Here is a 136008-nt window from a genome sequence, read left to right on the forward strand (position 1 = left end):
GGAAAATTTTCAGACTGGAGACCAGTTACCAGCGGTGTACCACAGGGATCAGTGCTGGGTCCTCTGCTATTTGTGATTTTTATCAATGACTTGGAGGAGGGGGCTGAAAGGTGGGTCAGTAAATTTGCTGATAACACCAATATTGCTGGAGTAGTGGATGAGGTGGAGGGCTGTTGTAGGCTGCAAAGAGACATTGATAGGATGCAGAGCTGGGCTGAAAAATGGCAGATGGAGGTTAACCCTGATAAGTGCGAGGTGATTCATTTTGGTAGAAAAAATTTGAATGCGGATTACAGGGTCAACGGCAGGGTTCTGAGGAATGTGGAGGAACAGAGAAATCTTGGGGTTCATAGAACATAGAACATAGAACAGTACAGCACAGAACAGGCCCTTCGGCCCTCAATGTTGTGCCGAGCCATGATCACCCTACTCAAACCCACGTATCCACCCTATAACCGTAACCCAACAACCCCCCCCTTAACCTTACTTTTATTAGGACACTACGGGCAATTTAGCATGGCCAATCCACCTAACCCGCACATCTTTGGACTGTGGGAGGAAACCGGAGCACCCGGAGGAAACCCACGCACACAGGGGGAGGACGTGCAGACTCCACACAGACAGTGACCCAGCCGGGAATCGAACCTGGGACCCTGGAGCTGTGAAGCATTTATGCTAACCACCATGCTACCCTGCTGCCCCAAATCATGTCCACAGATCTCTAAAGGTTGCCACTAAAGTGGATAGAGCCGTGAAGAAGGCCTATAGTTATGCGAACCACCATGCTACCGTGCTGCCCTAGATAGAGGAGACAGTCAGAGACTTTTTCCCCGGGTGGAACAAAACATTACAAAGGGACATAAATTTAAGGTGAATGGTGGAAGATATAGGGGGGATGTCAGAGGTCGGTTCTTTACCCAGAGAGTAGTGGGGGCATGGAATGCACTGCCTGTGGAAGTAGTTGAGTCGGAAACATTAGGGACCTTCAAGCGGCTATTGGATAGGTACATGGATTACGGTAGAATTATGGGGTGTAGATTAATTTTTTTTAAATCTAGGACAAAAGTTATGGCACAACATTGTGGGCCGAAGGGCCTGTTCTGTGCTGTATTTTCTATGTTCTATGTTCTATGAATGGTGGAGCAGGCTTGAACGGCCAAAAGGCCTCCTCCTGCTCCTATCTTCTATGTATCAATGTATCGACGTGAGGCTCACTGGCCTATAGTTTCCTGGATTATCCCATTATTACCTAGATGGGCTAGATTTCTACTGTAAAATTAAATGCTAAATACTAATCTCCACCTTCAGGTTTAGTTACTCCTCTATCTAGTTAACTAATTAGTTTTAATTAGCTTTTTCAATTATTTTTTTCAAATTTAACACATTCACTACCAGCCAAACAGGTAACAGCTTTACAGTGACATCACTTCTCAGTATCCCCCCCACACAATTTGAAAACACAGAGAGAGACACAGACAATCACTTGACAAAAGCATTTCCAACTTTTTCTGTTTCTAATTTCTCTGCCAATCTTTGGTTCATTCCATCTATTTAGTGGCACTAATAATGGAAGTGTTTTGCATTTTTACATTAAATGAAGATTCAAATCTCCCACCATCATGTCAACTTTGTTTAATTGCTATGATTTTTATGAATAACGTGTTCCACTCTTTCTACAGTGAATTTGATGACGATTGCAATTCTGTACCGGGGAAAGTGTGGTCTCTCCCGGTGCATCACTTGGTACCTGGTGGCCATGGCGCTCAGTGCTCTAACGCTTATCACCGTTGATCCCATATTCAAGTTGATTCGCCTGAGTCATTCCTATTACTCTATGCTCAACATCACTCCTGTGTGTTCCTTCATTGAGATGCTGATTTTTGCAACTACAGAAAGCTCCGTCTGGTTCACTGTTGCATTAACCTTTGACCGATTTGTAGCCATTTGTTGTCATAAGCTGAAAACAAGATACTGCACTGAGAAAACAGCGGCTGTGGTTATAACAGTGGTGACAGTGCTGAGCTGTCTCGAATGTATTCCCTGGTACTTTGTGTATGAACCGCAGCATATAATTAACAATGTACAATGGTACTGCCAAGAAAGAGCCAGCTTCTTTACATCACCTGCGTGGGCATCTTTTGAGTTATTTCACCTCATTCTAACCCCATGTGCTCCCTTTGTTCTGATCCTATTCCTCAACGTTCTGACTGTCAGATACATATTAATGATCAGCCGAGTCCGGAAGGCACTCCGTACCAGCAGTAATCAGGAAGATGCCAAGGACCCAGAGTTGGAAAAACGAAGACTGTCCATCATTTTGATCTTCACTATTTCAGGCAACTTTGTGTTGCTGTGGATGACAAAGGTCATATTTCATATCTATCATCGTGCTGTCCCCCATTCATACACTGACAATTTGCCAGGATATATTGCAGAAACTGCTGGTGATATGTTTCAGCTTCTGAATTCCTGCACAAACACGTGTATTTATGCAGTGACCCAGAAGAAATTCAGAGAGGAACTGAAGGATGGCTTCAGATACCCACTCAATCGATTTCTTCAATTTGTCAGACAACTATAGGTGAATGGAATCTTACAGCATAGAGAGGTGCCACTTGATCCATTCTGCCCATGCAGGCTCCTGGAAAAAAGTTATCCAACATTTTCATATGCCCATCAGTCACACGTGGGGCAGCACAAGTGGCTAGCACTGTGGCTTCACAGCGCCAGGGTCCCAGGTTCGATTCCCCGCTGGGTCACTGTCTGTGTGGAGTCTGCACGTTCTCCCCGTGTCTGCGTGGGTTTCCTCCGGGTGCTCCGGTTTCCTCCCACAGTCCAAAGACGTGCAGGTTAGGTGGATTGGCCATGCTAAATTGCCCTTAGTGACCATAAATAAAAAGGTTGGGAGGGGTGTTTTGGGCCAGAGTTTAGAGAACCCCAAAGTGTATCATGGAGTTCACCTGACCCACAACTAGTAATAGATTATGGTATGGGGAGCACACGGCCCACTCTACAAGTGTGGTACTTCAGACAGGGAAAAGTTCTTTTTTAAAGCAAAACAATGTTTATTCTATGAACTCAAGTTACCCTTTCTAAACAAACAGTGACCATTGTAGCAACCAGTAAATCAAATACACCCCCCAAAGAATACAACACTAAGTAACGCTGTAAGCTGTCCCTTTAACCTCCAAAAGAGTGAACAAACCTTCAAACATAAGCACATCAGAGTTTACAGTCACTACTGAAAACATTTATAATTCTTCTGAATTCACCAAATGATCCATAGTCTTTGGATGGCAGAGAACAGCAGTACAACTGCTTTGCCTCTTCAGATGCAGCTCACTAAAAAACAGACACACCCAAGCTTTTTCCCAAACTGAAACTAAAAAGCAGAAGTAGAGCTCAGCTCCACCCACACTCTGACATCACTCCAGTAACATGAGCAGCTCTATTTCCTAAAGGTACATTTCTTAAATACCCATTTCTTAAAGGCACTCTCACATGACACCTCCCCCCAAGATACAAAATGAACCATCAACTTCGAGATGGTTTCATTTTTCACCATTGCACTATCCTTTAAGAAATGCACAGTAAATATACTTGCTAGTTTCAAAAACAACACACGCAAACAGGTACAATAATATAGTCCATTTTTTCCGTTCTACTTCCTCCAACTAAAATCCTTCTCGATTGACAGTCTCTTTCAACAAGAAGGTCTCTGCACGATCCATCCATTTCTCTATGCCTCAGCATTTCTCTTTAAAGTCAGATACTTTAGTTCAATCTGAACACAGAGTCCCTTGTAATTCTCCAATACAGGAGCATTAGTTATCACAGCTTTCAGGCAGTCAAATGCCTGTCGAAAGTCTGCTGCCACTGAAATTTTCAACATTTCTTCACTATGTCCATCAGTGGAGCAATCACGCGACAAAACCTTTGCACAAATGTTCGATCAAATCCACTCATGCCAAGGAATCGCAGTATATCCCTCCGTCTTGAGGGTATCGAAAACACCTCAAGGAAAGTGATTCGGGCTTTTCCAAATTCACTTTTGGCTAGGTTTATCACCAAATGCGCCTCCTGAAGTCGATCGAATAACTCCATCAGATGTTTCAAATGTTCTGTCCATGTCTGGCTGAAAATTACCAGATCGTAAATGTATATCGCACAATTGGGTAATACTGAAATGACTTTGTTAGTTAACCATTGAAATGTGGCTGGGGCGTTTTTCATGCCAAATGGCATAACTTTGAATGGGTATATACCATCTGGATTCACACAAACTGAAATCTCCTTCGCCCTGTCGGATAAAGGTACCTGCCAGTAACCTTTAAGTAAATCCAATTTGGAAATAAAAGCTGATTAGGGCCTCACGGTAGCATGGTGGTTAGCTTCAATGCTTCACAGCTCCAGGGTCCCAGGTTCGATTCCCGGCTGGGTCACTGTCTGTGCGGAGTCTGCACGTCCTCCCCGTGTGTGCGTGGGTTTCCTCCGGGTGCTCCGGTTTCCTCCCACAGTCCAAAGATGTGCGGGTTAGGTGGATTGGCCATGCTAAATTGCCGTAGTGTAAGGTTAATGGGGGGATTGTTGGGTTACAGGTAACGTGGGGTGATCATTGCTCGGCACAACATCGAGGGCCGAAGGGCCTGTTCTGTGCTGTACTGTTCTATGTTCTATGTTCTATGTCGCACTTTCTCAATGCAATCCTCCAAACATGGGGTAGGATAAGAGTCCGTTCTTGTAACTGCATTAACCTTTCTATAGTCCACACACAACCGTTAGGTACTATCTGGTTTAGGTACCATCACTATGGGCTACTATCCATTGGCTGCAGCCCACTTCAACTATGCCATTTTTAAGCATACTCTCAATCTCTTTGTTAATCTGTGCCAATTTCAAAGGGTTAAGTCTGTATGGATGTTGTTTGATTGGAACAGCATTTCCCACATCTACATCATGTATAGCCATTTTAGTACTTCCCAATTTATCTCCACAAACTTGCCAATGATCAATAACTCTTTCAGGTCAGTCCGTTTTCCTCTGGAAGGTAACTCAACAATTTATCCCAATTTTTAAGAACATCCTCATTATCCAATTTAATTTGAGGTATATCAAATTCACAAGTCATCTGGATTTGGTTCGTCACTTTGAGTTAGAATCATTAAAATGTCCTCCTTTTTCTCTCCTTCCCTTTCAAAGTACCTTTTAAGCATATTCACAAGACACACTCGATGAGTCTTCCTTCTATCTGGTGACTTTACCACATAATTCACCTCACTTAATTTCCTTTCAATTTGATAAGGTCCACAAAACCTAGCTTTTAAAGGCTGACTTACCACTGGCAATAACACTAAAACTTTATCTCCACTGGCAAAACTACGAACTTTGGATTTCTTGTCCGCTACCCGTTTCATCACATTTTTTTTAAAAATAATTTTTATTCAAATTTTCACAAAATATCTATAACAAATAATATCAATAAAAGAACAACCACCCCCCACCCCCCACCCCACCCTCATGTATACAAAAAATAAAAATAAATTAACACCCATCATTAGCAATGAACAAATATACACATCCCTTCAGACCAAAACAAAGAAAACGTCCCTCCCCCTCCCCCCAGGTTGCTGCTGCTGCTGGCCTTTTTCTACCATTCTGCCAGGAAATCTAGGAATGGTTGCCACCTCTTGAAGAACCCCTGCACTGACCCCCTTAGGGCAAATTTCACCCTCTCCAATTTAATAAACCCCGCCATGTCATTGATCCAGGCCTCCACGCTTGGGGGTCTCACATCCTTCCACTGAAGAAGAATCCTCCGCCGGGCTACTAGGGACGCAAAGGCCAGAATGCCGGCCTCTTTCGCCTCCTGCACTCCCGGCTCCTCTGCAACTCCAAATATTGCGAGCCCCCAGCCCAGTTTGACCCTGGATTCTACCACCCTCGACACCGTCCTTGCTACGCCCTTCCAAAATTCCCCCAGCGCTGGGCATGCCCAGAACATATGGGCATGGTTTGCTGGGCTCCCTGAGCACCTAATACACCTGTCCTGGTTCCCAAAAAACCGGCTCATCCTTGTCCCAGTCATGAGAGTGAGAGCCCTATGCAGCACCTTAAACTGTATGAGGCTAAGCCTCGCACAAGAAGAGGAGGAGTTCACCCTTCCTAGGGCGTCCGCCCACGTCCCCTCCTCAATCTCCTCACCCAGCTCCTCCTCCCATTTACCCTTCAGCTCCTCCAACAAGGCCTCGTCTACCTCCTGCATCACTTGGTACGTTGCCGAGATCCTCCCCTCTCCAACCAACACCCCCGAGAGCACCCTGTCCTGGACCCCACGCGGCGGCAACAGAGGGAACTCCGCCACCTGCCGCCTGACAAACGCCCTTACCTGCATGTACCTAAAGGTGTTCCCCGGGGGGAGCCCGAACTTCCCTTCCAGCTCACCCAGGCTCGCAAACATCCCGTCTACGAACAGGTCCCTCAACCTCCTAACACCTGCCCTGTGCCAACTCAGGAACCCGCCATCAATTCTGCCCAGGACAAACCGGTGGTTCCCCCATATCGGGGACCCCATCGAGGCCCCCACCTCCCCCCTGTGCCGTCTCCATTGCCCCCAAATTTTGAGGGTAGCCGCCACCACCGGGCTCGTGGTATACCTCGTTGGAGGGAGCAGCAGCAGCGCCGTTACCAGCGCCTCCAGGCTCGTGCCCACACAGGATGCCATCTCCATCCTCTTCCATGCTGCCCCTTCCCCGTCCATAACCCACTTACGCACCATCGCTGCGTTGGCAGCCCAATAATACCCACAGAGGTTGGGCAACGCCACCCACCCCCTCTATCCCTGCCCGGCTCCAGGAACACCCTTCTCACCCTCGGGGTCCCGTGCGCCCACACAAACCCCATAATGCTCCTGTTAACCTGCCTGAAAAAGGCCTTCGGGATAAGGATGGGGAGGCACTGGAACAGGAACAGAAATCTCGGGAGCACCGTCATCTTGACTGATTGCACTGACAGCACGGTAGCATGGTGGCTAGCATAAATGCTTCACAGCTCCAGGGTCCCAGGTTCGATTCCCGGCTGGGTCACTGTCTGTGTGGAGTCTGCACGTCCTCCCCGTGTGTGCGTGGGTTTCCTCCGGGTGCTCAGGTTTCCTCCCAGTCCAAAAGATGTGCGGGTTAGGTGGATTGGCCATGCTAAATTGCCCGTAAAAAATAAGGTTAAGGGGGTGCGGGGGGGGTTGTTGGGTTACGGGTATAGGGTGGATACGTGGGTTTGAGTAGGGTGATCATTGCTCGGCACAACATCGAGGGCCGAAGGGCCTGTTCTGTGCTGTACTGTTCTATGTTCTATGTACCTGCCAGAGACAGCGGCATCATTCCCACCTCTTAAACTCCTTCTCCATTTGCTCCACCAGCCTCGTGAGGTTATGCTTATGCAAGGCCCCCCAGCTCCTGGCCACCTGGACCCCCAAGTACCTGAAGCTCCTCTCCGCCCTTTTTAGTGGGAGCCTACCAATCCCCCCCTCCTGGTCCCCCGGGTGTACAACGAACAGCTTGCTCTTCCCCAAGTTGAGCTTGTACCCTGAGAAATCCCCAAATACCCTGAGATTCCTCGTCACCTCCGGCATTCCCCCCACCGGGTCCGCCACATACAACAATAGGTCATCCGCATAGAGCGACACTCGGTGCTCCTCCCCACCCCGCACCAGCCCCCTCCAGTTCCTCGACTCCCTCAGCGCCATGGCCAGGGGTTCAATTGCCAGCGCAAACAGCAGGAGGGACAAGGGACACCCCTGCCTCGTCCCTCGGTATAACCGGAAATACTCCGACCTCCTCCTATTCATGGCCACGCTCGCCATCGGGGCCTCATATAACAGCCTCACCCACCTGACAAACCCCTCCCCAAACCCGAACCTCTCTAAAACCTCCCACAAGTACCCCCACTCAACCCTATCAAAGGCCTTCTCCACGTCCAACGCCACCACTATCTCCGCCTCCCCTTCTACAGCCGGCATCATTATAACATTCAAGAGCCTCCGTATGTTAGTGTTCAGCTGCCTCCCATTCACGAACCCTGTTTGATCCTCGTGGATAACCTGCGGCACACAGTCCTCTATCCTCGTGGCTAAGATCTTCGCCAACAGCTTGGCGTCTACATTTAAGAGTGAGATCGGCCTGTATGACCCACACTGCAGGGGATCCTTTTCCCGCTTAATGATCAAGGAAATCAGCGCTCGAGACATCGTCGGAGGCAGAGCCCCCCCTTCCCTTGCCTCGTTGAAGGTCCTAACCAACAGGGGGCCCAACAGGTCTGCATACATCTTATAGAATTTGACCGGGAACCCATCCGGCCCCGACGCCTTCCCCGACTGCATGCTCCCTATCCCTTTGACCAGCTCCTCCAGCTCAATCGGCGCCCCCAGCCCCTCCACCTGTCCCTCCTCCACCCTCGGGAATCTCAACCGGTCCAAGAAGCGCCCCATCCCCCCCTCCTCCGCTGGGGGTTCGGACCGATACAGTTCCTCATAAAAGTCCCTGAAGACCCCATTAATGTCTACCCCCCTTCACACCACATTCCCTCCCCTATCCTTAACTCCACCAATCTCCCTGGCCGCATCCCGCTTACGGAGCTGGTGCGCCAGCATCCTGCTCGCCTTCTCCCCATATTCATACACCGCTCCCTGTGCCTTCCTCCACTGAGCTTCCGCCTGTCTGGTGGTAAACAAGTCGAACTCAGCCTGGAGACGACGTCGCTCCCTCAGCAATCCCTCCGCCGGAGCCTCCTGTCCACCCTCACCATCTCCCCCACCAGTCTCTCCCTCTCTCTCTGCTCTCTCCTCTCCCTGTGGGCTCGAATGGAGATCAACTCCCCCCTAACCACCGCCTTCAGCGCCTCACAGACCATCCCCACCTGGACGTCCCCATTGTCATTGGCCTCCAGGTACCTCTCGATACATCCTCGAACCCGCACGCCCACCTCCTCGTCCGCCAGCAGCCCCACCTCCAAGCGCCAAAGCGGGCGCTGGTCCCTCTCATAACATAGACATAGAACAGTACAGCACAGAACAGGCCCTTCGGCCCTCGATGTTGTGCCGAGCAATGATCACCCTACTTAAACCCACGTAACCCAACAATCCCCCCATTAACCTTACACTACGGGCAATTTAGCATGGCCAATCCACCTAACCCGCACATCTTTGGACTGTGGGAGGAAACCGGAGCACCCAGAGGAAACCCACGCACACACGGGTTTCCTCCGGGCTCCCCTAGTGCAGAGCATGGTCAGAAATGGCGATCGGCAAATACTCAGCATCCTCCACCCTCGCAATCAGCGCCCTACTGATAACGAAAAAATCAATCCGGGAATAGGCCTTATGCACATGGGAGAAGTATGAAAATTCCCTGGCCCTCGGCCTCGCAAACCTCCATGGATCCACCCCTCCCATCTGGTCCATAAACCCCCTCAACACCTTAGCCGCCGCTGGCCTCCTCCCCGTCCTGGATCTGGATCGATCCAGTGCCGGATCCAGCACCCTGTTAAAATCCCCCCCCCCATTATCAGGCCCCCCGCCTCCAAATCTGGAATCCGGCCCAACATGCGCCGCATGAAACCCGCATCGTCCCAATTCGGGGCATATACATTGACCAGCACCACCCGCTCCCCCTGCAGTTTACCGTTAACCATCACATACCTCCCGCCGCTGTCTGCCACAACATTCGACGCCTCAAACGACACCCTCTTCCCCACCAGGATCGCCACCCCCCGATTGTTTGCAACCAGCCCCAAATGGAACACCTGGCCTACCCATCCCTTCCTCAATCTAACCAGACCCGCCACCTTCAGGTGCGTCTCCTGAAGCATGGCCACATCCGCCTTCAGCCCATTCAGGTGCGCAAACACACGGGCCCGTTTGACCGGCCCATTCAGTCCCCTCACATTCCAGGTTATTAGCCGGATCAGGGGGCTACCTGCCCCCCTCCCCCGCCGACTAGCCTTCCTCAGCCTGCCACATACGTTCCCCACGGTGGCAGACCCCCATCCCGACCCCCTCCATATTGTCCAGCTCCTTCTTGGCCATTCCAGCAGCAACCCGGTACCCCCCCCCCCCCCCCCCCCCCCCCCCCCAGCTAGGACCCCCCTAGCTGCATTGCTTCCTCCATTCCAAGTCTGCTGACTCCTGCTGACCCCGGCCACTCCCGCCACTCCTCCGACCCCTCCCAGCGTGGGGCTTCCCCTCCTCCCGTGTCCACAAGCAGGCTTTCCTCCTCCCCCTCCCGCCCTCTAGCGGGAAAAATCCTGCGCTTCCCAGCTCTGGTCCCGCCCCCTTCAACCCTTAGCGTGGGAAAAAGCCCGCGCTTTCCACCTGCCCGACCCCACCTCCTCTACAGCGGCTCCCTTTACCGGCCCGGTCCCCTCGCGGGGCCCCAACCCCCCTCCACACCATCAGCCCCCCACACTGCAGGTCCTCCCCCCTCCTCGAGCCCATCCAATAAACCCAAGCAGAAAACAGTGCACCACCCGCCCTGAAAACAACAAAGAACCAACATTAAACAGAGAACCCCCCCTCAAAATATAACAGTTACATGCAGACCCCTGTACCCAGCCCTCAGTTTGAGTCCAACTTCTCGGCCTGCACAAAGCCCCACGCCTCCTCTGGGGATTCAAAGTAAAAGTGCCGGTCCTTGTAGGTGACCCACAAACGCGCCGGCTGTAGCAAGCCGAACTTCACTCCCTTCCTGTGCAGCACCGCCTTCGTCCGATTGTACCCGGCCCTCCGCTTAGCCACCTCCGCACTCCAGTCCTGTTAGATCCGTACCACCGCGTTCTCCCACCTGCTGCTCCGCTCCTTCTTGGCCCACCTGAGCACACACTCCCGGTCAGCAAACCGCTGAGGCGGCTCATTCGGCTTGGGTCTCCTCCAGCTCCAGGGGCCCCTGAAAGGACCCAGCTCCCATCAGCGAATGTAGCATGATGACCACATAGGCCCCCATGTCTGACCCCTCCAGCCCTTCCGGCAGGCCCAGGATCCGCAGATGTTTCCGCCTCGACCGGTTCTCCATCTCCTGGAACCTCTCCTGCCATTTTTTATGGAGCGCCTCGTGCATCTCCACCTTCACCGCGAGGCTCAAGATCTCGTCCTCTCTTTCGGAGGCCTTTTGCCGGATCTCTCGGATCACCACCCCCTGGGCCGTCTGGGTCTCCAGCAGCTTGTCAATTGAAGACTTCAATGGCTCCAGCAGCTCTGCTTTAAGCTCCCTGAAGCAGCGCTGGAGAGTCTCCTGCTGCTCCTGCACCCACTGCCTCCATGCCTCCTGGTCTCCGCTCGCCGCCATCTTGTGCTTCTTCCCTCGCTTCTGCTTTGGCGCTGCAACCACTTTCTTACTCGCCCCACTCCTGGTCCAGGCCATATACTGCCGCGGAAATGTTCCTGGCTCCTTCCCAAGCCGGGAACCGTCGAAAAAGTACCGCTAGGGGCCCTAATAAGAGCCCAAAAGTCCGTTCCTGGCGGGAGCTGCCGAACATGCGACTTAGTTCCGCATAGCCACAACCGGAAGTCCCGTTTCATCACATTTTGACCAAACTTTCAAATGTTGTCTAGCCAATTCACCTGCTCTATTTAATCGTTCCCTAAAATTTCACACGTAATCCAATAATGTAGTTTCCGATTTCTCACTCACCAATTTTTCCTCAATTAATTTATGTGGTCCTCTTACCTCATGACCAAAAATTAGTTCAAAAGGACTGAATTTGGTTGACCCATTAGGTGCATCCCTAATTGCAAACAGTACAAATGGAATTCCTTTATCCCAATCCTCTGGATAATCATGACAATAACCCTCAACATTGTCTTTAATGTCTGATGCCACCTTTCTAACGTACCCTGCAATTTTGGATGGTACGCAGTTGATTTAAATTGTTTTATTCCTAAACTATCCATAACTTCTTTGAATAACTTTGAGGTAAAATTTGATCCTTGATCTGATTGTATTTCTGTGGGTAATCCATATCTAGTAAAGAATTGAAGTAACTCTTCCACAATCATTTTAGCTGTAATATTATGTACTGGAATGGCTTCTGGAAACCTAGTAGACACATCCATTATAGTCAAAAGATATTGATTCCCACTTTTTGTTTTTGGAAGCGGTCCTACGCAATCAATTAGGACCCTTGTACAAGGTTCCTCAAATGCTGGAATGGGGATTAAGGCACTGGTTTTATCATTGCTTCAAGTTTCCCTCTCACTTGACATGTGTGACATGCTTGACAAAATTTAACAACACCTTTATGTAGTCCAGACCAAGAATTGGTATATACCATCTAGAGTCACATCCGGGCAATAGTAAGGGATGACATTGGTGCTATAGAGGATAAGGTTGAATCAATTTGGGTGGAAATCAGGAATAGTAAGGCGAAAAAGTCACTGATAGGAGTAGTCTATCGGCCACCAAATAGTAACGTTATGGTGGGGCAGGCAATAAACAAAGAAATAACTGATGCACGTAGAAATGGTACAGCAGTTATCATATTAATCTACATGTCGATTGGTTTAACCAGGTCCGTCAAGGCAACCTTGAGGAGGGAAACCCGCGATAGTTTCCTAGAACAGTATGTAATGGAACCTACGAGGGAACAAGCGGTCCTAGATCTGGTCCTGTGTAATGAGACAGGATTGATTCATGATTTCATAGTTAGGGATCCTCTCGAAAGGAGCGATCACAATATGGTGGAATTTAAAATACAGATGGAGGGTGAGAAAGTAAAATCAAATACTAGTGTTTTGTGTTTAAACAAAGGAGATTACAATGGGATGAGAGAAGAACAAGCTAAGGTAGACTGGGAGCTAAGACTTTATGGTGGAACAGTTGAGGAACAGTGGAGAACATTCCAAGCGATTTTTCACAGTGCTCAGCAAAGGTTTATACCAACAAAAAGGAAGGACGGAAGAAAGAGGGAAAATCGACCGTGGATATCTAAGGAAATAAGGGAGAGTATCAAATTGAAGGAAATATCATACAAGGTGGCAAAGATTGGTGGGAGACTAGAGGACTGGGAAATCTTTAGGGGGCAATAGAAAGCTACTAAAAAATCTACAAAGAGTAAGATAGAGTATGAGAGTAAACTTGCTCAGAATATAAAAACAGACAGTAAAAGTTTTTACAAATATATGAAACAAAAAAGAGTGGCTAAGGTAAATATTGGTCCTTTAGAGGATGAGAAGGGAGTTTTAATAATGGGAGATGAGGAAATGGCTGAGGAACTGAACAGGTTTTTTTGGGTCGGTCTTCACAATGGAAGACACAAATAACATGCCAGCGACTGATAGAAATGAGGCTATGACAGGTGAGGACCTTGAGAGGATTGTTATCACTAAGGAGGTAGTGATGGGCAAGCTAATGAGGCTAAAGGTAGACAAGTCTCCTGGCCCTGATGGAATGCATCCCAGAGTGCTAAAAGAGATGGCTAGGGAAATTGCAGATGCACCAGTGATGATTTACCAAAATTCACTAGACTCTGGGGTGGTCCCGGTGGATTGGAAATTAGCAAACGTGACACCACTGTTTAAAAAAGGAGGTAGGCAGAAAGCAGGAAATTATAGGCCAGTGAGCTTAACTTCGGTAGTAGGGAAGATGCTGGAATCTATCATCAAGGAAGAAATAGCGAGGCATCTGGATAGAAATTGTCCCATTGGGCAGACGCAGCATGGGTTCGTAAAAGGCAGGTCATGCCTAAATAATTTAGTGGAATTTTTTGAGGACATTACCAGTGCAATAGACAACGGGGAGCTAATGGATGTGGTATATCTGGATTTCCAGAAAGCCTTTGACAAGGTGCCACACAAAAGGTTGCTGCAAAAGATAAAGATGCATGGCATTAAGGGTGAAGTAGTAGCATGGATAGAAGATTGGTTAATTAATAGAAAGCAAAGAGTGGGGATTAATGGGTGTTTCTCTGGTTGGCAATCAGTAGCTAGTGGTGTCCCTCAGGGATCCGTGTTGGGCCCACAATTGTTCACAATTTACATAGATGATTTGGAGTTGGGGACCAAGGGCAATGTGTCCAAGTTTGCAGATGACACTAAGATGAGTGGTAAAGCAAAATGTGCAGAGGATACTGGAAGTCTGCAGAGGGATTTGGATAGGTTAAGTGAATGGGCTAGGGTCTGGCAGATGGAATACAATGTTGACAAATGTGAGGTTATCCATTTTGGTAGGAATAACAGCAAACGGGATTATTTTTAAACGATAAAATATTAAAGCATGCCGCTGTGCAGAGAGACCTGGGTGTGCTAGTGCATGAGTCACAGAAAGTTGGTTTACAGGGTCAACAGGTGATTAAGAAGGCAAATGGAATTTTGTCCTTCATTGCTAGAGGGAGGGAGTTTAAGACTAGGGAGGTTATGTTGCAATTGTAGAAGGTGTTAGTGAGGCCACACCTGGAGACCAGTTTTGGTCTCCCTACTTGAGAAAGAACGTACTGGCACTGGAGGGTGTGCAGACAAGATTCACTTGGAGCTGAAGGGGGTGGATTATGAGGAGAGGTTGAGTAGACTGGGACTGTACTCATTGGAATTTAGAAGGATGAGGGGGGATCTTATAGAAACATTTAAAATTATGAATGGAATAGATAGGATAGATGCGGGCAGGTTGTTTCCACTGGCAGGTGAAAGCAGAACTAGGGGACAAAGCCTCAAAATAAGGGGAAGTAGATTTAGGACTGAGTTTAGGAGGGACTTCTTCACCCAAAGGGTTGTGAATCTATGGAATTCCTTGCCCAGTGAAGCAGTTGAGGCTCCTTCATTCAATGTTTTTAAGGTAAAGATAGATAGTTTTTTGAAGAATAAAGGGATTAAGGATTATGGTGTTTGGGCCGGAAAGTGGAGCCAAGTCCAAAAAGATGAGCCATGATCTCATTGAATGGCAGAGCAGGCTCGAGGGGCAGATGGCCTACTCCTCCTCCTAGTTCTTATGTTCTTGAGCTGAAATCTCCTTTGCCCTTTCGGATAAAGGTAACTGCCAGAAACCTTTAAGTAAATCCAGTTTGGAGATAAAAGCTGATTTTCCCACCTTCTCAATGCAGTCCTCCAAGTGTGAGTTCGGATAAGAGTCCGTTCTTGCAACTGCATTAACCTTTCTATAGTCCACACACAATCATGGGGTACCATCTGGTTTTGGTACCATCACGATGGGTGAGCTCCATTGGCTTCAGCCCACTTCAATTATGCCATTTTAAAGCATACTTTCAATTTAATTTTGAACCTGTGCCAATTTTGAAGGGTTAAGTCTATATGGATGTTGTTTCATTGAAACAGCATTTCCTACATCAACATCATGGATGGCCATTTTAGCATTTTCCAAATTATATCCACAAACTTGCTCATGTGATATTAGTAACTCTTTCAGGTCAGTTTGTTTTTCCTCTGGAAGGTAACTCAACAATTTATCCCAATTTTTAAGAACATCCTCATTATCCAATTTAATTTGAGGAATGTCAAATTCATAGTCATCTGGATTTGGTTCTTCACTTTGAATTAGAATCACTGAAACCTCCTCCTTTCAAAGTACCTTTTAAGCATATTCACAAGACACACTCGGTGAGTTGTCCTTCTATCTGGTTTTCTTACCACATAATTCACCTCACTTAATTTCTTTTCAATCTGATAAGGTCCACAAAACCTTGCTTTTAAAGGTTCACCTACCACTGGGAACAATACTAAAACTTTGTTCCCACTGGCAAAACTGCAAACTTTTCCTTTCTTGTCCTTTACCCGTTTCATCACATGATGTGCAACTTTTAATGCAGAATTGGCTGTTGTCTAGCCAATTCACTTGCTCTATTTAAAATCATTCCCTAAAATTTGACACGTAATCCAATAATCTAAGTTACAACTGCTCATTCACCAATTTCTCCTGAATCAATTTAAGTGGTCGTCTTATCTCATGACCGAAAATTAGTTCAACAGGACTGAATTTGATTGACTCATTAGGTGTATCCCTAATTGCAAACAGTACGAATGGAATTCCTTTATTCCAATTCTCTGGATAATCGTGACACTCCTATGATATGGTGTAGTGAGAGCTTTTCTTGTCGAACTGGTGTAGGAAAGAGGGTGCAGCTGTACTGGTGTAGGAAGGAAGTGCACAGTTGTACTGGTGTAGGAAGGTGTCCCAGCTGTGAGAAGGCACTGTGCCGGTAGTATTGGTGTAGGAGGATGTTCCAGATGTACGGGTGGAGGAAGGCAGTGTTCCAGTTGTACTGGTGGAGAAGGAAGTGTTCCAGTTGTACTAGTGTAGTAAGGGTGTCTTCTAGTCGAACTGGTGTTGGAAGGTGTTCCAGTTGTACTGGGGCAGGAAGGAGGTGTTCCAGTTTTGCTTGTGTAGGAAGGAACTGTTCCAATTTTGCTTGTGTCGGAAGGAAGTGTTCCACTTGTACTAAAGGAAGGAGGTGTTCCAGTTGTATTGGTGTAGGAAGGACATGTTCCATTTGTATTGGTGTAGGAAGGACATGTTCCAGTTGTATTGGTGTAGGAAGGACATGTTCCATTTGTATTGGTGTAGGAAGGACATGTTCCAGTTGTATTTGCGTAGAAAGGACATGTTCCATTTGTATTGGTGTAGGAAGGACATGTTCCAGTTGTATTGGTGTAGGAAGGACATGTTCCATTTGTATTGGTGTAGGAAGGACATGTTCCAGTTGTATTTGTGTAGAAAGGACATGTTCCATTTGTATTGGTGTAGGAAGGACATGTTCCAGTTGTATTGGTGTAGGAAGGACATGTTCCATTTGTATTGGCGTAGGAAGGACATGTTCCAGTTGTATTGGTGTAGGAAGGACATGTTCCATTTGTATTGGCGTAGGAAGGACATGTTCCAGTTGTATTGGTGTAGGAAGGACATGTTCCATTTGTATTGGCGTAGGAAGGACATGTTCCATTTGTATTGGTGTAGGAAGGACATGTTCCAGTTGTATTGGTATAGGAAGGACATGTTCCATTTGTATTGGTGTAGGAAGGACATGTTCCAGTTGTATTGGTGTAGGAAGGACATGTTCCAGTTGTATTGGTGTAGGAAGGACATGTTCCAGTTGTATTGGTGTAGGAAGGACATGTTCCATTTGTACAGTATTGGTGTAGGAAGCTGTTCCAGTTGGGGTTGTGCAGGAAGGTGTTCCAGATGTACTGGTTTGGGAAGGAAGCATACCAGCTGTACTGTTGTAGTAGACTTAGAGCATACAGTGCAGAAGGACGCCATTCGGCCCGAGTCTGTACCAACCCATTTAAGCCCTCACTTCCACCCTATCCCCATAACCCAATAACCCCTACTAACCATTTTGGTCACCAAGGGCAATTTATCTGGCCAATCCACCTAGTAAGAGCATATTCTTGCCGAACTGGTGTAGGAAGGTGTTCTATTTTATCATGCACTTCCAAGTACACTGCAATCTCATCTATAGTAAAATCTTACAAATGACCGAAGTCAGGCTAACTGGCCTATAATTTCCCGTCTTCTGCCTCCATCCATTCTTAAACAGTGGTGTTACATTAGCCACTTTCCAGTCCTCTGGGACCCTTCCTGCCTCCAGTGATTCCTGAAAGATCACCACCAATGCCTCCACAGTCTCCTCAGCTATTTATTTTTGAACCCTGGGGTGCAGTCCATCTGGTCCAGGTGATTTATCACCTTCAGACCTTTCAGTTTCCCCAGAACCTTCTCCTTAGTAATGGTTACTGCATTCACTTCTGCCCCCTGGTTCTCCTGGAGCTCTAGCATCCCACTGGTGTCTTCCACTGTGAAGACTGATGCAAAGTAACTATTCAGCTCATCTGCCATTTCTTTGTTTCCTATTATTACTTCACCAGCCACATTTTCCAGTGGTCCAATGTCTATTTTTGTCTCTCTTTACCTTTTATATGTTGAAAAAAACTCTTTGTATCTTCTTTTATATTACTAGCTGGCTTGCACTCGTACTTCATCTTCTCCCCCCTTATAGCTTTTTAGTTGTCCTCTGCTCGCTTTTAAAGGCTTCCCAATCCTCTGGCTTCCCACTAATCCTCGCCACTTTGTGTGCTTTTTCTTTTGCTTTTATGCGGTCCTTGACTTCCCGCGTCAGCCATGGATGTCTTGCCCTCCCCTTAGCATGTTTCCTCCTCCTTGGGATGAATTTCTGTTGTGCCTCCTGAATAATCCCCCAAAACTGCTGCCATTGCTGTTCCACTGTCTTCCCTGCTGGGCTCCTTTTCCAATCAACCCTGGCCAGCTCCTCCCTCATATCTTTGTTGTTACCCTTATTTAATTGTAATATCATTAGCTTCTCCTTCTCAAACTGCAGGGCAGCACATGTAGCTAGCACTGTGGCTTCACTGCGCCAGGATCCCAGGTTCGATTCCCAGCTTGGGTCACCGTCTCTGCGGAGTCTGCACGTTCTGCTCGTGTCTGCATGGGTTTCCTCCGGGTGCTCTGGTTTCCTCCCACAGTCCAAAGACGTGCAGGTTAGGTGGATTAGCCATGATAAATTGCCCTTCGTGTCCAAAATAGTTAGGAGGGGTTATTGGGATAGGGTGGAAGTGAGGGCTTCACATGGGTCGGAGCAGACTTGATGGGCCAAATGGCCTCCTTCTGCACTGTGTTCTATGCTCGATGTATGTTCTAAGTGTGTCCACTTGATGGCTCTGGATCTGCGGATTGACTCACTTTGGAGCATCCGTGATGCTGAGGATGTCGTGGATAGCACGTTTAGCGAGTTGGTCACACCGCAGGTGAAAATTACTGAGGGAGATAAAAAATGGGTGACCAAAAGACAGAGCAAGAGTAGGAAGGCAGTGTAGGTGTCCCCTGTGGTCATCTCCCTGCAAAACAGATATACCGCTTTGGATACTGTTGAGGGAGGTGGCTCACCAGGGGAAGGCAGCAGCAGCAAGGTTCATGGCACCGTGGCTGGCTCTGCTGTGCAGCAGGGCAGGAAGAAGAATGGCAGGGCTATAGTGATAGGGGACTTAATCGTAAGGGGAATAGACAGGCAGTTCTGCGGACGCAATCAAGACTCCAGGATGGTATGTTGCCTCCCTGGTGCAAGGGTCAAGGATGTCTCAGAGCGGCTGCAGGACATTCGGCGGTGGCGGCGGCGGGGGGGTTGGAGAACAGCCAGCTGTCGTGGTGCACAGAGGCACCAATGATATAGGTAAAAAAACAGGATGAGGTCCGACAAGCTGAATTCAGGGGGTTAGGAGTTAAACTAAAAGTAGGACCTCAAAGGTAGCAATCTCAGAATTGCTATCAGTGCCACGAGCTAGTCAGAGTAGGAATGTCAGGATAGATAGGATGAATGTGTGGCTCGAGAGATGGTGCAAGAGGGAGGGATTCAAATTCCTGGGGCATTGGAACCGGTTCTTGGGGAGGTGGGACCAGTGCAAACCGGACGGTCTGCACCTGGGCAAGACTGGAAACAATGTCCTAGGTGAGGTGTTTGCTAGTGCTGTTGGGGGAGGGTTTAGACTAATGTGGCATGGGGATGGGAACCGATGCAGGAAGTCGGAGGAAAGTAAAACGGGGACAGAAACAAAAAGCAGTAAGAGGGAAAGTGTAAGGCAGAGAAGCCATAGTCAAAAATCAAAAAGGGAAACAGTACAAGGTACAGTAACTGAGGGAAGCTCAGTGAATAGGCCCAGTAATACTAAAAAGAATAAAATGGGAAGTAAAAACATAAAGGAGGGCAGCACGGTAGCATGGTGGTTAGCATAAATGCTTCACAGCTCCAGGGTCCCAGGTTCGATTCCCGGCTGGGTCACTGTCTGTGCGGAGTCTGCACGTCCTCCCCGTGTGTGCGTGGGTTTCCTCCGGGTGCTCCGGTTTCCTCCCACAGTCCAAAGATGTGCGGGTTAGGTGGATTGGCCATGCTAAATTGCCCGTAGTGTCCTAAAAAGTAATGTTGGGGGGGGGGGGGGGGATTGTTGGGTTACGGGTATAGGGTGGATACGTGGGTTTGAGTAGGGTGATAATTGCTCGGCACAACATCGAGGGCCGAAGGGCCTGTTCTGTGCTGTACTGTTCTATCATAAATGGAAAGCAAAGCAACAGGTTATTACATGAAGATATGCGTTCTACGATAACAAAAATTAGGAGAAAAGTTCAAAGGAAAAATAGCTTAGCTAACTGATAGAGGTGTTAAGATTCAAAACGAACGTATAAAAGCCAACATAAGTGTACTTTACTTGAAAGCTCATAGTATTCGGAATAAGGGAAATGAGTTGATGCTGCAAATCATCGTGAATGACTATGATTTAGTGGCCATTACTGAAACATGGTTAAAGGATGGTCAAGACAGGGAGTTGAATATCCAAGGGTATCAAACTATTCCGAAGGACAGAGTGGATGGTAAGGGAGGTGGTGCTTTTAAGGATGACATGGAGGATAAGGTTGAATCCATTTGGGTGGAAATCAGGAACAGTAAGGCGAAAAAGTCACTGATAGGAGTAGTCTATAGGCCACCAAATAGTAACATTATGGTGGGGCGGGTAATAAACAAAGAAATAATTGATCCATGCAGAAAGAACAAAGAAAATTACTGCACAGGAACAGGCCCTTCGGCCCTCCCAGCCTGTGCCGATCCAGATCCTTTATCTAAACCTGTCGCCTATTTTCCAAGGATCTACTTCCCTCTGTTCCCCGCCCGTTCATATATCTGTCCAGATGCATCTTAAATGATGCTATCATGCCCGCCTCTACCACCTCCACTGGCAAAGCGTTCCAGTCACCCACCACCCTCTGTGTAAAAAACTTTCCACGCACATCTCCCTTACACTGTCCCCCTCTCAGCTTGAAATCGTGACCCCTTGTAATTGACATCCCCACTCTTGGAAAAAGCTTGTTGCTATCCACCCTGTCCATACCTCTCATAATCAGGTCCGCCCTCAACCTCCGTCTTTCCAACGAAAACAATCCTAATCTACTCAACCTTTCTTCATAGCTAGCACCCTCCATACCAGGCAACATCCTGGTGAACCTCCTCTGCATCCTCTCGAAAGCATCCACATCCTTCTGGTAATTTGGCGACCAGAACTGCACGCAGTATTCCAAATGTGGCCTAACCAAAGTCCTATACAACTATAACATGACCTGCCGACTCTTGTATTCAATACCCCGTCCGATGAAGGCAAGCATGCTGTGTGCCTTCTTGACCACTCTATCGACCTGCGTTGCCACCTTCAGGGTACAATGGACCTGAACTCCCAGATCTCTCTGTACATCAATTTTCCCCAGGAATCTTCAATTGACCGTATAGTCCGTTCTTGAATTGGATCTTCCAAAATGCATCACCTCGCATTTGCCTGGATTGAACTCCATCTGCCGTTGTATTCTCTGACAGTCCTCCTCGCTATCTGCAACTCCACCAATATAAGTATCATCTGCAAACTTGCTCATCAGACCACCTATACCTTTGTCCAGATCATTTATGTATATCACAAACAACAGTGGTCCGAGCACGGATCCCTGTGGAACACCACTAGTCACCCTTCTCCATTTTGAGACACTCCCTTCCACCACTACTCTCTGTCTCCTGTTGTCCAGCCAATTCTTTATCCATCTAGCTAGTGCACCCTGAACCCCATGCGACCTCAGTTTTCCCATCCATCTGCCATGGGAAACTTTATACAGCACAGCAGTTATCATGGGGGATTTTAATCTACATGTCGATTGGTTTAACCAGGTCAGTCAAGGCAGCTTTGAGGAGAAGCTTATAGAATGAATCCGCGATAATTTCCTAGAACAGTATGCAATGGAACCTACGAGGGAACAAGCTGTCCTAGATCTGGTCCTGTGTAATGAGACAGGGTTAATTAATGATCTCATAGTTAGGGATCCTCTCGGAAGGAGCGATCACAATATGGTGGAATTTAAAATACAGATGGAGGGTGAGAAGGTAAGGTTTGGAGAAGAGCTGGCTAAGGTAGACTGGGGGCAAAGGCTTTACGGTGAAACAGTTTTGGAACAGTGGAGAACATACCAAGCGATTTTTCACAGTGCTCAGCAAAAGTTTATACCAACAAAAAGGAAGGACGGTAGAAAGAGGGAAAATCGACTGTGGATATCTAAAGAAATCAGGGAGAGTATCAAATTGAAGGAAAAAGCATACAAAATGGCAAAGATTAGTGGGAGACAAGAGGATTGGGAAATCTTTAGGGGGCAACAAAAAGCTACTAAAAAAGCTATAAAGAAGAGTAAGATAGAGTATGAGAGTAAACTTGCTCAGAATATAAAAACAGATAGTAAAAGGTTCTACAAACATATGAAACAAAAAAGAGTGGCTAAGGTAAATATTGATCCTTTAGAGGACGAGAACAGAGATTTAATAATGGGTGAGGAAATGGCTGAGGAACTGAACAGGTTTTTTGGGTCGGTCTTCACAGTGGAAGACACAAATAACATGCCAGTGACTGATAGAAATGAGGCTATGACAAGTGAGGACCTTGAGATGATTGTTATCACTAAGGAGGTAGTGATGGGCAAGCTAATGGGGCTAAAGGTAGACAAGTCTCCTGGCCCTGATGGAATGCATCCCAGGGTGCTAAAAGAGATGGCTAGGGATATTGCAAATGCATTCGTGATAATTTACCAAAATTCACCAGACTCTGGGGTGGTCCTGGCGGATTGGAAATTAGCAAACGTGACACCACTGTTTAAAAAAGGAGGTAGGCAGAAAGCGGATAATTATAGGCCAGTTAGCCTAACTTTGGTGTGAGAAAGATGCTGGAATCTTTCATCAAAGAAGAAATAGCGAGGCGTCTGGATGGAAATTGTCCCATTGGGCAGACGCAGCATGGGTTCATAAACGGCAGGTTGTGCTTAACTAATTTAGTGGAATTTTTTGAGGACATTACCAGTGCAATAGACAACGGGGAGCCAATGGATGTGGTATATCTGGATTTCCAGAAAGCTTTTGACAAGGTGCCACACAAAAGGTTGTTGCATAAGATAATAATGCATGACATTAAGGGTAAAGTAGTAGCATGGATAGAGGATTGGTTAATTAATAGAAAGCAAAGAGTGGGGATTAATGGGTGTTTCTCTGGTTGGCAATCAGTAGCTAGTGGTATCCCTCAGGGATCAGTGTTGGGCCCACAATTGTTCACAATTTACATAGATGATTTGGAGTTGGGGACCAAGGGCAATGTGTCCAAGTTTGCAGACGACACTAAGATGAGTGGTAAAGCAAAAAGTGCAGAGGAGACCGGAAGTCTGCAAGGAATTTGGAGAGGTTAAGGGGCTAGGGTCTGGCAGATGGAATACAATATTGACAAATGTGAGGTTATCCATTTTGGTAGGAATAACAGCAAAAGAGATTATGATTTAAATTATAAAATATTGAAAGATGCTGCTATGCAGAGAGACCTGGGTGTCCCAGTGCATGAGTCGCAAAAAGTTGGTTTACAGGTGCAACAGGTGATTAAAAAGGCAAATGGAATTGTGCCCTTCATTGCTAGAGGGATGGAGTTTAAGATTAGGGAGGTTATGCTGCAACTGTATAAGGTGTTAGTGAGGCCACACCTGGAGTATTGTGTTCAGTTTTGGTCTCCTTACCTGAGAAAGGACGTACTGGCGCTGGAGGGTGTGCAGAAGAGATTCACTCGGTTAATCCCAGATTTGAGGGGGTTGGATTACGAGGAGAGGTTGAGTAGACTGGGACTGTACTCGTTGGAATTTAGAAGGATGCGGGGGGGATCTTATAGAAACATATAAAATTATGAAGGGAATTGATAGGATAGATGCAGGCAGGTTGTTTCCACTGGCGGGTGAAAGCAGAACTAGGGGGCATAGGTGGATTGGCCATGCTAAATTGCCCGCGGTGTCCAAAACATGTTACGTGGGAGCTACTGGGTTACGGGGATAGGGTAGATTCGTGGGCTTCAGTAGGGTGCTCTTTGTAAGAGCTGGTGCAGACTTAATGGATCGAATAGCCTTTTTCTGCAGAGTAAATTCTATGATTCTATGATTCTATAGCCTCAAAATAAGGGGAAGTAGGTTTAGGACTGAGCTTAGGAGGAACTTCTTCGCCTCCTCCTACTCCCGACTCTTTGATCATTTTAATACAACATCAGAGAGATAAATGACAATCTTCAGGATTTAATCTGTGGATTTATTCTGTTTATCCAAAGCAGTTTGGCGATCAGATTTTCATATGAAAGGAAAGTACCCAGCTCCTCAAGCAAACACAAAAGTGACAAAGTGTGCAAAGTCCATTCCATATTTTACTGCTGACAATCTTCAATCAAATCAGAATCACAGCTTGCGCAGATTAAAATAGTAAAACTTTAGATATGGAAGTCTGGAGTACAGGCCGCAGGTATCGAGGCCTGGAGTTCAGGCCGCAGATATCGAGGCCTGGAGTTCAGGCCGCAGGTATAGAGGCCTGGAGTACAGGCCGCAGATATCGAGGCCTGGAGTACAGGCCGCAGATATCGAGGCCTGGAGTTCAGGCCGCAGGTATCGAGGCCTGGAGTACAGGCCGCAGATATCGAGGCCTGGAGTACAGGCCGCAGATATCGAGGCCTGGAGTACAGGCCGCAGATATCGAGGCCTGGAGTACAGGCCGCAGATATCGAGGCCTGGAGTACAGGCCGCAGATATCGAGGCCTGGAGTACAGGCCGCAGATATCGAGGCCTGGAGTACAGGCCGCAGATATCGAGGCCTGGAGTACAGGCCGCAGATATTGAGGTCTGAAGTACAGGCTGCAGATATTGATGCCTGGAGTACAGACTGCAGATATTGAGGCCTGGAGCACAGGCCGCAGATATTGATGCCTGGAGTACAGGCTGCAGATATTGAGGCCTGGAGTACAGACTAGGTATTGAGGCCTGGAGTACAGGCTGCAGATATTGATGTCTGGAGTATAGGCTGCAGATATTGAGGCCTGGAGTACAGACTAGGTATTGAGGCCTGGAGTACAGGCTGCAGATATTGATGTCTGGAGTATAGGCTGCAGATATTGAGGCCTGGAGTTCAGGCTGCAGATATTGATGCCTGGAGTACAGATTGTAGGTATTGATGCCTGGAGTATAGGCTGCAGATATTGAGGCCTGGAGTACAGACTGTAGGTATCGAGGCCTGGAGTTCAGGCTGCAGATATCGAGGCCTGGAGTTCAGGCTGCAGATATCGAGGCCTGGAGTTCAGGCTGCAGATATCGAGGCCTGGAGTTCAGGCTGCAGATATCGAGGCCTGGAGTTCAGGCTGCAGATATCGAGGCCTGGAGTATAGGCTGCAGATATTGATGCCTGGAGTGCAGGCTGCAGGTATTGATGCCTGGAGTACAGGCCACAGCAACAGAGAAATAACAAACTGCTCAAAGGCACAAATAGAAAATTCACTTCAGGTGTGACGGGGACAACGGCCCAAAGCAGCTGGGAAGTTGACAAAGAGATTGGGATTCTGACGGTCATTACAGTCTGAAGGAGGCATGTCATCTCTTGATGGATCCAGACTGCGCCCATTCTGTAGATGGCAATAGTAAAAAAAGATTTAAATTAATAATTGGATCTGAAAGTCACGTCTCTATTAAGTTAGCAGTAGGAAAGACATGAGAGCTGATGACCAGGACCCAAAACTATTAACGTCATACAGCACAGAACAGACCCTTCGGCCCACCATGTCTATGCCGACCTTCAAATCTATACTAACATAATCTTTATTAGTCTCATCAATAGGCTTACATTAACACTACAATGAAATTACTGTGAAACTAGTAGCCACATTCCGGCACCTGTTCGGGTACACTGTGTTGTGATATGCATCACTGTAGATATACAAGGGGTTAATGTAAGTACACGTAGACTAGCTAGACACTAGAGGGAGCACCAGAGACATGACACAGACACTCAACCAATAGGTCAGTAAGATAGGACACGACCAATGGGCATTCACGATACACACAGAGGTGACACTACCACAGGGGGGCATTACACCAACCCATATATAAAGGACACAGCAAACATGATCTTCCTCTTTCCAGTGGAGACACAGGGTTGATTCAACATCACACCCACCACGAGGATTGTAGCAGGCTGGTTCGTCAGTTTGAGTAGCTATAGATAGAGAAATACAGTACAGAACAGGCCCTTCGGCCCACGATGTTGTGCTGAACTTTTGTCCTAGGTTAATCATAGAATTTTGGACACTAAGGGCAATTTCTCATGACCAATCCACCCAACATGCACATCTTTGGACTGTGGGAGGAAACCGGAGTACCTGGAGGAAACCCACGCACACACGGGGAGGATGTGCAGACTCCACACAGACAGTGACCCAAGTCGAAATCGAACTTGGGACCCTGGAGCTGTGAAGCAATTGTGCTATCCACAATGCTACCATGCTGCCCTTAAGAAGAAATTAATCTACACTCCATTATTCTACCCTAATCCATGTACCTATCCAATAGCCGCTTGAAGGTCCCTAACGTTTCCGACTCAACTACTTCCACAGGCAGTGCATTCCATGCCCCCACTACTCTCTGGGTAAAGAACCTACCTCTGACATTGCCCCTATATCGTCCACCATTTACCTTAAATTTATGTCCCCTTGTAATGGTTTGTTCCACCCGGGGAAAAAGTCTCTGTCTACTCTATCTATTCCCCTGATCATCTTATAAACCTCTATCAAGTCACCCCTCATCCTTCTCCTTGTAAGGACTTAAGACTTGTAAGGCAAGACCTACCCCTCACAAATCCATGCTGACTATCCCTAATCAAGCAGTGTCTTTCCAGATGCTCAGAAATCCTATCCCTCAGTACCCTTTCCATTACTTTGTCTACCACCGAAGTAAGACTAACTGGCCTGTAATTCCCAGAGTTATCCCTATTTCCTTTTTTGAACAGGGGCACGACATTCGCCACTCTCCAATCCTCTGGTACCACTCCTGTTGACAGCGAGGACAAAACGATCATTGCCAACGACTCTGCAATTTTATTTCTTGCTTCCCATAGAATCCTTGGATATATCCCGTCAGGCCCAGGGCACTTGTCTATCCTCAAGTTTTTCAAAACGCCCAACACATCTTCCTTCCTAACAAGTATCTCCTCGAGCTTAACAGTCTGTTTCACACTGTCCTCTCCAACAATATGAAAAAAGATATGAAAGATATGAAAATTGCTTATTGTCACGAGTAGGCTTCAAATGAAGTTACTGTGAAAAGCCCCTAGTCGCCACATTCCGGCGCCTGTTCAGGGAGGCTGTTACGGGAATCGAACCGTGCTGCTGGCCTGCTTTCAAAGCCAGCGAATTAGCCCTGTGCTAAACAGCCCTCTCGTTTGTAAATACTGAAGAAAAATACTTGTTCAAGACCTCTCCTATCTCTTCAGACTCAATACACAATCTCCCGCTACTGTCCTTGATCGGACCTACCCTCGCTCTAGTCATTCTCATGTTTCTCACATATGTGTAAAAGGCCTTGGGGTTTTTCTTGATCCTACCCGCCAAAGATTTTTCATGCCCTCTCTTAGCTCTCCTAATCCCTTTCTTCAGTTCCCTCCTGACTATCTTGAATCCCTCCAGCGCCCTGTCTGAACCTTGTTTCCTCAGCCTTATAGAAGTCTCCTTCTTCCTCTTAACAAGACATTCAACCTCTCTTGTCAACCATGGTTCCCTCACTCGACCATCTCTTCCCTGCCTGACAGGGACATACATATCAAAAACACGCAGTACCTGTTTCTTGAACAAGTTCCACATTTCACTTGTGTCCTTCCCTGACAGCCTATGTTCCCAACTTATGCACTTCAATTCTTGTCTGACAGTATTACCATAAGACATAGGACATAGGAGTGGAAGTAAGGCCATTCGGCCCATCGAGTCCACTCCACCATTCAATCATGGTTGATTTCAACTCCATTTACCCGCTCTCTCCCCATAGCCCTTAATTCCTCGAGAAATCAAGAATTTATCAATTTCTGTCTTAAAGACACTCAATGTCCCGGCCTCCACCGCCCTCTGTGGCAATGAATTCCACAGACCTACCACTCTCTGGCTGAAGAAATTTCTCCTCATCTCTGTTCTAAAGTGACTCCCTTTTATTCTAAGGCTGTGCCCCCGCGTCCTAGTCTCCCCTGCTAATGGAAACAACTTCCCTACGTCCATCCTATCCAAGCCATTCATTATCTTGTACGTTTCTATTAGATCTCCCCTCAACCTCCTAAACTCCAATGAATATAATCCCACGATCCTCAGACGTTCATCGTATGTTAGGCCTACCATTCCTGGGATCATCCGTGTGAATCTCCGCTGGACCCGCTCCAGTGCCAGTATGTCCTTCCTGAGGTATGGGGCCCAAAATTGCTCACAGTATTCTAAATGGGGCCTAACTAGTGCTTTATAAAGCCTCAGAAGTACATCCCTGCTTTTATATTCCAAGCCTCTTGAGATAAATGACAACATTACATTTGCTTTCTTAATTACGGACTCAACCTGCAAGTTTACCTTTAGAGAATCCTGGACTAGGACTCCCAAGTCCCTTTGCACTTTAGCATTATGAATTTTGTCACCGTTTAGAAAATAGTCCATGCCTCTATTCTTTTTTCCAAAGTGCAAGACCTCGCACTTGCCCACGTTGAATTTCATCAGCCACTTCTTGGACCATTCTCCTAAACTGTCTAAATCTTTCTGCAGCCTCCCCACCTCCTCAATACTACCTGCCCCTCCACCTATCTTTGTATCATCGGCAAACTTGGCCAGAATGCCCCCAGTCCCGTCATCTAGATCGTTAATATATAAAGAGAACAGCTGTGGCCCCAACACTGAACCCTGCGGGACACCACTTGTCACCGGTTGCCATTCCGAAAAAGAACCTTTTATCCCAACTCTCTGCCTTCTGTCTGACAGCCAATCGTCAATCCATGTTAGTACCTTGCCTCGAATACCATGGGCCCTTATTTTACTCAGCAGTCTCCCGTGAGGCACCTTGTCAAAGGCCTTTTGGAAGTCAAGATAGATAACATCCATTGGCTCTCCTTGGTCTAACCTATTTGTTATCTCTTCAAAGAACTCTAACAGGTTTGTCAGGCACGACCTCCCCTTACTAAATCCATGCTGACTTGTCCTAATCCGACCCTGCACTTCCAAGAATTTAGAAATCTCATCCTTAACGATGGATTCTAGAATTTTGCCAACAACCGAGGTTAGGCTAATTGGCCTATAATTTTCCATCTTTTTTCTTGTTCCCTTCTTGAACAGGGGGGTTACAACAGCGATTTTCCAATCCTCTGGGACTTTCCCTGATTCCAGTGACTTTTGAAAGATCATAACTAACGCCTCCACTATTTCTTCAGCTATCTCCTTTAGAACTCTAGGATGTAGCCCATCTGGGCCCGGAGATTTATCAATTTTCAGACCTTTTAGTTTCTCTAGCACCTTCTCCTTTGTGATGGCAACCATATTCAACTCTGCCCCGACTTTCCTGAATTGTTGGGATATTACTCATGTCTTCTACTGTGAAGACTGACGCAAAGTACTTATTAAGTTCCTCAGCTATTTCCTTGTCTCCCATCACTAGATTACCAGCGTCATTTTGGAGCGGCCCAATGTCTACTTTTGCCTCCCGTTTGTTTTTAATGTATTTAAAGAAACTTTTACTATCATTCCTAATGTTACTGGCTAGCCTACCTTCATATTTGATCCTCTCCTTCCTTATTTCTCTCTTTGTTATCCTCTGTTTGTTTTTGTAGCCTTCCCAATCTTCTGACTTCCCACTACTCTTTGCCACATTATAGGCTCTCTCTTTTGCCTTGATGCATTCCCTGACTTCCTTTGTCAGCCATGGCTGCCTAATCCTCCCTCTGATAACCTTTCTTTTCTTTGGGATGAACCTCTGCACTGTGTCCTCAATTACTCCCAGAAACTCCTGCCATTGCTGTTCTACTGTCTTTCCCACTAGGCTCTGCTTCCAGTCGATTTTCGTCAGTTCCTCCCTCATGCGCCTGTAATTACCTTTATTTAACTGTAAAACCTTTACATCTGATTCTACCTTCTTTCTTTCAAATTGCAGACTGAATTCTACCATATTATGATCACTGCTTCCTAAGTGTTCCCTTACTTTAAGATCTTTTATCAATTCTGGCTCATTACATAACACTAAGTCCAGAATAGCCTGTTCCCTCGTGGGCTCCATCACAAGCTGTTCCAAAAAGCCATCCTGTAAACATTCAATGAATTCCCTTTCTTTGGGTCCACTGGCAACATTATTTACCCAGTCCACCTGCATATTGAAGTCCCCCATGATCACTGTGACCTTGCCTTTCTGACATGCCCTTTCTATTTCGTGGTGCATTTTGTGCCCCTGGTCCTGACCACTGTCAGGAGGCCTGTACATAACTCCCATTATGGTTTTTTTGCCTTTGTGGTTCCTCAACTCTACCCACACAGACTCCACATCGTCTGACCCTATGTCGTTTAGTGCTATTGATTTAATTTCATTTCTAATTAACAAGGCAACCCCGCCCCCTCTACCCACCTCTCTGTCTTTTCGATAGGTTGTAAATCCCTGGATGTTTAACTGCCAGTCCTGAACCCCCTGCAACCACGTCTCTGTGATGCCTACCACATCATACCTGCCAGTCACAATCTGGGCCACAAGCTCATCTACCTTGTTCCGTACACTGCGGGCATTTAAATATAGCACCTTTAATTCCCTATTGACTGTCCCTTTTTGTTTTCTTAGCGTGGTGATTGTATTTACCCTTCCCCCAATTGTAAACCTTGCCCTGTTGCACGCACCTATCCCTCTCCATTACTAAAGTGAAAGTCACAGAATTGTGGTCACTACCTCCAAAATGCTCCCCCACTAACAAATCTATCACCTGGCCTGGTTCATTACCAAGTACCAAATCCAATGTAACCTCCCCTCTGGTCGGACAGTCTACATACTGTGTTAGAAAAGCGTCCTGGACACACTGCACAAACACTACCCCATCCAAACTATTTGATCAAAAGAGTTTCCACTCAATGTTTGGGAAGTTGAAGTCACCCATGACTACTACCCTGTGACTTCTGCACCTTTCCAAAATCTGTTTCCCAATCTATTCCTCCACATCTCTGCTGCTATTGGGGGGCCTATAGAAAACTTCCAACAAGGTGACTGCTCCTTTCCTATTTCTGACTTCAACCCATACTACCTCAGTAGGCAGATCCTCCTCGAACTGCCTTTCTGCAGCTGTTATACTATCTCTAATTAACAATGCCACACCCCCCCCCCCCACCTCTTTTACCATCCTCCCTAATCTTGTTGAAACATCTATAACCAGGGACCTCCAACAACCATTTCTGCCCCTCTTTTATCCAAGTTTCCGTGATGGCCACCACATCGTAGTCCCAAGTACCGATCCATGCCTTAAGTTCACCCACCTTATTCCTGATGCTTCTTGCATTGAAGTATACACACTTCAACCCATCTCCGTGCATGCAAGTACTCTCCTTAGTCAGTGTTACCTTCCCCACTGCATCACTACTTGCTTTGGCGCCCTGAATATCGGCTTCCTTAGTTGCTGGACTACAAATCCGGTTCCCATTCCCCAGCCAAATTAGTTTAAACCCTCCCGAAGAGTACTATAGAAGGATTAACAGTAGTGGCAATCCGAGTCGGAGAATTGTAAATAGTTTAATAAACGTGTTGAAGTTATCTCCACGTCTGAACCTTCCTTTGTCAGAGTGAACATCAAGGAAGCAGCTTATGCTACACCAAGAGCATAACAAGACACACTGAATAAGAATTCAGATGTCCAAATTACCTAACAGCACGTCTTTCGGGACTTGTGGGTGGAAACCGGAGCACCCGGAGGAAACTCACGCAGACTCGGGGAGATCGTGCAGACTCCGCACAGACAGTGAGCCAAGCAGGGAATCAAACCTGCGTCCCTGGCTCTGTGAAGTAACAGTGATAACCATTGTGCTATCATGCTGCTCATAATCCCATTTACCAGCACTTGGTCCTTAGCGTACTCTGCCTTGGCAATTTGAAGTGCTCATCCAGATGCATCTTTAATGTTGTGAGAGTTCCTGCCTCCACCACCCTCTCAGGCAGAGTGTTCCATATTCCCACCACCCTCTGGGTGAAAAATTTTTTCCTCAGGGCCCCTCTAAACCACTTACTTCTCACCGTAAACCCATGCCCTCTGGCCTTAGACACCTCTGCCAATGGGGAAAAGATTCTTACAATCTACCTTATTGATTCCTCTCATAATTTGTATGCCTCTATCAGATCACCAGCCTCCTCTGCTCCAGAGAAAGCAAACCCAGCCTCTCCAGTCTCTACCCATAGCTGAAACTTTCCATCCCATGCAACATCCTGGTGAATCTCCTCTGCACCCCCTCCAGTGCAATCACATCCTTCTGATGGTGTGATGACCAGAACTGCACACAATATTCTATCTGTGGCACAACCAACCATGCTTCAAATTCTATGCCCTGGCCAATGAAGCATTCAATATGTCTTCTTCACCACTTTATCTACCTGTGCTGACACCTTCAGTGATCCATGGACTTGTACACCAAGGTTATTACTCCCCAAGGACCTACCGTTCATGCTGTATATTCTATCCTTATTAGACTGCGCAAAATACATCACTTCACACGGATCAGGATTAAATTCCATCTGCCATTGCTCTGGCCAACTTACCAGCTGATCAATATCAGTTTGTAGCCTCAGACTATCCTCCTCACTATCAACAACAGCACCAATTTTTGTGTAATTTGCAAACTTAATAATTCTTCATTCTACATTTACATCCAAGTAGTTAATGTATATAACAAACAGAAAGGGTCCAAGCACCAATCCCTGTGGTACACCCCTGGTTACAGGCTTCCAATCACAAAGCAGCCGACCATCCTTTGCTGTTAACAAACCAATTTTGGATCCAATGTGACAACTTGCCTTGGATCGCAATGGGCTCTAACCCTGCACCCACCTCCCTCCTAAACCAGTGGTGTCAGGGGGGGGGGGGGGGGGGGGGGGGGGGGGGCAATGGGAGATGAAACAGATGGCATGGGGGGGTGACACAGAAGTGGGGAATGGGGGGGTGCTAGAGGGGAAATGGGGGTAACACTGAGGGGGAATGGGGGGGTGACACAGAGGGGAAATAGGGGGGGTGACACAGAGGGGAAATGGGGGGGTGACACAGAGGGGGAATGGGGGGGTGACACACAGGGGGATTGGGGGGTGACACTGAGGGGGGAATGGGGAGTGACACTGAGGGGGGAATGGGGAGTGACACTGAGGGGGGAATGGGGAGTGACACTGAGGGGGAATGGGGAGTGACACTGAGGGGGAAATGGGGAGTGACACTGAGGGGGGAATGGGGAGTGACACTGAGGGGGGAATGGGGAGTGACACTGAGGGGGGAATGGGGAGTGACACTGAGGGGGGAATGGGGAGTGACACTGAGGGGGGAATGGGGAGTGACACTGAGGGGGGGAATGGGGTGTGACACTGAGGTTGGGAATGGGGCGTGACACTGAGGGCGGAATGGGGAGTGACACTGAGGTTGGGAATGGGGAGTGACACACAGGCGTGGGAATGGGGAGTGACACAGAGCGGTGGAATGGAGAGTGACACAGAGGTGGGAATGGGGAGTGACACAGAGGCGGGAATGGGGAGTGACATTCAGGGGGGGAATGGGTGTGATGCTGAGGCAGGAAAGGGGAAGGACACTGAGGGGGGAATGAGGAGTGACACAGAGGCGTGAATGGGGAGTGACTTCGAGGGGGGAATGGGGAGTGACACTGAGGCGGGAATGGGGAGTGACACTGAGGCGGGAATGGGGAGTGACACAGAGGCCGGGAATGGGGAATGACACAGAGGGAGGGAATGGGGAATGACACAGAGGCGGGGGAATGGGAAGTGACACAGAGCGGGAATGGGGAGTGACATTGAGGGGGGGAATGGGGTGTGACACTGAAGGGAGGAATGCGGTGTGACACTGAGGCGGGAATGGGGCTTAACACTGAGCGGGGGAATGGGGAGTGACAAAGAGGGGGGGAATGAAGAGTGACACTGAGTGGGGGAATGGGGAGTGACACTGAGGAGGGAATGGGGAGTGACACTGAGGGGGGGAATGGGGTGTGACAATGAGGTTGGGAATGGGGAGTGACACTGAGGGGGGAATGGGGAGTGACACTGAGGTTGGGAATGGGGAGTGACACACAGGCGTGGGAATGGGGAGTGACACTGAGGGGGGGAATGGGGAGTGACACAGGCGGGGGAATGGGGAGTGACACAGAGCGGTGGAATGGGGAGTGACACAGAGGCGGGAATGGGGAGTGACACTCGCGGGGAATGGGTGTGACGCTGAAGTGGGAAAGGGGAAGGACACTGAGGGGGGAATGGGGAGTGACACAGAGGCGGGAATGGGGAGTGACTTCGAGGGGGGAATGGGGAGTGACACTGAGGGGACGAATGGGGAGTGACACTGAGGGGGGGACTGGGGAGTGACACAGGCGGTGGAATGGGGAGTGACACAGAGGCAGGAATGGGGAGTGACACTCGGGGGGAATGGGTGTGACGCTGAGGTGGGAAAGGGGAAGGACACTGAGGGGGGAATGGGGAGTGACAGAGGCGGGAATGGGGAGTGACTTCGAGGGGGGAATGGGGAGTGACACTGAGGGGTGGAATGGGGAGTGACACTGAGGGGGGGAATGGGGAGTGACACTGAGGGGTGGAATGGGGAGTGACACTGAGGGGGGAATGGGGAGTGACACTGAGGGGGGAATGGGGAGTGACACTGAGGGGGGAATGGGGAGTGACACTGAGGGGGGAATGGGGAGTGACACTGAGGGGGAATGGGGAGTGACACTGAGGGGGGAATGGGGAGTGACACAGAGGCCGGGAATGGGGAATGACACAGAGGGAGGGAATGGAGAATGACACAGAGGCGGGGGAATGGGAAGTGACACAGAGCGGGAATGGGGAGTGACATTGAGGGGGGGAATGGGGTGTGACACTGAAGGAAGGAATGGGGTGTGACATTGAGGCGGGAATGGGGCGTAGCACTGAACGGGGGAATGGGGAGTGACAAAGAGGGGGGGAATGGGGAGTGACACAGTGAGGCGGAATGGGGAGTGACACAGAGAGGCGGAATGGGGAGTGACACAGAGGCGGAATGGGGAGTGGCACAGAGAGGCGGAATGGGGAGTGACACTGAGCGGGGAATGGGGAGTGACACTGAGCGGGGAATGGGGAGTGACATTGAGGGGGGGAATGGGGTGTGACACTGAGGTGGGAATGGGGAGTAACACTGAGCGGGGGAATGGGGAGTGACAAAGTGGGGGGAAATGGGGAGTGACACAGAGCGACAGAATGGGGAGTGACACAGAGGCGGGAATGGGGAGTGACAAAGAGGCGGGAATGGGGAGTGACACTGAGCGGGGGAATGGGTCGTGACACAGAGGCAGGAATTGGGAGTGACATGGCGGCAGGGTGGTTACCACTGCTGTCTCACAGCTCCAGGGACCCTGGTTCAATTCCAGCCTCGGTTAACTGACTGTGCGGAGTCTGCACGTTCTTCCTGTGTCTCTGGGGTTTCCTCGTGTGCTCCGCTTTCCCCCTACAGTCCAAAGATGTGCAGGTTAGGTGGACCGTCCATGCTAAATTGACCTTAGTGTCCAAAAAGTTTAGGTGGGGTTATGGGTTAGGGTGGAGGCGTGGGCTTAAGTAGGGTGCTCTTTCCAAGGGCTGGTGCAGACTCGATTGGCCAAATGGCCTCCTTCTGCACTGTAGGGATTCTGTGATACTGAGGGAGAGGTTCATGTCGCTCTCAGCTGGACGGTTACTCCAGTTGCACTCTGCTCTTTGATCTAGTAAATAAATCTCCTCCTGATGTTTAGGGCATGAGCATTTTGTTGTATTTGATTTATTGCCATGTGTACCGAGGTGCAGTGAAAAGTATGGTTCTGCATTCAATCCAGACAGATCGTTCCATACATACAAAATATAGGGCATCCTTAAATACACAATATAAAAAAAAGACAGACATCGTGATTTATAAAGGAATGTAGTATTACTCAGTAGAGAAGATGCATGGAGAGATCAGTTCAGTGCATAGGAGGACTTTTGTATCTCCTGTCCGATGGAAGAAGTTGAATTAGAGAATAACCCGGGTGGGAGGAGTGTTTGATTATGCTGCCTGCTTTCCCCCAGGCAGTGGGAAGTGCAGACAGAACCAATGGATGGGAGACAGGTTCATGTGATGGACTGAGTGGTGTTCACGATCCTGTAGTTTCTTACGGTCTTGGGCCGAGCAGTTGCTATACCAGGCTGTGATTCAGCCAGTATGACTCCAGCCCCTGCAGCCTCGATGCCAAAACGCACCCGCCAGGCCCTCCCCACCCGGGCCCTCCCTGCCAATTGATTTGCTCTCATGTATTTCCCTTCAATCTCACCTGGATATCGTTCACTCCTTTTGTACCCACCTGGTGCGCAGTCGATGCTCTCGATGGCAGACACTCCATGTAGAATCTTGGAATGGCAACGTTAAAGGTAGTCCTTTTCCTGGAAAGGTGGTGGAAGGTATAGTAACCTTCCATATAACCCAAAGGGGTGGTAAAGGTGGTGCAGCTGGTGTACTCATGCACAGTACCAGGGTGTAGCACTGGGAACTCACCTACAGTAAAGAGAGAGAGTGTCATTGTCCTTCCTGTTGGTTCTTGTTTCTTCCCTTATTTTCCCTTTCTTTTATTTTTGCCCTTACATTTTTGATCCATGGATGTTTAATGGACCTGTGACTATCAAGCAAAGCAGACTGCAAGCAGCTTATTTTAATTCAAACAGAAGGATCCAGAAGGCTGTAACTTCAGTGATGACTTGGCTTGATTGATTTTGCTGAGGCCAAATGTTGTCCCAAAATTATGCTTGCCCAGTAACAGGTGGTGATTGGATCAGATCCCACTGGAATGTTTCTAGAGGCATGAGGTTCTAGTTTGGACTCTGTTGATTCTGCAGCTTGGATGGAGGGATCTAACCAGTCCTCTCCATAATCCTGAGAGCGTTGACTCTCTCTCCAGCAAGACTCGGTGTCATTCTCTTGAGACTACAAAGGCTTGAAGTCAAACGATGAGCTGAAAGCCACGTTTGATGTCAAATAAATTGTCTGTACAGAAAGATATAGGCCTGGATGTGAACCTCGAGCTGAAGGCACATTTTGATAAGAAATAAAGTGTTTCTCCAGAAAGCCTACTGCCTGTAAGTGCACTCATTGAATGACTCAGCAAGGAAGACCATTCCTAGCTGTAAACCAGAGACTTTTATCAACCAGCGGGCTGTGAGGAAAGTGTGCTAAAGAACCACCATTTGAAGCAAAGTTTTGACTTTCTTCCTTATTATCTTTAGAGATTTGGAGGTAGGTGAGCATTTTGGTGATAGTGACCACAATTCGATTACGTTTACTTTAGTGATGGAAAGGGATAGGTATAAACCGCAGGGCAAGAGTTATTGCTGGGGGAAAGGCAATTATGATGCGATGAGGCAAGACTTAGGATGCATCGCCTGGAGAGGAAAACTGCAGGGGATGGACACAATGGAAATGTGGAGCACGTTCAAGGAACAGCTACTGCATGTCCTTGATAAGTATGTACCTGTTAGGCAGGGAGGAAGTGGTCGAGTGAGGGAACCATGGGTAACTAAAGCAGTTGAAACACTTGTCAAGAGGAAGAAGGAGGCTTATGTGAAGATGAGACGTGATGGTTCAGTTGGGTCGCTTGAGAGTTACAAGTTAGCTAGGAAGGCTCGAAAGAGAGAGCTAAGAAGAGCCAAGCTAGGACATAAGAAGTCTTTGGCAGGTAGGATCAAGGATAACCCTAAAACTTTCTATAGGTATGTCAGGAATAAAAGAATGACTAAGGTAAGAGTAGGGCCAGTCAAGGACAGTAATGGGAAGTTGTGCGTAGAGTCCGAGGAGATAGGAGAGGTGCTAAATGAGTATTTTTCGTCAGTATTCACACAGGAAAAAGACAAAGTTGTCGAGGAGAATACTGAGAAACAGGCTACTGGACTAGAAGGGCTTGAGGTTCATAAGGAGGAGGTGTTAGCGATTCTGGAAAGTGTGAAAATAGATAAGTCCCCTGGGCCGGATGGGATTTATCCTAGGATTCTCTGGGAAGCTAGGGAGGAGATTGCTGAGCCTTTGGCTTTGATCTTTAAGTCATCTTTGTCTACAGGAATAGTGCCAGAGGACTGGAGGATAGCAAATGTTGTCCCCTTGTTCAAGAAGGGGAGTAGAGATAACCCCGGTAACTATAGACCAGTGAGCCTTACTTCTGTTGTGGGAAAAGTCTTGGAAAGGTTTAAAAGAGATAGGATGTATAATCATCTGGAATGGAATAATTTGATTAGAGATAGTCAACATGGTTTTGTGAAGAGTAGGTCGTGCCTCACAAACCTCATTGAGTTCTTCGAGAAGGTTACCAAACAGGTGGAGGAGGGTAAAGCAGTTGATGTGGTGTGTATGGATTTCAGTAAAGCGTTTGATAAGGTTCCCCACGGTAGGCTATTGCAGAAAATACAGAGGCATGGGATTCAGGGTGATTTAGCAGTTTGGATCAGAAATTGGCTAGCTGATAGAAGACAAAGAGTTGTGGTTGATGGGAAATGCTCTGACTGGTGTCCAGTTACTAGTGGTGTGCCACAAGGATCTGTTTTGGGGCCGTTGCTGTTTGTCATTTTTATAAATGACCTGGAGGAGGGCGTAGAAGGATGGGTGAGTAAATTTGCAGATGACACTAAAGTCGGTGGAGTTGTGGACAGTGCAGAAGGATGTTACAAGTTACAGAGGGACATAGATAAGCTGCAGAGCTGGGCTGACAGGTGGCAAATGGAGTTTAATGTAGAAAAGTGTGAGGTGATTCATTTTGGAAGGAATAACAGGAAGGCAGAGTACTGGGCTAATGGTAAGATTCTTGGTAGTGTGGACGAGCAGAGAGATCTCGGTGTCCATGTCCATAGATCCCTGAAAGTTGCTACCCAGGTTGAGAGGGTTGTTAAGAAGGCGTACGGTGTGTTAGCTTTTATTGGTAGAGGAATTGAGTTTCGGAGCCATGAGGTCATGTTGCAGTTGTACAAAACTCTGGTACGGCCGCATTTGGAGTATTGTGTGCAGTTCTGGTCGCCACATTATAGGAAGGATGTGGAAGCATTGGAAAGGGTACAGAGGAGATTTACAAGAATGTTGCCTGGTATGGAGGGAAGATCATATGAGGAAAGGCTGAAGGACTTGAGGCTGTTTTCGTTAGAGAGAAGAAGGTTAAGAGGTGACTTAATTGAGGCATACATGATGATCAGAGGATTAGATAGGATGGACATCGAGAGCCTTTTCCCTCGGATGGTGATGTCCAGCACGAGGGGACATAGCTTTAAATTGAGGGGAGATAGATATAGGACAGATGTCAGAGGTAGGTTCTTTACTCAGAGAGTAGTAAGGGCGTGGAATGCCCTGCCTGCAACAGTAGTGGACTCGCCAACACTATACGCATTCAAATGGTCATTGGATAGGCATATGGACGATAAGGGAATAGTGTAGAGGGACTTTAGAAGGGTTTCACAGGACAGAGCAACATCGTGGGCCGAAGGGCCTGTACTGCGCTGTAATGTTCTATGTTCTATCTTTACCACCCCACCCCCCCCCCCCCCCGTGTATTCCTGTCTCGTGTGTGGGTAGAGGGTGGGGCACACAAAGGGGGCAATAGGTTAGCTTGTTATCCAGTTGTATTTACTGCATATTTCATGATGGTTCTAGCTATAAATAAACATATTGTTGGTAATTGGTAACACGGGAAAGCATGGCGAGAGTAAGGGCTGCGGGGAGACGGCACAGTGGTTGATGGAGCAGCTGGTGCCATTTTTCGAGGTTTGCTACGCCAAGCTGAAGAAGGACACGCTGGACTCGATCAAGGCTTCAATTGATCAAGTGGTGCAGAATCAAGAGACCCACGGAAGAGCGATCCAGGAGATGGAGAAAAAGGTGTCCGAGCACAAGGAATACATAACCGTGCTGGAGACCAAGGTGGAGATGATGAATGACTGCCAGAAAAGAATGCAGGAGAAGCTGGCGGACCTGAAGAACAAGTCCAGGAGGCAGAATCTTACAATTGTCAGCCTCCCTGAAGGCAGTGAGGGATCGGATGCGAGGGCTTATGTGACGGACATGTTGGAGACGTTGATGAGGGCTGAGGCGTTCCCTCGGCCCCTGGAAGTCGATAGAGCGCACAGAGCCCTCGCAAGGAAGCCCCGAGCAAACGAGCTGCCGAGGGCGATGGTGGTACGCTTACACCAATTCCTGGACAACGGACACGTTCTGCGATGGGCCAAGAAAGAACAGAGCAGCAAGTGGGAGAATTGTGAGTTGTGCATTTATCAGGACCTGGGTGTGGATTTGGCCAAGAGGCGGGCTGGGTTTATTCAGGCAAAAGCTGAAGAAGGGGGTGAAATTCGGGATGTTGTACCCAGCCGATCTGTGGGTCACATATGAGGAACGGGACTTCTACTTTGAAACACCAGACGATGTATGGACTTTTATTAAAGAAAAAAGACTGGAGACGAACTAAAAGACACTGAAGCCTTGGAGAGTGCTGTGGTGGTGATTTGTTGTGCTGGGCTGTATAAGTAGTGTTATGTGTAATAGGGATTGTTTTGAAGGCTAAAGTTAACTTTGTCTTGCAGGGAGCTGGTTAGAGGGGGGTGGTTTCTAGGGCTGTTTTTTTTGCTTTTTTCTAAAGTGGTTATTTTTTCACTGTTTTTTCTGATGTTTGTTTACTGGGGACTGTGATGCTTGGAATATGTTTGTCCAAGTGGGGGGAGAGAGCGGAGAGAACAATGGTGAGACAGACTGCTTGGTGCCATGGGCGGGCGCTATCAAGTCAGCATGGGTCAGCTGACTTACGGAAGCACAGTGTTAAGCTGGAGCTTGACTTGGCGGGTTGGGCTTCCAGTGCTGTTGCTAGGGGGCATAGGGAGGGGGGGAGCTGCTTTGTTGACAGGGGAGGAACTGTTGCTAGGGGACAAATGGGAGGACGGGAACGGCGAATGCCCAAGGGGGAGTTCGAGGAGGCCGAGGGACGTGAGCTGGAGGCTGGCCTAAAAAAGGTGATGGCTAGTCAGCAGGCGGGAGGGGGGCGGTGGATTTTAACACCATCATTGATCTGGAATTGGACCGGTCAAAATCCAAGATAGGCAGGAGGCCTGCGGCAAAGGAATCGAAGGGTTTTATGGAACAGATGGGGGGAGTAGACCCATGGAGGTTTGCATGGCCAAGGCCGAAGGAGTTTTCTTTTTTCCCCCATGTCCACAAAGTATACCCTCGCATCGACTTTTTTGTTCTGAGCAGGGTACTAATACAGGGGGTGGTGGATACTGAGCATTCGGCAATCGAAGTGTCGGATCATGCCCCGCATTGGGTGGATCTACGGGTTAGTATGGAGAGAGGGCAATGTCCACTGTGGAGACTGGATGTGGGTTGCTAGCGGACAAAGCAATCTGTGGGCGGGTGAACAAGTCCATCCAGAACTACCTGGAAACAAATGATATGGGGGAGGTCTCTCTGCAGCGACGGTTTGGGAAGCTTTGAAGGCAGTGGTCAAAGAGAATTAATCTTAGTACAGGCCCACAGAGAAAAGACGGAACGGGCTGAGAGGGATAAGTTAGTGGAGGAGATACTCCAGGTGGACAGGAGATACTCGGAGGCCCCGGACGTGGGGTTACTGAGGGAGCAGCGGAGGTTACAGGTGGGTGTTTGGGCTGTTGACTACAAGGAAAGCGGTGGAACAGTTGAGGAAGGCAAGGGGGGCGGTTTATGAGTACGAGGAAAAGGCAAGCAGAATGCAGGAGCACCAGCTCAGAAAAAGGGAGGCGGCCAGGGAAATGGAGAGAGTAAAGAGTAGAGGTGGGAATACTGTCCTGGACCCAGAAGGGGTGAATGAGGTGTTTAAGGACTTTTATAGTAAATTATATGAGTCGGAACCCCCGGTTCGGGTGGAGGGGATAAGGCAGTTTTTGGATCAGTTGAGGTTTCCGAGGGCAGATGAGGATCTGGTGGAGGGGCTGGGAGCCCCAATTGAGATTGAGGAAATAATCAAGGTGCTGGAGGACATGCAGTCGGGCAAGGCCCCGGGGCCTGACAGCTACCCGGTGGAATTCTATGAGAGGTTTTCAGAGATATTGAGCCCATTGCTGGTGAGGACATTTAATGAAGCAAGAGAGAAGGGAGTTCTCCCCCCAACAATGTCGCAGGCCTCGATTTCATTGATCCTGAAACGGGAGAAGGATCCATGGCAATGCGGGTAATACAGGCTAATTTCTCTACTGAATGTGGATGCCAAACTGCTGGCCAAGATACTGGCCACAAGGATAGAGGACTGTAACCCGGGGGAAGACCAGACAGGATTTGTAAAGGGCAGGCACCTCAAGGCCAATGTTATTATGATGCCTTCAGAAGGAGAGGAGGTGGAGGTGGTGGTAGCGTTGGATGCGGAGAAGGCCGTTGATTGGGTGGAGTGGGATTACCTGGGGGGGGGGGGGGGGGGGGGGGGGGGGGGGGGGGGGGAGAGCACCGGGTCTTGCTCTACGCAGATGACCTGTTCTTGTATATTTCAAACCCGTTGGAGGGGATGAGGGAAGTAATGCGAATCCTGGGGGAATTTGGCAATTTTTCAGAGTATCAATTGAACATGGGGAAAAGGGAGATGCTCGTGATCCAGGCAAGAGGACAGGAGAAGAGATTGAGAGAGCTGCCGCTTAGAATGGTAGGAAAGAGCTTTTGGTCTCTGGGAATCCAGGTGGCCCGGAATGGGGGGCACTGCACAAGGTAAACCTATCCCGGCTGGTAGAAGAAATGAAAGGGGACTTTAAGGGATGGGGCATGCTCCCGCTATCACTGGTACAGACCGTGCAAATGACGGTCCTCCCCAGATTTCTGTTTGTCTTTCAATGCCGCCCCATCTTCATCCCGAGGGCCTTTTTCAAGCAGGTAAATAAGGTTATTTCGAGCTTTGTGTGGGCGGGTAAAACCCCGCGAGTGAAGAAAGTGTTGGTGGAGCGCAGTCGGGGGGAGGGTGGGTTGGCGCTGCAGAACTTCTCCAATTACTACTGGGCAGCTAATATAGCCATGATTAGAAAGTGGGTAGTGGGGGAGGGGCTTGATATGGGAGCGGACAGAGGCGGTGTCATACAAAGTCAGTCAGGGGCTGGTTTAGCACAGGCCTAAATCACTGACTTAGAAAGCAGACCAAGGCAAGCCAGCAGCACGGTTCAATTCCCGTACCAGCCTCCCCGAACAGGCGCCGGAATGGGGCGACTTGGGGCTTTTCACAGTAACTTCATTTGAAGCCTACTTGTGACAATAAGCGATTTTCATTTCATTTTTTCATTTCAAAGACACACGTTTGGGAGCACTGATAACGGCACCTCTTCCGTTCTCGCCGGCCACACACTCCACAAGTCTGGGGGTGGTGGCGGCTCTGAGAATCTGGGGGCAGTGGAGGAGATATAAGAGAGAGGAGGGAGCATCGGTTTGTACCGGGTGGGCTGGATGGTGAGTTTCGGAGATGGCAATGGGCAGGAATTAGAAGGATGGGGGATCTATTTATAGATGGGCGCTTCCCCAGCTTGAAAGCCTTGGAGGATAAATTTGAATTGACAGCAGGGAATGGGTTTAGGTATTTGCAGGTGCGAGACTTCTTGAGAAGGCCTTCCTGATGCTGCCGCCACGGGAGAGACAGGATAGAGTGGTCTCCAGTACATGGGTGGAAGAGTGGAAGGTATTAGATATTTACCAGGAGCTTTGGGATGCAGAGGAAACCCCGGTGGAGGAGCTTCAGGGCAAGTTTGAGGACGAGCTAGGAGGAGAGATAGAGGCGGGTCTGTGGGCGGATACCCTAAGCAGGGTTAATACATCCTCATCATGTGCCAGGCTTAGCCTGATACAATTCAAGGTAGTCCACCGGGCACACGTGATTGTGGCCCGGATGAGCAAGTTCTTCGGGATAGAGGACAGGTGTGCGAGGTGCACGGGAAGCCCAGCAAACCATGTCCACATGTTCTGGCCTTGCCCGAAGCTTAAGAGGGTTCTGGCAGGGTTTCGCTAAGGTAATGTCCATGGTACTCAAAACACGGTGGTGACGAATGCGGAGGTGCCGATCTTTGGAGTGTCTGAAGAGCCGGGAGTTTGGGGGGACGAAAGAGGCCGACGTCTTGGCCTTTACTTCCCTGGTTGCCCGGAGACAGATATTAATAATGTGGAGGGACTCAAAGCCCCCCGAGTGTAGAGACCTGGGTTAGTGACATGACATGGGGGGGGGGGGGGGGGGGAAGGAAAGAGGCCCAAAACCTGGTCACTAAGGGCAATTTATCATGGCCAATCCACCTAACCTGCACATCTTTGGAGTGTGGGAGGAAACTGAAGCACCCGGAGGAAACCCATGCAGACACGGGAAGAACGTGTAGACTCCGCACAGACAGTGACCCAGCGGGGAATCTGGGACCCTGGTGCTGTGTGACTGGGAGTAAGGGAGACGCAGGGCGGGAGAGAGGGGGGTGCAGGATGGGAGAGAGAGGAGGTGCAGGGTGGGAGGGGGGTGGGCGCAGGGCGGGAGAGAGAGGAGGTGCAGGGTGGGAGGGGGGGTGGGCGCAGGGCGGGAGAGAGAGGAGGTGCAGGGTGGGAGGGGGTGGGCGCAGGGCGGGAGAGAGAGGAGGTGCAGGGTGGGAGGGGAGTGGGCGCAGGGCGGGAGAGAGAGGAGGTGCAGGGTGGGAGGGGGGTGGGTGCAGGACGGGAGAGAGGGGGACGCACGGCGGGAGATGACCATACCAACAACTCCAGAACCCTGGACTTCCTCGACATCTCCATTCTCATTGGTTATCTTCCAGTAACGACTGTCTAGCTGACAGACATTGTCGGGTGAGGCATCCTTCACCATCTCTATTCTGTACACAGAGAGAGAGAGAGAAAAACAGTACCTCTGTCACTGCAATTAAACTGTAATGGGGTTCATAAAGGCTCAGATTATCATCAACATTTCTGCAATATCTGAACAATTATTAAAAGAATAGGCAGCACGTTTGTCTTCCTAATGACTTGTTGTATCTGCATAACAACTTTTTCTGAATTATTTACCAGGACACCCAAAGTTTTGTCACCTCTTTCAGTTTAAGTACATATACTGCTTTTCTATTATTCCTGCCAAAGTGGACAAGTAAGGGCAGCACGGTGGCCTAGTGGTTAGCACAACCGCCTCACGGCGCTGAGGTCCCAGGTTTAATCCTGGCTCTGGGTCACTGTCTGTGTGGAGCTTGCACATTCTCCCCGTGTTTGAGTGGGTTGCACCCCCACAACCCAAAGATGTGCAAGGTAGGTGGATTAACACGCTAAATTGCCCCTGAATTGGAAAAAACTTCATTGGGTACACTAAATTTATTTTTTTAAATTATCAAAAGAATGGTCCCTGGTTCAGTCAAAAACCATTAATATTTCAATTCTGAAGGAAAGGCTCACCACCGTCGTGCAGCACAGGCGTTCGGCTGGCTAAGGGCGGTCGCTGGTGGGGTCCACGATCGGGCAGCCGTCTGCGGAGTTCACGATGCACAGGAGGGGTGGGCCGCGCGGTCAGGGGCATAGGCCTGAATGTTGCGTGATGCAACTGTAAGTGAGTGCGCTAGCTTATCGGTCGCCGCGAGGTCAAGCGTGGCCCCTTTTAAGAGGCGCTGGCGGATGTAGTCAGACCCTATGCCCGTAACAAATGCGTCTCTCATTAGCAAATTCGAGTGTTCCATGGCCAAAGCGGCCTCACAGTCAGTCTCTAACTAGGGCGAGAAGGGCGTGCCAGAAATCTTCCACTGACTCACCGGGAAGCTGGCGCCGCGTGGAGAGGAAGTGTCTGGCGTAGATTTTGTTAGTCCGCTGAGCGTAGTTCTCCTTCAGTAGCGCCATGGCCTCTGCGTAGGTCGGCGCGTCCTGGACGAGTGGAAAGACATTGGAGCTCAGCCGCGTGTAAAGGATCTGGAGCTTCTGTGCTTCTGGAATTGTGTCTGCCGCAGACCCGATGTACGCTTCGAAACAGGCTAACCAATGTTCAAAGTCCTTTTTGACGTTGTCTGCTTGAGGATACAGCTGTAGGCGATCCGGCTTGATGCGGAGGTCCATCTCTGACATCTCAGTGTAATAAATTGGCGCAAAGACTAGAGTAGGATGTAATCGAGGCTTTATTACCCTGAGATGTGTGGCCTCCTACAGCAGATGACAAAATGGCTGCTGTACGGGGAGCACACATATTTATACTCCACCTACTGGGCGGAGCCCGCAGGCAGGGATCTGCCCCTGTACCTGTAGTACAGGGGCCTTACCGTAAAGCAACTATAACAACATCCTCTATATACAATATATACATCAGTGGTGACTACCACAAGAAGTTTGCCCACACATGCAACTTTTGCCAATAAGGATGGCCACAGAAAGCAAGCATGGTACCATTACAGTAAAAGCACTTTAATATCAGTGATTATCTCGCAGCTTCACTTTGATTGAGATCCTTCAAAAAATACACCAGGGCTAGCTGGGCATCACCAAGTGCAGAACAGGGGCCCAATTTGTTGTCTTGTGGCCAGGAATCGCCAGTATGATTGAGGACAACAGGGCAAACTGTCAGGCATGCAGCGCGCATAAGCAGGACCCTCATCCCCACATGGACCCCCAGCATATCATGGGAGAGGCTGGGCATCAGCCTATGTCTTCAACAGAATAACCTTCCTTATCATGCGGACTACTTTTCCGGGTGCGGAGTGAAGCTATCTCGTACGGCGAGCACAAGAGTTGTTGTCAACTAAAGCAATTAACTAAAACGCTCAGGTGTTTGCGAGGCATGTCAAACCAGACAAGATCATATATTTTAACGGGCCACCATTTTCAAATGTGCACTCTGCCACCACATCCAGCTTCTACCACCAGCTCAGTATCCAACACCTTACAACATATATCACAGAAAGTATAATAGCAAAGCAGTTCCTGTAACTAAAATCTATTGATAGGTGCCTGCCCTAATGAGAATTTTACTGGATATCTATGCTAAACATTTGGAATGAGGTGTCAAAATGTCAAATCTGGAGTTTGACCTTATCTCACAGAAAGAGACGAAAGCAGGAAGGCTTGCCTGCGCTGCCAGGGCCACTAGGACCCTGAAAGAGAAGAGACTGCAAACTAGCTGGGAGCAGAGAGCACAGCAGCCATGGAGTGAGAGGGAGGAACACGTGTTACCTTAAACCTGAGGCTGGCTCAGATTGATCAAAGCACTTTGAGCCAGTGAAGTCACTGCCTGAGCACACCCCACACCGAGATAGATGGCGAAAGCCTCAAAACAGCAAATGAATAGAGTGGGTGCAGACTGAGCAGGAACACGGGAGATCATCATACCTGATTCTGTAGGAGAAGAAGTAATGGGGTGGGTGAACCGAGCTCAACTCCGGCAGGAAAGAGGTGGACACAGAAATGATAATGTCGCCTGTTTGGGCCACACATCTCTCATCATGGATGTACCTGGGAAAGAGAGAATCACGTTAACAAGTCAAACCGAGAAATTCCAACACAATCCCAGCATAGGCCTGGCTGTAACATTTATACACTGCGGGACTGCAGGAACAGGATGGGCAATTACACACACACACAAATCAGCACATATGCACAAACACTCACACCCGCTGGCAGGTTCAGGCACACACACGTGGGCAGATTCAGACACACACGGAGATTCAGACACTCTCACAGGCAGATTCAGACACATACACAAGGCCAGATTCAGACACACGCACACACGGCCAGATTCAGACACACGCACAGGCAGATTCAGACACACGCACACATGGGCAGATTCAGCCACACACACAAGGCCAGATTCAGACACACACACACACACGGGCAGTTTCAGATTCAGACACACACACGGGCAGATTCAGCCACACGCACAGGCAGATTCAGCCACACACACGGGCAGATTCAGCCACACACACGGGCAGATTCAGCCACACACACGGGCAGATTCAGCCACACACACGGGCAGATTCAGCCACACGTACAGGCAGATTCAGCCACACGTACAGGCAGATTCAACCACACGCACAGGCAGATTCAGCCACACGCACAGGCAGATTCAGCCACACGCACAGGCAGATTCAGCCACACGCACAGGCAGATTCAGCCACACGCACAGGCAGATTCAGCCACACGCACAGGCAGATTCAGCCACACGCACAGGCAGATTCAGCCACACGCACAGGCAGATTCAGCCACACGCACAGGCAGATTCAGCCACACGCACAGGCAGATTCAGCCACACGCACAGGCAGATTCAGCCACACACACAAGGCCAGATTCAGACACACACGGGCAGTTTCAGATTCAGACACACACACGGGAAGATTCAGCCACACGCACAGGCAGATTCAGCCACACACACAGGCAGATTCAGACACACACACACGGCAGATTCAGCCACACGTACAGGCAGATTCAGCCACACGCACAGGCAGATTCAACCACACGCACAGGCAGATTCAGCCACACGCACAGGCAGATTCAGCCACACGCACAGGCAGATTCAGCCACACGCACAGGCAGATTCAGCCACACGCACAGGCAGATTCAGCCACACGCACAGGCAGATTCAGCCACACGCACAAGGCCAGATTCAGCCACACGCACAAGGCCAGATTCAGCCACACACACACGGGCAGATTCAGATTCAGACACACACACGGGCAGATTCAGATTCAGACACACACACGGGCAGATTCAGATTCAGACACACACACGGGCAGATTCAGCCACACGCACAGGCAGATTCAGCCACACGCACAGGCAGATTCAGCCACACGCACAGGCAGATTCAGCCACACACACGGGCAGATTCAGCCACACACACGGGCAGATTCAGCCACACACGGGCAGATTCAGCCACACACAGGGCAGATTCAGCCACACACACGGGCAGATTCAGCCACACGTACGGGCAGATTCAGCCACACGTACGGGCAGTTCAGATTCAGACACACACCACGGGAAGTTAGATTCAGACACACACGGGAAGATCAGCCACGACAGGCAGATTCAGCCACACACACAGGCAGATTCAGACACACACACACGGGCAGATTCAGCCACATGTACAGGCAGATTCAGCCACACGCACAGGCAGATTCAACCACACGCACAGGCAGATTCAGCCACACGCACAGGCAGATTCAGCCACACGCACAGGCAGATTCAGCCACACGCACAGGCAGATTCAGCCACACGCACAGGCAGATTCAGCCACACACACAGGCAGATTCAGCCACACACACAAGGGCAGATTCAGCCACACACACACACGGACAGATTCAGATTCAGACACACACACGGGCAGATTCAGCCACACACATAGGCAGATTCAGCCACACACCCAGGCAGATTCAGCCACACGCACAGGCAGATTCAGACACACACACACAGGCAGATTCAGATTCAGACACACACACGGGCAGATTCAGATTCAGACACACACACGGGCAGTTTCAACCACACACACAGGCAGATTCAGACACACACACACAGGCAGATTCAGACACACACACGGGCAGATTCAGATTCAGACACACACACGGGCAGATTCAGATTCAGACACACACACGGGCAGATTCAGATTCAGACACACACACGGGCAGATTCAGATTCAGACACACACACGGGCAGTTTCAACCACACACACAGGCAGATTCAGACACACACACACGGGCAGATTCAGATACACACACGGGCAGGTTCAGATTCAGCCACACACACAGGCAGATTCAGCCACACACACAGGCAGATTCAGACACACACACACGGGCAGATTCAGATTCAGACACACACACGGGCAGGTTCAGATTCAGCCACACACACACAGGCAGATTCAGCCACACACACAGGCAGATTCAGACACACACACAGGCAGATTCAGACACACACACAGGCAGATTCAGACACACACACAGGCAGATTCAGACACACACACAGGCAGATTCAGACACACACACAGGCAGATTCAGACACACACACTCCCACGGGCAGATTCAGACACCGACACTCCTACGCAGATTTAGACACAGACACCCCCACAGAGGCAGATTCAGATACAAACACATAGACACAGGGGCACGCATGCACAGACGCACGAGTCAATGTATACCTATGTATATGCTGTGTATTTCACTATTAATCTTTCTGGAAATAAACAATAATTGTGTTTCAACTTACAAACCTGGTGACTGCAATTATTGGGCAGCCAAGGGCCAAAGACTTTGAATGTTTTTATAATAATTATTGGTTAATTCGCTTGTATTGTCACTCCAGGACACCCGGGGTTGGAATTGACCACGTACTTCCCAGGGTGTCATAACAGCGTAGACATATGCACGCAGACTCGAGCATGCAGTCAGGCATACACGTACGCACAGACATGCACACGCACAGGCATGCGGACGCGCAAACACATAATACAATGTATTGGACAGACTGACCGGAAGATCTGGTCCCGGATAATGGGATACCGTCCTGATGTTACATTGTTGACAAACGTGGTGAACCAGTCTGTGAATGAGGAGCCTACACACAGGAAAAAATCACATTAACGCTTCACTCTCTGACCACCTATTGTACCCACCACCATTAACCCTTTGCTTCCTCACCGTAAACTGCAGTGAGCACTAACCTAACATCAGTGAGAAACATTCACACTTCACTGCCCAATCTCATTGTTAGAAAAACCAAGCTGACAAGTGGCCTTGTCAAAAGGAGTTTAAAACACTGGGAGCTCAACGGTCAGTCAGGAAACAGGAAGCCCCAAGTGATTATTAGATTATGGTGGCATTAAGCTGCTGGACTGTGTTATACCAGGTTGGGTGTTGATGCTGCTGCCTAATGCATTCGGCAAAGACTGGCTACAGCGAGAACACAGCTCAGGGTTAATCCACAAGACAAGAAGATGATGTGCATAACAAAGACACCACAAAATTGCAAAAAATACTGGAACTCAAATTTTAACAACAAAACAGTAAGTGCCGAGAAATCTCAATGGCTGTGGCAGCATCTGTGGAGAAAGAAACAAAGTTAACCTTTCAAGTCAAATATGACTTTTCTGGATACGGGTAACATGAACACTTTTTTTCTCCACACATGCTGACAGACACTTGAGTTTTTTGAGCATTTTATTTTTCTGTTAGATCTCCAGCAACCGCAGTATTTTGCACAACACCCAGGGTAAAGAGCTTGATCAGACTCAGAGGGAGATATGAAGCAACATGAAACGAGCCCGCCAACCAATCACCAGCTCCCATTTCCACAACCTAGGAGAAGGGGGCTAATAAGCAGTTTGATACCTGTGAGAAACATGTCGACCACTGAGGGATCTGACGCCAGCTGATCCTGTGGGAAAGAGCAGACATACGTCACTCTGAGCTCACACAGCAGTTACACAGCAGATACACACCACTCTGGATTCTGAGCACACACGGAAGATACACATCACTCTGGATAGTGAATTCACACAGCAGATACACACCACTCTGGATAGTGAACTCACACAGCAGATACACATCACTCTGGATAGTGAACTCACACAGCAGATACACATCACTCTGGATAGTGAATTCACACAGCAGATACACATCACTCTGGATTCTGAGCACACACGGAAGATACACATCACTCTGGATACTGAGTTCACACAGCAGATACACATCACTCTGGATACTGTGCTCACACAGCAGATACACATCACTCTGGATAGTGAATTCACACAGCAGATACACATCACTCTGGATAGTGAACTCACACAGCAGATACACGTCACTCTCCATACTGAGCTCACACAGCAGTTACACAGCAGATACACACCACTCGGATTCTGAGCACACACGGAAGATACACATCACTCTGGATAGTGAATTCACACAGCAGATACACATCACTCTGGATACTGTGCTCACACAGCAGATACACATCACTCTGGATACTGTGCTCACACAGCAGATACACGTCACTCTGGATAGTGAATTCACACAGCAGATACACATCACTCTGGATAGTGAATTCACACAGCAGATACACGTCACTCTGTATACTGTGCTCACACAGCAGATGCACATCACTCTGGATAGTGAACTCACACAGCAGATACACGTCACTCTGAATACTGAGCTCACACAGCAGATACACATCACTCTGGATACTGTGCTCACACAGCAGATACACATCACTCTGGATAGTGAATTCACACAGCAGATACACATCACTCTGGATAGTGAATTCACACAGCAGATACACATCACTCTGGATAGTGAATTCACACAGCAGATACACATCACTCTGGATACTGTGCTCACACAGCAGATACACATCACTCTGGATACTGTGCTCACACAGCAGATACACATCACTCTGGATAGTGAATTCACACAGCAGATACACATCACTCGGGATACTGTGCTCACACAGCAGATACACGTCACTCTGGATACTGAGCTCACACAGCAGATACACATCACTCTGGATAGTGAACTCACACAGCAGATACACATCACTCTGGATAGTGAATTCACACAGCAGATACACATCACTCTGGATAGTGAACTCACACAGCAGATACACATCACTCTGGATAGTGAACTCACACAGCAGATACACATCACTCTGGATAGTGAACTCACACAGCAGATACACGTCACTCTGGATACTGAGTTCACACAGCAGATACACGTCACTCTCCATACTGAGTTCACACAGCAGATACACGTCACTCTCCATACTGAGTTCACACAGCAGATACACGTCACTCTCCATACGGAGTTCACACCGCAGACATATGTCATTCTGGGTACTGAGCTTACACAGAAGCTTAGTGGTGTGTTAGAGTACATGAGGAATATTTTGCCGCTACTGTCTAGATTTGGAGTTTAACTAAAGAATCGTTATTGCAGAAGACACCAAGTTGTGTGGGAGGGTGAGCTGTGAGGAGGATGCAGAGATAAGGATTACAGTGTAATTTGGACAAGTTGAGTGAGTGGGCAAATGAATGGCAGATGCAGTATAGTTTGGAGAAATATGAGGATATCCACTTTGGCAGCAAAAGCAAGCAGACTATTATCTGAACGGCCATAAATTAGGAGAGAGGGATATGCAATGAGACCTGGGTGTCCTATTAAACCAGTCACTGAAGGTAAGCATGCAGGTGCAGCAGGCGGTATAGGCGGCAAATGGTATGCTGGCCTTCATAGCAAGAGGATTCGAGTGCAGGAGCAGGGATGTCTTGCTGCAATTATACAGGATTTTGGTGAGGCTAGGCCACACCTGGAATATTGATTGTAATGCTGGTCTCCTTATCCGAGGAAGCATGTTCTTGCTCGAGAGGGAACGCAGTGAAGGTTTACCAGACTGATTCCTGGGATGGCGGGTCAGACGTACAAGGACAGATTGAATTGTTTAGGATTGTATAATAAAAACAATAATCTTTAGTGTTACAAGTAGGGTTACATTAGCACTGCAATGAAGTTACTGTGAAAATCCCCTAGTCGCCACATTCCAGCGCCTGTTCGGGTACACAGAGGGAGAAATTCAGAATGTCCAATTCACCTAACTGCACGTCTTTCGGGACTTGTGGGAGGAAACCAGAGCACCCAGAGGAAACCCTCGCAGACACGGGGAGAATGTGCAGACTCTGCACAGACATTGGCCCAAGGTGGGAATCAAACCTGGGACCTTGGTGCTGTGAAGTGCTAACCACTGTGCCGCTCCTAGGAGTTCAGAAGAATGGGGGGGGGGGGGGGGGGGGGGGGGGGGTCTCTCACAAAACATACACAATTCTAACAGAACTAAGATAGGGTAGATGCAGGAAGCGTGTTCCCGATGGTGGGTGTGTCCGGAACCAGTGGTCACAGTCTGAGTGTCCGGGGTAGACCATTTAGGACAGAGATGAGGAGAAATGTCTTCACCCATAGTGGTGGACCTGTGGAATTCGTTACCACAGGAAGTAGCCGAGGTCAAAACATTGCATGTTTTCAAGAAGCAGTTAGGTGCACTTCGGGCAAAGAGGATAAAAGGATATTGGGTGAAAGCGGAATTAGGTTATTGAGTTGGATGATCAGCCGTGATCATAATGAATGGCCCGATAGGCCACATGGCCTCCTCTTGGTCCTATTCGCCATGTTTCAATATTTTTATTTTTGTTGACTGATTGGCAGTGGGTTTTGGGCTCCAGACAACAGTTTAGAGGGGCAAACCCTGATTGCCAGGAAAGGAGGAAGGAGATTAGTGGCAGAATATTGGAGACAGCAGATTAGTCCAGGTATCAGCTCTTCCAATGAATAGGAGCTGGCAACAGTAACTCTTTTCAGTTTCAACATGGCTCAGCAGCAGTCCTGTCCTCCCTTCATGAGAAATTTCCGCTCTGGAGAATTGCGCACAAAATTCCAATACACAGTGAGGCAGTGCCGCACTGTCAGAGGGTCAGTACTGAGGGAGCGCCGAACTGTCAGAGGGTCAGTACTGAGGGAGTGCCAAACTGTCAGAGGGTCAGTACTGAGGGAGCGCCGAACTGTCAGCGGGTCAGTACTCGGGGAGCGCCGCACTGTCAGAGGGTCAGTACTGAGGGAGTACTGTACTGTCAGAGGGGCAGTACTGAGGAAGTGCTGCACTGTCAGAGGGTCAGTACTGAGCGAGTGCTGCACTGTCAGAGGATCAGTACTGAGGGAGTACTGTACTGTCAGAGGGGCAGTACTGAGGGAGTACTGTACTGTCAGAGGGGCAGTACTGAGTGAGTGCTGCACTGTCAGGATCAGTACTGAGGGAGTGCTTCACTGTCAGAGGGTCAGCATTGAGGGTGTGCATTCCTTCTTTCTTTCATGGGTTTTTGAGCAAAAGCCATCCTCATTTTTAATCTCAAATTTCCTAACCCGTCCAATGTCGTACTCTGGTGTGACTCTGGGATGTCACTTTCAAACCAGAGTTGGGAGCAGAATGTTACTCTATATGCTCCATGGTGTTATGAAAGTAGGAAATTGTTATATATATTGTATTTTATATGTGTTGCAGTCATGGTTTTAAGGTCTACATTTGTTGGGTTAAAGTATATATTTGTTGCAGTCATATTATTTTAAAAATGGGAAGAAATGGGGAGAGTTCCAAAAAAACCACGACAGAAAACATTTCTCCACATCCCTATTTTAAATGGGAGAACACTTATTTTTAAACAGTGACTCCCGAGTACTAAATTCTTCCACAATAGGGAACAAACTCTCAACATTCATCCTGTCAACACCCCTCAGAATATCTTTCAATCAAGTTGCCTCGTCCTGTTTTAAATCCAGCGGATACAAGCCTAGCGTGTCCAACCTTTCCTTCTAAGACAACCTGCCCATTACTGGTTTTAGTCCATTAAATCTTCTGGAAACTTCTTCCAACACATTTCCATCCTTCCTTAAATAAGGAGATCAATACTGTCCACAATGCTCCATGTGGTCTCTAATAGTGTCCTAACAACTGAAGCAGAACCTCCCTACTCTTGTATTCAATTCCCCTCACAATAAACAATAACATTCTATTAACTTTCCCAATTACTTGCTGTACCTGTATAATCCTTCAGTGATTCATGCATTCAAACACCCAGGTCCCTCAGCACATTAGAGCTCTGCAATCCCTTATTTAGATAATAAAATTATTTTCAATTCTTCCTGTCAAAATGCACTATTTCACATTTGCCCACGTTCTACTCCATTTGCCAGATCTTTGCACACTCACAAACCTATCTACGTCCCGTTTAAAGCCTCCTTCTGTCCTCTCCACAATGTATTTTCTTTTGCATAGGTTGTGGCAGGCTTATAACCATAAATCTTGTAACGAACTGTTAGCTTATCATTCATGATATGCATTTCCTGTATTGTGAGGACATCAATGTTATTTCTTCTCAGCATCTTTTACAGGTGGTCACATTCGGCTCGCAACAGACCTTCATCATTCAGATGATAGATCCCTGCTCCAGTACCCACTCTTCAGAGGGCCATCGCTTCGATCTTTAGCTTTGCTCCGTTGACCAGAAGCTCCAATAAAGACGCTCAGTCGCCATTTCAATAACATTAGTAACAAATGAGAGTGTTGAAGAATCCACTTGACAAGGTAGACAACATCATAATCTACCCCAGGTGACTGAGCAACTGAGTAAATGAGGGAGTGCTGCACTGTCAGAGGGTCAGTACTGAGGGAGTGCTGCACTGTCAGAGGGTCAGGACTGAGGGAATGCTGCACTGTCAGAGGGTCAGTACTGAGGGAGTGCTGCACTGTCAGAGGGTCATACTGAGGGAATGCTGCACTGTCAGAGGGTCAGTACTGAGGGAGTGCTGCACTGTCAGAGGGTCAGTACTGAGGGAGTGCTGCACTGTCAGAGGGTCAGTACTGAGGGAGTGCTGCACTGTCAGAGGGTCAGTACTGAGGGAGTGCTGCACTGTCAGAGGGTCATACTGAGGGAGTGCTGCACTGTCAGAGGGTCAGTACTGAGGGAGTGCTGCACTGTCAGAGGTTCAGTACTGAGGGAGTGCTGCACTGTCAGAGGATCAGTATTAGGTGCCCCGAGTAAGACAGGGAGTTAAATATAAATACATATGTATGTCAATGGGGTGGGCAGCACGGTGGTGCAGTGGTTAGCACTGGTGCCTCACTGCGGCAAGGACCTGGGTTCGATCCAGGCCCCGGGTCCCTGTCCGTGTGGAGTTTGCACATTCTCCCCGTATCTGCGTGGGTCTCACCCCCACAACCCAAAAGATATGCAGGGTAGGTGGATTGGCCATGCTGAATTGGAACAAAGAATTGGGTATTCCAAATTTATAATTTTGAAAAACTATGTCAACACGGTAACTCCAAAAAGAAACATTTTTATCTTCAAATTGGAAAAGACCTAACCCTCACTAACCATGACTCATAACAGAGGAATTATAATAGAGTTGCTGATGCCCTCTGTGATTACAGACAATGAATCAAATTCCAGAAAAAACACCAATCATTTTTCACTTCCTAACAGTGCTCTAGCCAGCTATGGAAAAAGGCAGCTGTATGTGACTCCTAATCTCCAATGTAGTGTTAACGGCCCAACCGTTAACTGCTCCAAAACACAATGGGTCAACCAGGGGCTTCATTGGTCAATCCAAAATCACTCTGTCACATGACCGAGACTTGAGCTGTCTGAAACCCTTTAATTACAAAAAACAGTACAGCTTAGGAACAGATTTGATTTGATTTGATTTATTATTGTCACATGTATCAGTATAAAGTGAAAAGTATTGTTTCTTGCATGCTATACAGACAATGCACACCGTACAGAGGGAAGGAACGAGAGACTACAGAATGTAATGTTACAGTCATCGCCAGGGTGTAGAGAAAAGAGCAACTTAATACGAGGTAGGTCCATTCAAAGGTCTCATGGCAGTAGGGAAGAAGCTGTTCTTGAGTCTGTCTCATTCTACCATCTTACCATTGAGCAGGTGGTAGTAGAAAGACATCTGTCCCTCAACTACACTGTGAATTACTGGAACGTTGGAACTTGTGCCTTCAAGACTAATTCAGCTCCATGTGCCTTCTCCCAATGTGTCTGTCCGCACTTCTGGAAAGACAGACCACCACTGAGGGAGTGCAGCACTGTTGAAGGACAACACTAAACAACATCCATGGGAAAGTAATATGGTCACTGCAGTTTATGGTATCTTGCTGTGGACAAATTAGTCACATATTAGAACAGAGGCTGGTTCGAAAGCCCTTTTCAACATCCTGAGGTGGAGAATGTTCATATAGAAATGCCCCTCTATGTTAACGTTAGCTCCTTACCACACAATGGTAGAAGATCTCACAAGGTTTTCGGCCCTCCACCTCATCCAGTGCCATGTACTGGCTGAGTCCTGTGTGAATACAGAACGTCAGTGGGAGGCAGTGCATCAGGCCCTTGCGCTGTTGGAAGCCTCCTGCAGCCGTGTCAATGTCTAAGAGATCCTCAGAACGGTAGTGACTGGACAGAGCCATACTGCCCATTAGGCTGTGGAGTGAATGGGGAAGAAACTGTTAGCTGACATCAGTTCCTTAATACAAAAGCAAGAAACCACAGAAACTGGAAATGTGAAGTTACACTGGAAACAGGGTGCAAATGTTCAGGTCAGTCTGCATCTGTAAAGGGAGACAGTTAACATTTCAGAACAATGACCTTTCATCGATACTGGTAAAATAAATTTAAGTACAGAGGCAGGGAAATGCAGAAGACGATAAAGTAAAGTTGGTGGCAAGTTGCCGCATGGGCAGTATGATGGTACAGTGGTTAGCACTGCTGCCTCACAGCGCCAGGTTCAATTCCAGCCTTGAGTGACTGCCTGTGTGGAATTTGTATGTTCTCCCCATGTGTACGATGTAAGTTTTTTACCCAGAGGGTAGTGGGTGCCTGGAACCCGCTGCCAGAGGAGGTGGTGGAAGCAGGGACGATAGTGACATTTAAGGGGCATCTTGGCAAATACATGAATAGGATGGGAATAGAGAGATACGGACCCCGGAAGTGCAGAAGTGGCAGCATGGTCGGCGCAGGCTTGGAGGGCCGAAGGGCCTGTTCCTGTGCTGTACTTTTCTTTGTTCTTTGTTTGTCTGCATGGGTTTCCTCCGGGTGTTCCGGTTTCCTCCCACAGTCCAAAGATATGCAAGCTAAGTGGATTGACCGTGCTAACTTGCCCCTTATTATCCAAAGGTTAGGTGGGGTTACTAGGTTACGGGGATAGGGTACGGGCATGGGCCTAGGTAGGATGCTCTTTCAGTGGGTAGCTGCAGGCTCGATGGGCCGAATGGCCTCCTTCTGCACTGTATGACAGGCTGGAAGGCAGGAAAAGTAAAAATGAAAGCAATACAAGCACAAACACATAGAAGTAGGCCATTCTGCCCCTCGAGCCTGTGCCACCATTCAATAAGACTGATCAGATTGTGACGTCAACGCCCCTTTCCTTCCTACCCCAAAATCCTTCAACTCCCTTGTCAAAAAAGAATCTACCCAGTTCAGCTTTAAAATTATTCAATGAGCCTGCCAGCACCGCTCTCTCAGGAAGAAAGTTCCACAGACTCATGACTGGGAGAAATAAATTCTCCATCTCCAGCCTAAATGGGAGACCCCTTATTTTTAAACTGTGTCCCCTAGTTCACGTCTCTCTCACAAGGGGAAATATCCTCTCAACATCCATCCTGTCTAGTCTCATCAGGATCTCAAATGTTTCAGTAAGGTCACCTCTCAATCTTCCAAGCTCCAATGGGCCCAACCTGCCCAACCTTTCCTCCTGCCATCTCACCAATCAGATGAGTGAACCTTCTCTGAGCTGCTTCAATGCAATTATATCATTCTTTGAATAAGGAGACCAAAACTGTACAAAGTACTCCAGATAAATGCAAATGACTGTGGCAGGAGTCATCCAGACTTGAAAAGTTAGCTCCCTTCTTTCTTCACAGATGCTGTTGGGCCTGCAAAGTACTCCAGATGAGGGATGTGGGCTCACCAACTGTGCAATGACAGCAAAAACATCCCTACTTTCAGATTCCACCCCCTTGCAATAAACACCAACATTGCATTTGTCTTCCTAATGACTTGTTGTATCTGCATAACAACTTTTTCTGAATTATTTACCAGGACACCCAAAGTTTTGTCACCTCTTTCAGTTTAAGTACATATACTGCTTTTCTATTATTCCTGCCAAAGTGGACAAGTATATTCCACCAGTCACGTGGTGGCCATGACTAAAGTGGCCGCACACAGGGCGGCTCCAGCTCAGAGACAACGGTTTTGACTTTAAACCCCGTTAACGGGATAACTCAAGACGGAAAAAGGGTGCAGAAGTCGAAGAGGGCGGGTACTCCCCAGGATTGTTGTGCCAGTAAGCTACTGGGCCGAAATTAGTAAAAACCCAAACCAAAAAACTGGAGTGAACTCGCAGTGCGGCAACTATCGAGAATCCAGCGGCAGAAGGGGAAGAGTAAGGCTGCAGGAAAGGCTCAAATGGAGCCACTAATGGCCTTTATCAGGGATGAACTCTGGCAGCAGAGAAGAGAAATACAAGGAGACTGGTCGAGGGCCAGTAACAGTAGCACCTCTGCGACTGAGAAAGGACCGTGTGGAAAAGCACCTCAAGGCACAAGGAGCAAAGCTGCGAGAATGTGGGAGGAAAGGGTCACCTCGAGTGACCCTGCTGACTACATCTGCAGGAACTGCACCCAACTCCAGCTCCTCGAGAACCGCGTTAGGGAGCTGGAGCTGGATGAACTTCAGATCATTTGGGAGGCGGAGGGGGTTATTGAGAGGAGTTATAGGGAGGTAGTCACACCTCAGGTAAAAGAAGAAGGTAGATGGGTTACCGTCAGGGGAACGAGAGGGAACCAGCAGGCAGTGCAGGGATCCCCTGTGGTCGTTCCCCTCAATAACAAGTAAACCGTTTTGGATACTGTTGGGGGGAAGACTTACCAGGGGTAAGCAATGGGGCACAGGTCTCTAGCACAGAGTCTGTCCCTGTTGCTCAGAAGGGAACGGAGAAGAGGAACAGAGCACTTGTCATTGGGGACTCCATAGTTAGAGGAACAGACAGGAGGTTCTGTGGGAACGAAAGAGACTCACGGTTGGTGTGTTGCCTCCCAGATGCCAGGGTGCGGGATGTCTCTAATCGTGTTTTTGGGATTCTTAAGGGGGAGGGGGAGCAGCCCCAAGTCGTGGTCCACATAGGTACCAACGACATAGGTAGGAAGAGAGATGGGGATTTGAGACAGAAATTCAGGGAGCTAGGGTGGAAGCTGAGAGCTAGAACAAACAGAGTCGTTATCTCTGGGTTGTTACCCGTGCCACGTGCTAGCGAAGTGAGAAATAAGGAGAGGAGTTGAACACGTGGCTACAGGGATGGTGCAGGAGGGAGGGTCTTGGTTTCCTGGATAATTGGGGCTCATTCTGGGGTAGGTGGGACCTCTACAAACAGGATGGTCTTCACCTGAACCAGAGAGGTACCAATATCCGGGGGGGGGGGGAGATTTGCTAGTGCTCTTCGGAGAGGTTTAAACTAATTCAGCAGGCGGATGGGAACCTAAATTGTAGTCCCAGTGTACAGGATGTTGAGAGTAGTGAGGTCAGGGATAGGGTTAAAAGTTCGAAAGAGAGCACCGGCAAGCAAGATGCTGGTTTGAAGTGTGTCTACTTCAACGCCAGGAGCATCCGGAATAAGGTGGGTGAGCTTGCAGCATGGGTTGATACCTGGGATCTCGATGTTGTGGCGATTTTGGAGACATGGGTAGAGCAGGGACAGGAATGGTTGTTGCAGGTTCCAGGATTTAGATGTTTCTGTAAGAACAGAGAAGATAGTAAAAGAGGGGGGGTGTGGCATTGTTAATCAAGGAAAGTATTACGGCGGCAGAAAGGACGTTTGAGGACTCGTCTACTGAGGTAGTATGGGCCGAGGTTAGGAACAGGAGAGGAGAGGTCACCCTGTTGGGAGTTGTCTATAGACCTCCAAATAGTTCCAGAGATGTAGAGGAAAGGATAGCGAAGATGATTCTCGACAGGAGCGAGAGTAACAGGGTAGTTGTTATGGGGGACTTTAACTTTCCAAATATTGACTGGAAATACTATAGTTCGAGTACTATAGATGGGTCAGTTTTTGTGCAGTGTGTGCAGGAGGGTTTTCTGACACAGTATGTAGACAGGCCAACAAGGGGCGATGCCACATTGGATTTGGTACTGGGTAATGAACCCGGCCAGGTGTTAGATTTAGATGTAGGTGAGCACTTTGGTGATAGTGATCACAATTCGGTTATGTTTACTTTAGCAATGGGCAGGGATAGGTATATACCGCAAGGCAAGAATTATAGCTGGGGGAAAGGCAATTATGATGCTATTCGGCAAGATTTAGGATGTATAGGATGGGGAAGGAAACTGCAGGGGATGGGTACAATCGAAATGTGGAACTTTTTCAAGGAACAGCTACTGCGTGTCCTTGATAAGTATGTACCTGTCAGGCAGGGAGGAAGTTGTCGAGCAAGGGAACCGTGGTTTACTAAGGAAGTTGAAGCACTTGTCAAGAGGAAGAAGAAGGCTTATGTTAGAATGAGATATGAAAGTGTTTGGGCAGCAGGGTAGCATGGTGGTTAGCATAAATGCTTCACAGCTCCAGGGTCCCAGGTTCGATTCCCGGCTGGGTCACTGTCTGTGTGGAGTCTGCACGTCCTCCCCCTGTGTGCGTGGGTTTCCTCCGGGTGCTCCGGTTTCCTCCCACAGTCCAAAGATGTGCGGGTTAGGTGGATTGGCCATGCTAAATTGCCCGTAGTGTCCTAATAAAAGTAAGGTTAAGGGGAGGGTTGTTGGGTTACGGGTATAGGGTGGATACGTGGGCTTGAGTAGGGTGATCATGGCTCGGCACAACATTGAGGGCCGAAGGGCCTGTTCTGTGCTGTACTGTTCTATGTTCTATGAAGGCTCAGTTAAGGCACTTGAGAGTTACAAGTTAGCCAGGAAGGACCTAAAGGGAGAGTTAAGAAGAGCAAGGAGAGGACACGAAAAGTCGTTGGCGGATAGAATTAAGGAAAACCCTAAGGCTTTCTATAGGTATATCAGGAACAAAAGAATGACTAGAGTAAGATTAGGGCCAATCAAGGACAGTAGTGGAAAGTTGTGTGTGGAATCAGAGGAGATAGGGGAAGCATTAAATAGATATTTTCCGTCAGTGTTTACACTGGAGAAAGACAATGAGGAGAATACTCAGGTACAGTCGACCAGGCTAGATGGGATTGAGGTGCACAAGGAGGAGGTGTTAGCAATTTTGGAAAGTGTAAAAATAGATAAGTCCCCTGGGCCAGATGGGATTTATCCTAGGATTCTCTGGGAAGCCAGGGAGGAGATTGCAAAGCCTTTGTCCTCGATCTTTATGTCGTCTTTGTCGACAGGAATAGTGCCGGAAGACTGGAGGATAGCATTGTTCAAGAAGGGGAGTAGAGACAACCCTGGTAATTATAGACCTTTGAGCCTTACTTCGGTTGTGGGTAAAATGTTGGAAAAGGTTACAAGAGATAGGGTTTATAATCATCTTGAAAAGAACAAGTTGATTAGCGATAGTCAACACGGTTTTGTGAAGGGTAGGTCATGCCTCACAAACCTTATTGAGTTTTTTGAGAAGGTGACCAAACAGGTGGATGAGGGTAAAGCGGTTGATGTGGTGTATATGGATTTCAGTAAGGCGTTTGATAAGGTTCCCCACGGTAGGCTATTGCAGAAAATACGGAAGTATGGGATTGAAGGTGATTTAGCGGTTTGGATCAGTAATTGGCTAGCTGAAAGAAGACAGAGGGTGGTGGTTGATGGCAAATGTTCATCCTGAAGTTCAGTTACTAGTGGTGGACCGCAAGGATCTGTTTTGGGGCCACTGCTGTTTGTCATTTTTATAAATGACCTGGAAGAGGGTGTAGAAGGATGGGTTAGTAAATTTGCAGATGACACAAAGGTCGGTGGAGTTGTGGATAGTGCTGAAGGATGTTATAGGTTACAGAGGGACATAGATAAGCTGCAGAGCTGGGCTGAGAGGTGGCAGATGGAGTTTAATGCGGAAAAGTGTGAGGTGGTTCACTTTGGAAGGAGTAACAGGAATGCAGAGTACTGGGCTAATGGCAAGATTCTTGGTAGTGTAGATGAACAGAGAGATCTCGGCATCCAGGTACATAAATCCCTGAAAGTTGCCACCCAGGTTAATAGGGCTGTTAAGAAGGCATATGGTGTGCAAGCCATTATCAGTAGGGGGATTGAGTTTCGGAGCCACGAGGTCATGCTGCAGCTGTACAAAACTCTGGTGCGGACGCGGAGTACTGCATGCAGTTCTGGTCACCACATGTGGAAGCTTTGGAAAGGGTGAAGAGAAGATTTACTAGGATGTTTCCTGGTATGGAGGGAAGGTCTTACGAGGAAAGGCTCAGGGACTTGAGGTTGTTTTCGTTAGAGAGGAGAAGGCTGAGAGGTGACTTAATAGAGACATATAAGATAGTCAGAGGGTTAGATAGGGTGGACAGTGGGAGTCTTTTTCCTCGGATGGTGATGACCAACACGAGGGGGCATAGCTTTAAATTGAGGGGTGGTAGATATAGGACAGATGTCAGAGGCCGTTTCTTTACTCAGAGAGTAGTAGGGGTGTGGAACGCCCTGCCTGCAACAGTAGTAGACTCGCCAAATTTAAGGGCATTTAAATGGTCACTGGATAGACATGTGGATGAAAATGGAATAGTGTAGGTCAGATAGGCTTCAGATGGTTTCACGGGTCGGCACAATATCGAGGGCCGAAAAGCCCGTACTGCAATGTAATGTTCTATGTTCTAGGTGGAGGGGGTGGTCTCCGATCAAAGCGACCTGCTCGTATTCCTGGAGGCAGAGGTGGGAGCCCTTGGGGACATGTGTACATCGTTCAAGGTAAAGGTTGAGGTGCACGGGCTGGTGGAGCAGGGTAAGTTTTTCCACGCAGAGTGGTGGGTGCCTGGAACGCACTGCCAGAGGATATGGTGGAAGCAGCCACATTAGCAACATTCAAGAGGCTTCTGGATGGGTACATAAATAGGGAGGAAATGGAGGGATATGGACCGAGTAAGGGCAGAAGGTTTTTCTTTTTAGTTAGGACATTATGATCGACACAGGCTTGGAGGGCTGAAGAGCCTGTTCCTGTGCTATACTTTTCTTTGTTCTTTGATCAGATTTGTGACTTGGAATGTTCAGGGGCTAAATGAACCAATTAAGAGATCCCGGGCCTTTTCACACCTGAGGAGTTTGAAGACAGAAGTGATCTTCCTACAGGAAACGCATCTCCCAGTCAAGGATCGGATTAGATGGAGGAAGGGTTGAGTGGGACAAGAATTCCACACAGAATTTGACTCAAAGTCGTGGGGGGTGGCCATTTTGTTGAAGAGGAGAATGGGATTTGAGGAAGCTAAGGAGGTACGGGACCCGGGGGGGGGCAGGTATGTAATAGCGAGTCAGGTCCTGGAAGGGATGCCGGTGGTGCTAGTCAACGTATATGCGCCAAACTGGGACGATGTGGGGTTTGTGTTCCTGAATCTAGATACGCACCAATTGATTATGGTTGGATAGGTTGTACGCCAAATCAATGGGAAGGTTGAAGATGGAAAAGGAGCTGGGAGAGTTTATGGAACAAATGGGAATGGTTGACCCGTGCAAGTTTAGGTACCCGGGGAAGAGGGAGCACTCCTTCTCACATGTGCATAAGGCGGACACGAGAATTGATTTCTTCGTGGTGTGCCGGGCGTGCTGTTGGGGTGGTGGAGGTGGATTATGCGAGAATCGTAATATCCGATCATGCACCGCATTGGATGGAGGTGAGGCTCAGAGAGGGGCGGGTGCAGAGGCCAGGATGGAGGTTACACTCAGGGCTTTTGGCAGACAAGGGTTTTTGTGAGGTGAGGTCGACGACCGAGGATTATGTGGAGACTAACCTGAGCAGGGAGGTGTCGGCGGCCTCATTTTGGGAGGCGTTGAAGGCAGTGGTCCGAAGGGAGATTATCCCATTTGAAGCGCAGAGATAGGAGGCAGAGGTAGGAGTATGGACAGCTGTTGTGGGAGATAGTTGAGGTGGACAGGAGATACACAGGGGCCCCTACAAAGGATGGAAGAAAGAGGTTGCAGGGACAGAGGATCTGGATCGGCGCAGGCTTGGAGGGCTGAAGGGCCTGTTCCTGTGCTGTAATTTTTCTTTGCTCTTTGTTCTTGACAATTTGATAGGCTGAAGGCGGGGAAGGCAGTGAGGCAGTTAAGAAAGGCAAGGGGGGTATGAATGCAGCGATAAGGCGAGCCATATGCTGGCCCACCTGCTGAGAGGCGGGCTGCATCCAGAGAAATTTTAAAAGTGAGAACAGAGAGGGGAGAGGCAGCATCAGAGCCGGGGCAGATAAATGAGGCATTCCGGGGATACTACGAGAAGTTATATAGGACGGCACCAGGTGGAAAGGAAGGGGACATGGGTGGTTCAATGGCTTGGAGTTCTCGAGGTTGGAGGAAGAGAGCAGGCAAGCATTGGAGGAACCACTGGGCCGAAGGGAGGTGACTGATAGTGTTAGAGGAATTAAGTCGGGGAAAGCGCCGGGGCTTGATGGCTTTCTGGTGAAGTCCTACAAGGCATTTGTAACGGAATTAGAACCGCACTTACTGGGTATGTTTAATGAAGCTTTGGAGAAAGGAGAGTTACCAGAGACATCAATGCAGGCATCTATTACATTAATCCTGAAAAATGGATAGGATCCTTTGGAGTGTGGGTCATATAGGACCATTTCACTGTTGAATACTAACGTGACAGTGCTGGCCAAGGTACTGGCGGGAAGAATGGAGGGATGTGTACCAGGGGTGGAGCAGAAGACCAAATGGGTTTCATAAAAGGCAGACAGATCTCCAGTGATATCAGGAGGCTATTGAATGTGATAATGACTCCATCGGGATTCAGGTGACGGAGGTTGTCATCTTCATGGATGCGGAAAAGGCCTTCGACCAGGTGGAACGGAGGTACTGAAATTTTGGGTATGTTTGGATTTGGACTGAAGTTCGCAGCATGGGTGCCCTTGTTGTATACAGCACCAGTGGCACGTGCAGTCAGGAAAGGAGGCAACTCACAAAGGTTTGGGCTGTACAGAAGTACAAGACAGGGATGTCCACTGTCGCCATTATTATTTGCGTTAGCGATTGAACCCTTAGTGATGGCTCTTAGGGGATCAGCATTGGGGCAGGGGATTGTGAGGGGGAGTAGAGAACATCAGGTATCGCTACATACGGGTGACCTGTTGTTTGTATCAGATCCGCTGAAGAGTATGGGTAGGATCATGGAAATACTGGAAAGGTTTAGAGCCTTCTCGGGGTATAGATTGAACGTAGGGAAAAGCGAGATATTCCCAGAGAACGAGGTGGGGCTGAAGTCAACTTAAAGGTGCCACCATTTAAGGTGCCTAGGAAGGGTTTTGGTATTTAGGGACTCGGGTGACAAGGGAATGCAGAAGTGGAATTTGACAATGTTGGTGGAGATTTAAGGGGACCTTAAAAGACGTATCTGACATTGGCAGGGAGGGTACAGATCATAAAAATGAATGTGCTACAAAGGTTCTTGTTTGTTTTCCAGGTTTGGATGAGCTATAGGAAAGGTTCGAGCTGCGTCAGGGGAGCGAGTTTAGGTACATGCAGGTACAGGACTCCATAAGAAAGGAGTGGAGGCCGTTTCCCAATTGCTGCTTCCAGACGAGCCTGGAAAGGGGGTTTGGAGATATATACGGGTCGCTTGGGGAGCAAGAGATGAAGATTAAGCGTAAGTGGGAGGAGGAGCTGAGAGGAAAATAATTTGGAATCTGTGGTGTGAGGCTCTGTGTAGGGTGAATGCTACTTCCTCTGGCGCGCGATGAGCCTGATCCAGTTTAAGACTGTGCACAGAGTGCACACAAGTCAGGCAGGAATGAGCGGGTTCTTTCGTGGGGTGGCTGATGTGCGGGCGAGGGCCGGCGAACCATGCACACATGCTCTTGGGATGTGAGAAGCTGGTATGGTACTGGGAAACGATGTTCGGGACGTTATCCAAAATTATAGGGGTAGAGGTGAGGTCAGGTCAGACGCTATGGTGATGATCATTGGGTTCTCGGAGGTGCCGGAGCTGGTGGAGTAAAGATGGGCCAACGATGTGGCTTTCGCTTCTCTAATTGCCCAGCGGAGGATCCTGTTTAATTGGAGGGCGGATACACCACCGTGAGTGGCAGCCTGGCTGGGTGACTTGTATGATTTTCTACGATTCGAAAAGAAAAGATTAACTTTGAGTTGAGGGGGCCGGAGGAGGGATTCGAGGCAGAGTGGGGATTGCTCATGACAATTTCTGAAGAATTGTTCGTCGTGGGGGAGGGTAAGGGGTAAAACGGGGAAAACTGTACAAACTGTAGGTTGTTGAATGTGCTGTTGTATTTGTTACTGTTCTTGTTTGCACATGTTTGGAATAAAATACGTTTTTTAAAAAAGTTTTGCCCACTCGCTTAACTTCTCGATATCTCTTTGCAGGCTCCTTATATCCTCTTCAAAACTTATTTCCTACCTTTGTGTCACCAACAACCATACTTTTGCCCCCTCATACAATTTATTAATACAGATGGTAAATAGTTGATGACGCAGCACTGATCCCTGTGGCACTTCACTCCTCAATCTTGCCAATCCAAAAATGACCTATCAATCCCTACTGTTTCCTGTACAGTAAGAAGTCTTACAACACCAGGTTAAAGTCCAACATGTTTGTTTCAAACACTAACTTTCAGAGCACTGCTCCTTCCTCAGGTGATTCACCTGAGGAAGGAGCAGTGCTCCGAAAGCTAGTGTTTGAAACAAACATGTTGGACTTTAACCTGGTGTTGTAAGACTTCTTACTGTGCTCGCCCCAGTCCAACGCCAGCATCTCCACATCATGGCTACTGTTTCCTGTTAGCTAACTAATCACTATCCATGACGAATATGTTACTCACCATGAGCTCTATTTTATCTCGCAGCCTTTGATGTGGCATGTTGACAAATGGCTTTTTCGAAACCAAGTGTAGCACATCCACATGTTCCTCTTTATGTACACTGCTATTCCTCAACAAATGCAAACTAGACAAATACAATTTCCCTTTCACAAAACTATGCTGATGCTGCCTGATTGCATTGAGATTTTCTTTTTTTTTATATAAAGTTAGAGTTCCCTAATTCATTTTTTCCAATTATGGGGAATTTAGTGTGGCTAATCCACCTACCCTGCACATCTTTGGTTGTGGGGGTGAAACCCACACAAACACAGGGAGAATGGACTAACTCCACACGGACAGTGACCCAGAGCTGGGATCGAACCTGGGACCTCAGTGCCATGAGGCATCAATGCTAACCACTGCACCACCGTGCTGCCCTTGCATTGAGATTTCCAATAACCTTTTTAAATAATAGATTCCAGCAATTTCCCTACTATAAATGTTAAAGACCATAAATCACAAGAAATCGGAACAAGAGTAGGCCATTCAGCCCCTTGGAGCCTGCTCCGCCATTCAATAGGATCTGACATTCCTCACTTTCCTGCCATTTCCCAGTAACCCTTGATTCCCTTACTGATCAAGAATCTATTTATCACAGCCTGAAATATACACAAGGACTCTGCTCCCACAGCTCTCTGTGGCAAGGAGTTACAAAACTCTGATCCCTCAGAAAGAGGGAAATTATTATTTAAATAATAAAGTATTAAAACATGCTGCTGTGCAGAGAGACCTGGGTGTGCTAGTGCATGAGTCGCAAAAGGTTGGTTTACAGGTGATTAAGAAGACAAATGGAATTTTGTCCTTCATTGCTCGAGGGATGGAGTTTAAGATTAGGGAGGTTATGCTGCAATTGTATAAGGTGTTAGTGAGGCCACACCTGGAGTATTGTGTTCAGTTTTGGTCTCCTTACCTGAGAAAGGATGTAGTGGCGCTGGTGGGTGTGCAGAGGTTAATTATCATTTATCATAGAATTTACAGTGCAGAAGGAGGCCATTCGGCCCATCGAGTCCGCATTGGCTCTTGGAAAGAGCACCCTACCCAAGGTCAACACCTCCACCCTATCCCCATAACCCAGTAACCCCACCCAACACTAAGGGCAATTTTGGACACTAGGGGCAATTTAGCATGGCCAATCCACCTAACCTGCACATCTTTGGACTGTGGGAGGAAACCAGAGCACCCGGAGGAAACCCACGCACACACGGGGAGGATGTGCAGACTCCGCACAGACAGTGACCCAAGCCGGAATCGAACCTGGGACCCTGGAGCTGTGAAGCAATTGTGCTATCCACAATGCTACCGTGCTGCCCAGGCCTGAAGGGGTTGGATTACAAGGGGAGGTTGAGTAGACTGGGACTGTACTCGTTGGAATTTAGAAGGATGAGGGGGGATCTTATAGAAACTTATAAAATTATGAAGGGAATAGATAGGATAGATGCAGGCAGGTTGTTTCCACTGGCGGGTGAAAGCAGAACTAGGGGGCATAGCCACAAAATAAGGGGAAGTAGATTTAGGACTGAGTTTAGGAGGAACTTCTTCACCCAAAGGGTTGTGAATCTATGGAACTCCTTGCCCAGTGAAGCAGTTGAGGCTCCTTCATTAAAAGTTTTTAAGATAAGGATTGATAGTTTTTTGAAGAATAAAGGGATTAAGGGTTATGGTGTTCGGGCCGGAAAGGGGAGCTGAGTCCACAAAAGATCAGCCATGATCTCATTGAATGGCGGAGCAGGCTCGAGGGGCCAGGGCCTACTCCTGCTCCTAGTTCTTATGTTCTGAGGGGGCTTGACAGGGTAGATGGTGGATGTTCTCACTAGTAGGACAGTCTCGAACAATGAGACATTGCGACAAGATAAAGACCCTGTCATTTAAAACGGAGGTGCATTGAAATTTCTTCTTGCACAGTGTGTCGATTCCCTGCCCTGGAAGGGGTTCGAGTCTGGATCATTAGAAGTATTTAAAGTAAAGGTGTATAAATATTTGAAATACCAAGGAATGGAGGGGCATGCACAAATGCCAGGGAAAATAAGTTGAGACCGGCACAGATCAGCCATGATTGTATTGAATGGGGGGGCACGCTAGACGGGGCTGGTAGCCAAATAGCGCTTCTATTTCTTGCATTGTGTTACACACAGCGAGTAACTTCGAACACGACTCACTATAGCACAGCGAGAAACCGAGAACACGACCCACTGTAACACAGCGAGAAACCGAGAGCTCGACTCACTGTAACACAGCGAGAAACCGAGAGCTCGACCCACTATAACACAGCGAGAAACCGAGAGCTCGACTCACTGCAACACAGCGAGAAACCGAGAGCTCGACTCACTGCAACACAGCGAGAAACCGAGAGCTCGACTCACTGCAACACAGCGAGAAACCGAGAGCTTGACTCACTGCAACACAGCGAGAAACCGAGAACACGACTCACGGTAACACAGCGAGAAACCGAGAGCTCGACTCACGGTAACACAGCGAGAAACCGAGAGCTCGACTCACTGCAACACAGCGAGAAACCGAGAGCTTGACTCACTGCAACACAGCGAGAAACCGAGAACACGACTCACGGTAACACACGCGACAAACCGAGAGCTCGACTCACTGCAACACAGCGAGAAACCGAGAGCTCGGCTCACTGCAACACAGCGAGAAACCGAGAGCTCGACTCACTGCAACACAGCGAGAAACCGAGAGCTCGACTCACTGCAACACAGCGAGAAACCGAGAACACGACTCACGGTAACACAGCGAGAAACCGAGAGCTCGACTCACTGCAACACAGCGAGAAACCAAGAGAACGACTCACGGTAACACAGCGAGAAACCGAGAACACGACTCACTGCAACACAGCGAGAAACCGAGAGCTCGACTCACTGCAACACAGCGAGAAACCGAGACCTCGACTCACGGTAACACAGCGAGAAACCGAGAGCTCGACTCACGGTAATACAGCGAGAAACCGAGAGCTCGACTCACTGCAACACAGCGAGAAACCGAGAGCTCGACTCACGGTAACACAGCGAGAAACCGAGAGCTTGACTCACTGTAACACAGCGAGAAACCGAGACCTCGACTCACTGCAACACAGCGAGAAACCGAGAGCTCTACTCACTGCAACACAGCGAGAAACCGAGAGCTCGACTCACTGCAACACAGCGAGAAACCGAGAACACGACTCACAGTAACACAGCGAGAAACCGAGAGCTCGACTCACTGCAACACAGCGAGAAACCAAGAGAACGACTCACGGTAACACAGCGAGAAACCGAGAACACGACTCACTGCAACACAGCGAGAAAACGAGAGCTCGACTCACTGCAACACAGCGAGAAACCGAGAGCTCGACTCACTGCAACACAGCGAGAAACCGAGAGCTCGACTCACTGCAACACAGCGAGAAACCGAGAGCTCGACTCACGGTAACACAGCGAGAAACCGAGAGCTTGACTCACTGTAACACAGCGAGAAACCGAGAACACGACTCACGGTAACACAGCGAGAAACCAAGAGAACGACTCACTGCAACACAGCGAGAAACCGAGAGCTCGACTCACTGCAACACAGCGAGAAACCGAGAGCTCGACTCACTGCAACACAGCGAGAAACCGAGAGCTCGACTCACTGCAACACAGCGAGAAACCGAGAGCTCGACTCACGGCAACACAGCGAGAAACCGAGAGCTTGACTCACTGTAACACAGCGAGAAACCGAGAGCTCGACTCACTGCAACACAGCGAGAAACCGAGACCTCGACTCACGGTAACACAGCGAGAAACCGAGAGAACGACTCACTGCAACACAGCGAGAAACCGAGAGCTTGACTCACTGCAACACAGCGAGAAACCGAGAGCTCGACTCACTGTAACACAGCGAGAAACCGAGAGCTTGACTCACTGCAACACAGCGAGAAACCGAGAGCTTGACTCACTGCAACACAGCGAGAAACCGAGAACACGACTCACTGCAACACAGCGAGAAACCGAGAGCTCGACTCACTGCAACACAGCGAGAAACCGAGACCTCGACCCACTGTAACACAGCGAGAAACCGAGAGGTCGACTCACTGCAACACAGCGAGAAACCGAGAGGTCGACTCACTGCAACACAGCGAGAAACCGAGAGCTCGACTCACTGCAACACAGCGAGAAACCGAGAACACGACTCACGGTAACACAGCGAGAAACCGAGAGCTCGACTCACTGCAACACAGCGAGAAACCGAGAGCTTGACTCACTGCAACACAGCGAGAAACCGAGAGCTCGACTCACAGCAACACAGCGAGAAACCGAGAGCTCGACTCACTGCAACACAGCGAGAAACCGAGACCTCGACTCACTGTAACACAGCGAGAAACCGAGAGCTCGACTCACTGCAACACAGCGAGAAACCGAGAGCTTGACTCACTGCAACACAGCGAGAAACCGAGAACACGACTCACTGTAACACAGCGAGAAACCGAGAGCTCGACTCACTGCAACACAGCGAGAAACCGAGAACACGACTCACGGTAACACAGCGAGAAACCGAGACCTCGACTCACGGTAACACAGCGAGAAACCGAGACCTCGACTCACTGCAACACAGCGAGAAACTGAGAGCTCGACTCACTGTAACACAGCGAGAAACCGAGACCTCGACTCACTGCAACACAGCGAGAAACCGAGAACACGACTCACGGTAACACAGCGAGAAACCGAGACCTCGACTCACTGCAACACAGCGAGAAACCAAGAGAACGACTCACGGTAACACAGCGAGAAACTGAGAGCTCGACTCACTGCAACACAGCGAGAAACCGAGAGCTTGACTCACTGTAACACAGCGAGAAACCGAAAGCTTGACCCACTATAACACAGCGAGAAACCGAGAGCTCGACTCACTGCAACACAGCGAGAAACCGAGACCTCGACTCACTGCAACACAGCGAGAAACCGAGAGCTTGACTCACTGTAACACAGCGAGAATCCGAAAGCTCGACTCACTGCAACACAGCGAGAAACCGAGAGCTCGACTCACTGCAACACAGCGAGAAACCGAAACCTCGACTCACTGCAACACAGCGAGAAACCGAGAGCTTGACTCACTGTAACACAGCGAGAAACCGAAAGCTCGACTCACTGCAACACAGCGAGAAACCGAGAGCTTGACTCACTGTAACACAGCGAGAAACCAAGAGAACACGACTCACTGTAACACAGCGAGAAACCGAGAATGCGGTGACCAGAACTGCACGCAATACTCCAAATGTGGCCGCACCAGAGTTTTGTACAGCTGCAACATGACCTCATGGCTCCGAAACTCAATTCCTCTACCAATAAAAGCTAACACACCGTACGCCTTCTTAACAACCCTCTCAACCTGGGTGGCAACTTTCAGGGATCTATGGACACGGACATCGAGATCTCTCTGCTCATCCACACTACCAAGAATCTTATCATTAGCCCAGTACTCTGTCTCCCTGTTATTCCTTCCAAAATGAATCACCTCACTTTTCTGCATTAAACTCCATTTGCCACCTTTCAGCCCAGCGCTGCAGCTTATCTATGTCTCTCTGTAACCTGAAACATCCTTCCGCACTGTCCACAATTCCACCGACTTTAGTGTCATCTGCAAATTTACTCACCCATCCTTCTACGCCTTACCTCCAGGTCATATATAAAAATGACAAACAGCAGTGGCCCCAAAACAGATCCTTGTGGTACACCACTAGTAACTGGACTCCAGTCTGAACATTTCCCATCAACCACCACCCTTTGTCTTCTTCCAGCTAGCCAATTTCTGATCCAAACTGCTAAATCACCCTGAATCCCATGCCTCCGTATCTCCGTAGTCTCCAAAAGATCTAAATCCTGCTGTATCCTCTGACAGTCCTCATCGCTATCCGCAATTCCTTTGTGTCGTCTGCAAACTTACTAATCAGAACAGTTACATTTTCCTCCAAATCGTTTATATATACTACGAACAGCAAAGGTCCCAGCACTGATTCCTGCGGAGCACCACTAGTCACAGCCCTCCAATTAGAAAAGCACCCTTCCATTGCTACTCTCTGCCTTCTGTGACCTAGCCAGTTCTGTATCCACTTTGCCAGCTCACCCCTGATCCCATGTGACTTCACCATTTGTACCAGTCTACCATGAGGGACTTTGTCAAAGGCCTTACTGAAGTCCATATAGACAATATCCACTGCCCTACCTGCATCAATCATTTTTGTGACCTCTTCGAAAACCTCTATCAAGTTAGTGAGACACGACGTCCTGTTCACAAAACCGTGCTGCCTCTCACTAATACGTCCATTTACTTCCAAATGGGAGGAGATCCTGTCTCGAAGAATTCGCTCCAGTAATTTCCCTACCACTGACGTAAGGCTCACCGGCCTGTAGTTCCCTGGATTATCCTTGCTACCCTTCTTAAACAAAGGAACAACATTGGCTATTCTCTAGTCCTCCGGGACATCACCTGAAGACAGGGAGGATCCAAAGATTTCTGTCAAGGCCTCAGCAATTTCCTCTCTTGCCTCCTTCAGTATTCTGGGGTAGATCCCATCAGGCCCTGGGGACTTATCTACCTTAATATTTTTCAAGACGCCCAACAGCTCGTCTTTTTGGATCTCAATGTGACCCAGGCTATCCACACACCCTTCTCCAGACTCAACATCCACCAATTCCTTCTCTTTGGTGAATACTGATGCAAAGTATTCATTTAGTACCTCGCCCATTTCCTCTGGCTCCACACATAGATTCCTTTGCCTATCCTTCAGTGGGCCAACCCTTTCCCTGGCTACCCTCTTGCTTTTTATGTATGTATAAAAAGCCTTGGGATTTTCCTTAAGCCTATTTGCCAATTACTTTTCGTGACCCCTTCTTGCCCTCCTGACTCCTTGCTTAAGTTCCTGCCTACTTTCCTTATATTCCACACAGGCTTCGTCTGTTCCCAGCCTTCTAACCCTGACAAATGCCTCCTTTTTCTTTTTGACAAGGCCAACAATATCTCTCGTTATCCAAGGTTCCTGAAATTGCCGTATTTATCCTTCTTCCGCACAGGAACATGCCGGTACCGAATTCCTTTCAACTGACATTTGAAAGCCTCCCACAAGTCAGATGTTGATTTACCCTCAAACATCCGCCCCCAATCTAGGTTCTTCAGTTCCCACCTAATATTGTTATAATTATCCTTCCCCCAATTCAGCACATTCACCCCAGGACCACTCTTATCCTTGGCCACCAGCACTTTAAAACTTACTGAATTGTGGTCACTGTTCCTGAAATGCTCCCCTACTGAAACTTCTACCACCTGGCCGGGCTCATTCCCCAATACCAGGTCCAGTAAAGCCCCCTTCCCTAGTTGGACTGACTACATATTGTTTTAAGAAGCACTCCTGGATGCTCCTTACAAACTCTGCTCCTTCTAAGCCCTTAGCACTAAGTGAGTCCCAGTCAATATTGGGGAAGTTGAAGTCTTCCATCACAACAACCTTGTTGTTTTTACTCGTTTCCAAAATCTGTCTACCTATCTGCTCCTCTATCTCCCGCTGGCTGTTGGGAGGCCTGTAGTAAACCCCCAACATTGTAACTGCACCCTTCTTATTCCTGATCTCTACCCATGTAGCCTCACTGCCCTCTGAGGCGTCCTCCCGTAGTACAGCTCTGATATTCTCCCTAACCAGTAGTGCAACTCCGCCACCCCTTTTACATCCCCTTCTATCCCGCCTGAAACATCTAAATCCTGGAACGTTTAGCTGCCAATCCTGTCCTTCCCTCAACCAGGTCTCTCTAATGGAAACCACATCATAGTTCTAAGTACTAATCCACGCTCTAAGTTCATAAGAACATAAGAACTAGGAGCAGGAGTAGGCCATCTGGCCCCTCGAGCCTGCTCCGCCATTCAATTAGATCATGGCTGATCGTTTGTGGACTCAGCTCCACTTTCCGGCCCGAACACCATAACCCTTAATCCCTTTATTCTTCAAAAAACTATCTATCTTTACCTTAAAAACATTTAATGAAGGAGCCAAAACTGCTTCACTGGGCAAGGAATTCCATAGATTCACAACCCTTTGGGTGAAGAAGTTCCTCCTAAACTCAGTCCTAAATCTACTTCCCCTTATTTTGAGGCTATGTCCCCTAGTTCTGCTGTCACCCGCCAGTGGAAACAACCTGCCCGCATCTATCCTATCTATTCCCTTCATAATTTTAAATGTTTCTATAAGATCCCCCCTCATCCTTCTAAATTCCAACGAGTACAGTCCCAGTCTACTCAACCTCTCCTCATAATCAAACCCCTTCAGCTCTGGGATTAACCTAGTGAATCTCCTCTGCACACCCTCCAGCGCCAGTATGTCCTTTCTCAAGTAAGGAGACCAAAACTGAACACAATACTCCAGGTGTGGCCGCACTAACACCTTATACAATTGCAACATAACCTCCCTAGTCTTAAACTCCATCCCTCTAGCAATGAAGGACAAAATTCCATTTGCCTTCTTAATCACCTGTTGCACTTCCAAACCAACCTTCTGTGACTCATGCACTAGCACACCCAAGTCTCTCTGAACAGCAGCATGCTTTAATATTTTATCGTTTAAATAATAATCCCGTTTGCTGTTATTCCTACCAAAATGGATAACCTCACATTTGTCAACATTGTATTCCATCTGCCAGACCCTAGCCCATTCACTTAACCTATCCAAATCCCTCTGCAGGCTTCCAGTATCCTCTGCACTTTTCGCTTTACCACTCATCCTAGTGTCATCTGCAAACTTGGACACATTGCCCTTGGTCCCCAACTCCAAAGCATCTATGTAAATTGTGAACAATTGTGCGCCCAACACGGATCCCTGAGGGACACCACTAGGTACTGATTGCCAACCAGAGAAACACCCATTTATCCCAACTCTTTGCTTTCTATCTTTCATCTGCCACCCGTAATACTTCTTGCATTAAAGCATATGCATTTCAGGCCACCAGACCCGCTGTTTTCAGCAACATCTCCCGGTCTGCTCTTCCTCAGAGCCTTACTGGCCCTATTCCCTAGTTCTCCCTCAATGCTTTTACATTCTGACCTATTGCTCCGGTACCCACCCCCCCTGCCATACCAGTTTAAACCCTCCCATGTGACACTAGCAAAGCTCGCGGCCAGGATGTTTATGCCTCTCCAGTTTAGATGCAACCCGTCCTTCTTATACAGGTCACACCTGCCCCGGAAGAGCTCCCAGTGGTCCAGATAATGGAAACCTTCCCTCCTACTCCAGTTGTTTAGCCACGTGTTTAGCTGCTCTATCTTCCTATTTCTAGCCTCACTGGCACGTGGCACAGGGAGTAATCCCGAGATTACAACCCTCTGTCCTGTCTTTTAACTTTCTGCCTGGCTCCCTGAACTCCTGCTGCAGGACCTCATGCCCCTCCCTTTCTACGTCGTTAGTACCAATATGTGCAACGCCTGTTTGCACATATTTTGCCTGTTTGCCCTCCCCCTTCAGGATGCCTGCTACCCGTTCGGAGACATCCTGGACCCTGGCACCAGGGAGGTAACATACCATCCTGGAGTCTCTTTCACGTCCACAGAAGCGCCTATCTGTGCCCCTGACTATAGAGTCCCCTATGACTATTGCTCTTCTGCGCTTTGACCCTCCCTGCTAAACATCAGAGCCAGCCGTGGTGCCACTGCTCTGGCTGCTGCTGTTTTCCCCTGATAGGCTATTCCCCCCGACAGTATCCAAAGGGGTATACCTGTTCGAGAGGGGGACAACCACATGGGATTCCTGCACTGACTGCCTGCCCCTTCTGGTGGTTATCCGTTTCTCTGCCTGCACCGTGGGTGTGACCACATTTATATAACTGCTATCTATGACGCTTTCCGCCACCTGCATGCTCCCAAGTGCATCCAATTGCTGCTCCAACCGAGCCATGCGGTCTGTGAGGAGCTCTAGTTGGGTGCACTTTCTGCAGATGAAGCCATCCGGGATGCTGGAAGCCTCCCGGACCTGCCACATCTCACAGTCAGAGCACTGCACCCCTCTAATTGACTTTGCGTCAATTAATTAGTAAATTTAATTTAATTTTTTTTTAAGTGACTTTTAACTATGTTTCCTAGCACCAGATTTCTACTATAAATCTGAAAGCTAAATCTCTGGCTTAGATACCCGTCTAAATTATAATTAAGTTTAATTAGTTTAACAATGCTTAATTATTAAATTTGGTGTAGATTCCCAACCAGCCAATCAGGTCACAGCTTTACTGTGATGTCACTTCAGCTTTCCCCCCACACACAATTTGAAACGGTAATAAAAAATAAATAAAAATCACTTACCTTCCCAGATTCTCAGATGCTCTCTGGTTCTCTCCCTGAAGATTAAAAGTTACAGGCCAGAAGAAAGAGGACAAAACAGTAGGGAAAAAGCACCTTCTCCCACTCTGCACCGAATTACCTCACTGCATCGAATTACCAAGTTCCAACTCTGAATGCATCTCACTCAGGCTGTGTCTCCTTGACCTGCACAAAGCTCACTGTAATACTGCGAGAAATCAAGAACACAACTTATTGTAACACAGCACGGAACCGAGAGCATGACTCACTGTAACACAGCAAGAAACAGCAACACGACCCACTGTAACACAGTGAGAAACAGAGAACGGTACCCAGTGAAACACAGCGAAAAACTGAGAACACTACCCACTATAACACAGCAAGAAAACCAGAATATGACACAGCCAGAAACTGAGAACACGACCAACTGTGACACAGCGAGAAACCAAGAGCACGACTCACGGTAACACAGCGAGAAACCGGGAACGCAATCCATTGTAATACAGCGGGAAACCGGGAGCACGACTCACTGTCACACAGCGAGAAACCAAGAGCACGACTCACGGTAACACAGCGAGAAACCGGGAACGCAATCCATTGTAATACAGCGAGAAACCGGGAGCACGACTCACTGTAACACAGCGAGAAACCGAGACCGCGGCCCACTGTAACACAGCGAGAAACCGAGACCGCGGCCCACTGTAACACAGCGAGAAACCAAGAACACGACTCACGGCAACACAGCGAGAAACCGAGAACACGACTCACTGTAACACAGCGAGAAACCGAGAACACGACTCACGGTAACACAGCGAGAAACCGAGAACACGACCCACTATAACACAGCGAGAAACCGAGAACACGACCCACTATAACACAGCGAGAAACCGAGAGCTCGACTCACTATAACACAGCGGGAAACCGAGAGCTCGACTCACTATAACACAGCGAGAAACCGAGAGCTCGACTCACTATAACACAGCGAGAAACCGAGAGCTCGACTCACTATAACACAGCGAGAAACCGAGAGCTCGACTCACTATAACACAGCGAGAAACCGAGAACACGACCCACTATAACACAGCGAGAAACCGAGAACACGACTCACTGTAACACAGCGAGAAACCGAGAACACGACTCACTGCAACACAGCGAGAAACAGAGAACACGACCCACTGTAACACAGCGAGAAACCGAGAGCTCGACTCACTGCAACACAGCGAGAAACCGAGAACACGGCCCACTGTAACACAGCGAGAAACCGAGAACACGGCCCACTGTAACACAGCGAGAAACCGAGAACACGGCCCACTGTAACACAGCGAGAAACCGAGAACACGGCCCACTGTAACACAGCGAGAAACCGAGAACACGGCCCACTGTAACACAGCGAGAAACCGAGAACACGACCCACTGTAACACAGCGAGAAACCGAGAACACGGCCCACTGTAACACAGCGAGAAACCAAGAACACGACTTACTAGAACACTCATGTGGGGATGTCTTACCCAGGGACGACTAGGCGCTGTCCATTGTGTATGCGAAGGGAGCAGCGATAATCCTTAGGTAGACTGAATTTAATTCGCTCTTCAACCGCTTCCAATTCTTGCTCTGTTAAACCCACTGTGAAGAAGAGGCCAGGCATGAAAAACAAGATCATCAGCACATAGGCGAACAACAGTCAATAAATCGCAGGCCTGCCTATGTCTGGATACCCAATTGACCATCCAGCTTCTCATCGCCCTCCGCTCTCCATTCTCACATCGCTAATACCCTCCCCCACAACTTCCCCCTCTTCACCCCTCCTCCTTTCTCTACTGCTTCTCCTTCCCCTCCTACTCCCTCTTCCCAAAACTGCCCACCCCACCCACCCCCTTCCTCATTCCTGACCCTCTCCCACTTCCCCTCTGCCCCTCCTCCTCTCCCACTTCCCCCTCCTCTTCCCACTCCCCATCTTCTTCCCCACTTCCCTAGTGGTGTCCCTCAGGGATCAGTGTTGGGCCCACAATTGTTCACAATTTATATAGATGATTTGGAGTTGGGGACCAAGGGCAATGTTTCCAAGTTTGCAGATGACACTAAGATGAGTGGTAAAGCGAAAAGTGCAGAGGATACTGGAAGTCTGCAGAGGGATTTGGATAGGTTAAGTGAATGGGCTAGGGTCTGGCAGATGGAATACAATGTTGACAAATGTGAGGTTTCCACTGGCGGGTGACAGCAGAACTAGGGGGCATAGCCTCAAAATAAGGGGAAGTAGATTTAGGACTGAGTTTAGGAGGAACTTCTTCACCCAAAGGGTTGTGAATCTATGGAATTCCTTGCCCAGTGAAGCAGTTGAGGCTCCTTCATTACATGTTTTTAAGGTAAAGATAGATAGTTTTTTGAAGAATAAAGGGATTAAGGGTTATGGTGTTCGGGCCGGAAAGTGGAGCTGAGTCCACAAAAGATCAGCCATGATCTAATTGAATGGCGGAGCAGGCTCGAGGGGCCAGATGGCCTACTCCTGCTCCTAGTTCTTATGTTCTTATGTTCTTATGTTATCCATTTTGGTAGGAATAACAGCAAACGGGATTATTATTTAAACGATAAAATATTAAAACATGCCGCTGTGCAGAGAGACCTGGGTGTGCTAGTGCATGAGTCGCAAAAAGTTGGTTTACAGGTGCAACAGGTGATTAAGAAGGCAAATGGAATTTTGTCCTTCATTGCTAGAGGGATGGAGTTTAAGACTAGGGAGGTTATGCTGCAATTGTGCAAGGTGTTAGTGAGGCCACACCTGGAGTTCAGTTTTGGTCTCCTTACCTGAGAAAGGACGTACTGGCGCTGGAGGGTGTGCAGAGGAGATTCACTAGGTTAATCCCAGAGCTGAAGGGGTTGGATTATGAGGAGAGGTTGAGTAGACTGGGACTGTACTCGTTGGAATTTAGAAGGATGAGGGGGGATCTTATAGAAACATTTAAAATTATGAAGGGAATAGATAGGATAGATGCGGGCAGGTTGTTTCCACTGGCGGGTGAAAGCAGAACTAGTGGACATAGCCTCAAAATAAGGGGAAGTAGATTTAGGACTGAGTTTAGGAGGAACTTCTTCACCCAAAGGGTTGTGAATCTATGGAATTCCTTGCCCAGTGAAGCAGTTGAGGCTCCTTCATTAAATGTTTTTAAGATAAAGATAGATAGTATTTTGAAGAATAAAGGGATTAAGGGTTATGGTGTTCAGACCGGAAAATGGAGCTGAGTCCACAAAAGATCAGCCATGATCTAATTGAATGGCGGAGCAGGCTCGAGGGGTCATATGGCCTACTCCTGTTCCTAGTTCTTATGTTCTTATGTTCCCCTTCCTCTCCGCCGCTCTCCCCTACCGCACAACCCTCTCTCCCCATCTCCTTTCCCTCTACCCCCACACCTCTCCCTCTCCTCCACTCCCTCCTCTTCCGTTTGCTCTGCAGAACGTTTGCTGAAACTGTCCTCAATGGATCAGGGTGACAACACATAGTCACTGGCTTCACACAAGGGCAAATATCAACCAACTCTCTCTTTAATTTGGGATGTCTGCAATCTCCGACCCTCACACTCCCCCACTCCAAGGCCGTTGACCCAAGCCTCACTAGTTGTCACACTGTGGTATGAATGACCATCCCATCTAGTTACCATTTAATGACGTGATCATCCGAGGACAGTTCTGCCCCAGATACTTCTTCAAATTCTCCCAAGCTTGTTTCAACTCTGCGTAGTGATCAATGTATTGTCCCAGGTCGCAGTAGAACTGGCGGAACAGCTCCATCCAACACACATTGTGCTTCACCTTATCATCCCTGACAAAAGACAACATGCACAGATGATTGAGAGATATTCAGCCATCCCAGTTAAGAGTACAGGCACATTTACAACTTCTTCACGCCCTTGGACACATGCACACCTCCCGCCACACCCTTTCAAACACCCGCGTGATGCAGATGCAGGCAGTTATAGAACCATAGAATACTAATAGCGCAGCAGACTACCATTCAGTCGTTCACGTTCATGCTAGCTCGCAAACAGGATTGGACAGGGTAGATTCAGAAAGAATGTTCACGATGGTGGGGAGTCCAGAACTAGGGGGCATAGTTTGTGGATAAGGGAGAAACCTTTTTGGACTGAGGTGAGGAGAAATTTCTTCACCCAGAGTGGTGAATCTGTGGAATTTGCTACCACAGAAAGTAGCTGAGGTCAAAACATTGTGTAATTTATTAGATATAGCACGATAAATGTGGTTATCAGTGAAGTTAAGTGTCTTGGGTTACAGAAAGATATAGATGGGATGGTCAGATGGGCAAATAAGTGGCCGATTAAATCCTGAAAGGTGTGAGGTGATACATTTTGGAAGGAGTAATTTGAAAAGGAAGTATTCCATGAATGGCATGACACTGGGAAGTTCTGAGGAACAAAGGGACTTTGGCGCGTTTGTCCATAGATCTTTGAAGGCACAAGGACAGATTAACAGGGTGGTGAAAAAGGAATATGGGACACTCGCTTTTATCAATTGGGTACAGATTACAAAAGCAGGGATGTTATGTTGGAGTTGTATAGAACTTTGGTGAGGCCACAGCTGGAGTTGTGTGTGTAATTCTGGTCGCCACATTATAGGAAGGATGTGATTACACTGAGAGGGTGCAGAGAAAATTCACCAGAATGTTACCTGGAATGGAACATTTAAGTTATGAAGAGAGGTTGGATAGGCTTGGGTTGTTTTCTCTGGAGCAGAGAAGACTGAGGGATGGCCTGATTGAGGTGCACAAGATTATGAGGGGCATGGACAGGGTGGATTGGGAGTAGCTGTTCCCCTTAGTAGAAGGGTCAGTTACAAAGGGCACAAGTTCAAAGCCAGGGATGGGAAGTTTAGAGGGGATTTGTGGAACAACGTATTTACCCAGAGAATGGTGGGTCTGGAATGCACTGCCTGGGAGGGTGGTAGAGGCAGGTTGCCTCACATCCTTTAAAAGATACCTGGATGAGCACTTGGGGGAGGGGATAACATTCAAGGTTATGGGCCAAGTGCTAGCAATTGGGATTAGGTGGGCAGGTGCACCCTGTCTCCACCACACTCTCAGCATTGACCCTGTCTCCACCACAGTCTCAGCATTGACCCTGTCTCCACCATACTCAGCATTGACCCTGTCTCCACCACACTCTCAGCATTGACCCCGTCTGCACTACACTCTCAGCATTGACCCTGTCTCCACCACACTCTCAGCATTGACCCTGCCTCCACCACACGCTCAGCATTGACCCTGTCTCCACCACACGCTCAGCATTGACCCTGCCTCCACCACACTCTCAGCATTGACCCTGCCTCCACCACACTCTCAGCATTGACCCTGTCTCCACCACACGCTCAGCATTGACCCTGCCTCCACCACACTCTCAGCATTGACCCTGCCTCCACCACACTCTCAGCATTGACCCTGTCTCCACCACACACTCGGCATTGACCCTGTCTCCACCACACTCTCAGCATTGACCCTGTCTCCACCACACTCTCCGCATTGACCCTGTCTCCACCACACTCTCAGCATTGACCCTGTCTCCACCAAACTCTCAGCATTGACCCCCATCTCCACCACACTCTCAGCATTGACCCCGTCTCCACCACACACTCAGCATTGACCCTGTCCCCACCACACTCTCAGCATTGACCCTGTCTCCACCACACTCTCAGCATTGACCCTGTCCCCAGCACACTCTCAGCATTGACCCTGTCTCCACCACACACACTACTGTCTCCACCACACTCTCAGGATTGACCCTGTCTCCACCACACTCTCAGGATTGACCCTGTCTCCACCACACTCTCAGCATTGACCCTGTCTCCACCACACTCAGTATTGACCCTGTCTCCACCACACTCTCAGCATTGACCCTGTCTCCACCACACTCTCAGCATTGACCCTGTCTCCACCACACTCAGTATTGACCCTGTCTCCACCACACTCTCAGGATTGACCCCGTCTCCACCACACTCTCAGGATTGACCGTCTCCACCACACTCTCAGGATTGACCGTCTTCACCACACTCTCCGCATTGACCCTGTCTCCACCACACTCTCAGCATTGACCCTGTCTCCACCACACTCTCAGCATTGACCCCGTCTAGACCACACTCAGTATTGACCCCGTCTCCACCACACCCTCAGCATTGACCCTGTCTCCGCCACACTCTCAGTATTGACCCTGTCTCCACCACACTCTCAGTATTGACCCCGTCTCCACCACACTCTCAGTATTGACCCTGTCTCCACCACACACTCAGCACTGACCCTGTCTCCACCACACTCTCAGGCAGAACACTCCAGATCCTAGCCACTCCTGTGAACCTGCCTCCACCACACGTTCAGGCAGAACATTCCAGATCCTAATCACTCGCTGTGTAGAAGTATTTCCACGTCATTTTTGCTTCATTCTTGAATCAGTATGCTCTGGTTCTCAAACCTTTCACCAATAAGAACAGTTTCTCTTTCGGGTGCGGGACCCAGAACCCAGAGCTGCCGAAGTAGGAGTGTGGGTGAGCGACCTATCTGACAGAATTTCTGAGGCTGGAGGAGGTCAAGTTCACTCTGTGAAGATCGGCAGAGGGGTTCACAGGGAGGTGGAAGCAGTTCATCGATTTCCTTAAGGGGGGTAGAACAGTGGCGCAGTGGTTAGCACTGCTGCCTCACGGCACCAAGGATCCAGGTTCGATCCCGGCTCTGGGTCACTGTCCGTGTGGAGTTTGCACATTCTCCCCGTGTTTGCATGGGTTTCACCCCCACAACCCAAAGGTCTGCAGGGTAAGTGGATTGGCAACGCTAAATTGGCCCTTAATTGGAAAAAATGAATTGGATACTCTAAATTTTTTTAAAATCAATTTCTTTAAGGAGGATTGACGGGTCAGCAAGGGAGGGGTGGGGGGGTTAAAATGGGGGAGCCTTCATGACAGCAAGATTTTAGTAGTACAATTTTACGTGGCCTTGCTGAGGCCACACCTGCAATGCGTCCACACCTTTGGTCATTTTACATAAGAAAGGACATAGTTGTCCAAGAGGGAAAGCAGCTAAGATTCCTTAGAATGGCTCCTGTGATGGGTGATTATCTAATGTGCTGATCAAGTTGGAGAGGCCAAATTCTCTGGTGTTTGGAAGGATGAGAGGTGATTGAATTGAAATGTAATAAATTCTTAAGGGCTTGCCGGTTGGATATCGAAAAGATACCACACCCTCCCCTCACTGGGAAATCTAGAACATATTAGCATGAAGTATTGGCTATTTAGGACCGAGAAGAAGAGAGATTTTTCCACTCGGAGGGTGGTGAATCTTCAGAATTCTCGTGCCCAGTGGGGCTGTGGGTGCTCAGTCTATGAGTATGTTCAAGACGGAGAGCGATAGATTTGTGGTTACCCTGGGAATCAGGGATAGTTTGGAAAGATGGAGTTGAGGTAGATCGTCATTTGTAATCTTTCTAAATAGAAGAGCTGGGTCCAGGGGAGTGCATGGTCCACTCCTGCTCCAATTGCTCATGGTTCTGTGACAATATATGGAGTTGGTGCTCGCTGGCAGCACAGCCAAGAGACAGTGTGCTGTCCAGACTCAGATACGTGGCATACTACGTCGCGTAATATATAGTGTGGGCAGCACGGTAGTTAGCACTGTTGCTAAACAGCAGCAGGGTCCCAGGTTCGATTCCCGCTTGGGTAACTGCCTATACGGAGTCTGCACTTTCTCCCCGTGTCTGTGTGGGTTTCCTCCAGGTGCTCCGGTTTCCTCCCACAAGTCCCGAAAGACATGCAGGTTAGGTGAATTGGACATTCTGAATTTCTCCCTCTGTGTACCCGAACAGGCGCTGGAATGTGGCGACTAGGGGATTTTCATAGTAACTTCATTGCAGTGCTAATGTAACCCTACTTGTGACACTAAAAATTATTATTTTTATTATACAATCCTAAACAATTCATGTGACAATAATAAAGATTAAATTAAAAACTAATGAGACAGTAGAAATACAATGTGCAACAGATACGGTGCAGATTACAGCACCACCCTACCCATAGGGCAGTGAGTAGTGAACAGGTCTTTCCCTCCCTCCCAAATCCTCCCAATATCCTGATACTCACTCAGACAACAGCCAGTGTCGCTTGCAGTGCTTCTTCCACAGAGGGTCGTGACTACAGAGGTGATAAAATCTCCGACACACAGACCTGCAGCTAGATTGAAAAAAAGGGACTTCATAATTAGTGAGAATGGCTGCTTTCTTACCACAGCTTCAATAGTCTTCTTTCACACAAGGTCTGTCAAGACCTCACATGACTCCAATTAATAACCCTCAAGCCAATATCTCTCTCCCTCTCTCAACTCTTGCTCATTTCTTTCCTTTTGGTTTTCCTCCTTGTTCCAGCTCACTCTCAACAGCTCACTTCTCATCCATGTTGTGTGCCTGGCTCTACATTCATCACAAACACAGCTGACCATTCAGCCCATCAAGTCTGTGCCAGCTTCTTTCAGTTACATCCATTCAATCATTTTTGTTTCGTATCGCTACAATTATTTTCTTTAAGTATTTATCCAGTTCCCTTTCAAAGACAATTGTTGAATGTTCCTCCGCCCTATCCAGGCAGTACATTCAAATCCAAATCACTGGTTGTGTACAAACCTTTGTTATGAAGTCTCTGGTTTGCTTTTTTTTAATAAAATGTTTTTTATTGGGTTTTTGAACAAAGTATATTTACCGTTATGTACACAGGTTAAGAAACATATATAGTCTCTGGTTTTCTGACCATTCCACATCAATTTATCTCTTCTCTGGCCATTGGAATCAGTTCGTCTGCATTTTCTTCATGATTTTAAACAACTTAATCAAATATCTTCTTAGCCTTGTCCATTCGAAATAGAACCACCGTAGCCTCTCCATCATTCCAGAAGAAATGCCTTCCTAGCCTCTCCCTTCATTCCGGGCAGCACGGTAGCATTGTGTGGATAGCACAATCGCTTCAAGCGCCAGGGTCCCAGGTTCGATTCCGGCTTGGGTCACTGTCTGTGCAGAGTCTGCACATCCTCCCAGTGTGCGTGGGTTTCCTCCGGGTGCTCCGGTTTCCTCCCACAGTCCAAAGATGTGCGGGTTAGGTGGATTGGCCATGATAAATTGCCCTTAGTGTCCAAAATTGCCCTTAGTGTTGGGTGGGGTTACTGAGTTATGGGGATAAGGTGGAGGTGTTGACCTTGGGTAGGGGGTAGGGTGCTCTTTCCAAGAGCCGGTGCAGACTCGATGGGCCGAATGGCCTCCTTCTGCACTGTAAATTCTATGTAAAAATCTTTTCCCCAGCCCCTCCCGTCATTCCTGAAGAAATCTTTTCCCCAGCCTCTCCCGTCATTCCTTAAGAAATCTCTTCCCCATCCTCTCCATCATTCCTGAAGAAATCGCTTCCCCATCCTCTCCATCATTCCTGAAGAAATTGCTTCCCCATTCTCTCCATCATTCCTGAAGGAATCTCTTCCCCATCCTTTCCATACCTGAAGAAATATCTTCCCCATCCTTTCCATCATTCCTTGAAGAAAACTCTTCCGAGCCTCTCCAATATTCCCGAAAGTCTCTTCCCCCATCCTTTCATTCCTTGAAGAAATCTCTTCCCCATCCTCTCCAACAGTCCTGAAGAAATCTCTTCCCTATCCTCTCCATCATTCTCTGAAGAAATCTCTTCCCCATCGTCTCAATCATTCCTTGAAGAAAACTCTTTCCCATCCACTCCATCAATGCTGGAGAAGTCTGTTCCCCAGTCTCTCCATCATTCCTCAAGGAATCTCTTCCCCAGCCTTTCCATCATTCTTTGAAGAAATCACCTCGACATTCTCTTCACCATTCCTGAAAAAAATCCCTTTCCAGCCTCTCCAACATTCCCTGAATAAATCTCTTCCCCATCCTTTCCAACATTTGAAGAAATCACTGCGCAGCCTCTCCAACATTCCTGAATAAATCTCTTCCCCATCCTCTCGAACATTCCTGAAATCTCTTCCCCAACCTCTCCATCAATCCCTAAAGAAATCACTTCCCAACCTCGCTAGCATTCCTGAAGCAACTCTTCCCCTAGCCTCTTGATCAACCTCTTCCCCAGCCTCTCCAAAATTCCTGAAGAAATCTCCTCCCATGTCTCTCCAACATTCCTGAAGAAATCTTTTTCCATCCTCTCCAACATGCCCTTAAGAAATCTCTACCAGCCTCTCCACCACTCCTTGAAGAAATCTCTTCCCCATCGTCTCAATCATTCCTTGATGAAAATTCTTTCCCATCATGCTCCTGCCTTCGCCCCATAGCCCTGACTAATCAAGAATCAATCTGAAAAAGTTGCCATGGTCCAAGATGACCATAGGCTGCTTTCCCCTTTGAAGGGGAGAGCTGACTGGTGCTGATTTAACTTGAGGATCACCACACCTCAGGCCTGGGCGATTTTGAGAACGCAGGGCCTTCATGAATAGCCTCAGCCTGAACAGGGATTGGTTCCACACTGTTCGCCTCGCTCTGCATCAAGAACCAGCTTTCCAGCCAACTGAGCTTTCCTTTCTCCATCACTATCCTCCCTCCCTCATCACTAACCTCCCTGCCTCACTCACTATCCTCCACTAACCACCAGGCAATGTGCCTGAATGACTACCGCCTGGTAGCCTTGACATCGATCATAATGAAGTGCCTTGAGAAGTTGGTCATGAGATACATCAACTCCATACTCCCCAGAATGCTTAGATTCACGTACCACCACAATGGGTCCACAGCAGACACTATCTCCCTAGCCCTACATTAATCCCTGGAGCATCTCGACAACAAGGACTCCCACGTCTGACTCCTATTCATTGACTACAGCTCCGCCTTCAACACCATAATCCCAGTCAAGCTCATATCAAAATTCCAAACCTTGGACTTGGTTCTTCCCTCTGCAATTGGATCCTCGACTTCCTGACCTCTAGACCACAATCAGTCAGGATAAACGACACCATCTCCTCCACAATAATCCTCAATCCCGGGGTCCCGCAAGGCTGCATACATAGCCCCCACTATACTCCTTATACACACATGACTGTGGCAAAATGTGGCTCCAACTCCATCTACAAGTTTGCCGATGACACGACCGTAGTGAGTCAGAGTACAGGAGGGAGATAGAGAACATGGTGCAATGACAACAATCTCTCCCTCAATGTCAGCAAAACTAAGGAGTTGGTCATCGACTTCAGAAAGCGAAGTATCGTACACAGCCCTGTCTGCATCAATGTGCCGAGGTGGAGATGGTTGACAGCTTCAAATTCCTAGGTGTACACATCAACAATAATCTGTCCTGGTCCACCCACGCTGATACTACGACCAAGAATTTACAACAGGACCCGGGTTCGAATCCCAGTCCTGGGTCACTGTCCGTGTGGAGTTTGCACATTCTCCCTGTGTCTACGTGGGTTTCGCTCCCACAACCCAAAAGATGTGAAGGTTAGGTGGATTGGCCACACTAAATTGCCCCTTAATTGGAAAAAATAATTGGGTACGATAAATTTATTTTAATAAAACAGGATCCCTCCTCAGCAAACTAAGGAAATTTGAATGTCCACATTGACTTTTATCAATTTTTAGAGGCACTATAGAAAGCATCGTATCCAGCTGCATCACAGCCTGGTAAGGCAACTGCTCGACCCAAGACTGTAAGAAACTATAGAGAGTCGTAAACGCCACTCAGTCCATCACACAAACCCGCCTCCCATCCATTGACTCGGTCTACACCTCGCGCTGCCTTGGGAAAGCGGACAGCATAATCAAAGACCTCTCCCACCCAGGTTATTATCTCTTTCAACCTCTTCCATTGGGCAGGAGATACTAAAGTCTGAGAACACGTACCAACAGATTCAAAAACAGCTTCTTCCCCACTGTTACCATACTCTTGAATGGCCCTCTTATGGACTGAACTGATCTCTCCACATATCTTCTCTACTTTGTAGCACCACACTCTGTATGCTTCCCGTTGTCTGTGCCTATGTATTTACATTGTCTATTTGTGTATGTTCTATGTTTTTCATGTATGGAACGATCTTCCTGGTCTGTGCGCAGACTACTTTTCACTGTACCTTGGTACACACAACAATAAATTGAAACAGATCCTCCCTTCCTAACTATCCTCACTCACGCCCTTCACTCTTCTCACTCTCCATACACTGGGAGATTTCCTCTCCACTATCACATGTTGGAGCAGCTCCTCTGTTTTCTCCAACTTTTATCTTGATAAACATTGATCAGAAGATGAAATAGTCCCCTCCCCTGACTCTATAGTAATATATTCTCTGCGTCTTTTGTCAGCTATACTCTGTCTATCACTGGAGAGAGCACTTCGAGGATCTCCGAAACCAAGACACAGCCTTCGGCATAAGCGTTCTCGCCACCATCCTGCAACATGCTACCCGCCACCATCTCAGCACAACCCCAGCTCGCCGTGAGGTTTAAAAAGTCATCTGAAGTCGAACAAGACCTCTGCCGCAGATAGAATCCATGTAGAAGTACTAAAATGCGGCAGAAATGCACTCTTGACAAGAATCCACAACCTCAACACCCTTGTCTGGAAGGAAGAGAGCATGCTGGATGATCTCAGAGATGCCTTAATTGTGACCATCTTCAAGAAAGGAGACAGGTCTGACTGTGGAAATTACAGAGGGATTTCCCTAATCCCCGCCACGGGAAAGGTCATCGCGAGAATACTCTTTAACTGTCTGCTCCCAGTGGCTGAAGGGCTCCTCCCTGAGTCTCAGTGTGGCTTCTGCCACACTCAATGGAGGCTCAGTTGACATGATCTTCAGTACGTGACAAATCCAGGAAAACTGCAGGGAGCTGCATCAACCTCTGTACAAGGCCTTCTTCGACCTCGTAAAGGCCTTCGACCAACTGTGAGGGATTGTGGAGCATCCTCTTCAAATTCGTCTGCCCGCAGAAATTCGTCACCATTCTCCACCTGCTCCACGATGACATGCAAACCGTGATCCACACTAATGGAACCACCACAGACCAATACGTGTGCAAACTGGGTTCAAACACAGCTGCGACATCGCACCAACGCTCTGCTCCATCTTCCTCACATCAACACTCCACCCCATCATCCTGAAGCTCCCCGTTCGAGTGAAGCTAACCCACTGGACAAGTGGGAAACTGTTCAATCTCCGACACCTCCAGGCCAAAACCAAGACACACCCCCCCAATCTCTGTCATCGAGCTGCAGTATGCAGACGATGCATGTGTGTGCACACATTCAGAGGCCGAGCTACAAACCATCGTTGACGCATTTATTGAGGCATATGAAAGAATGGGCTTCAGACTAAACATCCTGAAAACAAAGGTTCTCTGCCAGCCCACTCCTCCCACAAAAAACTGCCACCCAACCATCAAGATCCACAGTGAGCCTTTGGACACTGTAGATAATTTCCCTCGCGAGCCTCCACACGGCACAAGCAGACATCGACTCCAATGCAGTCTTCGGTCACCTGAGGAACGGAGTATTAGAAGACCGAGACCTCATGGTTTACAGAGCAGCCGTGGTGTCCCCCCACTGCCAGAACCAAGCCCCTCCCATGTGCCGATCAGCGACGAGGACACCGACACGGACGGGAGCCATATTATGCCTGTGACCCAAGACACCCCGGAGCTCCAACACCTTCCCCCATCCTAGAGACACTCATCTTGGTTGGGCACTTTAATGAAGAGACTCCCGGGACACTACCTGGTGCGCACCACACAGCTGATCCGGTACAACAGGTGGAGGCAGGAATTCCAAGGGGGCGGATGGACAGAGGGTGGGCCGGCCCCAGGGTTTAGGGCTTCTGGAACGGACAGTCCCAGCTATAGTGGGAGCCAGGGTCGACAAGAGGGGTTATCGGCGAGCATCCAGCATCTGCAGGTGCAGTTGGAGCAGTCCAACCACATGGAGGAACAAAGGTGCTGCCAAACATGCGTTCCAACCAGGCCAACCCACACAGGTGGCATCTGCGGTGGAAGCATTGGAGACAGGGCTGCCCTCTCACAGGCAGACATTTGCCAGAGCCACCTGGACTTTGCAGCAGTGCTTCTGTCACAACAAGCCCAGTCACAACAAGCCATGGCTGAGAACATCAGAGGCATTGCCCGACTTAGCTCAGACACAGTCCCAGGGGGAGATGACGATGTTACTGGCTTATGTGGCACAGCTCCAGGGGGTGGTGGCACAGTCACAGCGTGAATGGCGCAATCCCAGACAGAGGTGCTCCACTCCCTGTGCTCCATGGCCGCGAGCATGCAGACCCTGGTGGAGACCAGAGCAGGCCTCGTGGACTGGAAGCAACAGGTGGCAGGGGAGCCTCAGGAGATAGCTCCGCTTGCAACCCCGCCCCATGGGAGTACCCTGGGGCCATCAGGCACCCCAAGGGAGGAGGGGGTGATGGGGCCCGTGCCAGTAACTCCAGCAGTGGAGGTACTAGGCCACCACAGCACCTCGGACTCCCCCCTCTACTGTTCCTGGTGCATTTAGTGGGCAGCACGCAGAACAAGGCAGCCTGGTAAGGTGGGCTGAGTTCCCTGCCCTCCCCCCGCCCATCATCACCATTGCCACCCCAGTGATTCAACGGCACTGAGACGGAATGGCTAGCTCACATGCAGCGACCACCCAGGTGGATGATGGAAAGTGCTACCATGGGCAGAAGTTAGACGTTGTCAAACGATGCAGAGCACCAGAGCTCATCTCAGAATGGGCTGTCATCCCGCACCATTTCTCATTGTAATCAATTGTGCTCCACGTGATACCGTTGCTAGCCCCTTAACAGTCTCTGAATTGGTCCAGGTGCGGTGCCAGGTTTGCTGTTGTGGAACTCACCGAATCCTGAATCAGTGGCAACACTTAGTGTCAGGAATGGAGAATCCTACCGTCTCGCACTCCAGCTGTTTATATTCTCTGTCTCTACAGCTGTTTATATTCTCTCTCTGTCTCTACAGTTGTTTATATTCTCTCTCTGTCTCTACAGTTGTTTATATTCTCTCTCTATCTCTACAGCTGTTAATATTCTCTCTCTGTCTCTACAGTTGTTTATATTCTCTCTCTGTCTCTCTACAGTTGTTTATATTCTCTCTGTCTCTACAGTTGTTTATATTCTCTCTCTGTCTCTCCAGTTGTTTATATTCTCTCTCTGTCTCTCTACAGTTGTTTATATTCTCTCTGTGTCTCTCTGCAGTTGTTTATATTCTCTCTCTGTCTCTCTACAGTTGTTTATATTCTCTGTCTCTCTACAGTTGTTTATATTCTCTCTCTGTCTCTCTACAGTTGTTTATATTCTCTCTCTGTCTCTCCAGTTGTTTATATTCTCTCTCTGTCTCTCTACAGTTGTTTATATTCTCTCTGTGTCTCTCTGCAGTTGTTTATATTCTCTCTCTGTCTCTCTACAGTTGTTTATATTCTCTGTCTCTCTACAGTTGTTTATATTCTCTCTCTGTCTCTCTACAGTTGTTTATATTCTCTGTCTCTCCAGCTGTTTATATTCTCTCTGTCTCTACAGCTGTTTATATTCTCTCTCTGTCTCTCTACAGTTGTTTATATTCTCTCTGTCTCTCTACAGTTGTTTATATTCTCTCTCTGTCTCTCTACAGTTGTTTATATTCTCTCTCTGTCTCGACAGTTGTTTATATTCTCGCTCTGTCTCTACAGTTGTTTATATTCTCTCTCTGTCTCTCTGCAGTTGTTTATATTCTCTGTCTCTCTACAGTTGTTTATATTCTCTCTGTCTCTCTACAGTTGTTTATATTCTCTCTGTCTCTCTACAGTTGTTTATATTCTCTCTGTCTCTCTACAGTTGTTTATATTCTCTCTGTCTCTCCAGCTGTTTATATTCTCTCTGTCTCTCCAGCTGTTTATATTCTCTCTCTGTCTCTCTACAGCCGTTTATATTCTCTCTCTGTCTCTCTACAGCTGTTTATATTCTCTCTCTGTCTCTCTACAGTTGTTTATATTCTCTCTCTGACTCTACAGTTGTTTATATTCTCTCTCTGTCTCTACAGTTGTTTATATTCTCTCTCTGTCTCTACAGTTGTTTATATTCTCTCTCTGTCTCTCTACAGTTGTTTATATTCTCTCTCTGTCTCTACAGTTGTTTATATTCTCTCTGTGTCTCTCTACAGCTGTTTATATTCTCTGTCTCTCGACAGTTGTTTATATTCTCTCTGTCTCTACAGTTGTTTATATTCTCTCTCTGTCTCTACAGTTGTTTATATTCTCTCTCTGTCTCTCTACAGTTGTTTATATTCTCTCTCTGTCTCTACAGTTGTTTATATTCTCTCTGTGTCTCTCTACAGCTGTTTATATTCTGTCTCTCGACAGTTGTTTATATTCTCTCTGTCTCTCCAGTTGTTTATATTCTCTCTCGGTCTCTCTACAGCTGTTTATATTCTCTCTCTGTCTCTCTACAGTTGTTTATATTCTCTCTCTGACTCTACAGTTGTTTATATTCTCTCTCTGTCTCTACAGTTGTTTATATTCTCTCTGTCTCTACAGTTGTTTATATTCTCTCTCTGTCTCTCTACAGTTGTTTATATTCTCTCTCTGTCTCTACAGTTGTTTATATTCTCTCTGTGTCTCTCTACAGCTGTTTATATTCTCTGTCTCTCGACAGTTGTTTATATTCTCTCTGTCTCTACAGTTGTTTATATTCTCTCTCTGTCTCTACAGTTGTTTATATTCTCTCTGTGTCTCTCTACAGCTGTTTATATTCTCTCTGTCTCTCGACAGTTGTTTATATTCTCTCTGTCTCTCGACAGTTGTTTATATTCTCTCTCTGTCTCTACAGTTGTTTATATTCTCTCTCTGTCTCTACAGTTGTTTATATTCTCGCTCTGTCTCTACAGTTGTTTATATTCTCTCTCTGTCTCTCTGCAGTTGTTTATATTCTCTGTCTCTCTACAGTTGTTTATATTCTCTCTGTCTCTCTACAGTTGTTTATATTCTCTCTGTCTCTCTACAGTTGTTTATATTCTCTCTGTCTCTCCAGCTGTTTATAGTCTCTCTCTGTCTCTCTACAGCTGTTTATATTCTCTCTCTGTCTCTCTACAGCTGTTTATATTCTCTCTGTCTCTCTACAGTTGTTTATATTCTCTCTCTGTCTCTACAGTTGTTTATATTCTCTCTCTGTCTCTACAGTTGTTTATATTCTCTCTCTGTCTCTCTACAGTTGTTTATATTCTCTCTCTGTCTCTACAGTTGTTTATATTCTCTCTGTGTCTCTCTACAGCTGTTTATATTCTCTCTGTCTCTCGACAGTTGTTTATATTCTCTCTGTCTCTACAGTTGTTTATATTCTCTCTCTGTCTCTATAGTTGTTTATATTCTCTGTGTCTCTCTACAGCTGTTTATATTCTCTGTCTCTCGACAGTTGTTTATATTCTCTCTGTCTCTCAACAGTTGTTTATATTCTCTCTGTCTCTCGACAGTTGTTTATATTCTCTCTGTCTCTCGACAGTTGTTTATATTCTCTCTGTCTCTACAGTTGTTTATATTCTCTCTCTGTCTCTACAGTTGTTTATATTCTCTCTGTGTCTCTCTACAGCTGTTTATATTCTCTCTGTCTCTCTACAGTTGTTTATATTCTCTCTCTGTCTCTACAGTTGTTTATATTCTCTCTCTGTCTCTACAGTTGTTTATATTCTCTCTCTGTCTCTCTACAGTTGTTTATATTCTCTCTCTGTCTCTACAGTTGTTTATATTCTCTCTGTGTCTCTCTACAGCTGTTTATATTCTCTCTGTCTCTCGACAGTTGTTTATATTCTCTCTGTCTCTACAGTTGTTTATATTCTCTCTCTGTCTCTATAGTTGTTTATATTCTGTGTCTCTCTACAGCTGTTTATATTCTCTGTCTCTCGACAGTTGTTTATATTCTCTCTGTCTCTCGACAGTTGTTTATATTCTCTCTGTCTCTCGACAGTTGTTTATATTCTCTCTCTGTCTCTACAGTTGTTTATATTCTCTGTCTCTCTACAGTTGTTTATATTCTCTCTCTGTCTCTACAGTTGTTTATATTCTCTCTCTGTCTCTACAGTTGTTTATATTCTCTCTCTGTCTCTACAGTTGTTTATATTCTCTCTCTGTCTCTACAGTTGTTTATATTCTCTGTCTCTCTACAGTTGTTTATATTCTCTCTCTGTCTCTACAGTTGTTTATATTCTCTCTCTGTCTCTACAGTTGTTTATATTCTCTCTCTGTCTCTACAGTTGTTTATATTCTCTCTCTGTCTCTACAGTTGTTTATATTCTCTCTCTGTCTCTACAGCTGTTTATATTCTCTCTCTGTCTCTACAGTTGTTTATATTCTCTCTGTTGTTTATCTTCTCTCTCTTTCCAAACAGTTATCTTTGTGATTTACCTGCCCAGGTCTTTATAATTCAAGAATCTGAGGATCAGCAGAATCGGTTCTGTCGGCAGAAGCTCGAGACCGAAAATCCCAGGCCCAGCTCGAGCCGCCATTTTCCAGCGGGGGAGGTGTCACAACCAAACCCTGCCCACCTGCGGGATGTCACCACTAAACCCCGCCCACCTGCGGGATGTCACCACTAAACCCCGCCCACCTGCGCGATGTCACCACTAAACCCCGCCCACCTGCGCGATGTCACCACTAAACGCCCGTCCACCTGCGCGATGTCACCACTAAACCCCGTCCACCTGCGCGATGTCACCACTAAACCCCGCCCACTGCGCGATACCACAATTTTACCCCGCCCACCTGCGCGATGTCACCACCAAGCCCCGCCCACCTGCGCGATGTCACCACTAAACCCCGCCCACCTGCGCGATGTCACCACCAAACCCCGCCCACTTGTGCGATGTCACCACCAAACCCCGCCCATTAGCGTCATGTCACCTACAAACCCCGCCCCCTGGTGAGCTTCATTTGCCTGGACCCGACCAACGGGTGAGTCATCGCTGATTCCCGCCCACTGGGAGTGTAATCGTTGTCCCGCCCCTTCCCAGCAACCAGTGACACTCCTCGCTCCCCACAGTCAGTGCCAGCCCCCCTCCCCCACAGTCTGTGCCAGCCCCCCCTCCCCCCGCAGTCAGTGCCAGCCCCCCTCCCCCACAGTCAGTGCCAGCCCCCCTCCCCCACAGTCTGTGCCAACCCCCCTCCCCCACAGTCAGTGCCAGCCCCCCTCCCCCACAGTCTGTGCCAGCCCCCCTCCCCCACAGTCAGTGACAGCCCCCTCCCCCCCACAGTCTGTGCCGCCCCCCCCGCAGTCAGTGCCAGCCCCCTTCCCCCGCAGTCAGTGCCAGCCCCCTCCCCCACAGTCTGTGCCAGCCCCCCTCCCCCACAGCCAGTGACAGCCCCCCTCCCCCACAGTCAGTGGCAGCCCCCCTCCCCCCAGTCAGTGACAGCCCCCCTCCCCCCGCAGTCCGTGCCAGCTCCTCTCCCCCACAGTCAGTGACAGCCCCCCTCCCCCACAGTCAGTGACAGCCCCCCCTCCCCCACAGTCAGTGCCAGCCCCCCTCCCCCCACAGTCAGTGACAGCCCCCCCACCCCACAGTCAGTGCCGCCCCCCCCACAGTCAGTGACAGCCCCCCCCCCCACAGTCAGTGACAGCCCCCCTCCCCCACAGGCAGTGACAGCCCCCCCTCCCCCCATAGTCAGTGACAGACCCCCTCCTCCGCAGTCAGTGACAGCCCCCCCCCACAGTCAGTGACAGCCCCCCTCCCCCACAGTCAGTGACAGCCCCCCCTCCCCCCATAGTCAGTGACAGACCCCCTCCCCTGCAGTCAGTGACAGCCCCCCTCCCCCCCGCAGTCAGTGCCAGCTCCTCTCCCCCACAGTCAGTGAGAGCCCCCCTCCCCCACAGTCAGTGACAGCCCCCCACCCCACAGTCAGTGCCGCCCCCCCCCACAGTCAGTGACAGCCCCCCCCCCACAGTCAGTGACAGCCCCCCTCCCCCACAGGCAGTGACAGCCCCCCCTCCCCCCATAGTCAGTGACAGACCCCCTCCCCCGCAGTCAGTGACAGCCCCCTCCACAGTCAGTGACAGCCCCCCTCCCCCACAGTCAGTGACAGCCCCCCTCCCCCCATAGTCAGTGACAGACCCCCTCCCCTGCAGTCAGTGCCAGACCCCCTCCCCCCACAGTCAATGCCTGCCCCCCCTCCCCCACAGTCACTGCCAGCCCCCCTCCCCCGCAGTAAGTGCCAGCCCCCCTCCCCGCAGTCAGTGACAGCTCCCCTCCCCCACAGTCAGTGCCAGCCCCCCCTCCCCCACAGTCAGTGACAGCCCCCCTCCCCCGCAGTCAGTGACAGCCCCCCTCCCCCGCAGTCAGTGACAGCCCCCCTCCCCCACAGTCAGTGACAGCCCGCCTCCCCCACAGTCAGTGACAGCCCCCTCCCCCGCTGTCAGTGCCAGCTCCTCCCCCACAGTCAGTGCCAGCCCCCCTCCCCCACAGTCAGTGCCAGCCCCCCTCCCCCACAGTCAGTGCCAGACCCCACCCCCACAGTCAGTGACAGCCCCCCCTCCCCCACAGTCAGTGCTGTTGCTCGTTTTGCTAAGTGTGCTTTACACTTAATTGCTCTGTTTATAACCTTGCTCTAGAGTCGCCAGGTATCTTTATGATACCACCACGAGGTTCAAAGCCAAGTGCTGATCAATAACTCAATACACCAGTTAGTAAGGTTCAAATCAAAACACATTTATTATATACACAGTCAATCGCTACTCATGCATAAAATACTACAGAACTAGACTATTTCTACCACTAAAGGCCAATACTTAGCTTTGGAAAAGGAACCCACTGGGTCAGGGGAACAATGGCCTCTCGTTCGATCCTGAGACTGCAGGCTTCCAGCTGGTATGGACTAATGGTTCGGAGCGCCTATCTCGTAGCGTGCGTTGACTGGACACTTACTTGTTGGTGCAGCTGCTAGGCAGGTCTCTGTCAAGGGTTGTTTCGAGCTGCTGGGAGACCCTGCCAAGAAGACCGAATTTAACTTGGGGACTCTAATTTATAGTCCCCAGGGGCTTTGCGCCCTTTTGGGCGGACCCCGTACCTGGTTCCAAGTGATTGTACTGAGTTCTGATCACTTGGATCGATTTCTCCAATACTTGAGCTGTTCCCTGATCGCTGGGCGGTTCCTAAGTGTCCGTTGGCTTCTTTTGTGTTGGCTCCTACTGGCGCCGAGGAGTCTGGCTTTGCCTCGATTATCTTAACTGTTGCTATTGTTCCCGGGGATTGCTCATCAATATGCAGATGGTCGTCAGTTTCAGTGCTGTCTGCTTTTCTGCGAGTCTAATATACAGGAAGCTTTGCATTCTGCTTGCTTCCCTGTACCTGTCCAGTTTTCCCTGCGTTCTTAGTGAATCTCCATTTTAAGTCGGGAAGTGGCCAACCCAGGTGGCTACGGTGCTAGCCCCCTCCCCCACAGTCAGTGACAGCCTCTCTCCCCCACAGTCAGTGCCAGCCCCCCTCCCCCGCAGTCAGTGCCAGCTCTCCCCCCCCCCCCCCCCCCCCGTAGTCAGTAACAGCCCCCCCTCCCCCACAGTCAGAAACAGCCCCCCTCCCCGGCAGTCAGTGCCAGCCCCCCTCCCCACCAGTCAGTGACAGCCCCCCTCCCCCAAAGTCAGTGACAGTCCCCCCTCCCCCTCAGTCAGTGACAGCCCCCCTCCCCCTCAGTCAGTGACAGCTCCCCCTCCCCCACAGTCAGTGACAGTCCCCCCTCCCCCTCAGTCAGTGACAGCCCCCCTCCCCCTCAGTCAGTGACAGCTCCCCCTCCCCCACAGTCAGTGTGTTGCGCTAACAATTGCACAGAGAAACACGAAACGGTACAAAGAGGCTTTATTACCGTGTGATGTTATTCCCTCAACTGTAGCTGTAAAATGGTCACTCAGGAGATCTCATGGATAGTTATACTGCTCCCTGTGGCCGGAGCTAGCCGGCAGGGGCTTACCGACAAACCTGTAATAGCAGGTACTATTGTACATCCCCTAATAGAGGCACAGGCATATATGTACAATGGTGGATTACCACATTCACCCCCTGTTAAGAATGAGTCCGGCGGGGTGACGTGAAACTATAATACATAAGCAGTGATTTATTTAGAGAGGTGGGGGGGAGAAAAAAAATCAGGTGCCCCTCATAGGTTGAGTCTGACCGGTGGTCTGACGGTTCGTTGAAAGCGGCGCAGCAGCGGTGGCGATGTCTGCACAGGCGATGTTGGCGTCAACAGCATCGGTGGTGGCGGTGTTGGTGCTGGCCAGTGGCTGGACGACTCCGGGAGCATGCCGAAGTCTTCCATGTCCTCTAGTGTGGGCAGGGGAACGAGGGATGTACCTGGTGGGGCTGATGTCGGGGGCGCCAGTGAAAAGGAGGGTGGCGCGTGAGTGGGGAGGTGTGTGGGCGTGGGATCGGCACCCGAGGGAGCCAGGTCTCTGAGCGAGACTGTATCCTGGCGGCCGTTGGGGAACTCCACGTAGGCATACTGGGGGTTCGCGTGGAGCAGGCGTACCCTGTCCACCAAAGGGTCCGCCTTGTAGAGTCTGACATGCCTACGAAGTAGGACGGCCCCAGCAGCTGCGAGCCACGTCGGGAGCGACACCCCGTGTAGACTTCCTAGGGAAGGTAAAAACACGTTCATGTGGTGTGTTGTTAGTTGCGGTGCACAGCAGTGACCGAATGGAGTGGAGCGCATCAGGGAGGACCTGCTGCCAGCGAGAGGCTGGGAGGTTCCTGGACCGTAGGGCCAGCTGGACGGCGTTCCATACCGTCCTGTTCCCCCTTTCTACCTGCCCGTTTCCCTGGGGGTTGTAGCTGGTCATCCTGCTGGAGGCGATACCCCTGCTGAGCAGGAACTGATGCAGCTCATCGCTCATGAATGAGGATCCCCTGTCACTGTGAATATAGTCGGGGAAACCGAACAGAGCGAATATGGAATCGAGGGCCTTGATGACGGTGACAGACGTCATATCTGGGCATGGGATGGCGAAGGGGAACCTAGAGAATTCATCGACCACACTAAGGATGTAGGTGTTACGGTCGGTGGAGGGGAGGGGCCCTTTGAAATCCACGCTGAGGCGTTCAAAGGGGCGGGACGCTTTCACCAGGCACGTGCGGTGTGGCCGGTAGAAGTGCGGCTTGCACTCGGCACAGATCTGGCAGTCTCTGGTGACTGTCTGTACTTCCTCGACGGAGTAGGGCAGATTGCGGGCTTTGATTAGGTGGTACAAACGAGTGAACCCCGGATGGCAAAGGCTGTCGTGCAAGCCACGGAGCTGGTCTACCTTTGCGCTGGCACATGTACCTCGGGAGAGGGCATCTGGGGGCTCGTTGAGCTTGCCGGGGCGATACAAGATCTCGTAATTATAGGTGGAGAGCTTGATTCTCCACCGCAAGGTTTTATCGTTTTTGATCTTGCCCCGTTGCGTGTTGTTGAACATGAAGGCTACCGACCGTTGGTCAGTGAGGAGAGTGAATCTCCTGCCAGCCAGGTAATGCCTCCAGTGCCACACAGCTTCACCGATTGCCTGGGCCTCCTTTTCAACAGAGGAATGTCGAATTTCGGAGGCATGGAGGGTGCGAGAAAAGAATGCCACGGGTCTGCCTGCCTGGCTTAGAGTGACGGCAAGGGTGACATCTGAAGCGTCGCTCTCTACTTGGAAGGGCAGTGTCTCGTCTACTGCACGCATCCTGGCCGTGGCTATGTTTGAGCGAATACGGGCGAAGGCCTGTTGTGCCTCGGCCGCAAGGGGAAATTGCGTGGACTGGATCAGTGGGCGGGTCTTGTCCGCATATTGTGGGACCCACTGGGCGTAGCAAGAAAAGAACCCTAGGCATCGTTTGAGAGCCTTGGGGCAGTGGGGGAGGGGAAGCTCCATGAGGGGGCGCATGCGGTCGGGATCGGGCCCCAGTAGTCCGTTTTGGACTACGTAGCCGAGGATAGCTAAGCGGTCTGTGCTGAATATGCACTTCTCCCTGTTATAAGTGAGATTGAGGAGAGTCAGACCCCCCACAGTCAGTGACAGCCCCCCTCCCCCACAGTCAGTGACAGCCTCTCTCCCCCGCATTCAGTGACAGCCCCCCCCACAGTCAGTGACAGCCCCCTCCCCCGCAGTCAGTGACAGCCCCCTCCCCCCACAGTCAGTGCCAGCCCCTCCTCCCCCACAGTCAGTGCCAGCCCCTCCCCGCAGTCAGTGACAGCCCCCCCTCCCCCGCATTCAGTGACAGCCCCCCCCACAGTCAGTGACAGCCCCCCTCCCCCGCAGTCAGTGCCAGCCCCCTCCCCCGCAGTCAGTGACAGCCCCCCTCCCCCGCAGTCAGTGACAGCCCCCCTCCCCCGCAGTCAGTGACAGCCCCCCCCGCAGTCAGTGACAGCCCCCCCCGCAGTCAGTGACAGCCCCCCCTCCCCCGCAGTCAGTGACAGCCCCCCGCAGTCAGTGACAGCCCCCCTCCCCCACAGTCAGTGACAGCCCCCCTCCCCCGCAGTCAGCGACAGCCCCCCCGCAGTCAGTGACAGCCCCCCCTCCCCCGCAGTCAGTGACAGCCCCCCTCCCCCGCAGTCAGTGACAGCTCCCCCACAGTCAGTGCCAGCCCCCCTCCCCCACAGTCAGTGACAGCCCCCCTCCCCCACAGTCAGTGACAGCCCCCCTCCCCCGCAGTCAGTGACAGCCCCCCTCCCCCACAGTCAGTGACAGCCCCCCCCACAGTCAGTGACAGCCTCCCTCCCCCCCAGTCAGTGACAGCCCCCCCTCCCCCACAGTCAGTGACAGCCCCCCTCCCCCACAGTCAGTGACAGCCCCCCCTCCCCCACAGTCAGTGACAGCCCCCCCTCCCCCACAGTCAGTGACAGCCCCCCCCGCAGTCAGTGACAGCCCCCCCCCCGCAGTCAGTGACAGCCCCCCCCGCAGTCAGTGACAGCCCCCCCCGCAGTCAGTGACAGCCCCCCTCCCCCGCAGTCAGTGACAGCCCCCCCCGCAGTCAGTGACAGCCCCCCTTCCCCCAGTCAGTGACAGCACCCCTCCCCCCGCAGTCAGTGCCAGCCCCCCGCAGTCAGTGACAGCCCCCCCCCGCAGTCAGTGACAGCCCCCCTCCCCCGCAGTCAGTGCCAGCCCCCCGCAGTCAGTGACAGCCCCCCCCCCGCAGTCAGTGCCAGCCCCCCTCCCCCGCAGTCAGTGACAGCCCCCCCTCCCCCCCCCCCCCCCCCCCCCCCCGCAGTCCGTGACTGTGACTAGCGGCGTTCCACACGGATCAGTTCTGAGGCTTTTGTTGTTTGTGGTGTATGTGAATGATTTGGAAGAAAATGTAGCTCGTCTGATTAGTAAATTCGCAGACGACTCAAAAATTGCTGGAGTTGTGAATAGTGAAGAGGGTTGTCACAGGACACAGCAAGATGTAACCTGGTTGGAGACTTGGGCGAAGAAATGGCAGATGGTGTTTAATCCGGACAAGTGTGAGGTAATGCACTTTGGAATGTCCAATGCATGTAAATGGTAGAACTCTTGCGAGTATTGACAGGCAGAGGGATCTGGGTGTGCATGTCCACCGATCACTGAAAGTGGCAACGCATGTGGATAAGGTGGTCAAGAAGGCATACGGCATGTTGGCCTTTGTTGCCTTTTTTACCTGCTATAAATATGGCAATCAGTGAGGTTACCCTTCTTCCTTTGAATATTGATATTATATTGCTCAGAGTAGCCAGGTATCAAATGATACCACCACAAGGTTCAACCGGCTATCGATCAAAGAGCCAAACACCAGTTAGTTAGTTCAAGATCAAGGGTACTTTATTTACACACACAATTAGTCATGCAACATAGACACTACTAGTTAAAGTACTCCTATCAACTATGACAACCTGTACTTAACTTCAGGCACCCGGCTTAGGTCAGAGGAACAGTGGCCGTTGTTTGATTCTGGATCTATCAGGTCTGTAGAAGTAACTGCAGCTCAGAGAGGCTCATCTGTCTGGTAGCGGGCGTTGAACGTGGACTTGCTTCTGGTGGTGCTGCAATTGGAAGTAGACTTTGCCAGACCGCCAGGTCCAAGAGAGGCAGAACACATGAAATGAAATGAAAATCGCTTATTGTCACGAGTAGGCTTCAAATGAAGTTACTGTGAAAAGCCCCTAGTCGCCACATCCTGGCACCTGTCCGGGAAGGCTGGTACGGGAATTGAACCGTGCTGCTGGCCTGCCTTGGTCTGCTTCCAAAGCCAGTGATTTAGCCGTGTACTAAACCAGCCCTGCATGGTGGTCTCTCTCTGTATCCTTGGGGAGTTTTGCACTCTTTTGGGCGGTCCTTCGGTTTGGACCCATTAGTGGGTAATTCTTGATCACTGTATTTGATTTGAACCAATAAAGGGGCGAGTGCCTTGATGGCCGTGTTATGCTTCTTGAAAGAATGCTCGAAGTCGTCTTTAGGTTAAAGAATGATTTATTGTGCCCCACAATAAATTACAGAATTGCACTTGAGAAAATGCTGCTCTTCAATGTTCTGCAACTAGGCCCAAAACAGACTAGCAGCCCAGAGTTAAAACTCCCACACCTTGCCTCTTCAACCCTCCGGTTCAAGTGCCAAGGCGGACCTTCGGCGTTCCTTTTATGTGTCCCCGCGCTGCCCCCTGGTGGTACTTCCATGTCCCACCAGTCCCTTTTGTTCACACTCAGGCGAGGATCACCACATCCCCCTTTTTCACTTTTTTTTTTTCGTAGTTGCAGAGCTGTAACAAAACACAAATGTAAACAGTTAGGTTTATATATATATACACACAACAGGGCAGGGCAATGCATTCGTCAGTCCATGTTCACAGGTTCAGACGGTCAGGTGCACGTCTGATCCGTGTAGACTTCCTGAGTGGGCATGGAGATCCAGGGTCGTCTGTGTCCGTGTGGACATCTGCTGCTGGGGTGTCAGGATGATGTATGACAGCGTCCTGTGGATCCAGTGTGTCCTGCAGATCGAGTGTGGGAAAGACCCGTGGACGAGGTGTGACTTTCAGAAGGTCTCGCCGATTTCGTCGAACCATTTTTCCATCATCCGACTGCACGACGTAGGACCGTGGCGACATTTGGCGGAGGACCAACGCCATTTTGGACCAGCCCCCAGCCGGGTTTCGCAACCTCACCGTGTCATTGATGGCCAATGGTTGCAGTACCTTGGCCTGCTTGTCATAGTGCTGCTTTTGCACTTGCCGTTGGTGACGCATTTTATCCAGGACAGGCGAGTGATCGGGATTGGTGAATTGTAGTGCCGGTAATGTTGTCCGTACGTCCCTGTTGAAAAGCATCTGAGCTGGTGATAGTCCCGAGCTCAAAGGTGACGATCGGTACGACACGAGGGCCAAGTGTACGTCGGATTTTGAGTCTGCAGCCTTGCTGATGAGTTGTTTAATTATGTGGACACCTTTCTCCACCCTGCCATTTGATTGCGGAAAGTGAGGACTCGATGTTATATGCTGGAAATTGTAATGCTTGGCGAAGTCCGTCCACTCCCAGCTGGCAAAACAAGGACCATTGTCGGACATGACCGTCCGTGGGATGCCATGTCTGGAGAAAGTTTCTTTGCAGGCCTTGATGACGGCTGCGGCTGTGAGATCCGGGAGTTGCAGGACTTCCGGAAAGTTGGAGTAGTAGTCAATAATCAGAACATAGTTGCGGCCCATGGAGTGGAACAGGTCAATGCCCACTTTGTCCCATGGTGACGTGGCCATCTCATGCTGCTGCAGTGGCTCCTTGCATTGTGCCGGTCGATGTCTTTGGCACGTGTCACAAGTGAGCACCATGTTTGTAATGTCCTCGTTAATCCCTGGCCAGTAAACAGATTGTCGCGCTCTCCTCTTGCACTTTTCGGCACCAAGGTGCACCCTGGTGGTACTTCCATGTCCCACCAGTCCCTTCTGTTCACACTCAGGCGAGGATCACCACAGATTTGAACCAATAAAGGGGCGAGTGCCTTGATGGCCGGGCGTGTCCTAAGCGGTCATTGACCTTGTTGTTGATGCTTCCTGGGTACAGGGAGTGGCACCGAAATGTCTGGGATTGTATCAGTTGCTCAAGCATCAGTCCTTTGTCTGACGGAGATGGGCCATCAAAATGCTGATCAGTTGGGGGTTTCGATGCTGTCTGGATTCCTCGCTCACAAATATACATTCAGGCTCTGAGCCTGCCTGAACCTTACATTGGTCAATTTTCCCGTTATGCTTTGCGACCGTCCATGTTTCTTATTGTAAGTGGCCATCGCAAATGGCTACACCTTCTTCGGGCGGAGCATTGAATATAAAAATTGGCAAGTCATGTTGCAGCTGTACACGACCTTAGTTAGGCCTCATTTGGAATTTTGTGTACAGTTCTGGTTGCCACACTTTCAGAAGGATGTGGATGCTTTGGAGAGGGTACAGAAGTGGTTTACTAGGATGTTGCCTGGTATGGAGGGCATTAGCTATGAGAAGAGGTTAGATAATCTTGATCTGTTCTCATTGGAATGACGGAGGTTGAGAGGCGACCTGATAGAGGTCGACAAGATTATGAGTGGCATGGACAGAGTGGATAGTCAGATGCTCTCTCCTAGGGTAGGAGAGTCAAGTACTACGAGACATAGGTTTAAAGTGCATGAGGAAAAGTTTAGAACAGATGTGCGAGGCATGTTTTTTTTTACACAGAGAGTAGTAAATATATGGAACGCACTACCTGGGGAGGTAGTGGGAGCAGTACGATAGCGGCATTTAAGGGACATCTAGACAAATATATGAACAGGGTGGGAATGGAAGGATACGGACTCTGTAAGTGCAGACGGTTTTAGTTTAGGCAGGTACCATGGTCGGTGCAGGCTTGGAGGGCCGAAGGGCCTGTTCCTGTGCTGTATTGTTCTTTGTACTATCCGTGGATAACTAAAAAAGTTAATTATATCAAATTTAAAGTGAAAACATATAACTGCGCAGACAGATTAAACAGAATATAAAGAAAAGCCAAGAATGACTGAAACATCAATAACGAGAGACTCGATGGGCCAAATGGCCTCCTTGTGCACTGTAAATTTTGTGACTGAGAGAATATTAAGAGTATGAGTCAAAGCTAGCCAGAAATATAAAGACAGTTATGAAGAGTTTTTACAGATAGTTAAAAATGAAAAGAGATGAAAAGAAAGTGAGCATTGGTCCAGTAGAAAGTGAGTTAGGGGAATTAATAATGGGAAATAAGGAGCTGACAGATGAATTAACAAGTATTTTGCATCGGTCTTCACTATGGAGGACACCAGTACCATCCGGGAAATAGCTTACATCTGGGAAGCGGTGGCATAGTTGTATTGTCACTGGATTAGTAATCACACAGTATCATCCCTCGCAGGTTCCTAAACAGAAACGGAAGATAAGGCTGAGAATGTGTTATCATGTCCAGAAATTGTTTTAGAAATGATGTGTCCATCAATGTGTTATTTGTTCCATGTTTATTAAAGCGATGGGAGTCCGAAGACCTTTATTCAGTCACAACATTACCTACACGAGGCCCAGTTCCACATCATCGGGTCTTCGCTCCTTTCTAATCGGCTGTACAGTGGCCAAACTGTTATGCTAGTGTTGGTAAGCTACTACGCCCACAGTAGGGGAGCTCACAGTTCAAATGATCATGGGGAAACAATCATCCCCAGCTGGATGAGTCCCATGTAGGTTATTACACCATGTATCAGTGCCATTCTCCATCCAGGAGCTGCAGCTGCGCAGGCCCTCCTCCCTGGCCCAATCTCACCGGAACAAAATCCTGGCATCCACATATTCTAATGGTGTTCAAGGTGCAGTTAAATATCCTTGACTTCCAGCGTGTTTAGCCCACAGTGATGTGCCAGTTACATGCAATGTTTACCCCACTAGCAACAAACACATCAGCAATCTGCAAAAGCATTTCTTCAACTACGTCATCAGGTGGCCCATTCTATTAATGTCGTGCACCAGGTCCTGCAACGTCTTCTTGCATCAAACCGGATTCCGTATGGACTCATACGTTCCCCTGAGCTTGGTGTTCCAGGACACAAATATCTTCGAAAAATTTGTCCTTTCCGGCTACAGAAAAGGAAGGAAACAGCAACAGCAGCCTCCAGGCATAGAACATAGAACATAGAACAGTACAGCACAGAACAGGCCCTTCGGCCCTCAATGTTGTGCCGAGCCATGATCACCCTACTCAAACCCACCCGATACCCGTAACCCAACAACCCCCCCCTTAACCTTACATTTATTAGGACACTACGGGCAATTTAGCATGGCCAATCCACCTAACCCGCACATCTTTGGACTGTGGGAGGAAACCAGAGCACCCGGAGGAAACCCACGCACACAGGGGGAGGACGTGCAGACTCCACACAGACAGTGACCCAGCCGGGAATCGAACCTGGGACCCTGGAGCTGTGAAGCATGTATGCTAACCACCATGCTACCCTGCAGCCACCAGCAGGAGCAAACAGCAAACACAACTTGCAAATGTTTCATCGCCAATATCAAAATAGAGAACTCAAAATGAGGACACCAATCACTTGGCACTCAGAACACACTCGTCCCCACTCCCCCCATCTGACCTACATCAGTGGAAAGGCTCACCAGCCCAGCCCAACGGAAAAGGCTATTCCACCATGGACCACAGTGGAGGAGAGAGAGAAAAACATTCCACTCATGTATAAAAACTGGTAAGTTATGCTACAGTTATTTAGAACCTTGGTAAGACCTGTAGCCACCTAAGATGGACACTGGGCTACAAAATGGAGAACTGCTAAGGCTGCAGGGAAAAACAGTCTTAGCAAGGACAAGCAGTTTGCAGAAGACTAATTAGCATTCTGCACGTACAGAAACCAGTTTGTGGCCAGGTGCAGAGTCTCAGCCAAAGGTGTAAATGGCAACAAGATCTACATAGTAATGAGGTGATCCAGATCCAGACCCCACACAATAGAAACATTTAAGTATGAATGGATACTTTTGAGTAGACGCCCAGACAGAACGGCACCACTGTATCCAACACAAAGAACCATAGGGACAGCCCACCCATCGAGGGACGACCCTCAGATTGGGGGGTTTAGAAGATATCGATTGGGAAAGGCCCAATCGATACATGGCAGGTAAAAGGCCCGCCCCGAAGGGGCACGGACTTCTAGGGACTATAAGAATAGACCCCGCACATGGCTCGGTCTGTTGCTTCCAGACTCCGGCCCAGACTTGTTACATCGCATCCTGACTCCAGTTTCAGCACCGGCCGTTGAGCATCAGCCATCGAACTGTAAGTGCCAATACAACGATCGCTACGTGATCCAGACCTTGCTAGATCCTGACAACTTTAAGTACCTGAGAGTTGCAGACCAAGAACGGGACGAAGGCCTTGCTCCCTGACCTTGCCTGTTCCTGTCTAGATAAGTATTTTAGTTGTTTAGTATTAGAAGTAAGTTAGTCTCTTTAGCGTATGCATGTGTATTTATTATATTTGTCATAATAAATATCAATCGTTTGGACTTACTAATCGGTGTACAGATTTATTACTTTGAACCTGACCTTGATATACTTGTGAGGTGTCTAAATACGGCACCTGGCGACTCCTGAGCATAATTGCATACACAGAGCCATAGTAGTGTTAAGCACACGGCCTTTAAACGGAGGCATGTTAATACACTCCAGTAAAACGAGCAACAGACCGCACTTGGAATATTGCACACAATTATGTCGCCACACTATCAGAAGGACGTGGCGGCTTTGGAGAGGGTGCAGAGGAGGTTTACCAGGATGTTGCCTGGTCTGGAGGGTGTTAGCTATGCGGAGATGCTAAATAGACTCGGATTGTTTTCATTAGCATGACGGAGGTTGAGGGGTGACCTGACAGAGGTCTACAATATTATGAGGGGTATGGATAGAGTGGATGGGCAGGCACTCTTTCCCAGGATGGAGGGGTCAGTCACCAGGGGGCATAGGTTTAAGATCCATGGGGCAAAGTTTAGAGGAGATGTGTCAGGCAGGTTTTTACGCAGAGGGTGGTGAGTGCCTGGAACGTGTTGCCAGGGGAGGTTGTGGAAGTAGATACATTAACGGCGTTCAAAAGACACCTTGACAAACACATGGATAGGATGGGTATAAAGGGATACGGCACAAGGAAGTGCTGAGGGTTTTGGCAAAGGTTGGTATCATGACCGATACAGGCTTGGAGGGCCAAAGGGCCTGTTCTTTGTTCTTTGTCTTTGTTCCTCCCAAGAGGAGCACAATTCAGTCCAGAACAGGTCTGGCACATTATAAACAAAACCAAATACAGAGCAACTACTGAAAGAGAACACAACACAGGCAACAAAGTCACCAAACATACACCAAGGGTAAAAACCAAAACAAAGAACAAAGGAACAACGCCACCAGCTGGCGAGGCAGGACAATATCCCGCTGTCAGTGGAGAGGCGCCCAATGTGTGTGCAGGAAAGCATGTGGGTGAACGTCAGCGCGCATATAATGTGTAGGCGTGAATCATTGCATCTGTGTGCCAATTAGAGTGCGTGCGCATTAAAACAAGCAGCACGAATACTGGAAAAGGTCACGCCGATACGGGGCACAGCGGAAGTAGAGACAGCACCCCACCCATTCTCCAGCACTAGTAATTTGCCGGGGTCCAGACTATAGACGTGCGAGGAGTTACAGCAGACCAGCACGCAGCCACCAGGCAAAAGAACAATACACTGCTTCAAGAAGACCACCATCATCCCGGTGCCAAAGAAGAACCAGGCAAAGTGTCTCAATGACTACCATCCGGTGGCTTTCACATGAGAAATTATGAAGTGCTTTGAGAGCTTGATCATTGTGGTGATATGCACACACACATAGAACATAGAACACTACAGCGCAGTACGGGCCCTTCGGCCCTCGATGTTGCGCCGACCTGTGAAACCATCTGAAGCCTATCTGACTTACACTATCCATTTTCATCCATATGTCTATCCAGTGACCACTTAAATGCCCTTAAAGTTGGCGAGTCTACTACTATTGCAGGCAGGGCGTTCCACACCCCTACTACTCTTTGAGTAAAGAAACTGCCTCTGACATCTGTCCTATATCTATCACCCCTCAATTTAAAGCTATGTCCCCTCGTGTTGGTCATCACCATCCGAGGAAAAAGACTCTCACTGTCCACCCTATCTAACCCTCTGACTATCTTATATGTCTCTATTAAGTCACCTCTCAGCCTTCTCCTCTCTAACGAAAACAACCTCAATTCCCTGAGCCTTTCCTCGTAAGACCTTCCCTCCATACCAGGCAACATCCTAGTAAATCTCCTCTGAACCCTTTCCAAAGCTTCCACATCCTTCCTATAATGTGGTGACCAGAACTGCACGCAGTACTCCAGGTGCGGCCGCACCAGAGTTATGTACAGCTGCAGCATGACCTTGTGGTTCCGAAACTCAATCCCCCTGCTTATAAAGGCTAGCACACCATATGCCTTCTTAACAGCCCTATTAACCTGGGTGGCAACTTTCAGGGATTTATGTACCTGGATGCCGAGATCTCTCTGTTCATCTACACTACCAAGAATCTTGCCATTAGCCCAGTACTCTGCATTCCTGTTACTCCTTCCAAAGTGAACCACCTCACACTTTTCCGCATTAAACTCCATCTGCCACCTCTCAGCCCAGCTCTGCAGCTTATCTATGTCCCTCTGTATCCTATAACATCCTTCAGCACTATCCACAACTCCACCGACCTTCGTGTCATCTGCAAATTTACTAACCCATCCTTCTACACCCTCTTCTAGGTCATTTATAAAAATGACAAACAGCAGTGGCCCCAAAACAGATCCTTGCGGTACACCACTAGTAACTGAACTCCAGGATGAACATTTGCCATCAACCACCACCCTCTGTCTTCTTTCAGCTAGCCAATTACTGATCCAAACCGCTAAATCACCTTCAATTCCATACTTCCTTATTTTCTGCAATAGCCTACCGTGGGGAACCTTATCAAACGCCTTACTGAAATCCATATACACCACATCAACAGCTTTACCCTGATCCACCTGTTTGGTCACCTTATCAAAAAACTCAATAAGGTTTGTGAGACATGACCTACCCTTCACAAAACCGTGTTGAGTATTGCTAATCAACTTGTTCTTTTCAAGATGATTATAAACCCTATCTCTTATAACCTTTTCCAACATTTTACCCACAACCGAAGTAAGGCTCACAGGTCTATAATTACCAGGGTTGTCTCTACTCCCCTTCTTGAACAAGGGGACAACATTTGCTATCCTCCAGTCTTCCGGCACTATTCCTGTCGACAAAGACGACATAAAGATCAAGGACAACGGCTCTGCAATCTCCTCCCTGGCTTCCCAGAGAATCCTAGGATAAATCCCATCTGGCCCAGGGGACTTATCTATTTTGACATTTTCTAAAATTGCTAACACCTCCTCCTTTTGAACCTCAATTCCATCTAGCCTGGTCGACTGAACCTGAGTGTTCTCCTCGACAACATTGTCTTTCTCCAGTGTAAACACTGACGAAAAATATCCATTTAATGCTTCCCCTATCTCCTCTGATTCCACACACAACTTTCCACTACTATCCTTGATTGGCCCTAATCTTACTCTAGTCATTCTTTTGTTCCTGATATCTGTATATAACTATATAATTGCACCAATGTACATAATTGTATATAACAATACCAATGTATAAAGCTGGTCATCAATACCTGTAGTACCAGCAGGTGGAACCAGACACCCATGGAGCCAGTTATATATATCGGGTGATGCACGAGATGGGGTCACTTGGTAGCAGGATGGACAGCAGGACAGTCTCATCTCACCGTAGCTCTCCAGTGACTTAGATATAATTGTCTGTATGTAGGCTTGTTGGTTATCTACCCTTGTGTTAAGAATAAATACTTGTTAAAGCCAAACACACATGTTCTGTGCATGTCTTCATGATTAGGGGAGCCATAGAACACAACAGTCATGAGACACATCAACTCCATACTGCCAGAATGCCTAGATCCACTGCAATTCACATACCGCCACAACCGGTCCACAGCAGACGCCATCTCCCTGGTCCTACACTCACCGCTGGAGCATCTCGACAACAAGGACTCCCACGTCTGACTCCTATTCATTGACTACAGCTCTGCCTTCAACACCATAATCCCAGTCGAGCTCATATCAAAGCTCCGAAACCCATGGCAGGGCAGCAGGGCCATTTGGAGGCGACACAGTGGTCGACAGAGCAGTTGGTGAAGTTTTTCGAGGATTGCTTCGCCAAGCTGAAGAAGGGCACGCTGGACTCAATTAAGGCTTTGATCAAGTGGTTCAGAATCAGGAAACCCACGGGAGAGCAATCCAGGAGGTGGAACAAAAGCAAGGTGGGGATGATGAACTACTGCCAGAAAAGAATGCAGGAGGAGCTGGAGGACCTGGAGAACAGGTCCAGGAGGCAGAATCTCAGAATTGTCAGCCTCCCTGAAGGCAGTGATGGATCAGATGCGACGGACATGTTGGAGAAGTTGATGGGGGCTGGGGCGTTCCCTCGGCCCCTGAAATTGGACAGAGCGCACAGAACCCTCGCGAGGAAGGCCCAAGCGAACGACCCGCCGAGGGCCATGGTGGTATGTTTTCACCCATTTCATAGACAAGGAACACATTTTGAGGTGGGCCAAGAAAGAACGGAGCAGCAAGTGGGAGAACTGTGGGTGGCGCATCTATCAGGACCTGGGAGCGGATTTGGCCAAGAAGCTGGGTTCAATCGGGCAAAAACGGCCCTCTTTAAGAAGGGGGTGAAGTTAAGGATGCTGTACCCAGCCCATCTGTGGGTCACACATGAGGAACGGGACTTCTACTTTGAAACGCCAGACGAAGTATGGACCTTTTATTAAAGAAATTAAGCTAGAGGCGAATTAAGAGATTCTTAAGCCTTGGAGAAGTACTGTGGCGGCGATTTGTCGTGCTGGATTGTATAAATTTAAGTAGCTCTATGTGAAATAATGGGCTGTGTGGATGGTTAAAGGTTGCTTTGTCTTGCAGGGACCTTGTTAGGGGGGAGAGGTGGGCGTTGAATATGGTTCTGCTTTTTTGGGAGTCTATTTTTCGAAAGTAACTGTTTCTTTTCTGTTTTTTCTGATGTTTGTTTACTGGAGAATGTGATGCTTTTAAAATGTTTATTCACGTGGGGGGAGAGAGGAGAAAACAATAGGGAGACAGACTGCTTGGTGCCATGGGCGGGAGCTACCGAGTCAGCATGGGTCAGCTGACTCTCAGAAACGCAATGGGGGGTGAGCAGGTGTTAAGCTGGAGTTTGACTTGGGGGATTGGGTTTATAGTGTTGTTGCTGAGGGGGTGGAGCTGCTTTGCTGACAGGGGAGGAACTGTTACTCGGGGACAAATGGGAGGTCGGGAACGGTGGCAGCCCGAGTGGGCAAGCTCGAGGCTGGCCTAAAAAGGGTGATGGCTAGTCAGCAGGGTGGTTGGAAGCCCCCCGTCCAGGCTGATCAAATGGAACATGAGAGGACTGAATGGGTCGGTCAAGAGGACTCGCGTATTCGCGCATTTGAGGGAATTGAAGGCGGACGTGGCAATGCTACAAGAGACGCACCTAAAGGTTACAGACCAGACAAGATTGAGGAATGGATGAGTTAGCCAAGTGTTCCACTCAGGACTGGACTCAAAGACCAGGGGAGTAGCGATCTTGATCAGAAAACGAGTGGCATTCGAGGCAGGGAGAATCGTGTCAGACAAGGGGGCTCAGTACATGATGGTGAGTGGGAAGCTGGAGGGGGTGTGGGTGGTACTTGTGAACATATATGCTGCGAATTGGGGCAACGTGGAATTTATGAGGCAGGTGTTAGGTAAGATCCCAGATTTAGAGTCACATAACCTGATCATGGGAGGAGACTTTAACACTGTCATTGATCCGGAATTGGACCGGTCAAAATCCAGGACAGGGAGGAGGCCGGCTGCAGCAAAGGAATTGAAGGATTTTATGGAACAGGTGAGGGAGTAGACCCATGGAGGTTTGCACAGCCGAGGACGGAGTTTTCCTTTTTTTTACATGTCCACAAGGTATACTCTCGCATAGACTTTTTTGTTCTGAGCAGGGTGCTAATACCGAAGGTGGTGGATACTGAGTACTCAGCAATTGCAGTGTCGGATCATGCCCCACATTGGGTGGATCTACGGGTTAGTGTGGAGAGGGGGCAATGCCCGCTGTGGAGACTGGATGTGGGGTTGTTAGCAGATGAAGCGATCTGTGGGAGGGTTAACAAGTCCATCAAGAACTACCTGGAAACAAATAATACAGGGGAGGTCTCTGCAGCGACGGTTTGGGAAGCTTTGAAGGCAGTGGTCAGAGGGGAATTAATCTCGATACAGGCCCACAGAGAAAGGCCGGAATGGGCTGAAAGGGACAGGTTAGTTGAGGAGATACTCCAGGTGGACAGGAGATACTTGGAGGGCCCGGACGTGGGGCTACTGAGGGAGCAGCGGAGGTTGCAAGTGGAATTTGGGCTGTTGACCACAGGGAAATCAGTGGAACAGTTGAGGAAGGCAAGATCTATCAGTACGGGGAAAAGGCAAGCAGAATGTTGGTGCCCCAGCTCAGGAAAAGAGGGCTAGGGAGATAGGCAGAGTAAAGAGTAGAGACGGTAATACTGTCCTGGACACAGCGGGGGGGGGGTGTTTGAACGAGCAGTTCACCGAGAGTTCATCAACGGGTAACAGGCTGGCTCTGTAGTAAGTAGATTAAAACCACTGTTTATATCGGAAAGCACATGTCTGGTGAATTGATGGTTCCATCAATTTAATCTACTTAACAACAGTCAAGATCGATCATGGAATCGGCCCTCAAGCCTGGACCTCGACCCACAGGATGCAGAGGCAAAAGAAATCTTCTCCCACTGGCTGCGGTGCTTTAAGGCCTACCTGGCAGAAGTGAGCACAGCCGAAACAACAGAGGAACAGAAGTTAAGTCTACTGCACGCGAGGGTGAGCCACAGAATCTCAACGCAACTAAACTCGGCCGGTTCATATACTGTAGCGCTAGCGGTACTCGATAAGATATATGTAAGGCCAATTAACGAAGTTTACGCATGCCATGTGTTCACGACTCGCCACCAGCGGCCTACAGAATCACTCGCCGAATTTTTAAGGGAACTCAATAATTTGTCAAATGACTGTAATTATCAAGCGGTTACCGCGGCTGAACACAGAGAACTTGCTGTACGCGCTAATCGCTGGCTTTGAAAGCAGACCAAGGCAAGCCAGCAGCGGTTCGATTCCCGTGACAGCCTCCCCGAACAGGCGCCGGAATGTGGCGACTAGGGGCTTTTCACAGTAACTTCATTTGAAGCCTACTCGTGACAATAAGCGATTTTCATTTCATTTCATTTCATTTCATTTTGTAGCGGGCCTCAGGTCTAATTATGTGTGCCAACGACTGCTGGAAAAGGGGGCCCAAGACTTAGAAACAACTGTGGACGCTGCTACCACGATGGAAGTCCCCTTCCACAGCCTTAACTCGTTCCCCGCGGACCCCGCGACCCAATCATGGGCCCCCGATCAGCGACTCCCCCAGGCCTGTGCGATGCGGCCACCCAGCCACCATGCTGCCCCAGCCAGCCACTATGCTGCTCCAGCCAGCCACTATACTGCTCCAGCCAGCCACTATGCTGCTCCAGCCAGCCACTATGCTGCTCCAGCCTGCCATTTCTGCGGCCAGAATCAGCACCCGCAGCAGCACTGCCCGGCCCGCAACGTGACCTGCAGCAGCTGCGGGTGGAAAGGCCACTACGCGAGAGTGTGCCTCGCTAAAAGGGCCCCAGATTCCAACTCCCCAACGGCAGAAAGTAATCGCTCCTCACACCAGCAGACCCGCGGGGCCCGAAACGCTGTGGCCTATGCCCCGACTCCGCCCCATCCCGTCACGTGCGATCCATGGGGGCCGCGATCTTGGCAAACCTCCACCACGCGGCTGGCCACGTGCAACTCATGGGGGCCGCCATCTTGGACGCCATGTTCTTCGCCGCCCGCCACGTGCGATCCACGGGCCCGACCTGCATCTCCATGCTCGGACAACTCATCGGAAGAGTACGACTACGAACTTAGAGGGCAGTCATCATGGGGCCACTCCAGCACAGCTGATCGAGCCACCGACCACCCGCAACTCAGCGCAGTCACTCTGGACCAATCACGCCCGAAGCATCTGCGAAATTCGATGGCAGAGGTCCAAATCAACGGGTACAAAACGCCATGCCTCTTCGACTCCGGGAGCACTGAGAGCTTCATACATCCAGACCTGGTAAGACGCTGTTCGCTCCCCATTTCCCCCGTGCGGCAAACTATCTCGCTCGCGTCAGGCTCCCATTCGGTCCAGATCCAGGGGTGCACCGCCGCGACACTCACAATCCGAGGCGCTAGCTACTCAAAATTCAAACTCTACGTTTTGCCCGACCTCTGCGCGCCACTCTTATTAGGCCTAGACTTTCAATGTAACCTTAAGAGCCTCACCCTCAGCTTCGGCAGGTCCTGCCCCCACTCACTATCTGCAGCCTCGCTATGCTGCGAATCCCCCCCCCTCCTCTCTTCGCCAATCTCACAAAGGACTGTAAACCCGTAGCCACTCGTAGCAGGCGATACAGCCTGCAGGATAGGGTATTTATCAGAACAGAGGTCCGAAGGCTTCTCAGTGAGGGGATTATAGAGGCCAGCAATAGTCCTGGAGAGCTCAGGCGGTGGTCGTTAAGACCGGGAAAAATTCCGCATGGTTGTCAACTATAGTCAGACCATAAATAGATTTACGCTCCTCGACGCGTACCCCCTCCCCAGGATTGCAGATATGGTAAACCAGATCGCCCAGTATCGGCTCTTTTCCACGGTGGATCTGAAGTCTGCATACCACCAGCTCCCAATCCGCCCAGAGGACCGCCACTACACGGCATTCGAGGCCGATGGCCGCCTCTTCCATTTCCTCCGGGTCCCTTTCGCCGTCACTAATGGGGTCTCGGTGTTCCAACGAGCTTTGGACCGAATGGTGGACCAGTACGGGCTGCGGGCCACGTTTCCGTACTTGGACAATGTCACCATCTGCGGCTACGACCAGCAGGACCACGACGCCAACCTCCACCGTTTTCTCCAGACGGCACAGAAACTGAATCTCACGTATAACAAGTAGAAATGCGTTTTCCGCACAACCAGACTAGCCATCCTCGGCTATGTCGTGGAAAACGGAGTCCTGGGCCCAGACCCGGACCGTATTGCCCCAAGGCCCTCAAACGGTGCTTGGGCTTCTTCTCCTACTACGCCCAGTGGGTCCCTCAATATGCTGACAAAGCCCGCCCACTCTTTAGGGCCACACGATTTCCCCTGTCAGCTGAGGCACGCCAGGCCTTCGACTGCATCAAGGAGGACATCGCCAAAGCGGCCATGCGGGCGGTGGATGAATCCACTCCATTCCAGGTGGAGAGCGATGCCTCAGAGGTAGCTCTAGCAGCCACACTAAATCAGGCAGGGAGACCAGTCGCATTTTTCTCCCGTACCCTCTCCGCTTCAGAACTCCGACACTCCTCAGTCGAGAAAGAAGCACAAGCCATTGTGGAGGCTATTCGTTACTGGAGGCACTACCTCGCAGGTAGGAGGTTCACCCTCATCACCGACCAAAGATTGGTTGCCTTCATGTTTGACAACTCGCAAAGGGGCAAAATTAAAAACGACAAAATTCTTCGGTGGAGGATCGAACTCTCCACCTCCAGCTATGATATTAAGTATTGACCCAGGAAGCTCAACGAGCCTCCAGATGCCCTATCCCGCGGGACATGCGCCAGCGTGCAGATTGACCGATTGAAAGTCATCCACAATGACCTCTGCCAACCGGGGGTCACCCGGCTCGCCTACTACATCAGAGCCCGAAACCTGCCAGAGACCGAAATCAGTCTTGAGAAAATAAAGTTTGCCTTGAGAGGGTCAATGGTTGGGTTCACCCGGAGGTGACAGCCGTTCGCGACTTTCTCGGGGTAAATTAAAATGTCAGCAGATGCAGTATTCCAAGGTGCGGGGGGGGGGGGGGGGGGGGTGGTTGTATGGTTGAAGATTGGGCTGGGGGGGAAATGTTTATTTTTAAAAACCTCCAAAACCAAGGACTTGGCTCCTCCCTCTGCAATTGGATCCTCGACTTCCTGACCCATAGACCTCAATCACTAAGGATAAACAACAACACCACCTCCTCAATAACGGGGCCCCGCAAGGCTGCGTACCTAGCCCCTACTATACTCCTTATACACACACATGACTGTGTGGCTCCAATCCATCTACAAGTTTCTGATGATACCACCGTAATGAGTCGGATCTCAAACAACGATGAGCAAGAGTACAGGAGGGAGATAGAAAATCTGGTGAAGTAGTGCAACGACAACACTTTCTCCCTCAAAGTCAGCAAAACCAAGGAGTTGGTCATTGACTTCGGGAAGGAAAATATCGTACACAGCCCTTTCTGCATCAATGGTGCCAAGGTGGAGATAATAAGAACATAAGAACTAGGAGCAGGAGTAGGCCATCTGGCCCCTCGAGTCTGTTCCGCCATTCAATGAGATCATGGCTGATCTTTTGTGGACTCAGCTCCACTTTCCGGCCCGAACACCTTAATCCCTTTATTCTTCAAAAAACTATCTATCTTTACCTTAAAAACATTTAATGAAGGAACCTCAACTGCTTCACTGGGCAAGGAATTCCATAGATTCACAACCCTTTGGGTGAAGACGTTCCTCCTAAACTCAGTCCTAAATCTACTTCCCCTTATTTTGAGGCTGTGCCCCCTAGTTCTGCTTTCACCCGCCAGTGGAAACAACCTCCCCACATTTATCGATCTATTCCCGTCATCATTTTATATGTTTCTATAAGATCCCCCCTCATCCTTCTAAATTCCAACGAGTACAGTCCAGTCTGCTCAACCTCACCTCATCATCCAACCTCTTCAGCTCTGGGATTAACCTAGTGAATCTCCTCTGCACACACTCCAGCGCCAGTACGTCCTTTCTCAGGTAAGGAGACCAAAACTGAACACAATACTCCAGGTGTGGCTTCACTAACACCTTATACAATTGCAACATAACCTCCCTAGTCTTAAACTACCTCCCTCTAGCAATGAAGGACAAAATTCCATTTGCCTTCTTAATCACCTGTTGCACCTGTAAACCAACTTTCTGTGACTCATGCACTAGAACACCCAGGTCTCTCTGCACAGCAGCATGTTTTAATATTTTATCATTTAAATAATAATCCCGTTTGCTGTTATTCCTACCAAAATGGACAACCTCACATTTGTCAACATTGTATTCCATCTGCCAGACTCTAGCCCATTCACTTAACCTATTCAAATCCCTCTGCAGACTTCCAGTATCCTCTGCACTTTTTGCTTTACCACTCATCTTAGTGTCGTCTGCAAACTTGGACACATTGCCCTTGGTCCCCAACTCCAAATCATCTATGTAAATTGTGAACATATGTGGGCCCAACACGGATCCCTGAGGGACGCCACAAGCTACTGATTGCCAACCAGAGAAACACCCATTTATCCCAACTCTTTGCTTTCTATTAATTAACCAATCGTCTATCCATGCTACTACTTTACCCTTAATGCCAACGAGGCAGGTAGTGCACCGTAGAAAGCATCCTATCTGGCTGCATCACAGCCTGGTATGGCAACTGCTCGGCCCAAGTCTGTGAGAAACTACAGAGTAATGTACAGAGTCGTGAACACCGCCCAGTCCATCACACGGACCCGCCTCCCATCCATCAACTCTGTCTATATCGCCCGCAGCCTTGGGAAAACGGGCAGCATAATCAAAGACCCCTCCCACCCGGGTTATTCACTCTTCCAACTTCTTCCATCGGGCAGTGTTATGTTTGGTCTTCTATACCTTGCAAAGGAATCCACCAAACACCTTTACTTGTCTAAACCAGGTTTTTTCTTGAGTGCCGTGTGGTAAGATAGCAATCCGTTACAGAGCACATTATCATGGCGTCTCCTTATTACTCCTCTGGAACTATGCCGTGCATCGACCATTCACTCCTTATATGGGAGTAGCTGGCCACATGACCACTGTCTTAAGACCGGATGGTGTGCCTGCATCGCCACCTACCAGTTGGAGGTCGCACACCATCCATCTATGCTATTGCCCACAGGCATATCACCACAGGAAGAAGACAGAGAACACACACTAACAGATTGAAAAACAGCTTCTTCCCCGCTGTTACCAGACTCCGAAATGACCCTCGTCTGGGCTGATCTGATCTCTTCACACATCTCACCTCGCCGTACTCCAGGTGTGGTAAACCACGTTATTGCATTATATGTATTGTATTGTATTGTGCCTGCCTGGGCTTGTCCAGGCTGTCTCCGCCTGTTGCTCCTCCCCTCTGGCTTCTGTATAAAAGTGGCAAGTCTCTGCCTCCGGCCCCAGTTCGGGTCCAGAAGCAGGAGGCTTGCTGTTTAGTGTATTAAAGCCTCAGTTTCCTTCATCACTCGTCGTGTGTTATTGATGGTGTATCAATTTAATACACTAAACTCCTAAAGATGAACTCATCACTCAAGCCTGATCGCTTGGAACTGGACCCACAGGCAGCCTACGCTACAGAACACTGGCTAAGCTGCTTCGAGGCCTACCTCGCATCCTTCACCGAAGACCTCACAGACCTCCAGAAGAAGCAGGTCCTCCACGCACGGGTGAGCCCAAGAGACTTTAACATGATCAGGGACACCCCCTCGTACGTGGAGGCAATAACGCTGCTAAAAGGACAATACATGAAACCCATTTACCAGGTACATGCTAGGCACCTCCTCGCCACGAGACAGCAACGCCCTGGGGAATCACTCGCAGAATTCATGCGTGCCCTGCACATCCTCTGCCGGAACTGTGACTGCCGGGCGATATCGGCTACCCAGCACGCGGAGCTGCTGATCAGGGACGTCTATGTCACGGGCATGAACTCTAACTATATCCGCCAGCGGCTACTAGAAGGGGGGGGGACACTCGGCCTCCCAGAGACAGTACAACTCTCCAACTCGCTGGAGGTTGCCTCCCAGAACATGAGGGCCTACACCTCCGACCGCGCAGCACCCTCGTGGGCGCAGCCATCAACCGACCCGGGTGCGACGTAAGCCTGCGCCGCACAGCGGCCCGCCATCACCGGAGACCCGAGAGGCTACTTCTGCGGCCAGAGTAATCACCCCTGTCAACGCTGTCCGGCACGGAACGCAACTTGTAACGGCTGTGGGAAGAAGAGCCACTTCGCAAAAGCCTGCCAGGCCCAATCCCCATCCCCTAAATCTTCGAGGCCCAGCAGCGCTGCCTGTTGCCTGTCGGGGCTGTCCCCAGCTACCGCGCCACCCACCATGTGCGACGCCTGGGTGCCGCCATCTTTGCTGCCATCTTTAATTTCGGCCGCCACGTGCGACCCACGGGGCCGCCTACTTGGACGCCATCGCCGATGCCACCCGCCACGCACGACTCATGGGGGCCGCCATCTTGGGACCCCTCTGCAGCCTCCCGGGAGCCCAGCTCACCCGACCGTACGCTGGCCACCACTCCCTCCGACCAGTCTACCAACCACCTTCCGACGCACGCCTCCATCACACTCGACCAGTCCCGGCCACATCACCTCGCGAAGTCCACGATGACCGTCCAGATCAACGGGCACGAGACGGCCTGCCTTTTCGACTCTGGGAGTACAGACAGCTTCATACACCCGGATACGGTAAGGCGCTGCTCCCTCCCCATCCTACCCGCGACCCAGAAAATCTCCCTGGCTTCCGGATCCCACGCAGTAGAAATCCGGGGGTACTGCGTCGCGACCCTTATGGTACAAGGCGTAGAGTACACCAACTTTAGGCTTTACGTCCTCCCCCATCTCTGTGAAGCACTGTTACTGGGGCTTGACTTCCAATGCCATCTCCAGAGTCTTACCTTAAAGTTCGGCGGACCCCTGCCCCCTCCCCTCACCATCTGTAGCCTTGCGACCCGTAAGGTCGCCCCACCCTCCCTCTTCACAAACCTTACCCCGGACTGTAAGCCCGGGACAGGGCCTTTATCAGGTCGGAGGCCCAGCGACTCCTGTGAGAGGGGATAATTGAGGCTAGTAACAGCCCCTGGAGAGCCCAAGTGGTGGTTGTCACAACTGGGGAGAAGCACCGGATGGTCATCGACTACAGTCAGACCATTAACCGGTACACGCAGCTCGATGCGTACCCCCTCCCCTGCATATCTGACATGGTCAATCAGATTGCGCAGCATCGAGTCTTCTCCACAGTCGACTTGAAGTCCGAGTACCACCAGCTCCCTATCCACCCAGACGACCACTGGTACACTGCCTTCGAGGCAGATGGCCGCCTCTACCACTTCCTCAGGGTCCCTTCAGCGTTACCAACGGGGTCTCGGTCTTCCAAAGAGAAATGGTCCAAATGGTTGACCAGTACGAGCTGCGGGCCACGTTCCCATACTAGACAATGTCACCATCTGCGGCCATGACCAGCAGGAGCATGACGAGAACTTCCGGCGCTTCCTCCACACCGCTAAACTCCTGAACCTAACCTAAAATAGAGAGAAATGCAGCTTCCTAACAACCCCCCTAACCATCCTCAGCTACATAGAACAGTACAGCACAGAACAGGCCCTTCGGCCCTCGATGTTGTGCTGAGCAATGATCACCCTACTCAAACCCACGTATCCACCCTATACCCGTAACCCAACAACCCCCCCACGTTGTGGAACACGGAGTCCGAGCGCCCGACCCCGACCTCATGCGCCCCTTCCTGGAACTCCCCCTCCCCCACTGCTCCAAGGCCCTAAAGAGATGCCTAGGGTCCTTCTCGTACTATGCCCAGTGGGTCCCCAGCTATGCGCACAAGGCCCGTCCACTGAGTACTCAAGATTCCTCTTTGCCACGGGCCTGCCCGCCTGGTTGAGTGTAGCGGCCAGAGCAAAGTCCAACCCATCGCTCTCCACTTGGAATGGGATGGACTCGTCCGCAGCATGCCTCGCGGCTTTGGCAATATCTGCCTTGATGCGATCAAAGGCCAATCAGGCCTCAGCCGTCAGGGGAAAAATGGGAATCTTGAGTACTCGTCAATGTACTGTGCAATCTGATGTTGAGGAAGTACACGTTACGGTCAGTGGAGGGGAGGGGCCCTTTGAAGTCGATGCTGAGGCGCTCAAAGGAGCAGTAGGCCTTTACCAGATGTGCTGTGTCTGGCCGATCTCCTGTCCGACTGGCTCTGTTTAAAAAAAAAGAGTCCGGCGGGGGCAAAGTGGGGGCCTTGACCTTCCACCATGATCGCCTCAGTCCCAGCTGTGCTGTGGGCACCAGGGTCGAGACCAGCGCGTCCGGGAGCGTGTTGTCATCTTCTTCACCCAGATGTTGAGTCGGCGAAGGGGGGGGCGGTGTATGGGCGGGGGTGGTGGTGCTTGTCCGCCACTCCTGCTCTGACATGACCTCTGCCTCCGTTATTAAGGCCCTGCACAGTCTTTTCACCCTGTTCGGGTTCCCCGCCTACATCCACAGTGATCGGGGCTCCTCCTTTATGAGCGATGAGTTGCGCCAGTTCCTGCTCAGCAAAGGCATTGCCTCCAGCAGGACGACCAGCTATAACCCCCGGGGTAACGGACAGGTGGAGAGGGAGAACGCGACGGTCTGGAAGGCCGTCCTTCTGGCCCTACAGTCAAGAAGTCTCCCACTGGCAGGAGGTCCTCGCCGACGTGCTTCACTCCATCCGGTCGCTCCTATGTACAGCTACCAACGAGACTCCTCATGAACGTATGTCTTCCCCAGGAAGTCCACCTCCAGGGTCTCGCTCCCGTCCTGGCTGACAATCCCGGGGTCTGTCCTTCTCCAGCAGCATGTGAGGAATCATAAAACTAACCCCCTCGACGAGAAGGTCCTGCTCCTCCATGCAAACCCCCAATATGCCTACGTGGCACACCAGGGCGGGCGGCAGGACACGGTCTCCCTTCGGGATTTGGCACCTGCTGGTTCCCCGGCAACCATCACCCCCCCCCCCCCCCCCCCCTACACCGTCTTCCTCCACCTCCCTCACGAACTGACACCCGTAGGCCCACTGGCAACTAATCCCACCACCTCTGCCCATACACCGCACCTCCACTTCGCCGACTCAACACCTGGGTGAAGACGACGACACTCTCTGGCGTGGGCGCAGGCCTCGACGCCAGCGCCCACACCACAGCCGGGACTGAGGCGATCACATAGAACATAGAACAGTACAGCACATCACGGCGGAAGGTCAAGGCCCCCAACAGACTTGGCCTTTAAACCACTTCACCCCCGCCGTACACTTTTTTAAACGGGGTAAATGTGGTAAACCACGTTATTGCATTATATGTATTGTATTGTATTGTGCCTGCCTGGGTTGGTCCAGGCTGGCTCCGCCTGTGGCTCCTCCCCTCGGGCTTCTGTATAAAGGTGGCGAGTCACCACCTTCGGACCCAGTTCAGGTCCAGAGGCAGGAGGCTTGCTGTTTAGTGCATTAAAGCCTCAGTTACGTTCATCACTCGTCGTGTGTTATTGAAACTGAGAGACCTTCTTTCTTCCTTCCCTCCATCCAGAAAGCATCAAGTAATCCCAAGGGGAACACACAGCAGTCAAGCAGCAAACAATCTCTCAGCTACGGCAGTCTGCAGGTATTTGCAAGTTACCAACAGGAGCAAGCAGCAAACACAAACTGCAGCTGGGAAGTGTTCTCACAGCTGACATAGCCAATTCCTCATTAGCAATAGCCTTTAGCTGTGAAACAGTCAAAGGGAGTTAAAGTGACCTTCAGCATATAACCAGGAGTAGGGCTCTGTCCTGGAAGTGTTTGGTAGGATAGACAGGCAGCAGCTGTCGTCCCTATTATGAGTAACCACAATATTTAAAGATGGCCTGAAGGAATCACAGACAAAAATCCCCTCAACGCCCACTCCTCTGGCTCAGGAGTGACCCCCAACCTGGAACGTTTCACCATCCCAACCAAGTCCAATCCCTTGAGGGATTTAACCCCCCCCCCCCGCCAAGCCCTTGAGCTGCATGGCCGAAAATGGAAATGGCTACTCCCCTCCTCAGTTCCCCTCAGCAGCCATTACACTAGCTTTGCGTTTTTAAAAAGGAGTACTAAGCGATGCCGTGATCACTGGGGAGCCTGTTCATTCCTTGTAGGCCGTTACATTTGATTTCAATCTCGCTAATGAGATGGAAATTAATGGCCAACAAAAGGTGAGGCCGTATTGGATTTGGTACTGGGTAATGAACCAGGACAGGTGTTAGCTTTGGAGGTAGGTGAGCACTTTGGTGACAGTAACCACAATTCGATTACGTTTACTTTAGTGATGGAAAGGGATAGGTATATACCGCAAGGCAAGAGTCATATCTGAGGTAAAGGCAATTATGATGCGATGAGGCAAGACTTAGGATGCATTGGCTGGAGAAGGAAACTGCAGGGGATGGGCACAATGGAAATGTGGAGCGTGTTCAAAGAACAACTACTGCATGTCCTTGATAAGTATGTACCTGTTAGGCAGGGAGGAAGTGGTCGAGCGAGGGAACCATGGTTTACTAAAGCAGTTGAAACACTTGTCAAGAGGAAGAAGGAGGCTTATGTAAAGATGAGATGTGATGGTTCAGTTGAGAGTTTCAAGTTAGCTAGGAAGGCCTAAAGAGAGAGCTAAGAAGAGCCAGGCGAGGACATGAGAAGTCCTAATAAGAAGATAACCCTAAAGCTTTCCATAGATGTGTCAGGAATAAAAGATTGACTAGGGTAAGAGTAGGGCCAGTCAAGGCCAGTAGTGGGAAGTTGTGCGTAGAGTCTGAGGAGATAGGAGAGGTGCTAAATGAATATTTTTTGTCCGTATTCACACAGGAAAAAGACAATGTTGTTGAGGAGAATACTGAGATACAGGCTACTAGACTAGTAGGGCTTGAGGTTCATAAGGTGGAGGCGTTAGCGATTCTGGAAAGTGTGAAAATAGATAAGTCCCCTGGGCCGGATGGGATTTATCCTAGGATTCTAGGGGGGAGATTGCTGAGGCTTTGGCTTTAATCTTTATTTCATCATTGTCTACAGGAATAGTGCCAGAAGACTGGAGGATAGCAAATGTTGTCCTCTTGTTCAAGAAGAGGAGTAGAGACAACCCCAGTAACTATAGACCAGTGAGCCTTACTTCTGTTGTGGGAAAAGTCTTGGAAAGGTTTATAAGAGATAGGATGTATAATCATCTGGAAAGGAATAATTTGATTAGAGATAGTCAACACGGTTTTGTGAAGGGTAGGTCGTACCTCACAAATCTTATTGAGTTCTTTGAGAAGGTAACCAAACAGGTGGATGAGGGTAAAGCAGTTGATGTGGTGTATATGGATTTCAGTAAAGCGCTTGATAAGGTTCCCCACGGTAGGCTATTGCAGAAAATACAGAGGCATGGGATTCAGGGTGATTAAGCAGTTTGGAACAGAAATTGGCTAGCTGATAGAAGACAAAGGATGGTGGTTGATGGTAAATGTTCAGACTGGTGTCCAGTAACTAGTGGTGTACCACAAGGATCTGTTTTGGGGCCGCTGCTGTTTGTCATTTTTATAAATGACCTGGAGGAGGGCGTAGAAGGATGGGTGAGTAAATTTGCAGATGACACTAAAGTCGGTGGAGTTGTGGACAGTGCAGAAGGATGTTACAAGTTACAGAGGGACATAGATAAGCTGCATAACTGGGCTGACAGGTGGCAAATGGAGTTTAATGCAGAAAAGTGTGAGGTGATTCATTTTGGAAGGAATAATAGGGCGAATGGTAAGATTCTTGGTAGTGTGGACGAGCAGAGAGATCTCGGTGTCCATGTCCATAGATCCCTGAAAGTTGCCACCCAGGTTGAGAGGGCTGTTAAGAAGGCGTACGGTGTGTTAGCTTTTATTGGTAGAGGGATTGAGTTTCGGAGCCATGAGGTCATGTTGCAGTTGTACAAAACTCTGGTGCAGCCGCATTTGGAATATTGCGTGCAGTTCTGGTCGCCGCATTATAGGAAGGATGTGGAAGCATTGGAAAGGGTACAGAGGAGAGTTACAAGGATGTTGCCTGGTATGGAGGGAAGATCTTACAAGGAAAGGCTGAAGGACTTGAGGCTGTTTTCATTAGAGAGAAGAAGGTTAAGAGGGGACTTAGTTGAGGCATACAAGATTATCAGAGGATTAGATAGGGTGGACATTGAGAGCCTTTTTCCTTGGATGGTGATGTCCAGCACGAGGGGACATAGATTTAAATTGAGGAGAGATAGATATAGGACAGATGTCAGAGGTAGGTTCTTTACTCAGAGAGTAGTAAGGGCGTGGAATGCCCTGCCTGCAACAGTAATGGACTCGCCAACACTAAACGCATTCAAATGGTCATTGGATAGGCATATGGACGATAAGGGAATAGTGTAGATGGGCTTTAGAGTGGTTTCACAGGTTGGCGCAACATCGAGGGCCGAAGGGCCTGTACTGCGCTGTAATGTTCTATGATCTATTGCAAATTTGGGTTGACGATATGCTCACTATATTTGGGCAAGATCCGGAACTCGCAGGCCCGTTAGATGGCAAACTTTTCCCATATTTATCCGGTGTGCCAGATGCCCGGAATCTCTGACAGTGCAGCACTCCCTCAGTACCGTAGTGTCAGCCTCAAGAGCTCAAAACTCTGGAGGGAGACTTGAACCCACAACCTTCTGATTCAGACTAGATTGCTAACTCAGCCACGGCAGACAGTAACTGATGATATTTCTGTTGCATTAGATTAAGTTTCTAAGGGGTCAAGTCCCAAGGCTGTGTACAGAATGCTTTCCCTGTAAACTGGCAGCCTGAAAGGTTGATTTGATTTAAAGTGGTAGCTAGTTGGAGCTGCAGGTGTCAGTGTCGTCTTTGTGTCTGGGCTCCTGAAGCTGTGAAAGGTGGTAAAGTCCCTTGTATCAGGAGAAATGAAAGTGCTGGAGAAAGGTGGGAGACTCCAGGAGTGAGGAACAACCTACAGACTCAGTAATGATAGAGAATCTCCACATCGAGCAAAAACCCAAACATCCTGAATCCCACTGACTCAAGTAGAGACACAACCTGGGGAGGCAATGTAGCACAGTGGTTAGCACTGTGCTTCACAACACCAGGGTCCCAGGTTTGATTTCCAGCTTGGGCCTGTGCAGAGTCTGCACATTCTCCGTGTGTCTGAGTTTCCTCCAAGTGCTCTGGTTTCCTCCCACAAGTCACGAAAGTTGTGCTGTTAGGTGAACTGGGTATTCCGAGTTCTCCCTCAGTGTACCTGAACAGTTGCTGTGGTATGGCGACTAGGGGATTTTCACAGTAACTTCAGTATTAATGTCACTGATAAAGATTATTATCGTACTATTGACCGTCTGAAAAATCCCTGGTATTCCTCAGTGATACTGTTCTGCAGTGCACCCTCCTAGCACTAGATGTGCTGCATCTGGAGGACTGACTATTTCCCTGGATCCTGCTCACAGACACAGCATCCAATGATATTAAGGTCAGTAATACAGGAGCGTCTGAGTGACTTAGGCAGGTGAGTCTTCATGCGGGTGTGTGAGAGTGACGCAGGTTAATCCCACTCCAGGGACAGTTTAAATGGAATACAATGTTGACAAATGTGAGGTTATCCATTTTGGTAGGAATAACAGCAAACGGGATTATTATTCAAATGATAAAATATTAAAGCATGCCGCTGTTCAGAGAGACTCGGGTGTGCTAGTGCATGAGTCACAGAAAGTTGGTTTACAGGTGCAACAGGTGATTAAGAAGGCAAATGGAGGGCAGCACGGTGGCCAAGTGGTTAGCATAACCGCCTCACAGCGCTGAGGTCCCAGGTTCGATCCCGGCTCTGGGTCACTGTCTGTGTGGAGTTTGCACATTCTCCCCGTGTCTGCGTGGGTTTCGCCCCCACAACCCAAAAATGTGCAGAGTAGGTGGATTGGCCACGCTAAATTGCCCCTTAATTGGAAAAAATAATTGGGTAATCTAAATTTATAAAAAAAAAAAAAAAAGAAGGCAAATGGAATTTTGTCCTTCATTGTAGGTCATGCCTCACAAACCTTATCGAGTTCTTTGAGAAGGTGACTGAACAGGTAGACGAGGGTAGAGCAGTTGATGTGGTGTATATGGATTTCAGTAAAGCGTTTGATAAGGTTCCCCACGGTCGGCTATTGCAGAAAATACGGAGGCTGGGGATTGAGGGTGATTTAGAGATGTGGATCAGAAATTGGCTAGTTGAAAGAAGACAGAGAGTGGTAGTTGATGGGAAATGTTCAGAATGGAGTTCAGTTACGAGTGGCGTACCACAAGGATCTGTTCTGGGGCCGTTGCTGTTTGTCATTTTTATAAATGACCTAGAGGAGGGCGCAGAAGGATGGGTGAGTAAATTTGCAGACGACACTAAAGTCGGTGGAGTTGTAGACAGTGCGGAAGGATGTTGCAGGTTACAGAGGGACATAGATAAGCTGCAGAGCTGGGCTGAGAGGTGGCAAATGGAGTTTAATGTGGAGAAGTGTGAGGTGATTCACTTTGGAAAGAATAACAGGAATGCGGAATATTTGGCTAATGGTAAAATTCTTGGTAGTGTGGATGAGCAGAGGGATCTCGGTGTCCATGTACATAGATCCCTGAAAGTTGCCACCCAGGTTGATAGGGTTGTGAAGAAGGCCTATGGTGTGTTGGCCTTTATTGGTAGAGGGATTGAGTTCCGGAGCCATGAGGTCATGTTGCAGTTGTACAAAACTCTAGTACGGCCACATTTGGAGTATTGCGTACAGTTCTGGTCGCCTCATTATAGGAAGGACGTGGAAGCTTTGGAACGGGTGCAGAGGAGATTTACCAGGATGTTGCCTGGTATGGCGGGAAAATCTTATGAGGAAAGGCTGATGGACTTGAGGTTGTTTTCGTTAGAGAGAAGAGGTTAAGAGGTGACTTAATAGAGGCATACAAAATGATCAGAGGGTTAGATAGGGTGGACAGTGAGAGCCTTCTCCCGCGGATGGAGGTGGCTAGCACGAGGGGACATAGCCTTAAATTGAGGGGTAATAGATATAGGACAGAGGTCAGAGGTGGGTTTTTTACGCAAAGAGTGGTGAGGCCCTGGAATGCCCTACCTGCAGCAGTAGTGAACTCGCCAACATTGAGGGCATTTAAAATTTTATTGGATAAGCATATGGATGATAAGGGCATAGTGTAGGTTAGATGGCCTTTAGTTTTTTTCCATGTCGGTGCATCATCGAGGGCCGAAGGGCCTGTACTGCGCTGTATCGTTCTATGTTCTATGTTCTATTGCTAGAGGGATGGAGTTTAAGACTAGGGAGGTTATGCTGCAATTGTATAAGGTGTTAGTGAGGCCACACTTTGAGTATTGTGTTCAGCTTTGGTCTCCCGACTTGAGAAAGGACATACTGGCACTGGAGGGTGTGCAGAGGAGATTCACTAGGTTAATCCAGAGCTGAAGGGGTTGGATTATGAGGAGAGGTTGAGTAGACTAGGACTGTACTCATTGGAATTTAGAAGGATGCGGGTGGGGGGGGGGGGGGGGGGGGGGGGGGGGGGGGGGGGGGGGGGGGGGGCGGGGGGGATCTTATAGAAACATTTAAAATTATGAAGGGAATAGATAGGATAGATGCGGGCAGGTTGTTTCCACTGGCAGGTGAAAGCAGAACTAAGGGGCATAGCCTCAAAATAAGGGGAAGTAGATTTAGGACTGAGTTTAGGAGGAACTTCTTCACCCAAAGGGTTGTGAATCTATGGAATTCCTTGCCCATTGAAGCAGTTGAAGCTCCTTCATTACATGTTTTTAAGGTAAAGATAGATAGTTTTTTGAAGAATAAAGGGATTAAGGGTTATGGTGTTCGGGCCGGAAAGTGGAGCTGAGTCCACAAAAGATCAGCCATGATCTCATTGAATGGTGGCGCAGGCGCGAGGGGCCAGATGGCCTACTCCTGCTCCTAGTTCTTATGTTCTTATTGACTCTGTATCTAACCCATGCTGTACCTTCTATGTGAGTGTTTGATAGGACAGTGTTGTAGTGACCTGGCAAGGCCTCGATTTAGGCCCAATTTAAATTGGGTATTTTAAATTATGGAATTCGCGCCGATTAAATTGGATATCCAAAATTAAAGAATTGGGCATTTTAAAATCATACTGCAGTCAAACCTCAGACAGACTGTTGGAATTCAGACTTGATTAAAGTCAAATACACAACCAACAGACAAGTTGCCAGAACATGCCTGGGCCTGTCCCATCAAAGATCATCGCACTCTACTGAGACCCAGCAGGAGATCACTGTACCCCACCGAAATGCACAGGTCTATTGTCCATAGCCCAGATCGAGCCAGACTTTCCGTCACCCAGAGTTTCTCCTGTTACCTTATGTGGGAACATGTTAAATGTAAGCAACACCATGGAGATGGACACTTGGGGGCGGGCCCCGGTGTCCTGTCAGGCAGACATCAAGAAACCCACTGGGTATTGGGACCTCCTCACGAGACCTCATTGGCTGGAAGCCAGAGAAGTTTCTGGAAAGACGGGGAGAGAGGAGGATAAAGGTATGCGTCTCAGCAAAGATCACTGGTGCGTGAGGTGACCTTGACCAGACCAGAAGGAAGTGCTAACAAGAACCACCTTTGTGATGACGGTCCAGGGGAATTCCAGCGATCAGACCCACAGCCCATCAAGCCATCACTGCGGGTAGTGCACTGGAATCTGGAGTATCCTCTTGTTTTATGTGGATAATTTAAGAGTTAGTAGTATTATTCTTATTAAACTTATTGAACCTTTACTTGTGTTTCTCCTTTGGCCATCTTGCAACTAAGGGCACCTGGGTAAAACTTTGATTGATATCCTGGTCACAGTATCAGAGATTTAGCAGATACAACAATGTCAACGTGGAGAAGTTATTTCATCCCATTTTAAATGCGGAGAGGTTATTTCTTCAAATTCATATCTCAGTGTTTTTAAATACGATAAGGGTTTCTGACTCTATCACCCTTTCAGACAGAGTAACAGACCCTCACCACCCCTTGTGTGAAACAAATAATCCTAAAATCCCCTCTAATCCCTCCACTAATGACTTTAAATCTCTGCTGCCTGGTTATTGTACTCTTTGCTCAGGGAAATTAGATTGAAACAATCCCATCAGCTGCCTCTGCCACTTCCTCCCCCCCCCCCCCCCCCCCCCCCCCACCACCCCTCTCCTTTCCACTGGCCCGTCTGGACAAACTTCCATGAATGCTTCCCCCCTGCTCGAGCCTTAACTCGCATCTTTTTCTACTTTCTCTCCTATCTCCCCTCATGCCCTCTCTGTTTCCTCAACCCTATAACTAAACTGATCACCCAACGTCCCCTCCTTGGCCCCCCCATTGGCTGATTTTGTTCACTGTTCTCTCTTCAGATGTTGTCCCTCTCTCCTTTAAATCTACCTTATCAACCCTCAAAGCAAACTTTGACCGCCTCAGTCTTTGCAAGATGAGACTGGCAGCTAAGATGAATTCCCAAGTTTTGGCATACAAGTATCAGCCTTTACCAATGAAGTGGGTGCTGTCAAAGTCTTTGTGAAAGAGCAGATACTGGAAATGACAAAGAGCAGATACTGGAATTGTAAAAGAGCAGAGAGTAAAGGTTGAAATTGCCAGATATTGACCATAATATTTCAATTCTTATTAACGACTGTTTCTGAAAACTGGAGTGTTGAAAATATTGCAGTCTTAGTGTCAGGAAAAACTCCACAACTGCAGGTCTATCAATTTAATCTCTGTTTGCGGCAAATCTTGAACATTCAGGATGAAACTGTGGAACTCACTGCCCACAAGGGTGATGTAGGCAGAAACGAGGTTTTGCGTAACTTCCATACTTTTCAATGCTATCCCTTAAGAAGTAAAGCCCGGTTTTCGATTTGCTTATTTATGATTTGTGAACCAACCTTTAGCGATTGGTGGATTTGTATTCAAAGATCCTCTGGTTGCTCTACTGCACTCTGACTCACCTTCCAAACAGTATGTGACATCCCAATTCTTCCCCCCAGGGTGAACAGCTTGTATTTATCTGCGCTGAACTTCATTTGTCAGAGTTGAAGGATGAAGATGATTCCAAGAGGAACAGCAGATTCCAAAAGGTTCTCCTCCCAGACTTTATAAAAACTCACAATCATGCTTACTGGTTTATTCAAGCAAGACAAGGCACACAATTCTCACCCAACAACTAAATCAGGCGTGTTCACGTCAAAGCAGAAAATGATCATATAAAACTCAGCTACAATACTACACCAAACACTCGGATTAAAGAGAGAACCCTGGAAATCCATGGAGGTCACGTTGGAAGTGGTGTCAGGGATCAAGGATGCGGTCACGACTTGCTGATGAGGTCAGGAGCAGAGGGGGGAGGTCAGGAGCAGAGGGGGTAGGTCAGGAGCAGAGGGGGGGAGGTCAGGAGCAGAGGGGGGGGGGAGGTCAGGAGCAGAGGGGGGAGGTCAGGAACAGGAGGGGGGAGGTCAAGAACAGGAGGGGGGAGGTCAGGAGCAGAGGGGGGGAGGTCAGGAGCAGAGGGGGGGAGGTCAGGAGCAGAGGGGGGAGGTCAGGAACAGGAGGGGGGAGGTCAAGAACAGGAGGGGGGAGGTCAGGAGCAGGGGGGGGTCAGGAGCAGAGGAGGGGGGGTCAGGAGCAGAGGAGGGGGGGTCAGGAACAGGAGGGGGAGGTCAAGAACAGGAGGGGGGAGGTCAGGAACAGGAGGGGGGAGGTCAGGAGCAGGAGGGGGAGGTCAAGAACAGGAGGGGGGAGGTCAGGAGCAGGGGGGGTCAGGAGCAGAGGAGGGGGGGTCAGGAACAGGAGGGGGGAGGTCAAGAACAGGAGGGGGGAGGTTAGGAACAGGAGGGGGGAGGTGAGGAGCAGAGGGTGGGGTCAGTAGCCAAGGCGGGGGGGTCAGGAGCAGAGGGGGGAGTTGAAGGCAAGGTTAGGGTTTTACATCGAGCTTTGTTTGCAATGAAGTTAATTTGTGCATTGACTTGGGAACAACAGTCACACAAAAGATGAGGTTCTAGTGCGTCAGCAAAGGTCAAGTAACCACTAAGTGAGAGGGGATGAGAATGACTATGGGGGTTCTATAGGGGG

General features: G+C 49.1%; 1 protein-coding gene across 1 annotated transcript; it reads right to left on the reverse strand.

The window, feature by feature from the left end:
• Window positions 1–24105: 24105 nt before the first annotated feature.
• fbxo3 (F-box protein 3) lies at window positions 24106–97455 on the reverse strand. Its single transcript, XM_038807229.1, has 11 exons — window positions 97289–97455; window positions 87020–87109; window positions 82546–82709; window positions 80404–80518; window positions 57871–58075; window positions 51384–51429; window positions 50526–50610; window positions 47404–47526; window positions 44809–44924; window positions 36431–36621; window positions 24106–25480 (listed from the first exon to the last, which is right to left on the reverse strand). The coding sequence occupies exons 1-11, from the start codon at window positions 97387–97389 to the stop codon at window positions 25358–25360; spliced, it is 1359 nt and encodes a 452-aa protein (XP_038663157.1). The 5' UTR covers window positions 97390–97455; the 3' UTR covers window positions 24106–25357.
• Window positions 97456–136008: the final 38553 nt, after the last annotated feature.

Source organism: Scyliorhinus canicula, chromosome 9 (assembly GCF_902713615.1).
Source record: "Scyliorhinus canicula chromosome 9, sScyCan1.1, whole genome shotgun sequence".
In the NCBI taxonomy this organism is placed as follows: Eukaryota; Metazoa; Chordata; class Chondrichthyes; order Carcharhiniformes; family Scyliorhinidae; genus Scyliorhinus; species Scyliorhinus canicula.

Coding starts and splice junctions, on each gene's coding strand:
- fbxo3 (XM_038807229.1), bottom strand. CDS start 97,389: ATGGCGGCTCGAGCTGGGCCTGGGATTTTCGGTCTCGAGCTTCTGCCG. Junction 50,611..51,383: donor GGTCGACATGTTTCTCACAG/GTATCAAACTGC, acceptor TCCTGTGTGTAG/GCTCCTCATTCACAGACTGG. Junction 44,925..47,403: donor TTCTTCTCCTACAGAATCAG/GTATGATGATCT, acceptor CTCTGTGTACAG/AATAGAGATGGTGAAGGATG.